Source organism: Diadema setosum, chromosome 15 (assembly GCF_964275005.1).
Source record: "Diadema setosum chromosome 15, eeDiaSeto1, whole genome shotgun sequence".
NCBI lineage: Eukaryota > Metazoa > Echinodermata > Echinoidea > Diadematoida > Diadematidae > Diadema > Diadema setosum.
Genome location: NC_092699.1, coordinates 4,679,542 through 4,823,720, shown reverse-complemented (window position 1 = coordinate 4,823,720; position 144,179 = coordinate 4,679,542). Strand labels below are relative to the sequence as shown.

The window sequence follows — 144,179 nt, the reverse complement described above, 5'->3', positions numbered from 1 at the left end:
AAACTGCGTCACTAGTTGCAGGACCCACATTTCTGTTTGACAACTCAACACCCTTAAACTATGTCCCTTACAAAAAATAACCATGAAATCATATTACCATGGTAAAACCTCAATTGCCATAGTTCAACCATGGTATCAGTGGTATTACTACGAGTACCACAGAAAAAGCATGGTGATGCATGGTGATACCACAGAAAAACCATGGTAAACTATCATTACCATGGCACGACCATGGTACTGATACGTATACCATCGAATAACCGTGAAGTCTATGGTATTTCCATGGTCTTACCACAGGCGCCACAAAATAACCATGGTAATAATTTGTTATAATTTTTATACCATAGCACTACCATGGTATTACTACCAGTACCATGGACAAACCATGCCATCTACTGTATTTGCCTGGTATAACTACAGGTACAATAAAATAACTATACGTATGGTGATGCCATGTTATGGCCATCATACCATGGCACTACCACGGTATTACCACTTGTACCATAAAATAACCATGGTATCTAGGGCATTTCCTCAGTATCGCTGCAGGTATCATAAATTAGCCGTTGATATACCATGTATGATAACCATCATACCATAGCACGGTTCTGGCACTACTAGGCCTACTTTTACCATAGAATAACCATGGAGATACCATGTAATAACCATCATACCATGTACTACAACCACAGGGTCTTTAATTGTACCGCAGCATGTCATAGTCTTTATGTTATCTTCTGTATTTCTAAAGGTACACAAAAATACCCATGGTGATACCGTGGTTCAACAACAACATAACAATTATGATATTCTTATAGCTTAATGATATATCATAACTTCTCTAATTTTCATCCGATTGTAATAAAATTCTCACTGTTATGCTTATAAAACATTACTCCTTAGGGTGGGATTTCACGGAGCACGCGAACGATTTGCGAAGGACGCGAATGACACAATCCAACATTCGGAAAAGTTTTTCTCCGAATGTTTTCCGACAATGAAGCCGAAAACTATTCTTGCGAAATTTGTACGAAGTTTCCACGACGTATGTGCGAATGTCGCGTGCATCATTGCTAAAGTACAGCATGTTACGTACACGAAGAACACGCGACGGAAATGCGAACAACGAAAAATTTTCATTAATCATGGGAGAAAATGTACCTAAGGAGAGGTGGAAGCTGTCTTGAGTTGAATTTTTTTCTTTACTCTATTTCTCCTTTCTTTTCCTCTCATTTGTCTATGGTGTGCCTACATATATATTTTTTTTTTCCCTAGGACCTATCTCCGCAGTAAAGCATTTGATTTTTTTTTTTTTTTTGCAGTTCCTCCAACACATAATCTCTATAGTTCAAACGAAATTTTACCTACTTGAGAATAATTTTAAGTGTATTCTGCGATTTTCTTTGTATATTATATCAAACATTTCTTTCTCTTTGCTAGTTTTAAATTTCTTTTGTTACTATAGTTTATAATAATTGTTTGATGTTTAGATGTATGCTAAGATTTGTATAAGTAGAAAACGTATAGGTCATACATCCCCCAAACGTGCGGTAAACGTTCGCGAGAATGTCTCAAAAGGTACGCGAACAGTTTGCGATTACGTCGTAAAATGATCGGAAAAAACTTCGCAGATTTCGCGTAACATACGCGAGACATTATCCGAAGTTTCGGAGTCTGGTTGGGGTTTCACGAACATTTTGCGAACATCGCGCGTGTATTGCGAAGGTCTTGCGCATATGACGAAGCTTTAAAGACACTTTCGAGAACAATTCACGAGCAAATCCCGACTAAGTGTGCGGAAAAGGTTCGCAAAAAATTTCAAACTTTTTTGAAATTCTCGCCGAAGTAAAAACGACATTCGCGAACAATTGACGACGCTTCCGAACCCTCACGTTTGTTTGGCGATCTTTTGCAGACTAAAATGCGAATGCTGGATTTTGCCATTCGCGTCATTCGCAAATCGTTCGCGTGCTCCGTGAAATCCCACCCTTAGGGTGTACTTGCGGCTCTACCAAAATAAATTCTATATTTAAATTACAAAAGAAAGTTATACGTATTTGTACAGGATCGCATTTTCTGGCTCATACTGATTCTTTATTTCATGAGCTTAAAACATTGAAGGTTTTTGATTTGAATAATATTCAAGTAGCAGTAATTATGTTCAAATATATACATCATGAACTCCCATCATCGTTTGATAACATGTTTAGGTTCAATACTTCTGTCCATTCGTACCCTACTCGTATATGTAGAAATTTCCACCTTTTGAATCCCAAATTATTAGTGACACAAAAATCTATAAGACATTCGGGTCCGGATATTTGGAATAATCTCCCGGATAATATAAAGTCTTGTTCAAGTATTTATTCTTTGAAAGCTTCACTTAAACGATATTTGATACAATTATATTCTCCAAACCAATTGAGCTAACAAATATTTATAGTATAGATTGTCATCTTATTGTCAATCTCAATTTTCTTCCTTCAACTGCATCTTGCACTCTCACCTGCAACTGCACTGCACTCACCTGATCACCTTCCTCCAAGAGAGTTATGTCGTTGGATAGTCATTTTATGAGGCCTCCATCCATTTCAAGCTTAATCGCTTATGATGGTGGTCTCCTGCATTCAATTATCTCTGTTGTTTACTGAAAAATACTGTATATTTTATTTTATGTTTCTGTGTATCTATATTGCTCAATGCAATGCAATTACTGTGGGGATGCTCCCTGCCTTGTAAAGTAAAAAAATTCAAAGATTTTTCAAGAAGATGTTACAAAATATGAACATTGCGCCTCCTCCTCCAACCCCCCCCCCCGCCCTCCTTCGGCATCCCCTCACCCGTCATATCAAATAAAAAAATACATCCATACATTCACTTTCTAATACATAGCATTGCATCAGCTCTGTTACTTATGGTTCTGAAGAAGATTTGCATGTATTTTGTTCAAACAGTCCCTAAATTATGTTGAGGCCTTTGGACTTGGTGCCCCTTCAAACAAAGTGGGATTCTATTGCCCAAGGGATGCTGCACATTTGGTGGAAATGGACATGTTATTGTCATAATAATATTTTTCAAGAAGATGCTGAAAATGTGAAAATTCCACCTCCCCCTATACCGGGACACGCCTGGATAGCGTCATAATCTAATATGAAACTTTCCACTTAACTATGTCTTCATATCAGCATTTGCCTAGCTCTATTATTTTTGGTTCTGTATAATGAAAAAGGTATAGAAAAAAAATCCACAATTTCTTATAATGCAATATATTTTGGTAATAGAATTAATGTACACATTTATTTGTTTCTCCTTTAAATCGTGTACATTGTAATCTGATATTTATTCATACATTTCGCTGAAAACAATTTTGATTCATGTAATATGAAAAAGTTGAAGGAAATAAATATAATAAAGTAAGAAATACATTATGAAAAATCGTGATTTTTTTTCTTTATTGCTTATTTTTCTCTTGTTCTTGATCTTGTTTTTTATGTATTGACCCTATAAGTCATGTATGTCTACATCCTCTTCCATATCTGAAGTGGGCATCTTGTCGTAGGTGTGACAGGTCCGTGCTCGTGTGTCTGTGGTGTGCTGCGTTGTGTAGTAATTGTTTCCATTCCTTAGTTCTTTGTGCAAAACGACAATTTTGAATGTTGTTTTCTTTCTCTTCCTCTCTCCAGTTGCCCTTCAATCTATATCCGTTTGAAATGTTATTATCTGATGAGTACACATCAAGCTATTGCATTAGTGAACCCCTACGTTCTTCAATACATGTAATTGATACGTAAGTTCCTTTTCCTTTATGCAGTTTATATAGACTTCATTTATATCACGTTGAAGAGCAAATGAATTAAATTAAATCGAAATGAACGCGCCTGATGATGACAAATGTATTGTTTGCGGGCACAATCCCTTGTTTGTCGTAAAGGAGTCTGCGCCAAGACTACTACAAGCACCAATGGCACTGAACCTCTCTCCCATGGGAGATGGGCACAACGTAATGTGTGCTCGACCGCATCCCTCTGTCCATGGAGCTACTTATAGCTCCTTGCTCTGACACATTTTCAGAAGCCTAGGCATCGAGTTACACTTTAAAGGACAAGTTCACCTTCATAAACATAAGGATTGAGAAAATGCAACAATATTAGTAAAACACATCAGTGAAAGTTTGAGGAAAATTGGACAATCGATGCAAAAGTTATGAATTTTTTAAATTTTTGTGTGGGAACCGCTGGATGAGGAGACTACTACAGCTTGTGAGTCATATGCGTACAACAGTATAAAGAAAATATAAAAGAAAATTCAACATATTTTCACTTTTTTCGCATAATAAAAGAGCAATTGACTTGCCTCTTTCTAAGGGCAGGGGGAATAATATTACCCATAACATGTATCGGTAACGAGTCAGGAGAATGTGTACTTTTTTCAAAAGATGGAATTTTGTGAAATTCTCTTTATATTTTCCTTATATTGTTGTACGCACGTGACATCTAAGTTATTCATACACTGCAGTAGTCTTCTCATCCAGCGGGTACTGCACAAAAACTTCAAAAAATCATAACTTTTGAACGGATTGTCTGATTTTCCTCAAACTTTCAATGATGTGTTCTACTGATATTGCTACATTCTCTCAATCCTTATGTTTATGAAGGTGAACTTGTCCTTTAAGACCAGGTTACAGACGCCTCTTCAATCCCAGCAGGGGGCAGCAGGGGTGACATCCCCCCCCCCCCGCGCCTCAATTTCAAGAATTGGTCTTTGTGTGAGAACGATACTGCTCACTATTTGAATTAGAATTAGAACACTAGTTTGGCATGATAATAATTATGATTGCACACAGGTCATGGGGAGAATTTTTTCTTCTCTCCTGAAATTTCCTGCAGCTTTTCCAGCTACAAAAGAAAGAACGAAACAAAAAGGTCATTTGTATCGTTTGACGTCACTGTTGTCATGGTTGTGTTCCTGAACCTCAGCTCAGTATTCCCGATCAAGATCCTTTCGATTTCCAAATTCTGTTAGCATGCTTTATAAAGACATGTTTACCACAATCATCATGCATGAAACTGTAGGGCCTGTATCCCAGTGCGGCTATTTTGATTCTACATGAACATTATCAATTGAAAACCATACAATCAATAATGTTTTTGTGACCATTTCAACTAAAAAGAAAAAAGAAAGGAATTCACCTTTTGTTGATGAGAAGAAAATGGAGATAGTGTCTTGCAGCCATTTCCGCTTGCTTTCATAATCCGCGAATCTACCCCAAATGTCGACGACTTTCTTCCCCCGATGATAGGCTGCAAATGCCGCTCCTCCAGTATAGGGGTCTCGACCACTCTCAAAGTTTGCTCTGTATCAAAGATAGAACAAGTAATTCATTTGAAGATAACACAGTATTTGAATTATAGCTGAACTGTAGGTATATGATCACCAACTTTCTGTTAACTATTCATTCACATACATGTTGTGTTTCAATGCCAATTTCTTGCGCTGATGTGCTTTTAGAGATTTCTTCTGCTGTAACTACATGCATACTGACCCCTTCTTATTTTCCTTGGGTGAAGGTGCTAAAATCAATGCTAAGTGGTCGTGTTGTCATCTTCATTCGAGTGTACTCGGGATCAGGATGAAAAGAGTCGATTTAGTCCGTTATCCCATACAGAGTTTCAGCTCATTTAGAACCAATTCTAACTATTCAGAGCCATCTAATTGATATGTCTTTAAATATAGTTCCAGTTCAAGATACGTCTGAAAACATGCTGGTACTTGAAACAAGTTGGCAGAAATATCTTTAATGTGTTTTTTTTTTCTTTCTATGGGATGTCTATGCCCTACAATATAAACAACACAATACATGACAACACATGACATTGGACCTCCCATACTATTTTAAACCGAACTCCCCTTAGTTTTCGTATCTTTGCTTGTAAAGAAATCAGTTATTGTGCTACGACGAGAATAGATACAGTACTCTCCGCGTAATCGGGTATCGCTTAAACGGGTACTCTGTTTAATTCGTTAGTAATGTCAAAATCAATTCCAATGCACATTAAAATTACCTGATAATCGGGCTGCCTCTCCGCATAAATGGGTAAACAATTTCTTCTAATCTAATTTCTACTCACATTTTATCGCAGATATAACACTTTAAGAAATCATGAATGTCAAATTTTCCCCTGCTAATCGCATTCTCTGCTTGATTTGCAAAGAAGACCGATCATTTGGAGAGTGATTAAACATGAAAACACATGTACTAGTACCGTCTTTCCACACGTAAACGAACATAGCTGGCACCCACAACTGCATAGACAGACAGGAGTTGAACACACTTGCGCTCCTCCCTTGCTCCGCAACAACCATGGAGCTACAAGGTAGCTCCATGCAGCAACATTCACAATATGAGAAGTTTACAAAGAAAATCAGGCCATGCACCAGCTCCATAATTTTGCTTTTCTTCAGTCACTTCTCGAAAAGTAACTCAACGTCCTACGTGACTAGTGCACGCAAAGAGACGTGTTCGTTTCGGAAAACGCCTTCGTGTTACCATAGTCAAATGACAAAGTTTTGTAAAGGCATTTGTCCATAAAAAGAGTGTAAATTATTGCTCGTGACTGATCAAGTGTAAGGTATGTATAATGTGCTGTGAAAGCACGCGTTTTAAGCATACAGTGTAAGTGTTTGGTGCAGTGTGCAATGCATGTACATACACATTGTGTATATCAATTGTGAATGAGACGTGTTCTACTGTTAATCGGGTACTCCGCTTAATCGGGTAAGAGACGCTCTGCTAGAGCCTACCCGATTATGCGGAAAGTACTGTACTAACGTGAAAGGCGTTCAAGAATGAGTGGTTGCGAGAGCAGGAAGTTCTACGGGTTGAGCGTTGTTTCCCCTCCGAGTCGGGTTACAGTTTTCACAGGCATGCAGCAATGTCTGATCAGTGGTAGTCTGGCTTCCAGACCCTCTGCTCGTGCTATTTCGCTATTCAGGATATTGACGACCTCAACGTCAAAAACTGGTATAGTTTAAGGTGGTTTTGTCCTGTGCCTTTGACTTCGGCAAAGACGGCGACTTCCGTCGCAGAGTCCAGTTGGCAAAGGGTCTGGAAACCAGACTACTGAGTAGATCGGTGGTAGAAGCTCGCAAGGAGGATGTAAAGCAGGCTCGTTTTCACAGATGATTTATTATACAGCAACGTAGGGAGTAGTTGTGCTGTACAAAATGTTACTTTTGTATTGTTAGCACCAGGGAGGTGACCTCCCTGTTAGCACTAGGGAGAGAGTTCCTTCTGGCCGAACAACTATCTTCTAACTTGGAAACTGCATGATCGCATGTCACATGAAGGTACAAATTGTAGTTGGATACCACTTTCAATAGGAGATTAATGCCGTGACGGTCATCTAGTTTTCTGGACCTATAAACTGGGAAAAGATTACGGGTGAAAGTGGTAATGTTTATCAGTTTTTTCCCTACTTTGATATGCTCGCGTACATTCCTCTACGTCATTCTTTATAATGTGACATATGTCTCTGTCATAGCCTCAATATGATTATCTCTCTCAACATAAAAAACTGCATCACTAGTTGCAGGACCCATATTTCTGTTGGACAACTCAACATGCACTCTCTGACTGTGTATGTCTAATGATGATTTAATCAAGTTTTAAATTTCAGTTTCTGTGTCTTATTTCTCATGCATGAAACTGCATCTCTTCCTAAATAAGGTCTTCCTTATCATTTTGTTTAAATCACTCTGTCCCACTTGGATGTTGAAAAGACCAGTTACAGTAATTTAACAAACAATCAGAGAAAATGCTGCTGTAATGCTGAAAAACCGTGAAAGTTGCTCAGTTATTTTATAATTATTAATGGTGTCATTGTAAGTTATCATTCTATTAACTAAGTAGTCTGTTATAGAAACACAATGTGGAAACATTTTCTACCAAAGACATGTACATGCCTTCTATCATAAGCAACAATGTTTAATGTTAATGTTTTTTTTTTCTGACTCTTAAGTCCATCACACTGTACGTCTTTATTATGCAGTGCATGCAAATGAGCACTTTTATGTTAGTCGAAAATGCACTCTTTCAACAAGAAACACACACTTGTTTTTAGCCCTTATGAAATGACCGTTACAAGACACAGACACTCAGACACTTCCTGCTACAGCAAATAGTCAACATAGAATGCAAATGTTACAGTTTTGATGGAAGTCAAGGTCGAAAACTTGCATCCACACGTATTACCGTTTCTTTATCGTATTTGTAACCGGTAGCAAGGCTTGTCAAGTTTATATGTAAGCTGCTGAGGGAGTTTGAGATTAATAATATAACCCAGTATACACAAAATGCATAAAGGGGTATAGGAATCGCCGTTTGGTCGGTCGGTCGGTCGCGGTTGGTCGGGCGGTCTGACGGTAGGTCGGGCGTCAGTTGCAAATTGCGTCGCGAAATCTTTCTACAGTTTTGAAGCAATTTTGATGAAACTTGGGGTACAAGATGACATTGAAGTGTAGATGTGCAGACATGTTTTGTGTGTGTATGTGTGTGTGTGTGTTTGTCAGAAAAAGCGTTGCCATTATTATGGTAACCATTTTTTTCCAAAAACCTTGTGGATTTAACTACTTCCACAGTATTTACGCGATTTACTTTAAATTTGGGTTGTATAATGATCTTTTGGTGTGGTTATGCAAGACACACTTTGGCCCGAATTCACGAAGGTGGTACAATGAAACCATGGTTACAGAGACTCCAACCCCAAGCACCTTCTGATCTGGAGATTCTCCCGCCCGAAACCCCTAGCAAACGGGAGACTCCAAGTTGATGTGTGAGAAGCGCGAAGTTCTTAGGGTTCTAGATGTTCTCTGGTGCTATCTAAGGCTTATTTTTTCAACATACGATAGCAATAAGTAAGAAATCCTATCCACCGGGAGACACAGAGCCAGGGCGGGAGAAATCAAATCTCAAACGGGAGAACGGGAGATTTTGCAAAAATGGGCTTTCGGCGGGAGATCTCCCGTCGAAAACGGGAGAGTTGGAGTCTCTGTGGTTAAAACCATGGACAAAAACCATGGAACGCCAAGTGTCGCACGGAATATTTCGTTACGAAATTGTTATTTCGTTGACAAAATGACCGTTTCGTTAACGAAATGTTCGTATAGTTACAAAACGTTGTCATTTAATATAAAATAATACAAAATAATCATTTCATTGACGAAATGACCAATTTCATAACGAAATATTCCATGCGACACTTGGCGCTCCATGGTTTTGTCCATGGTTTAAACCATGGTTTCATAATTTATACCACCTTTGTGAATTCGGGCCTTTGTGTTTGTACGCGGCAAGGCATTGCCATGGCAACGGCATATTCTCTTGAAAATATTGTGCAGTGAACTACTTCCACAATTTGGAAGCTATTGAACTCAAATTTTGTGTACTTGATGATATTGAGCTGGAGATGTGCAAGAGTGCTTTTGAAGTTACCTTTATTGATATGTATTAGGACCTATAGTGGTCACGGATGCAACCATTTCTAATGACGAAATCAGAATATGCAACAAGCTTCAACACCAAATACCAGCATGCCATATCCAAATTTTACCTCTATTGATAGCCGAAAAGGATTAATTTCACATATGACTGTGGAGATATATGCAGTGTAATCAATGACCACAAGCATTACTTTATAACCATTATGCCTTAAAAAATTTCTCTCGTATCTTTGTGTTTGTACGTGTCAGTATGATGTCAATATCATTTTCCTTTTCAGTACGTGTTAAAGTTCCGTTTGAGACATATCGGGATATCTTAAGTTTATTACAAAAATATTGTGACAATCATTTTGGATGCCATTAATTTTGGCTGATTTGACAAATTCGCTCAACTGAGTTGAATTTAAGAATACGAATTGCTGCTCTTTACCCTGGGCTTAATCCCCGCTTCACGTTAGACCATAATATTTCACCATTTATAACAACATAATAGAAAATTTCCTTTAAGCGGGATATTCATAAAAGTCCCCAAACCTTCAAAAACCTTCAGCGCCCTCGAAATGGGGTAACACCATCAATTTACTTTCAATTTTTCATCATTAAGAACAAAATATTAACATTGGAATTTCAACTCCTGCCAGTTATTTTGGCGGTCATCTTTAACACTTCAAAACGCTAACACAAAAATGGCATCAACCAGGCTTGGATCCAGCACCCTCGAAATAGGCTAAAACCATCAATTGCTTTTTATTTTACACCATTTACAAGGAAATGGGGGCTTACGTAGAAATTTTCTTTTTGACGGCCATTTTGTGGGCCATTCTGGCTGCCATCTTTATCATCTCAAAACCCCTAAAGGACAAGTCCACCTTCATATACATAAGGATTGAGAGAATGCAGCATCAGTGAAAGCTTGATGAAAATCAGACAATCCGTTCAAAAGTTACGAATATTTTAAGTATCTGCGCAGTCACTGCTGGAAGAGAAGACTACTACAGTGTATGATGTCACATGCGTACAACTATATAAGGAAAATAAAAAGAGAATTTCACAAAACTTTACTTTTTGAATAAAGAGCGCATTGCTTCGACTTGCTACTGACGTATGTTAAGGGTAATATTATTCCCCCTGCCTTCTGAAAGAGAGAAGTCGAGTGTTTTTTTTTGTTATGCGAGAAAAATGGAAATATGTTGAATTTTCTTTATTCTTTCGTTGTACTCATGTGACATCACAAGCTATAGTAGTCTTTTCATCCAGCCGTGACTGAGCAGAAACTTCAAAAATTCATAACTTTTTAACGGATTGTCTCAATGATGTGCTCCACTAATATTGTTGCATTCACTCAACCCACATGTCTATGAAGGTGAACTTGTCCTACAAGGATGAAAGAGCTGTATCCTGCAGTTTCAGATTATCAATGATTATGCAAACTTAAAATAGGGTGAAACCACCAACCTTTTTCAATTTTACACCGTTTACAAGGAAATAGGGGGCCTACATGTGAATTTTCTTTTTTGGCGGTCACTCTGGCCGCCTTCTGTATTATCTAAACACACACAAAATAGAATACAAACCACCAATTGCTTTCGAATTGTCAAAATTTAGAAGTCTTTTGCTGCCATTTCGGCGACCATCTTGAATACAGTGTATCTCAAAATCTTCAAGGATCTGGTGTTGCATCGTCCCGAGTCGGATTCCGAGGCTCGTAATAGGGCAAAATCAGCAATTGCTTTCAATTTCTCACTATTTAGAAGGAAATATGTGAAAATTAATTCATATTTTCAATTTCCGGCCATTTTGGAGGCTATTTTAGCGGCAATTTTGGCGGCAGCCTTCAATATCTCAAAACCTTCAAGGATGCAAGAGTTGCATCATCCAGATTCTGATTTAGCACCCTTGAAATAGGGTAGAACCATCAAATGTTTTCAATTTCTCACAACTAGAAGAAAATACATGAGAATTTCCGGTTTGGGCGACTATTATTGGCAGCCATCTTTAATATCTCCAAACCCTCAAGGATGCAAGGGTTGCATCATTCAGATTGAGATTCAGCACCTCAAAATAGGGTAAAAGCATCAAAATAATTTGTGTAGACGATAATACAAGGTTCAGCCTCTGGCACCCAGACTAAAATTTCCGTTATTCATACATGCATGCATGGCAAAAAGCAATGTTTCTATATAAATGTATTTCAATCTGAATTTCAATTTCAATATCACTTCGTGTTTCTCGATGGAAAATGCATAAGATATAACAAAATATGATCATACAAAATGTCCAGCTTGGATATATACAAAAAGAAAAACAACATTGTACATACCGGTCGATGTGTCATTTTCAATCAAAGTAAAAGAATGCTAAAGAGAAATACGATTTAACCTACTCGAAAGCAAAGCTTGTTGAGCGTAGGTCTTAACAAAAGCTGAGTGTGGAGAACAGGATGAGGAGCACGGGTACAACTAAAGACCGAAATAAGAATAAACAAAAGAGAATGACTATCAATACGAAGGGGGCGCAGACGATTCTTCTCACATATTAAATGAGAACAAGTATCCACATGCTGCACACTATATAGCAGTTCTTGCTCCAAGAGCAATTTGACAGGGGAGTGATGATGTGAATACGACATAATTCTATGGTTGTAAAATTCCTGCTTCCATTGAAAAATTAATACACTGGGAAAGAGTCAGAAAATGGAAGACATGAATTAACAATGTGTATTATGTGATAAACCAGCCAGCTGCAATGCCGCATGAAAAGAGAAAGAAGAAAGAAGGGTAAACTATGACGGCATGTGACGTGACCGAAGGTTTTATACCAGAAGTGGAAGGAAACACACCGATAGACAGGAATCTCCAGAGAGCATGCAACTATACGTATGCATAAACACACCGATAGACAGGAATCTCCAGAGAGCATACAACTAAACGTATGCATAAGCCTGTTCACATGGCAACAACCGAGCAGTATATAGCAGAGCATCCATGAGCATGAACATGATAAAAAGGAATGTTATTGCACTTGTGTGTCGTAACTATTCAATACATGCTGTCTGAGTTTACGTTTAAAGGATAATGACAAACAGCTTGCAAGACTTCTGTTGGGAGATCATTCCAATATTTTGGACCTGTATACATAATTGTGTTTTTAGCGAAAATTGTTCGAGTTCATGGAAGGTGATAAGCGTCACTTTGGCGAGTTGGATAGTGGTGGACAAAATTGCTTAATTCTTATGAACATCTGTAAAAAACAAATCTGGAAGATCTTTTGAGGAAAAGTTAATACATGAAAATACCTAAGTTATAATCAAACAAATCTGTCAGTTTCAAATTTTTTTTTCTGGATTTAGACGCTTGTGTGAGATAAATATCCGGCATGGTTAATAATTCTGATCGCTCGCTTTAGAAGAAGAACAAGCGAATCCGGCAAATATTTGGAGGCGTTACCGCAAGCAAGAATTCCATAGTTGAGATATGGGGAAATCATGGTGGAATATACATGTATAATCTGCAAAATATGTTTGGGCAAAAAATGTTTCAGTGTGTTTAGGATTCCTGTATTTCGTTACAAAGTTTTGCTTAAAAAAATAAAGTGAGTTTTTCAGGAGAGTTCGTTATCGATGTAAAATCCTAAAAATTTTGTACTCTCTACTCGGGTTAGATTAATACCATTTATCTTAACATCATCAGGAATAGTTTGTAGAGAATTGAGTATCTGAATATACGAACGATCCAAGTCAATGGAAGGTCATTTTGGGAAAACTTAAAAAAAAAAACCTTCATATCTTTTTTATTTCTCCAATAATATTCTATTTAACTGTGATGGGAAGGCAACATTTTTAAATACAAATTAGTACATATATTACTATCACAATTAACATTTACATTAATTGTGGAGAGGTCTGTTTGTGTGATGGCCTTGAGTCGTTCTTTGAATCATATGGACTTGGGTCGTTCTTTGATTCATACAAGAGAGGCTGCTATTATCAATGGTATGGTTAAAGTTAAGCAAAAGATAAGAGAGGTTTGTTACTTTTTTCAGCTTTTAGTCCGTATGAAATATAAAAATGTAGTTGTCCACCATAGTATAATGTCCCTCATCTCTATACTATATAATTTATCATGTGTGTGTGTCTGTGTGTGTGTGCACGTCTGTGTGTATACATGGAGCTATAATGTATATTATATACATAACATTACATAATGTGCATTACGTATATGTGTTAAATGCGTGGAAATGTCTTCCATCTGTCGCTTATGAGGAATAATATGTGTATGATATAACTAAGGAACCGCAAGAGGTACCCAGCTGAATATTTGCACATGCATAAATAAGTGGATAAAGCTGTCCCCATCAACCCATGGTTGCACATAACTAAGGTCAAGGGTCAAAGGTCATTGGTCAAGTTTAAATTGCAAAATGTCACAATTTTCCCCGTGTCTCTGCAGTGCGGGAAAGTAACTTCATAAAGTCATAATACACACGTACTACTAGACATCAATTCTCTGAATGTGTATGGCCATTAGTTTTTTTTTTTTCAAAGGTAAGGTAAAAAATGCTGTCATTTCACTAGTTTCCCCATCCTCTAAGATGGTTTGATTGCTACATTTTTAGTTACTCCTAAATGCAGACCATACATCGTCCTATAACTAACATGCGAACTGAAAACACAAATTTCTTCATTTTTCCCCAATAATTTTGTGTTATTCAAATGGCAGGAACTTGGCTCTTTTGAATTTTTTATACCTTTCTCCAGCTGCTCTAGAGCCTTTTGCTCTTATTTTGCTTCCATTCTAACTAATTCCTTTGTTTTTCCCAACATAACTCCTCATCACTGTCCAGCAAGTCATGTTCATTTTTTGTATACATGAATAGGCCTGGACAAGGAGTGATGAGAGAGGGCGCTATAATATGAATGTAAGAATGGCCCAAGTCCTGGACTTGGATCATTCTTTCCAGGTAAGCATGCCTGTACAGTGACAGGGCGATTAAACTGCACATTACCTGAATATGAGACCATTCTGAAGCACATAATATTTTCACACAACAATATATGTGACCGTGCACCTCAAAACGAACATAAAGTCGCACACATTGATTTTGCGTGAGGACTGAAAATAAGTGAAATGGGTCAACCTAGCCGAACTTGACATTTTCCTACTTTCTGAAAGAGCGGGTCTTCTTTTACATTATGCTAAAATTTGGTATCATAAAACGGGCAGGAAAGTGTGTTTTTTTACCAGTTTATCTCGAACATTTTTGGTAGAGTAGTGTGATTAGGTGAGTCTTTAGAATCCCTTTTTCATTTCTGAAAAACCTTGTCCACACTCTTCACTTTCAACTCTAATAACTTTTCAAAGGATAGGGCTATTGCTTTGAAAGTTGGCATTAATTATGGACAGAATGTGTTAATGAGGCATGCTTAATTCAGTTTAATCTGATAATCCCTTCATTGTTGATACTCTGGTGGTTTACTTCCTGTTTTTTGTCCCATTCATCGCACAGCCAGCACGGTTTGGTAAAGATTAAGCGCTTGAATAGACACTGTACTTCTGAGCCTCTTTTCTCAGTTCACACTTTTCCTGAGTTTGTGCTTTCTTTCCAATATTTAGATAGGTTAGGAGAGTCCATTTGATTTGAGTTATACATCATTTTAAAGCTTAAAGTCTGGTCTTTCAGAATATGGTCTTAACTAAAAATTCATGTCTGGCGACTTTTTGTTTGTTTTGAGGTGCAGGGTCACATATAGATATATGTGACTCTGCACCTCAAAACAAACAAAAAGTCGCAAGACATGAATTTTTAGTTAAGACCATATGCTGAAAGAGCAGTCTTTAAGCTTTAAAATGATGTATAACTCAAATCAAATGGACTCTCCTAACCTATCTAAATATTGGAAAGAAAGCACAAACTCAGGAAAAGTGTGACCTGAGAAAAGAGGCTCTGAAGTACAGTGTCTATTCAAGCGCTTAATCTTGAATACTAAACCGTGCTGGCTGTGCGATGAATGGGACAAAAAACAGGAAGTAAACCACCAGAGTAACAACAATGAAGGGATTATAAAATTAAATTGAAATTAAGCATGCCTCATTAACACATTCTGTCCGTATTTAATGACAACTTTCAAAGCAGTAGCACTATCCTTTCGAAAGTTATTAGAGTTGAAAGTGAAGAGTGTGGACAAGGTTTTTCAGAAATGAAAAAGGGATTCGAAAGACACACCTAATCACACTATTCTACCAAAAAATGATCGAGATAAATTGCTAAAAAACGCACTTTCCTGTCTGTTTTATGATACCAAATTTTAGCATAATGTAAAAGAAGACCCGCTCCGTCAGAAAATATGAAAAAGTCAAGTTCGGATAGGTTGACCCATTTCACTTATTTTCAGTCCTCACGTAAAATCAGTGTGTGCGACTTTATGTGCGTTTTGAGGTGCACGGTCACATATAATGAACTCTTAAATGAATCCCACAAGGATTGGAACAATCATCCCCCAGCATTCCCACTGATTCTCTCTAATCAGGTACTAGCCATACCCTTTAAGTAGGGACTTTGATATCCACGGTTGTCTTGGTACTTTCTTATAATTCGATCTGGATTGACTTGACTATAAGCATTACATGTACAAGTATCTATAAGGATGTTCATGAAAACATCAAAGGACGAATTTACATTTTTTTTTTTAATTATAAACAGAGGACCAATCAACTGACCTCAATCCCACGATTACATTCGGACGTGTCACGAAAACATTAGTTAAGGGTAGGCATTTTCATAGTAGAAAAGTGTGGTACAAGCGCATATATCGGAAATGATCGGTAAGATCAGAAACTACCATACCAGAAGTAACATCATTTAAAGATTATTAACGAATATATTATCAATGAGAGTAGGAGTAGCATCAGATATCCGAGTAGGTTTCCCGATAAGAGGAATGAATGATTTTGACAACAAAAAATTAAGAAAGTATTGACAGATTAAAGTATCATTACAATTTAGAAGATTTATATTGAAGTCACCCATCATGAAGCATGTCTTATTGTCAAAGTGATCAACAGAGAGAAGATTGTGAAATAGCTCAATGAATTCAGAAAGGTTGGAATGTGAAAATCTATAAATTTCCCCCAAAATGATTTCCCCCTTGTTTGGGGTCATGACCTCAATGAAAATACTCTCAAGGCATTCAGATATAATACAATTTTCATTTAACAGTTCGTGGTTTAAATTTTGCGTGACGTAGAAACCTACAACACCACCACTTTTGAAAGTCCTGTTTTTGGTAACTAATTTCAAACCGTCGATGGTAAATAGAAAAGGACGTGACGTTTCCTTGAGCCAGGTTTCACTGAGACCGATAATACTGTGTTTAAATTATTGTAATTCGTTGAGAAGTAAGAGTAATTGATCGAAATTCTTATTAAATATAATAATAAAGTTTTGGAACTTCAAAAGTTTCCCTGAGTTTCCTGGTCTTATTTTGTGTTTGAGGTTAAAGTACCTTTCATATAACTAACACTGTGAGACTTACTCGCCCCAAAGTGCTCTCTTGTCTTAGTAATTATGCAATAATGGTTTCGTACAATGCGTGTATATTGATTGTCGCGGTACCGCGTCTGCTAACGGCTCGTTCGAATTTTTCAGAGCCCGCTCTGCTCTGGCACGTTTTGTCTGGTACGAACATGGGCGTAAATCCCAGGGGGGGGGGGGATATATCTCCCCTGAAAGGGAGGAGGGGGGGGGGGGGGTGGCCTGTACAATCATCCCCATCCCCCCCCCCCCTGAAATTTGAGGAAAAAAATGGAGGAAGCAGAAATGTGCTTTTATCAATTTTGACATATTTTTGCATGACGTTCGTTCGCCCGCCTTCAGAGAGGTAACAGAACTGAAAAGTTTTCCGTCTTGTAGGATAATGTGTACATAAAGTTTCTCAAGCGCTCGCTCGCTTCGCTCGCTCGCGAAGAAAGTAATATCGACATAAGGTATGGTCCAGACGTTGGCAACGTCAAATAGCATAGGCTTACATGTAAACATGCTATGACGCGAGCAACTCGGGACCATCTGTAAATTATGTATACTACGAAAACAAACAAACAATAACAAAAACCATACCGCCATAATTGAACCCCCCTCCATTTTCCTGAATCATTCCTGAAACGATGATGACTCTGATACATCTATGGGCATACCCAGGGATGATCAGGGGCGTCAAATCTATCTCGGGGGAGGGGGGGGGGCAAAAAGTCATTTGCCCCACCCCCTGCGGAAGTGTTGGGACAGACAAATCATTTGTCTCCCAAGCAATTCCCGAGATGAGGACAAATCTCGAACTTTCTTTGTGGAAAATTGTCCAAATACCGCCAGAACTATGCACCAGATCGTTGAATTTCAATCATAAGCATGCAAAAGCTCCGCTACTGGATCCCTTTCGATAGACTTTGAACACTTTTGAGATTGACGTATTTCCTAGTATTTTATCAAAGAGCGTGCAGCAGATCTTTCACTTACAAAAGCTCCCTCATATGCAGAGGCGTCGATAGGGGGGGGGGGGGGGGATGGTACCCCATAAAATTATTGGGGACAAACATATCATTTTGCTCCTCGTAACCCCCGAGATGTGGAAATGTTCTTACTTTTTTGATAGAAAACTGTCCAAATATTTAATCCAAAGATGGCTGAATTTCAATTCTGCAAAATAATACAAAATCTCCCTCGCGTAAGAGGGGGTTAGTCCAACCCCATGACTCCTATACCCTCCCCGTTCAGTCCTTACTACTTAATACACTTTAGATTAACATATTTTAATTATATTTATTTATATTTTAATATTTTAGCTCCATCTAAAGTGTGCACCAGGTCTGTTACTTCAGTTTTTAAAAAAAAAAGCAAAATGTTGATGCCAATAATTGCCACCATTTGCGCCGGGTGCGCCCCCCCCCCCTCTTAATATCCAAAGCGATAAAGAATATAGCTACAAACGGCAGTTTTTGGACTGTAAAAATATAGTCGAAATTTTCAAGCTCGCTCGCTTCGCTCGCTCGCATATTATTACAAAATTGGCACTTTCGGGCATTTATCCCCTATTGGCAAGGGTCAAACCTAGGTTATTACCAGATGTGAGTTATATTATGTCAAATATGCCAATATGAAACTGGACAACAGGGCATAACATCGACATCTATAAGCGATATGCATCTTTTATGGAAAATACATATTTCCCACTATCCCAAATGGGCCCTTTTGAGCATTTATCCCCTATTGGCCAGGGTGAAACCTTGGTTATAAACAATATTTATCTAGTCAATGACAATTATACCTACATAAACCTGGCCAATAGGGGTAAACAGCTCTTTCTACAAACACACATATCTCAAGTACAAAGAATATCGATATTTTCATGTATATCACAAAATGGGCCCTTTCGGGCATTTATCCCCTATTGGCCAGGGTCAAACCTTGCTTATAAACAGATGTGAGTGATATCATATCAAATATACCGATATGAAACTGGCAAATAATTGATAACATCGACATCTGTAAGCGATATTGCTCTTTTATGGAAAATATACATATCTCCCACTATCCTAAAATGGGCCCTTTCGGGCATTTATCCCCTATTGGCCAGGCTCAAGCCTTGTTATCAACAGTTATTATCTATTTAATGACAATAATTATTATATCTACATAGAAATGGCCAATAGGATTAAACAGCTTCTTCTACAAACACATATGACTCAATTACAAAGAATATCGAAGTTTTTATGTATATCACAAAACGGGCGCTTTCGGGCATTTATACCGTGTTGGCCAGGGTCAAACCTGGGTTATCAACAGATGTGAGTTATATTATGTCAATTACACCAATATGAAACTGGCCAATAAGCGATATACCTCTTTTATGGAAAATACACGTATTTCCCCCATCCCAAAATGGGCCCTTTTGGGCATTTCTCCCTTATTGGTCAGGCTCAAGCCTTCATTATCAACAGTTATTATTTATTTAATGATAATCATACCTACGTAAACCTGGCCGATAGGGGGAAATAGCTTTTTCTACAAACACACATAACTCAATTACAAAGAATATCGATATTTTCATGTATATCACAAAATGGGCACTTTCGGGAATTTATCTCCTATTGGCCAAGGTCAAACCTTGGATATCAACAACTCTTATTTATTTAGTGACAATTATTCCTATGTAAACCTTGCCAATAGGGGAAAACAGCTTTTTCTTCAAACACTTAACTCAATTACAAAGAATATCGATATTTTCATGTATGTCACAAAATGGGCCCTTTCGGGCATTTATTCCCTATATTATTTATTTATTGACAATTTTATTCTACCTATATAAACCTATATATAAAACTATATATATACCTATATTGTAGGGGATAACTGCAAAATCTATAAGCGATATGCATCTATTATATAGAATACACATATTTCCCACTATATCCCAAAGTAGGCCCTTTTGGGCATTCATACCCTATTGTCAAGGCCGAAGCCTTCGTTATCAACAGTTGTTGTTTATTAAATGACAATTACACCTATATAAACCCGGCCAAAACTTTTTTTTTTTTTTTTTTTTTTTTTTTTACAAACAAACATACCTAAATTACAAAGAATATCGATGTTTTTATGTATATCACAAAATGGGCCCTTTCGGGCATTCATCCCCTATTGGTCAGGGTCAAACCTGGGTTATCGACAGGTATGAGTTATGTTATGTCAAATATACCAATATGAAACTGGCCAATAGGGGATAACGGCGACATCTATAAGCGATATGTCTCTATAATGGAAAATATACATATTTCCCACTATATGCCAAAATGGGCCCAAACTATATGCCAAAATGGGACCTTTTGGGCCCATTTTGGCATATAGTGGGAAATTTATTCCCTATTCGCCTGGTTCAAGTCTTCGCTATCAACAGTTATTAAATGACAACCATACCTATATCAACCTGGCCAATAGGGGAAATAGCTTTTTCTACAAACACACATAACTCAATTACACAAGAATATCGATATGTTCATGTATTTTAATCCCTGTGCTATTCTCCCGATGTTGCTGACAGTAATCGCCAGCAGTTGGGCCCCGTGCGCACCCCCTTAATTTCCAAAGCGAATAAGCATACCTACAAACGGCAGTTTTGTGGTTTTAGAATGTCAAAATTTTCAAGCTCGTTCGCTTCGCTCGCTCGCTTTTAATCGTTATGCTATTCTCCTGATGTTGCTGCCAGTAACTGGCAGCAGTTACGCTCGTTGCGCCCCCCTTAATTTCCAAAGCAAAAAAAAAAAAAAAAAAAAATATATATATATAGCTACAAGCGGCAGTTTTGGGACTGTAAATGTCAAAATTTCAAGCTCGCTCGTGCCGCTCGCTCGCATTTAATCGTTATGCCATTCTCCTGATGTTGCTGCCAGTAATTGCAAGCAGTTGCGCCCGGTGCACCCCCTCCCCTCCTTCTTAATATCCAAAGCGAAAAAAAATATAGTTACAAACGGCAGTTAGTTTTTGGGGTGTAAAGTGTCAACAATTTTCAAGCTCGCTCGCTTCGCTCACTCGCATTTAATCGTTATGCCAATCTCCTGATGTTGCTGCCGGTAATTGCCAGCAGTTGAGCCCGGTGCGCAACCCTCTTAATTTCGAAAGCGAAAAAATATGGCTACAAACGGCAGTTTTTGTACTGTAAAATGTCAAAATTTTCAACGCTCGCTCGCATCTAATTTTTATGCAATTCTCCTGATGTTGCTCCAAGTAATTTTTGTTGTTTCACACCGTCATTCTAAAAAACTTACAATGCGCTGTTGAATGTATGACATATCGTTATGTATTGTAGTCCCCATTTTAGTATGCAGACCGACAGCGCACGCACACACGCGCACACACACATACACGCGCAAGCACGCATAAGCATACACACCTTCAAAATTACTTTTCCACGAGGTGCCCCCCTAATGTCTTGACCCACGGTACGTCACTGTGTGTGTGTGTGTGTGTGTGTGTGTGTGTGTGTGTTGGGGGGGGGGGGGGGGCACCAAGCTTCTCCACCCAATCCCTCCCGAGGCTGCGCAGGTTCAGTTATTATACATATTTTTCATATCTTGTATATTTAGCAGTACTTAACATCAATTTCTGATACAAATTTTTACAGTGGTTATTTTTATCCCTAACTCACATTTTAAAACTGTTTTTAAAGCATTAATGCTGGGTTTATTGTTTCATCTAAAAATGATAAATTATGCCTTTAAGCCTATATGCTAGTTGCAAAAAAAAAATGGAATTTTTGACTAATACAAAGTGGGATTCGGCCGGAATAAAGCTACGAAAATGCAGACATGAGGAGAGGATTCAAGCCTCCTATTCCAGAAACGAAGTTGACATATTCTAAATAGGTGAAAACCTTGAAGCATTCTGAGGTGACTAATAAGCTTTACTCTGTAACATTGGAAAGGCCGTAACTATACGTCAACACACAGGAAAACATGCCGGTTAATTTAAAAAGGAATCAACTGCATCAGCTTGACAATGTAACGGATAGTAATTTGAGAACACCCGGTGATAGTCCAAAGGGATACATGACATTCGAGAGTTGGAAGACTTCCATTGTCGCAGAAGCAATAACAATCATTAACGGTGATACACTTAATGGGAATGAGGTTACAAAGTAAGAATGCTAGCACGCAATGTAGGTGAATCATGACCTTCACTAACTGAAAGGTATCTGATGGTATATTAGATCAGAAGAGAAATGGATTCACATGAGCAAAAGGACAATCTTGAAATAATGATAATAATAATATTAATAATAATAATAATAATATACATATATATATATATATATATATATATATATATATATATATATATATGTTTCATCTGGTGGTACACTTTTCCTTCCAATGCAGCAGCACATTAGAACCGACAACTGAGATTTTCGTATAGACGTGCTTATCTCTTACTTTGCGGAGGTTGTAGGAATCTTTTGCCAGTACACTCCTTCTGGGGAGGCCTGTGCGGACGATGATCCTACGCGGGTTCTGGTCCTCGGCGGCGGCGTGGGATCCTTGTGGTTGTCGTTGGCGTTGACGGTCTTCAAATGCGGCCAGGACTTTGTTTCGATTTGTCATGTATATGGACGTGGCAATGATATCGCGTGGAGCTGGGTCATGGGACGGACCCTCCGCTGGCCTGGCTCGAAGCGTTGTCACGGCGTGGGAGGCGATGGGGGTTAACCAGGGCGATGTTGTCAGCGTCCCTAATCCCAAGATAGGAGAAGGTATCCCGAAGGACGTCATCAACGTGCTCATCTTGGGTTTCTGCAACAACATAGAAAAGAAGATTTGTACGTCTACCGTGAATCTCCGTGATTGTCAGCTTATCCTGTAGCTTGTTGGTTTCCTCCGTCATCTTTTTCCCCCTATTTCTGGGTCTTTTCTCTGCTCCAGCTCTGTGATCTTATCTGAGTTCATTGTGACAGAACCCTCAAGGTCGGAGATCTTTTTGTTGATGGAGGCAACTTCACTGGACAACGAATCGAGCTTCGCACAGACGTTGGCGGAAGAAAGTTGAATACTGGAAGCGGTGGATGTCAGCTAGTGTTAGATCGACGGGCTCGGTGTCGCTCGAAGATTCGGGCCGATCAGAGTGGGCCAGATGGGCGGTGATGGCACTCACTTCTTTAGTGGTTTGCTGAGTTTTGCGGGAAGCTATTATCATGCTGTTTTTTGTATCAACCAAACAGAGTTCAACTTGCCCGAAATACAGCTCCATGAGGGTAGAGTAAGGGCTTTCTAGAAATAATGGTGTAATTTGCAGTTTATAGATGAGGAGCACGAAGAATTGTATAGTAACGAATCTTGTGAGAGGAAAAGGCTGGAAAATAGGGCGGCGGCCGACAACCCGGGAGAACTACAGCTGTACGTCCGTCTCCATCGAGAGTTGGGAAGGTATTCGGAAGGGATATTTACAATCAGCTCCATGCAATATTTGCATGTCTTTCAATGTTAGCAAATGTTAGTATCCATTTTTTATAGCTCAAAAGTCCGTAAGGCATAACGATCCAGATATATGAAACTCATTGACTGATGATCTTATGTATACGCAGTTCTTCCTTACAGTGATTCAAATCATCCTATAAAAGTTCTCGCAACATATCACTCGAATTAGAAATATGCGATTTAGCTCCAAGTTCCTGAACATTGTTTATATTTTTCCTTTACTTCTTTTCGCTTCTCCGTTCTGTTGCAATTTGAGTACCCTATTATTCTTGTCCCTTATACTCGTTTTTCTTTCTTGTCCTTTTGTATTTTCCACCTAGTGTTGTCCTTTTTTTTTGGTCAAATGACATTCAAAATACTTGAAATGTTCATGTTATTTATTCTATAGATATTTGTGTATGTGTTGTATTCCTTCAGTTAAATAAATATATTATATAATTGTTCAAAGCAGTAATGATTACACGCCCTTGTCAAAGTCAAGCGATATGCCTATTGACAAACGGTCTCCTCCACCTGTATACCAATAAAGTTTTGTCGTCATGAAATATTTACATTAACATTTTTTCATTTCATTTTTTCATTTATTGTTTCTGTATGGCACAATATAATCAACTCTGATCACTGTCAGAAATAAACATATGATTCATAATAATTCATGGCTGATTTTGCACATGACAGGTAATCAAATCTTAGTGACAAAGAACGAAGACATAATGAAAATAAACAAAAAGTCAAGGTACCATACAGGAGGATCCCCAGTAAGCCGAGCTTGATATTGGGGCCTCATACACAAATAAATGAATAAACAGTTTCAACCAACTGTAGGTTTACTTAACTACAACAAGACAAACTAGTTTTACACAACAAAAACAGTTACACAATAAAGCATACAAGGTCATGTACGCAGGTGATGCTAAGAAGGAAAAACAAAGAAGAAGGGGACAGCGATAATGAAAGATGGTGAGAAAGAACAGGAGAGAGAGAGAGAAATAGAAAGACTCCTCGTTCACTGTACAATAACACATTGTGCAAATACAACACGATTGCAGGTGCACACACCCTGTTGCCAGGTAACGGCTGGGTGTAGCAACGTACGGACCAGTTACATCTGTATATAAAAATAGAGAAACATTCCATGGCATGCCTACAGCAGAAGGCAGAGTACAACATAGAATGAAGATGCTTCAAGTAACAAAAGAAATTCATGTTCTGGATATGTTAATTAAGTCACTGATATTTGGCAACAAGCATATGTTTAACAAATCTTTTGAAGGAACCAATCGTGCGAATTGCACGGGACTGAGATGGTAAAGAATTCCACACGTCTGGGCCAGTGTGCCGAATTGATTTTTTAGCTAAACAAGTTCTGGGATTTATTAGATGAATATTGGAGGCATTTCTTGTAGGGTAGGAGTGGATTTGTTTATTGAGTTGGAAAATATTCATGAAATAAGAAGGTAAACACTGAATGTTGTAGTGAAACATGAAGGTAGCAGTCTGTAAAAAATTAATGTCATCAATTTTCAGAATTCTATGCTTTTGAAATATTGGGTCTGTGTGAGCTCTATAATCAGTCCCAGCACAAATACGCATGGCTTTCTTTTGGAGCAAAAATATTGAATTTGTACTACTGTATGAAGTTGCCCAGACAATGTTGCAATAATTTATATATGGCAAAACGAGTGAGTTATACAGTACAAAAAGAGTTTCTACCGGGAGAAAATACCGTAATTTACGTAGAACACCAATATTGCGTGCAATAGGATTTGATATATGTCTGACTTGATCAGACCAATTTAGATATTCATTAATAACAACACCCAAAAATTTTATACATGATTTTTGTTCAATTGCAATATCATCTATGAGTAACACATTATTTTCTGGATCATGATTTGTTCTTCTATAACCTTTAAAATGAATAAAACTCGTTTTCGACAAGTTGAGAGATAACACGTTGCTCCGGAACCAACGTGGCAATTTCGGTAGTTCAGTATTCAGTTTCGAAATAAGACTATTGTAATCAGCATGGGAAAAGAATACATTGGTATCATCGGCAAAAAGAATATATTGCAATGAATCTGACACATTAACCAAATCATTTACATATATCAGGAATAAAAGCGGGCCTAAAATGGATCCTTGGGGGACACCACATGTTAACGGAAGCAAAGTAGATGAATGAGAATCGTGAACAGTATATTGATATCTATTTGATAAGTAACTAAAAGGAAACCAATCAAGGGCGACGCCCCGTACACCATAATACTGCAATTTGGAATGTAAGATACCATGATCTAGAGTATCGAACGCCTTGCTGAGGTCCATAAACACGCCTATCACGTGCTTATGGTCCGCCAAGGCCCTCGATACTCTGTCGTATAGTTTCAAGAGTGCAGCTGGCAGCAGCATCAGTGGAATGGGCTTTACGGAAACCATACTGATCAGGATTAAGCAAATTATTGCGTGTGATAAAATTATCAACTCTGTTATACACAATTTTTCAAGAATCTGTGAAAAGGCAGGCAGAATAGAAATGGGGCGGTAATTCGATATATTTGAAGGATCATCCTTTTTATGGATTGGTACCACCTTAGCTACTTTAAATGACTGTGGATATACACCTGTAGATAATGAAAGGTTGAAAATATATACCAGTGGTGTCAAAACATATCGTATTATTTTCTTCAATAAATATGAGCTGATTTCATCATGACCAGTTGCATAACTATTTTTCAATGATTTTGTGATTTTTAATATCTCACTATCACTTACAGGATAAAAGAATAACGTTTTGTAAAAACTTCTATTCAAACAATCTCGAAAATCAATTCCATTCCTATCAATTTTCTTAGCTTGATTTTGACCAATTCCGGTAAAATACTCATTAAATTTATTTGCAATTGTTAATGGTGTGTCAACCTTCAAAAAATAACATATCAATCTTATTAACACGACCTTTATTCAAAATTTCTTTGATCACTTTCCAAGTAGAATTACAATTATTTCTAACTTTTACAAGTCTATTATGAAAATATGATTTGCGAGATGCCCTTATTATTTCTGTCAATTTATTTCTATATTTCTTATATCTGTCAAAACATTCTAAATCAAACCTATTATTTATATGCAATTTATATAACATATTCCGTCTCTTAATTGACCTCAGAACACCATTCGTGATCCACGGGTGCTTTTTCTTCTGTTTAACATTCATTTCTTTTAAAGGCATATTCTTATCAAAATAATATAAAAATTTATTCAGAAAACAATCATAGGCAGAATTAACTTCCTCGCATGCAAAAACGTCTCTCCAAGTTTCTACTGCCAAATCATTTTTCAATCTATTAATTGAATCAAAAGTTATTTTACGTTTAACATATTTAGCAGACTGAGAAAATCTTTTTTGAAATCAAATTGGTAAAGATCAAAAAGATTGGAAGATGATCAGATATATCAGCATAAAATATACCTGATTTTAATATGTGACCGTGCACCTCAAAACGAACATAAAGTCGCACACACTGATTTTGCGTGAGGACTGAAAATAAGTGAAATGGGTCAACCTAGGCGAACTTCATATTTTCTGAAAGAGCAGGCCTTTTTTTACATCATGCTAAAATTTGGTATCATAAAACGGGCAGGAAAGTGTGTTTTTTTTAGCAGTTTATCTTGAACATTTTTGGTAGAATATTGTGATTAGGTGTGTCTTTAGAATCCCCTTTTCATTTCTAAAAAACCTTGTCCACACTCTTCACTTTCAACTCTAATAACTTTTGAAAAGATAGTGCTACTGCTTTGAAAGTTGGCATTAATCATGGACAGAATGTGTTAATGAGGCACGCTTAATTTCAGTTTAATCTGATAATCTCTTCATTGTTGTTACTCTGGTGGTTTACTTCCTGTTTTTTGTCCCATTCATCGCACAGCCAGCACGGTTTGGTAAAGATTAAGTGCTTGAATAGATACTGTACTTCTGAGCCTCTTTTCTCAGTTCACACTTTTCTTGAGTTTGTGCTTTCTTTCCAATATTTAGATAGGTTAGTAGAGTCCATTTGATTTGAGTTATGCACCATTTTAAAGCTTAAAGTCTGCTCTTTCAGAATATGGTCTTAACTAAAAATTCATGTCTGGCGACTTTTTGTTTGTTTTGAGGTGCAGGGTCACATATATCTCGTTGCATATTAATAAAAATGTTGTCTATCAGAGAAGCTACTGAGGTGTAATTCTTGTCGGTTTATCAATTGTATTATAAAATGAATGTGATAATAAAATATTAAGAAAGGTTGAAGTTGAGTCATTTTCAGTTGCCAGATCAATATTGAAATCACCCATTAAACAGCACATCTTATTGGAAGAGTTAATTTTCCTAAGCAGGGTTTCTAAGTCCTCAAAAAACAATTCCAGGTTTGTATTTGGGGGTCTGTAAATTACACATATGATAAAAGAGTTACCAGGTGTTACATCAACTTGAATAGAGAGTATTTCAGCACTGGATAAAGAAAATGTCAAATCATTTCTAATTTTGGGGACCAATGAATGGGTAACATAAAAACCAACACCTCCACCTCTACCACATTTCCTGTCAGCACGAATACATTTATAACCATCAAGGTTTACAAGATCAGGAGATGTATCATTCAACCACGTTTCTGTTACCCCAATGATAGAAAAATTTAACTGTATGGAGGACAGAAAATGAGAAAAATCATCAAAGTTTTGTACTATGCTACGAGTATTAACATGTAATAAGCTTAAATCGGAAGATACACTATAATCTGACATTTGATGATGAAATTCGTGAGGTAGAAAATATCTGCAGTTGCCAGCTATATCAAATTGTTGATCATTTGTGTTATCATTAAACATAGTGAACATGGGATATCAATGACTTATCAGTTATCGAAGTACAGAAGTAACGAAAGCATGGCTTTGCTTACAGAGAATCGAACGAGAAGGAAGTAAGTGGGATAGGAGAAGGATGCATCACAAGGCATATGAACTAGACTTACAATACAAATAGAAACAGAATATATCGTCAACATGTAATTATAAAGTATGATAGAATGAATTGTTCCTCTCCACTTTGTACAGAAACAGCGTAAAGACAAGTACAAGGACTGTGTGGCTACTCCATGTTGGGTTATGCAGAATAGAAGCAATTCAGTGTAAAGCGTACAAAGAATGCAAAAGGGCTGAGAAGAGCAACAGTGTGAATGCAAGACACAGGCAAAGGAGGGCAGACAAGCATACAGATGTTACGAAAGAATGCACGTTCTGCTCTATAATGCATAACAAAAGCATTGGGAAATTGAGGTGGCTTAAAGCTACATTGCACTAATGAGTCAAAAGTCATACGGGATACCGTTGTAGGTGCGCCATTTCCCTGCAAAGAAACGTAATTAATTGGTCCCTTTCGCGTACAACTCCTTCACTTCTTTCCCCCACTTTTTCTTTTCCTCCAGGTCAGGCTTCGTGAGATCGTCGATGACGTAGACTATTACATGACTATGTGCTAAGTACTCCTGTTTATATGTCAGTGATTTGTGAAATTTTTGATATCGTCATACTTATTTTTGTTGAATTGAATATTATAATGGATAAATAAAACTTACTGAAACTGAAACTGAAACACACCCATGCATACACACGTATGCACTCACATGTATACGTGAGCGCCGCACGGAAACAAAAAAAAAAAAAAAGGCGCTGGGAATATTAGTTCCTGAATGCAACTGACCTTGTTGATTATTCTTCTTATTCGTTTATTTCTTTTTTACACAGAAGATGCAGTTAGGCCTATATACAACTAAAAGTAGACTTCATAAACATGATAATAATCAAATTACAATGTATTTTATAAAATGGGTTCAAGAATGTAGCCAATAGGAAGCGCTGAAATGAGTCACGTGTGCTTTGGTTATTCTAGTCCCATCGCACTACGTGTTAAATCCACCGTGGTTAAATCCTATATTGCCGATCGTCTGTGCGCGCGGCGGCTCCTTTGAAATGCATGCATACATACAGTACGCGCTGTCAATCCTGTAAACAACTTCTAGTTCGGGCTGCGTTTTTTTTTTTTTTAAGACGGCACAGATTGGGGCATGGCGCGTGTTAAACCTACGGGAAAAACGTTGGGTTAGGGTATTTGGTTAGGGTTAAGGTTAGGGTTAGGGTTAGGGTTGGGGTTAGGGTTAGGGTTAGAGTTTGGGTTAGGGTTTGATGGTTAGGGTTAGGATTAGGATTAGGGTTAGGTTTAGGGATAGGGTCCCCAATAGATTTTTAGGGTCCCCAATCTGCGCCGTCTAAAAAAAAAAAACAAAAAAAAAAAACAAAAAAAACATGCGTTCGGGCTGCCGGTGTCACAGGCGATCCGTTCCGACCAGTCGATAAGTTCCGCCGGAACTTATCGGCGGACTTTGGCCAGTATATCAGATCCCCCAGATCCAATCGGCGGGATTTTTGCCTCACCGCCGATAAGATCCCCCACCGCCGATTCGATCCGGGTCTCTTCCGAATACAATGTATACAAAGTGGTAATGGGGAAACACCCCTTCAGTAAAATGTACTCTTCCAGTCTCCCTCTACAGCCAATGAACTTCTCCAAATTCTCTCTGACCAGCCAACCACTGATCTCAGGGGAGATCAGTGCAGCCAACCGAACAAAGTTGCCAATTTGAAACCCAGACTACAAAGCCATTCCTTTTTTCCCCTCCCTTATCTCTTTCGTCGTCATGGTGGCCATGGTACAGTCACAGAACTCTGCTCTGTAGAGTTCTGCACGATGTGACGTTGGTCATGCCAACCTCTCTCTGATTTGAATAATTTTAAACAGAATAACCGAATGAGTTACTGTAATTGGGATGTTCGGCATGCTTCATGTTAACTACTGTAATACAAGGAGCTTCATATTAAACATACTATGAGCTCAAATAGTCCACCTTCATTTTAATGTCTATTTTCAGGGCACAGAGTCTAATCATTTTAGTGCGATATAACGACCAATACAATCGCCAACGTCATACATGCATGTTCGTTTGGTTCATTATTTTTTCAGTTGTAACAACTAAAGATGACGGGATGAATTTTGTTTTTGTGTGTTCTGTTGTCTTTATTCTTGTGTCCGTGTGTATGTGCATATGAATGTGTGTGTGTGTGTGTGTGTGTGTGTGTTTTCTCTCTTTTGGGGAGGCGGTCTATCAATACACAGAGATTACTTCAAACAGGCAAGGTATTCTAAAGAGATACAGTATAGTTTTGGTTGAGATGGGCGATTGAAAATTTAACGTTTTTGCAAGATAATTAGAAAGCACATTTGAAATAGAGAGCATACGATTCTAAGAGAAATTGAAAGAACATTATACAAAATCGGTTTGGACTGAAAAAAAAAATACATGTGTAGTGGGCAGATAAGGTGGGTCCATCCTATAATTAGGGTCTCTTTGTTTATACAGCGCGTATAAAAAAAAACACGCAACAAGATTTGATTTCAAATTTGTGAAGATTGTGATAACTTTACACCAAAGTGAGCAGCAACATCTTAAAACCATAATAATACTCCTCTTCAAAATGATATTTATGCATACACGGTCATGGATGGCTAAGTAATCATTCTTTTTAGACAATGGGTAAATTGGACTTGGGACCAAGTTTAGACACTGCAAGAATCAATGCACCTTATCAGAAATTAACTTCACAAATGGAATAATGAAATTAATAATCACAACTTACCATTGTTGGTTTTTTTTTTTTTCGGATATCTCTTTTTAACATTACATCCCATGCCCCTGAACACGGCCACCATTCCTTCCCACACTGTAGCTCTTTTCTACATCTCACGTACAGCTCTGCGAATCATTGTGGCTTGATGGCGTAGAGCTTCAAATTCATCAGTGATCCTTTGTCTCAGAGTTGCAATGTCAGGTTGAGGGATAATGAACACTTTGCTCTTGAGATAACCCCAAAGAAAAAAAATCGCAAGAAGTTAGATCCAGAGATTCTGGTGGCCAATCCATATCATGATACAAGGCAATCACCGATTTCCAAATACCTCAGCCAATCTGTTTCTTACTGCAACTAGTCGATGGGCTGGTGCGCCATCCTGTGCCCACCATAGGCGTCTGAACACACCACTTTGTTGCACAGGAAAAATTTCCATTAATTCAGGAATCACATGTTCATTTAAAATTTGTAACCATCCATTTTCGTTGCGGTTGTTTTCAAAGAAGAAGGGCCCTAGGTATGTCTCACCAGTCTGAACATTCAAAAAAAAAAAAGGTGAATTGAAAAGGATTTATGCTGGTCTCACTAATTGAAACTTGGTCCCAAGTCCAATTTGACCCATTGTCCAAAAAGAATGATTACTCAGCCATCCATGACCGTGTAAGAATAAATAAGATGTTCAGTTCAAATTTCATATTTGCATTTTCTCAATGATGAGATTACAAAATTATTGACAACAAAACAAGAATACCAAATATATACAATCATGTCTTTTAATTGAAGAAGAAGACAAAAAAAAAAAAACATTCTTGACACAAATGTACATGGTCATATCATATGAAGATGCCACAAATAAGTATCAGAAATATGATGGAGCCTACATAAAAAGCTTTAACGCTTGTAAAACTGTAGGTTCCCAAATTCATAGGCATATAATTATACGGAGAACGGATATGTTTGTCTTGACCAACTAAAATTATATCAGTACAAAAAAAATGATAAAGAATAAAGTAATGAACCACATAGATATCGCACAAATCAGACTGTATACGGATCTCGTGGTGTTTGAAAAGGAATGCTATGTATTAAAAAATGTATCGGTACCATTAAATAACGTCAATAACTTGAAGCTGCGGACAAGGACAAAAGACTGGTAGTATATGTTAAAAAAAAAAGTTGCTAAACACTTGGAAGTGTGTATGCACTAAGTAATAACTGTTTTAATTTGCGTTTGAAGGTGAATAAAGACAAAGAAGAAGTAATATCTTGAGGGAGGTCATTCCAATATCTGGGTCCAGTAAATATAATTGTTTTCTTTGCAAAAATAGTGCGAGTACGGCGTTGGTGATAGGCGTCACTCTGGCAAGTGTGATAACAGTGGATAGAGCGATTCCTTTTGAACATGTGGATAAAAACAGATGGTAATTCGTTAGTTGCTAGTTTATTCATGAAAATTCCGAGATTGTAATAAAATAGGTCTGGAATTTTCAGAATTCTGTTTTGATGAAAAAACAGTTAGTGTGATGAGCAAAATATCCGGCGTGGTTTATGATTCTTATTGCACGCTTTTGAATACGGAGAAGGGAATCTAATAATGAGTACATTGCATTTCCCCACACCATTGGAAATGGAAAAATTGGATGTCATTGGAAAGAGGAGATATGGCTCTATGATGTTGCTAATTACTTTGGAGCAAAGTAAACACCATCTTCACAAATTCGAAATTAAATCTTGTTGCTTTTATACGCACTGTAGCTACATTATATCTCAGCAATTTGAAGCTAATTTGTGAAAAGTGAACTCTGAATTCTAAAAGAATTGAATGCTGTTTAGTATTGCAGGTTTCTCATTATTTGTTTGTTCTGAACACCATCTTATAGTCAATACTGTACCATCCGTTCAATCTTGAATGTCTTCCCTTTTCATGATAGGGACTGCAGCCCGAAAAAATATTTTCTGTTAAAACGGAATGGCTAGTACCTGATCATTGGGAATCAGTGGGAATGCTGGGGGATGATTGTTCCAATCCTTGGGGGATACATTTAAGAGTACATTTTTTGTTCTGTGAAAATTATTTGCTTCATAATGGTCTCATATTCAAGTAATGTGCAGTTTAATGTTTCCGGGTTAGCATGCCTGTACAGCGACGGGGAATTAAACAACACATTACTTGAATATGAGACCGTTCTGAAGCAAATGATTTTCATACAACAATAGATAAATTAATGTACTCTTTAATGAATCCCACTAGAATTGGAACAATCATCCCCGAGCATTCCCACTGATTCCCATTTATCAGATACTAGCCCTCCCCTTGAAAGAAATTATCACAAACTCACGTAAATTTTCTGACTTCTGTGATACCCTAACTTGAATATCCAAACAGTGCACCTATGTTCGAAATCTGGTGTTACACACAAAAAAGTTACATTTTCTCTTCGTAAACATTAAGTTTCATTTATATATGTACATACATTTTTAATGGAAATACATATTACAAGCACACGTAAAAGGTGCGAAGCCAATATATATATATATATATATATATATATATATATATATATATATTGGATTTTTTTTGGAGTGATATATACAAATATATTGGGATATGTAGTGATATAATTGTTTGATGTATAATGATGATGTATGAAAGGATATTATCAAATACATTTATGAGTGGAATAATTATATGAAAGTGATATACAGCTGTATATTAATAGTTTTTGTATACATGTAGCTGTAAATGTCGGGTTGATGTATATGGTGCATACGTTACTGTATGTTAATGTGAGTGAGTTTCATTTTGTACTCTATGACATGTCTGATTGTGGTGTACCTGTAATGTATTGAATGTTAATTTTGTTGCGGTATCCAAAGTATAAAGAATTTCCAGAGTGGACAATTTGAGTAATCAATCAATAAATCTCCTCTTCCGTTTATGAAGTTCAGCATGTAGGCATTCTCTCTCTCTCTTTCTCTCCTTCTTCCTTTAATTGTGTTTTTGCTCTAATCCTTTCATTCGTATATTCCTCTCAGTTTAGTCATGTCACGTTGTTGTGTCTCTGTTGTTTGTTTCATTTTGTCTTATATTCTTTGCATTATGCATAATTACGTACTTGTAATTATAATAAGTATTTTTGAAGATATTTTAGAGTGGTCTAAAATCTACAAGCGATGCTCCTGGTCAGAGAAGAAGAGAAGAAGAGACGACAAGTGTACATGCAGGGTAGTTCTCATTTTTACCCTGCAAACATAACTTTGTGATTCCAGTATGTGTGCATATCTTTATTAGTTTGTTAATAACCATTGAATGTCATACTTTGTAATGTATGTTTGCTTATGATTGCATTTTTTATTTACTTTGTGTTATGTTTTGTTAAAAGAAAAATGAGAATAAAATAAATAAATAAAATGAAATCCACATGCATAGCTCCATTTTAGTCCCCTGCATACACATTAACAATTTGTTTGCAGACTATTGGACCAACATTCTTTTTTGTTTTGAAGTACAGCTGAACAGCTGAATTTTCTTATCAGAACAAAGCTCACCGAGAGAGAGAGAGAGAGAGAGAGAAAAAAAAACATGTTTATCCTTGCTGTACCCTACCCAGCAAAACCTCCCCCTCTCCTCCTTCCCACTTCAAGCAGTCTCTTATAAATGTATGACCTATAACTATAGTATTATCACGCTCTTTCGTTGAACTGTTCTTTGAAGTTTTGTCTATAAATAAAGGCTAATCGCACACTGTCTGTGCAACGGCGATGATCGACTCGTACGTATTTGTGCATGCTATTTAGCTAATACATTGTAAGCCCTACAGTGATTCATTTCTTCGCGCCACTTGTAAGAGGCTATAAGTATGATTCATTTAAAGGGAAATTATCAAAACGTAAAAACAGGTTTGTCCTTGATATCATTTTAAAAATGAAGAAATAGCTTTCTTAGATTTTTGGCTTTGGTATAGGCATCCATGATAAACAGATATTATTTTGTTTTTAATGAGGCCTACTCGCACAACCCGGATAGGATCGGCGGTTGCGGAACGTTTCTGCGTACTGCCTATTGTGCGGTACATTCGTTCCGCGGAACTAATCGACTGGATTCAGCCAGTATATCGGTTCCCCCGGAACCCGGAACGGATCGACTGTGACCGGCCGCGGCCTTTCTTCCCCTGTGCATAACATGTGTGGCGTACGTATACTCTTATACGTACACTTTGTACAATACAGTAGACCCAGCGTTGTGGGACCGGACGCGTACATGGTCATGGAGTCACTTTGAAGGGCAAATCCAACGATTTAGCAGGTTAATTCTCACGCCGTTTTCAGAGTATGTTGTATAGTAGGCCTATATGAGGAGTCTATATCAAGTCTTTAAGGTAAAGGGTGCATATTCGATGTAAAATAAGTAAGTTTTCATGCGGGAACTTAAGTGTCCGGAAACCCAACCCCCCATCATACTTATACTGTATTTCCGAGTGCGACGTGCGTAAATGTTTGGCATTGTTTGGGACGAACATCTTCGGACGTCTTGACCCACAAAGGTACGTGAAAAACGCTGGAAAATGCTGTTAGTTTTCGAATTTTCGACCCATTGTATAAAACAAATGATGTACAGGATTATTTCGTGGCGTTAGTGGAGGCGTAGCTCACTCTCGGGTATTTACAATGTAGTGCAACATGCACTCGGCTTCGCCTCGTGCATGTTTCACAATTGTAAATACCCTCGAGTGCACTATACACTAACGCACTCTATCCTGTGCATCATTTGTATACTAATTCCTTCTGGAATTCTGCCTCCTTTTGAATGACAGCATGCAATCAAACGCAAGTCAGAATAACTCAGGTCCGATATCAGCCAACCAGAATTCGGTACTTATTGTATCTTTTATGTTCTTGTTGATCTCAACTTTTATGCAATAGGGTCCAGGAGAAAGTTTCCAACCCCACAAGAATATGAAGGACACTGATCAATGACTGAAAACAGAGTGGTCATATGCCTCATTCATTCCAGGTCTTGGACTAAGAAGTCAGTCCGGTGAGGTGTTCTGACGATCAGTTCATCGATTAACCTGTCTTTCATGTAGCCACGCCCTTCTCCCAGTCTAGTCGCCTTATGACGTGGAATCGCCAGTATAGAACAAAGTTACTACAACCCTGCACCACCCTCCATTTCGACTTCATGCATTATGGGCGTCAACACTTCGCTGAAAATCATGCCCAAAAAGCTTGAGAGGGAAGAACAGCCAGCAAAGGCTGAAAAACGTGCAAAGTTTCAACACCAAGATCATTAGGAGAGGTAAGCCATATTATAGTCAAAACAGAAAATTTTAATCACATAGAAATGCCTTCAAATCATGCGTATGACTTTCAATTTTGATGACAGACAGGAAAGCGGAAAAAAATCTGCATACCGGGTTTCTTAAAAAATTGAAAAGTTCCAAGTGTATGTTTCTGACCTTTGCAAAATCATGTTTAGTTTTCATATTAAAAGAGAAGTAATGAAAAACATTTCGCTGTGATTGCTTCACAAAAGGAAAACCAGTCGGAATGTTCACTCGATTGACATGGGTTTTCAATAGGCACATTTCGAATCATGACTAAAATGATTAATTGCAGACTTAACAAAGTATCTGGAAAATGGCTGGTTATTATTCATAGAGATGCTCTCTTAGCCATTCGAACTTGATTTTGCATCGTACAAACTGATCGACTACTTTGATTGCATGATATGGTTTGCATCTGGGCTAACTCATGTCAATTTGTGTACGTTAGGCCTACATCGACTTTCTCCTGTTTGTGATTCGTCACATTGGAGATTGTCTAATTGTCACTAACACTACCCAGGCATTCACGAAGAAGTGAAGATCTGGTTATGGAATGCATCGAGGGTTACTCATTTCAAAATACTAGTGCTCAAAATGATTAAAAAGAAAAACAACAACGAAAAAACCTTGGTGAATTCATTGATGGTCAGAAATTCAAAAAGAAATATCTGAAATACCTTCTTGCATGCAAGTTAGACTACGAATGAAAAGGAATGAATGGGCCGAATGCATAAACGCTAGCAATTGCTTGTGCTAGCCTTTTACTCGAATCCGTATACATAAAAACAAGCAATTGCTTGCAAGTAGAAGCTTTTGCTAGCAAGCACAAGCTATTGCTTGCTGCCTGCAAGCAATTGCTTAGAGACCAAGCATTTGCTGAAAAACGTATGCATAAAACATACCATTTGCTAGTTCTTGCTAGCAATTGCTTACGATTTTCCAAGCTCTGTAAAATGAGCTTGAGCTTTTGCTTAACCGGAACGTTCCCTTTTAAGTATCATGTTCATATTTATGAAAGAAAGACCACACTTGTGAAGGAGTGGTATAAATCTACAAGAAATTACTCATAAGTAGTGTAAGAAACTTTTTTCATTTCAACAACGGGAATGTCCAGTGGTTAGCACGCAAAATGTGATGAAAAACAGGTAGGATGTCTGACTTCGGTGGAGAGCAAGGGGACCTCTCTCCACGTGCGATCTGGCAGATCCGGGCTACTATAAGCTGCAGTGATGGGAATCAGCCAGTAGTACGTGTGTGTGTATAGATGTGTGTGTATATGTCTGTGTGTGCATTCCATAGCTCTTCTGCTATGTCAGGAAACGTTTCCACACACACATGCCCTTTTAGGCCATGGGGTGAGCTGGTTTTTTCGCTTGTTTCGTTCCGACAACTGCGGCACTAAAATTTCTCCACAGCTACATGTAAACAAATAACCAAAAAGGCTACAGGAAAAAGTTCGACACAAACCCTCCTGCAGTATTTTGGTAATTTAGGGGGAAACAGTGAACTTTTTTGTCACTGAGGAGCTGAATATGTACACTTTGCCGCGTACGATATTCATTCGCGAACGATGATGTGATGTATGTTATCCAATCCGAATCGAGAATTATTGTTTACGAGTCAAAATGGCCGCCCCCTGTGAGCCTGTCGACGCGTCTACGTCGTCTGCTCTGCCGAAACTTTTAAGATGCGTTAATATGCATGTAACATCGATGAAGTTTGAAAATTTCACGGCTATGACAAACCTAAGATAGACGAAACCTATTTTGTGTGCCAAAGAGTGGATCAAATTGAGTGGGGGAGACCGTGAAATCGCAGACCAGAACGAAGTGATTCAGCTGCTCAGGGGGACTGACTGCAACCTCCGTAGGATAATTTACAGGTTAGTCTACGTGCGTACAGTCGTAGCAGTCGACACTGCAGTGCAGTCTCTCTCATATATGCATAATGTTAATGACCATGATGACTACAAGTACAACGTTAGCTATGTTGTGAACGTTGCTTGTGTATGTTATAATGGGCGCCAATGCAGTTTTAGCTTAGCCGTTAGCGTGTCTGTTACATTTTAGATAAATTATCTTGAATTTCACCTTGGCATAGCATAGCCCCGTTATACATTATAATGTAGCCTAGATGTAATTTTACATGTTGTTCTATGTACAGCCCAGGTTGTAGGTTGATGTAGCTGATCGGTGATATTGTTTTGTAAAAACCTTGACACACAGGACTGGATTGAAAAAGGTCTAAACTGCATGTAAATTTATATTTTCATAATCATGGCCATGGAGTATTGATATTAAATATCCATCCTGTTTCTCTCACCCCTCAAAACACACATTTAGCATCTCATTAGATTAACTTATTAATATTTGATATAAATAGGTCTAAAAAACCAACAATGACAATAACATAATTTCAACAATTAAACTCCCTAAAACATATGATTACCATTATGTTGTGCCAAACTATAAAGCAGTGGGTGGTGGTGATAGTGAAAGGCCAAGGATTACTAGTATTAATGATGATAAGGCAGTTGTATTCATAATTATGATAATTGATATTGCATGTGATCAGGTGCTGAAAGCTGTCGATGTAATTTAAAATCAGTAATTGCACTGCAAGTACAAGTTGAAGTAGTTGATGATGACAATGATCATGAGGTGTTATTGAATACCTGGCATAGTACTAGGGCTTATTGGTAATTACAAGATTCAAATATATTTGCAGTCAATAGTCTAGGCCTACTGTACATTTAATGATATATTGAGTGTAATGTTCAACCCCTCCCTCTAGCGTTTAGCCTTTTTCCCCCTAACAAAATCCAACGGCTAATCATTGCTGTTCATTTCTCCATTGTATTAAATAGGATTCCATGAAACGTGCTACAAGAGGTTTATAGATAGCAAACGCCTGAATCTCGCTAGGAAACGAAAGCTGAAGGAGGAGGCTGGTCCGTCAGCAGGAGCATCTGTTTTCTCCCCTAAGACGCTCACAGCAAGATCAAGATTTTCTTCTGGAAGCTGTTCAGGTTCTGCTGTGTTGCCTGTAAAATGCATCATTTGCAACAGAGTCAACCTGCTCATTACCGGTAGGCCTACTTGCCGAGGGAAATAGGTTAATATGATTGATAATGAAGCATGAAAACATTGTCATGTTACTATAAGTTGTCCTTGATAAAATGGAGCAATATATATATACACCACTGAAACATTCACACACATACACAAAGAACAGAATGTACTGTATATGCACCAATGCTTTGGTCAATGTGATTGATATTCAAGAATTGACATCTTACCAAAGTTGTGCATGATAAAATGTCTTTGTAATACAGATTGCTTCCTGTATTTTGAATGCCAATGTTTATGCAACATGTTTTGACTCCTTGCCTCAGTATGTGATTGTTCGCCCTTTAGCAAACATTTCTGCCCACTATTATGATTTGATTAGGGTTGAATTATTCTAAGAACAAAGATGTTTTCCTAAGTGTGGTTTTTTCATGAAACTGAATGACTACGATTAAAATTTGTTTCTCCCACTCTGGGGAAAAAAATGTAACTATTATTAATACTGAAACAGAATGTTCATGTAGAAAGGTCAGTACAATGTAGGTGTGAGTACAAAATCAGTTTGCTAAAACTAATACCAGCCAAATGAAAATTGTACATAAGTTGAGTCAGGTTTGCACAGATCCTCTGATATTGGAAGTTAATTGCAATGTTATCATAATTTTTAATGCCAAACCTGTTTTATTCTCTCCAAGATTTTCAGGTACACATTGCCTCCAATACAGAATCCAACAGGTTTCACTCATGAATGGGTAAACTATAATTTTGCCTTTATTTTATATATTGGCATTTTTCAAAACTTTTACACCCTTTCAAGGATATTTGGACCATGGAATGTTCCAGGAAATTTATCAAAACTAGAAAATTTGACTGATTATCATTTTGAGCTATCTTACATGAAAGGAGGTAGTGTCCCACCATGTTGTAACCTAATAATAGCAATGAAAACTTCAGAAATTTTATGAAGATTAAATTTTCTAAAGTACTGTATAATATTTCATGAACAACGTGATTGCTATGTGATCTAAGTATATTAAAACTTCTTAAGAAGAAGAAGAAGAAGAAAATAAAAACATGTTTACTGATAAACAATATGATCTGTTTAATAGTAATGTCTCATGTGTGTACATGAGTTTGTATGTGTGCGTGTGAGTGTATATAATATGTCAGCGTTTTTATGCACCTGTGTGTGTAATGCACTGATCAATACATGTATTATATCATTGTGTGTGTTCATGTTTATGATAGTCTTTTTTATGATGCTGATGTGATAAATGGCAAAGGCATGTAGAATAATATTTTAATACACTTGGGTATATTGAATCTTCATAACTATGTATGTGCGTATGTGTGTGTGCATGTGAGGGTGTGTGTGTGTGTGTGTGTGTGTGTACAATAAGATTCTCCCACATGCACGCGGACACACACACAAACGCACAATTTTTTTTTCTTTCTTTCTTTGCCTTGAATGATTAGTCATTTGATTAATAACATGTCTTTGAACAGAATATAAGGCATTTGCCTTGACCTCTGATAGTCCAGGCGCAGGGACCCAGAAAAAATGATTTCGTTCAACCCACCCCGCAGAAAAGGTTTGACTGCATAGGGTGGTCGGTTGGACTCTCTGGAACACCCCTAGGTAGTATGTGATTCGAAATTGTGGTATCAATAACATTTTACAGGCCATTTTAGTTGCGACAAGACCTTATTGTTTGAAAAAGAGTCTGCGCACGCCAAGACTACTACACGCACCACTAGCACTGCTACAGGCGCCAGTGCCAGTGGTGCGTGTAGTAGTCTTAGCGCACGCAGACTTTTTCCTCGACAAACAAGGGTTTTTGCCTGCAAACTCACTAGCTGGGGTCAGTGTAGTTTAGTTTCTAACCGTTTTTATTTCGTGTTTATTTCTTCCGAGTTGCAGCAAGCCGAGTGAGGTTGCATACCCAGTGATTGTGACCCCGAACCGTTCGGGCGTCGCAATCACTTGGTATGCGCCTTCGCTCGGCTTAGCACAATAAAGTGGGCTTCTACACATGCGCCAACTGCAACTCGGAGAGATGAAAACGAAATAAAAACGACTAGAAACTAGACTGGGGTCGGTGACGGCTGGCACTGATAATTACAATATAATCACATTTTTTTGCAGTTATTTCATGAATAGTTCATCAAAACTCCGTAAAACCATATATATACATGTTGCTAGAGATGTCAGCAAAACAATGGGATACATTGTAAGTTAAAATATTGTGCATGGTTACCATGGTAACCAGATGTATACAGGTGATTGATAATCCCAAAAATGCCTCCAACTGCTGCAAACTTTGGTATTTTTGGTTCAGTTCTTTTTTTTTTGTAGATAGATGAAATAAAAACAAGCATTTTTATTGATTATGTTAAAAAAAGTTTTTTCCTGTTGCCATGGCAACCAGTAATATCCAATCAGGATTCAGCTGTCAATACTTAAGAACTAATGCCCATATTTTCAAAAAGCTCAATAAGCATGTCATTCTGCATAATATTACTGTACCATCTACCGTACTTTTAACACATATTTGACTTCAAAGTACAGGCAAATGTTGTTTCCAGCAATGTATGGACACAAAATTCCCTTCAAAATCTATGTTAATACAGAGAGCAAAGCCGACGATATTCTAATATTAGCTTTTTAGAGTATTTACAGAGAAATGGTTATTCGAAACAACCTTGGAAAAGAGCAGAAGAAAGCAATTGATTGTTCTTGTTCTTAAAGGAAATTTATTCAAGAATGCAGATAAATTCCTTTCTAAAGAAGGAATATACACGTACACTGTATTATCCATCAATGGAATTAACTTAAAGCGTACTTTTTCGTTGGTAAGCTAGGGTTAAAAATAAAAAGATAAAATGAAAAGTCATGACATGTAAATTTGTATTAAAACGTGCAGTAATGAATTAATGCTATTAAGGAGAGAATGAGGGAAAATCTTAGGGGTCCTATCCGTTTTATCTAGGTTAATTTTGTAGTGTTGAGGTGGGTAGTTTAACCCTATAAAGCCCAGGGGGAGGGGGGGGGGGGCACATTGTGCCCCCTACCATATTTTCGTTTGCCGCTCCTAAACCCTTTACCCAATTTCAACCAAATTTGGTGACTTTTCCTAAAATCTTATTGGAAACATTTTGATATATAATTTAGGTATGTCCGATATTCCTGGTTGCTATGGCAACCGTAAACTGACAACCATGTTAGTCAGATTTTGTATGATTTTTTGTTTCAATTTCAGTTAACAGTATAATTATGAATGAAATTGGGGTTTTCTTGGCTATAGTTTGCTAAAGGACCGAAATGTGAAGTAATTATGGTTGAGAATTACCCTGAAATGGTCTTCTTATTATTTCCTTTATTTTTTTATATAACATAGGCATCAAACAATAGATATAATAGAAATAATCGAAAATACAGCATTTTTCAAAGATTACCTTTTTATTTTGTGTTATCTTCACACAAGCTTTGCCTGGAATATCATTTGTTTATCATAATATCAATCTGTAAATTTAAATTTCAGTATTTTGGAAATATGAAATGTGATACAAATTTATGCACCCATTCCAAGCAATACGTAATAAGTTTCATATATTTCTTTATAATGTAATGAATTGCGCCCCCACATGTTGACCTTAAGAAATTTCAACCAAAACAAATAGTGAACGTTGACTTGCTCTTCCTTTGTAGTAAATATGAAAATGATTAATATAAAATAAAAACATATTTACGGGGGATAAAGAAATAGAAAGAAAAACATGATTTTAGCATATTTTCTATGTATTTTTTATATTTTGGGAAATAGCGCCCTCAGTGGGTAACCTTGAGAAATGTTGGGTCATGTAGAGCATGAGTTGCTCTACCCATGTGCCAAATATGACGGTCATATATCATATAATAAAGAAGTTATGTAGGGGGCACAATGTGCCCCCCCCGCCCCCATTGGGCCTGGAAGGGGTCAAAATAGCGTACAGGAATTAGCGCCTTAACTATGACGGTCAGTCAGTGCTCTCTCTCATACGGTCTCGAACCACTTTGCTCTTGTCCTCCTTTGCATAGCCAGCATCAGGAAAAACTGAAACATGAGATATAATGCAACTATTAAACCAAAACTTCACTTTTTTTTTCTAGGTATATGGCTAAAAGCAGTGCTTTACAAATGTGCATATGTATTTCAGCTTAGAAACACTATGGGAACTATACTGCGGCTAGCAGCCCCATACGCATAACTGCGGCCAGCAGCCCCATACGCATAGCGTCATGGGGCTGTGAACTGTAGCATACAGGATCATGACGGATGTTTTATCGCGGACAAATATCAACTTAAAATCGGGAAAAAATCTTCAATTTGAAGACTTATTAATAAATCTGAAGTATTGATAACAGAGTTCGTGCAAGGTTTGCTTCTGCAAATAGTTCCTTTCTGTTCAAATTGATGACTAAATGTGACTCGGTCGAGAGGAAACTGGAAGAGCTACACTGAATTGACGGCCAGCGCATGCACACACAGACATCTACATCCAGTCAATGGATTTGAAATTTGTGCGCAGTGATGTGTGCGCCTGCGCTGACCGTCAATTCTGCGTAGCTCTCCCAGATTCCTCTCGACCTATTCATATTAAGTCATCAATTCGAACAGAAAATGACTATTTGTAGAACCAAACCTTGCACGAATCCTGTTGTCAATACTTCAACCTTACTTGTAAGTCTTCAAATTGAAGAATTTTTGTTCGATTTAAGGTTGACATTTGTCCGCGATACTATTCTGTCATAATCCTAATTGCTACAATCCGCAGCCCCATTACGCTATGTGTATTGGGCTGCTGGTCGCAGTTTATAAAATATGGATTTTCGCAAAAACTACAGGATATTTCGAGGAGAACTTTTTACAGTATATTTAGGATGTACAAAACATCACATTTCCGCATTCAGAAAGTAGTGCCAGTGTTGCTGGAACGAAACCCATTTTCTAAGCCTCTTTTTCAGCTTCACCCCATGGCCTATTTCAAATACATGCTGCCACACTCGCCTTTGTTCTTGTGTTCGCACAGGCGTGACATCCCTTTTGTTGAAAACACAAGCAATTGCTTGTGCGGGGCAAGCAAAAGGTATTGGCATAAGCAAAAGATTATGCATATGGATTTAAGCAATTGCTTGAACTACACCTTTTGCTAGACGAGCTTGTGCTTTTGCTTGAAGCGATTGCTTACAAGCAATTGCTTGTTTTATGCATTCGGCCCAGTAGCTTGAACACACACAAAAAAATGTTCATCACCAGGAGAAATAACCATGTGATGCCTTTAATCATTGCAATGTAAATGGATGTGCTATTGTCTATAATGTGGTGAGTATGCCAGTATACTCGTTGGTGTAGGCATTGATTTTGTAGTTATTTATTGTTAGGAAAGTACAATAAACGGATGTTTAAATTCGTTACGTTTCAGTCATAACACTCTGATGAAACCCTAATGTAAGCTGATTATACAACAGAAATGAATACGTTTAAGTTCACAGAGCAGAACTTGTAATGAAAATGTATGACACATCTCCCTTGGAAATTAAGAGGCATGTAAGTAATCCCACAGCAACAGAAGACCAAATCTTATCAATTAGAAATCTCTCTTTAAAAAAAGAAAACTCGGTGGTCTAGTGGAGATGACGCCTGTCCGGAGTTCAGGAGGTCATAGGTTCGAATCCTGCTCGAATACGTGCGCTCATGACTGTTTATCATGAATACTACTAGAACACTGATCATTTCAGCGCTTACTTGTGTCGATGTAGGGCAATTTAATTGTCAATCAGTTGCAATAGAAATTTTTCCTTGACGAACCAATATTACAGATTTAATGCATTTACTGCGACCCATGTGTTGTTTTCACTTAGGGCTTCAGCCCCTATAATACCGCAGGGGACTCAATCAGGGATAAAATAGGATTTACATCAGACTTGAACAATGAGAACTGATCGAGGCACTTGATTATTTATGTAATTAATGTATATAATTACACAGAATTGAAAATGGGCCCATTTCTCTCAATTTATCACAGGATGTCAGACGATGTGGATACCCTTCTGAAAGATATTGCATTAGATATCTCAAACAATGAAGACATCGAGAACCTCGGGAGACAATTGGGTTTCACTCTGGGAGAAATCCAGAACTTTATTAAAACCAACAGTCGTTACCATGAAGTAACAAGTGATGGAACTGTCAGCATGCTCCGTAAATGGAGGGAGGGGGTGAGCTCGTCGTCGCTTCGATCAGACTTGAGAGAAGCTCTGATGAGTGCCAAACTTGTCCGGATTGCTGAGACACATCTACCCTCTGGTAGGTCATCACACTGTAAAAATAAAGCGATGAAAACTATTGTGTGCACTGTGCAGTCTAAAAACGATGCATAGGGTAATCTTCCCATAGACAGAGTAATACAGGAGACAAACATGATAGTGATCATTAAAAGAGTAGTCCTGATTAGATAAATGTACGCCGTAGTTATTGTCATGATCTATTCCTCTACCATTTTGTGTTACATGCATACAGTGTGTGTGGTTATGTTCACTCTCGTTTTTGTTTCATGATTATAATGTTTATGCTATGTAGCCTAGATGCTATTTATATGGTCAAATAAATGAATGAATAAATAAATAAATAAATAAAATAAATAATGATAATAATACCTCATGGTAGAACAGATAGTCATATACGCACTTTTTGTGGCATCTCTGTTTCCTCTCCTCCACCTGCCAATTAAAGTTGAGTCTGGAATTACTTGAAGAAAATGCCAGGCTGCCAGTGACAAGCAGCATTATGTTGAAGGAGCCAAGTATTGGTATATAAAATAATGCTAATCATTCACCAGTTTCTGTGCTGTACAGGGACAATAACGATATTATTATATTCTGGCCTCATGGCAATAACCTAAGTGACTACGTAGCATCAATATAATCAAAGATCAAAGGAGAAATAACTTGTAACAGATCTATGACGATAGGTGATTATAGGGGTTACTCCCAATTCCCTTAATCCTTTACCTTGGTTTAATGTACAATTTTATTTATTCCCCAAAATCAACCTTCATAATCTTTCTGCCCTACTTTATTTCCTCACTTACCAAACTTGTATATATTTTATGATCTCTTGCCATCAAACATTTTGAAGGAATTCTTGCAATTGTTCCAAACTCTCAATCGTGATTACTTTATTTATAATTCAACTGAAAATTCAATTGTCTGCATTAACTTGAATGACAATTTAGGACATTCTTGCAGCAATGTTTTAGGAAATATATGGTAACGTGTTATGCCATGAAGACTATCTACAATATACTACAATTATTATTATTATTATACTCTTTCTTCGCTTCTTACAAAACACATAATAGTATATACAATAAGATATTCCTAAAAACATGCAGATACAATGTATATACACGGATACAGAAATAATGTATTAAACAAAAAATAACAGACACACACATAAATTCAAAAATACCTTCAGGGAGATCCAACAGACATCCAGATATTTTCTGTTATTAATACATTTGACATTCGGTGTAAAAATAAATAAATATTCGATTCATCTGCAGTAACTTCTGTAATTTCAAAGTAAAAAATACAAAGGGCCTCATCCACGTCAAACTCTGCTTATGATGACGGTCCCCTGTATTGATTTCTCCTTTGTTAATAGATACAGTATGCCTTAATATGTTATTTTTCATTCATAATTATGCCACTTCAGACTGAATGTTGTTACGCAAATGATTTTTCTTTATATTGATTTGTATGTATCTGTATCATTTTGTTTTCATTTGCAATTGTATTCGGAGAAAGAAAATGCAGAAATAAACCAAACAAACAAACAAACAAACAAACAAACAAAGGTTGAATGTTAGCTGTATTATAACTCCCAGCATGAAGGGATCATACTGAGAGAATTATGCTTAAGATAAAATGGCCAGTGGTTATTATTACTTGACATTTGCCTTCAGCTATTAACTTGTCATTTGTCTAGAGGATGACATTGTGGGTGTTTCAACTACCAAAATGTAGGAATCGATCGAAAGAATCCACACACGTGTTAGAGATGCCTTGTCTACCCTATTTATACTCTGCTAGACATATTTTCTCTCACCTCCCATATTAGAATATCATGTCATTAAAGGTCCTGTTTTCCTTTGGGAAAAGTGATTTAAACAATTTTCAGGACATCACATTTAATACACATGTGTAGGTTTGTTGTATCACAAAGCATTCTACATCCTACCATATAATGTAAGATGATAACAGTATTTTTCTCATGAAACTGTACCTGTAAACGTTTTAGTCTGGCAACAATTTTATTATAACTATTGTTCACATTTTGTGTATTTAAAAATATCAATCTTTTATTATACGAATTCAAATTTTTACACTTGTTGTGTCTATCACAAACTCACATTTTGGAACTATTTAGATTACGAATGCTGGGTTTTTGTTTCATCTGCAAATGGTAGAATATGTGTTTACGTTAAAAAATGTGTAACGATGTATAATTACTATTACTACTTTAGTACTCATTTTGGGAGTTACAGACTAAAAATTACATCAAAGTAGAAATGTGATTATATGAATTAGCTGGCAGGCTTTTTTTTTTTCTGATTGAGGATTACAAGTGTAGCCAAACTATCAGAGACTGAATCTTTGAATTAAAAGTTTGCGGCAGTATATTGGGCGATGACGTGTAAATTATCATTACGTGTTTGTTCGTTTTTCGTTTGTTTTTTTTAATCAAAAGGGATTATCAGAATGTTGCCCATCCGACATATGTATTGAGAAAATCTGCCGAATGATCACAGGTGTAAAGATTATTTTTTTTCCGGAATGGGTTAAAATGGTGTTTGATTCCAGTGAAAGTTTTATTTGTGTGTGTGTGTGTGTGGTGCAGAATTGAAATATGGCAGAACACTTAAGAAAGATTGTGAATATGATTCCATGGATTCAGAGTTTAAACGTTGGAAGTGAGGAGCGCCCATCCTGCAGGCAGCTCCCCTGACTGCTCTCCTTTGTTTCACCTAATTTGTTGGGTCTCGTGTGTTTTGCTGTGCGAAAACTGTACCAGTGTTTTTGTAATCATCTCAGGGTTCTTCTGGACTTGTAAGAGTGATATTTCAACTCAATTTTGAGAGGATTCAGCCTGCACCTTGTCATACTGCTTCATGTGTACACTGGTCAAGTGCAGCCATGTTACAGCTCCTCTATGCAACACAGTGGCTTTGATATTCACTCAAGCCTGACTACAATGTGAAGGACAAGGAGAACCCTTGGTAACAATGGAGGCCGCTAAGTGTTATTCTATTGTGCTGCTGGTAGGGATGAGTCTGTTGAATAGCTCCAATTTCAATGGACAGCAAGCTGTGTTATCTGAGTACAAGCCTGTTTGCACTGCATATGTTTGTGCTGCATGTGGATTGAACTCTCAAATTTCCAGACCTGTTCGGAGTTTCTGTGGCAACCGAATCAACTATTACCCCAACTCTGATGCGTCTCACCATATTTTGCTTCTAAAGGATGGCGACGTCAGTCCCAATCCTGGTCCTGAAGTCAGATCTGAACAAACACAACCTGTCAGAGAAAGCATATCCTATACACGTGAGCAACTGTTTGATGTCAGCCCTCATGACACTTGCCATCAGAGGCTGTCTCCAATTTTATGGAAGAAGCTCACCTCCTTGGGGATCTCCCACCGCAAGTCAACACGGCGTGGTAGAAGAGCAGGTGTGGGAAGGAGGAACCAGCTATCTCTTACTACACCTGGAGCTCTAGCCCCTACACGTTTGGATGGAAAAGGGAAGGATCAGCCAGAAAGAAGCACATTAAGCAACCAGGTCAATATGTTGGGAGTGTCAAAATGGAGAGATAAAAAACAAATTAACCATCAACAAGTGTCAAATAACACCCAAGCTCAAATTGGTCTGTGGAACGCCCGTTCTATCAGCAACAAATCAACGTGTATCAGTGATTTGATACAGGAATGCAATCTCGACGCTCTAGTTATCACAGAGTCTTGGCTTACTGGTGATCACAGGGATGACCATGTTTTAGCCGATCTTAAGCTTTCACTTCCAAATTGTAGCATCTCACATTGTCCTCGCAAGGGTTCCAAAGGAGGGGGAATCTGTGTCATCCACCGTTCTTCTGCTTGCATCTCTCTGAATGATGCAAAGACCTTCTCATCGTTTGAGCTCATGGACTTTAACATCAGATTCTCACCCGCATCTGTTCTGAGGGTCTATGCCATCTACAGGCCACCACCATCTTCTCAAAATAAGCTGACCTATAGCATGTTTGCTTCTGAATTCTTCACTCTTCTGGAGTCAGCGGCCATTGCTGAAACCTGCCCAGTCATAATCGGTGACTTCAACATCCATGTTGATAATAGCTGTGACAGTCATGCAAAATCTTTCTTAAGCTCGTTGGAATCGCTCGGGTTTCAACAACATGTGAAGGAAGCTACTCATCGAGCGGGTCACACTTTGGATTTGATAATTTCTAGGAAAGTTGATGATACAGTTTCCTGTCTCAACCTTATTTCTGGTTTACCATCTGATCATTCTATGATCATCACAACCATAAACACTACGGGTTCAAAAAATCCTAGGAAGCGCATTACCTTTAGGAAGCTGCGAAGCATTGACATCAGCTCCTTTCAGCAGGACATTATCACTTCTTCAATTGGGTCTTCACTTTCATCTCACCTTTCCACGGCTGTCGACGTGTATAATGAGACCTTGATTCAACTACTTGACAAGCATGCTCCCGCTGAAAGCAAGGTCATTACCATTAAGCCGTATGCACCATGGTATAATGAAGAGGTTAGGGAGGCTAAGAGGTGCAGGCGGCGGGCAGAGCGTCGAATGGTTAAATCTGGACTTTGCATCCATAAACAATTGTACAAGAAGGAATGTGAAGCTTACTACAATATACTGTTCGAAGCCAAATCAAAGTACCTCAAGTGCGAGATCAAGGAATCAAATACCAAGCAGTTGTTTGAGGTAGTGAAAAGGTTGTCGACCCCTAATCGTTCCACAGCGCTTCCTGATCACTCTTCTGATGAAGACCTAGCCAATAACTTTGGGGAATTCTTTGAGAACAAGATCAGCTCGATTGTTTCTTCTTTTGATGATTCTTCTCATGAATTCTCCTGTGTGCCTGCACAACCTGGGATTTCACCTGACTGCAATCTGTCAGAGTTTGATCCTGTTCCCGAAAGCCGAGTGAAATCCCTCATTAAATCGCTATCCTCAAAGTCTTCCAGCTTGGATCCAATCCCCACATGGCTGGTAAAGGCATGTCTCGATGAACTTCTGCCTCTTATGACACAAATCATCAACCTCTCTCTTTCCTCAGGAGTGGTTCCTGAGCAGTTCAAGACAGCACATGTGGTACCTTTATTAAAGAAACCTGGTCTTGAACGGAATGATTTAAAGAACTACAGGCCTATCGCTAACTTACCATTTCTTAGCAAGGTCCTTGAGAAACTTGTTGCAGCTCAACTCAGGACTTATCTGGATGAAAACAGCTTGTTTCCACCTCATCAATCGGCTTATCGTCATTTTCATTCTACTGAAACTGCTCTGGTAAGAGTCCTGAATGATCTTCTGCTTGCTCTGGATAAGGGTCAGGAAGCTGTCCTCATTATTTTAGACTACTCCGCTGCGTTTGATACACTAGATCATCACAGTCTCCTTCATCGTCTAGAGTCTGATTATGGTATCAAAGGAACTGTTCTCCATTGGATAGAATCTTATCTGGAGGGACGCAATCAGGAGATTCTTGTTAATGGCACTCGCTCCAGACCCTTTTCCCTTCCTTATGGGGTCCCTCAAGGATCAGTTGTAGGACCCCTGATGTATATCCTGTACACCGGTCCTTTGGGAAGACTTATCAACTCTCATCATGGAATGCAACATGCAACCTACGCTGATGACACTCAAATATACCTCATCATGAGCTCATCAGATCATGAGGGGGCGATGCTCAGACTCTCCGCCTGCATCAATGATGTGAAGAGATGGTCATTTGAGCATAAGCTGAAGCTTAATGAGCTCAAAACTGAAATGCTTCATCTGTCATCCAAGTTCCGTAATACAGACCGCCTGCCATCTCTTAATTTTGAATCTGGAAGCATTTCTTCGTCAGAGCGTATTCGAGACCTCGGGGTTATTCTTGACAAGAACCTGACTCTTAATCACCAAATTAAAAGTATATGTCGATCCGCCTCATGGGGTGTATGCAAAATCGGAAAGATAAGGCGATATCTCGATAAGTCATCCACGGAACGATTAGTCCATGCCTTCATCTCATCACATTTGGATTACTGCAATGGTCTCCTTGCTGGTCTCCCGTACTCCAACATCGCACCCCTTCAACGAATACAAAACACGGCAGCCAGACTTGTCACTCGAACTAAAAAATCAGATCATATCCGCCCAATCTTACAGTCCCTTCACTGGCTACAGATCCAAGACAGAATCATCTTCAAAGTTCTCCTTCTCATTTTCAAAATCAACCACAACCTCGCACCACCCTACCTTCAAGATCTTGTTTCTCTCCGCTCTGCATCCACATCCTCCACAACCAGACGTCTTCGTTCCGCCACCACTGCCAATCTTCAGCTATCCTCTGGACCTCGTACCAACACACGTTATGGTGATCGTGCCTTTTCCTCTCTTGCTCCTAAACTATGGAACAATCTTCCCGTCAGCATCCGACAAGCCAATACACTAGATTCATTTAAGTCAAACCTCAAAACATATCTCTTTAGGAAGTGTTATCTGTGTCGGTAGTGTACTAGTATTTGTAATTGTTGTCATATATATGATTGTTGCTGTACTTATATGTGGATTGCTTATTGTTTTCTTCTTCACTCGTTCTCTATCTTTGTTTTTCCCCAGCGCTTAGAAATATGATATTAAGCGCTTTATAAATGTTATGTATTATTATTATTATTATTATTATTGTCTATCTTGTGCCCGTGCTGTACTATGTCAGTGAGAAAATGTTTGGATAATTTCAAGTTGTTTTTTTTTTTTTTAAATTTAAGGAGGATACTGACACAACAAATGTTCAATGGATGTTAGAAAATGAATGGAAACAATATCTTATAGCAAGTGTACCCCACCCCCCCCCCCCCTGCGCTGCGGAAGAGTGTCTGTGGTTAACAATGTGACGTCCTTGAAGTCAAATAATTTCAGCTTTGTTTTTTATTTTTTATGTAATAATGAAATGGCCGGATCCATGATTTGGTGAACATAGAAGGATCCTTGTTGCATAGTGTGCATTCCAGATTTTGTTGGTATTGATGATCCCAAATTTGTCTTCTTTCAGATTCATCAGGTTCACCAAGTTCAGTCTCAGCCAGTAAAGGCTCTACAAATGACAGAATTCAACAAATCAAGGAGGGGCTACAGGAATATTATGTCAGCATGTACAGCAGTGTGTGCACTTCCCCTCTTTATCCGGATTCATCAGTGAAGCTGCAGGATATCTACACAAATTTAGTGATGTTCTCTAATGATAAGAGCGATGAAAAAAGGGACATCAGTTATGATAATTTCATTAAACACTTGGAGCAGATTGGCACTGAAAGAGGTATGCCCAAACGTATTGCAGTTTGTGGAGAAGCGGGTGTTGGCAAGACAACTTTCCTTGCTAAACTTGCACTTGACTGGGCTTTGGGAAGATGTCTGCAGACCATTGATCTCCTTTTCCTAATTCCTCTTCGGGAAATCGAGGAGAGTACATGCTTTAGTCATACCATCATGACGAAGTTGTCTGATGACCTGAACTGTGATTGGGTTGAATTAGACGAATACATTCGAACGAACCAGCAGAAAGTACTGATTCTCTATGACGGTCTTGATGAGTACGGTCAGGATATTAGCGTAAAAGCTTCAAGAGATGCCACAGAAACTGATGCCACCCCTGCAGTGATCAAGTGCGAGAAGTTCAAAAATTCCAGAGTTATTGTTACCACTAGACCGTGGAAAGCTGATCGGATAAGATCCGATGAGAAATTGAGGAAGCAGTACACATTTGTTAAGATTGAGGGCTTCAAGCCAAGTGATGTTTCCTGCTACATTTCGAAATTCTTCCAAAACAATGAAGAGGCCAGAGAGAGCCTCATTAGATTGATGACAGAGGACAGCCTTGTAGCACAGAATATGGCACCCTACCCCATTTACTGCAGCATGCTTTGTTTCATCTGGCAGAACGAAGGAAGCCGCAGTGTGATTCAGGAACTAAAGACATTTTCCAAACTCTTCGACCAATTGATCCTCCTTCTTAAAGAGCACTATGCTAGTAAGGTGCCTGACCAAGAAGACCAACAAAAGAAATTAAAGGAAGGTGGCGACTGTTTAGAGAATTTTGGCAAAGATGCTTTGTATAGTCTCCTTCGTAACGAACTTGTATTCAGAGGAAAAGACATCACTGCAGGTGAAAATGATTTACAGACGGCATGTGATATTGGGGTCCTCACAAGAGAGAAGCGTTTTGTTTCAAGTTGGGAAAACAACAAGAGAAAAACAGAACTTGTGGTTGAATACCGAATTCCCCACAAGTTATTTCATGAGTATCTAGCGGGAATACATCTGGCATGGCTGTATGAGAACAACCTGGAGGAGTTCAACGAGCTGAAAAAACAGCTGATTGATGACTACCAGGGGTATCGATACCTCCTCTACTTCACTGCAGCACAAGGACTAGAGGTTGGAACGGCTGTCCTAGGTTTCCTATGTGAGATGTTAAATGTTGAGGATAAGGACAAACTGCTGTTTGTCATTGATGTCGCGTTTGAATGCAGTAATCTGGATGCCGCCAAGCCTCTGATTCCTCATCTTAACACACTTTCATCATTGAAGATCAATGGATATCTGCACACTGAAGATCGATGGATGTATGCACTTCAGGCCTGTGGTTACTTTGTAAGCATGCCTCACCTCTCCTACACATCACTACGTTTCTATGTTACTGATATGCCACATACACAGCAGCACGGTACATCATTATAACTTTATTTCTATGAGAGTTATGATTGTGCGTTAATTCTTATAATTCTCATGACCTGTTTTAATTCTACAGTCAAAGTTCATTTGTTGTATTTTGTGTGCCTCACACACACACATACACACACGCACAATGAGTGGCCGGATCACAAAGAAAACGAGGATGTCAATCGCATACCCAAGTTGTGATATTCAACTGACCATGCATTCAGCATTGATATCTCTGCAAGTTGTTGGCACAATTTTCATTGAAAAATACCAGATATATTCCTCTTTCCATCATTTCTGTTCAGATTATTGCATATTTCATGAGTAACACAACTGCAGAACTAAATGTCTTAATGTTTTACTTCTTCAATCATCAGGCATCGGAGCAGTCAGATACGTGTGATATAGCAGACAAGGACGATAGTCCTGCTTCTGCTGCTCGACTTGCTGGTCGAGGCATTTGCTCACTACCCAATCTCAGATCAATGGACCTGTACTGCGTCCAGCTGCTGCTGCATGACGCGTTCTACAAAGGAATGGCTTCTATGGCCTCACAATCAAAGGTTAGAATCTTCTGTTCAAATAGTATTACTATTATAGTGAGCGTTCAGCCCATGAACAGCTCCTCACATCTGCTCCCATATTTTGTTCTAATTTCTTGCTGTATCATCTTGGCCATAGCTTCAAAACTACACCAATATTCTTGGTAAGGTATCTGGATCACGCTAGACTCTTGATGCAATTTCTAAGGATGTACCTGTCATGTCTGTGGACTTCATATTTTTTGCCATACCATGAGTCTACTTGGGTCAAGCACAGCCATGTTACAGCTTCTTCATGGGCATACCCATTGCTGATTACTCAAGCCTGAATGAACTAGCATGAAATCCTATTGTGACCATCCACTGAAGCAGTTACACTGTACTGAGACAATGGAGTCAATCAAGTATTCAACCCTTGTTCTGCTCCTTGGCATGCACCTGCTGAATGGGTGTACTTCAGAATGCTGGTCTCAACTGAGACAATCCCAGTACACTCTTACACCAGTGAAGTGGACACATTCTCAGGCAGTGAAACTTACAAGTAAACTCTGTGGCGGTCAGATTCACTACTATCCCAAGTCTGATGCTTGTTTTCGAATCTCCATTCTTCGTGATGGCGACATCAATCCTAACCCTGGGCCTGTTGAGGATTTGTGCAGAGGTCAAGGCACGCAAACTAAAGACATCAGAGAGCATGTTACGCATACTTATCCCAGGCAGAAGCTGTATGATATCGGCCTCAAAGAGACATGTCATCAATGGCTTCCCCTACATTATGGAGAACTCTCACTTCTCTTGGAATCTCGTACAAAAAGAAAACGAGACGGGGAAAAAGCGGAAAGCAGCAACACCCATTACTCAATCTTCTGTCATACATGTAGCGTCTGAAGAGAGCAGCATTTCAACTGTACAATCTATGCCTCTACCACATTTGCCATGCTGCCACAAGGTAAGACCACCCCCAGCATCCATGATGCCCTCAACTTGCACGTCAGCCCAAAAGCCCTGTCACTTTGGCTTGTGGAATGCACGGTCGCCGAACAACAAAGTGGACATGTTCTGTGATGTGGTGATGGAGAGAAAACTTGATATTATTGTCATCACAGAAACATGGATGTCAGGGGATCATCGAGATGACCACACCATTGCAGGAATACTAAATGCACTACCCGATTATAGGCTGCACCATGTGCCAAGACAAACCAGGAAAGGAGGTGGCCTTGGTATTTGCCTCCGTAAGTCCTTCAAAGTTGTTTTCAACAAATCCAAAGTATTCGAGTCTTTTGAAATTATGGATTTGACATTCACCTGTTCGTTAAAGTGTTCATCTGTGCGTCTGGTAGTGATTTATAGGCCGCAAATGACAGCAAACAGATGCTCCACAATTACTAACTTTTTTCATGAGTTTTCAACACTCCTTGAAGAGCTGGCTACTTACCCTGGTCACGTTATGGTGTGTGGGGATTTTAACATTCATGTTGATGACGTCACAAGTCGCAGCACTGTACTTCTTGATGATCTTGCTACGTCATTCAACCTCAACCAACTTGTTAGATCTCCAACCCATGATGCAGGCCATACATTGGATCTGATCCTGATACGTGCTTTGGATGATTTTGTTGTGGATGGCAGTGTCACCGTCTCTAATCCCTTGCCTTCAGATCATGCTTTGGTTGAATGTAAGCTGAACATATCCAGGCCTCCGGCAGGGAAGATTGTCATAAAGACGCGTAAGCTTCGTGACATAGATTTGGAAGCATTTCGCTGCGACATTACAAAATCTGCACTGTTTCTTGCTCCATCCTCTGATCTAGCCGAATTAGTAAAACAGTATGATGATGTCCTTAGTGATCTGCTGAACAAGCATTCACCTGAGACAATACAAACAATCACTGCTTGTCCACATGCTCCTTGGTATGATGATTCTCTCCGTGCAGCAAAGAAGGAACTTCGGAGCTGGGAACGGCTTAGAAATTCTCAGAATCTCGAAGTGTACAAACAAGTTTTTCGAGATCAGCGAGCTAGATACAAGGCTTTGTTGAACAAGAGAAGACGTGAATATCACAAGAAATCCTTCGAGGATTGCAACACTCGGCAAATGTTTCATAAGTTCAGCAAACTTTCCTCGTCATCGTCCGACAAGGTTCTTCCATCCAAGTATGGTGGTGATTTACTTCACTTGGCTAACCAGTTTGTGCAATTCTTCTCTGAGAAAATTCAAAACATAAAGAATGAATTGGCAAAAGTGTCAAACAACCAGTTATCACTTTCATTTCCTTGTACATCACCACGTCCAAATAGCATCCATGCGACACCATACGGACCAACCTTTGCAGAATTTCAACCCGTCACCGAGACAGCGGTAAGGAAACTGGTGTTGGCTTCACCATCTTCATCTTGCAACCAGGATCCAATACCCACATGGCTGTTGAAGAAATGTGTTAATGAGCTGACTCCAGTACTCACACGCATTATCAACCTTTCTCTGATGAGCGGCTGTTTTCCAGATTCCTTCAAGCATGCACAAGTTGATCCTCTTATTAAGAAACCAGGTTTAGATTCAGAAGTATTGGGAAATTACAGACCAATAGCAAAGCTTAAATTTGTTGCAAAGTTGGTAGAGCGAGCATGTGCCAATCAGATACATGCATATCTGGAATCAAATGAAATGTATGGAAGAGCATAATCAGCATACAGGAGAAATCACAGTGTTGAGACAGCTATGATACGTGTTTTTAATGACCTACTTCTTGCAGCAGACAGGGGCCAGGAGACACTGTTGGTGATGCTAGACTACTCGTCTGCATTTGACACTATTGACCATAACATCATGCTCCGCCGTCTGTCATCGACTTATGGAATTGTTGGTACTGCATTTGATTGGTTTCAGTCTTATTTTAGCAACCGAACGCAGAGTGTCTCAATCAATGGTACTGCATCTGCCCCTTATGTTCTCAAACAAGGGGTTCGTCAGGGTTCTGTCTTAGGACCACTGTGTTTCATAATGTACACAGCTCCCTTAGAGGATGTAATTGACAAGTGTGACATAAGTAAAATTACATATGCTGATGATACTCAGATTTATCTTTCATTGCCAAAAAGCACTAATTCGAATGTAGCAGTTGGTCAGATTGAATCATGCTTATGTAAAATTCAAGATTGGTCTTTGCAAAATGGTTTGAAATTGAATCTTGAGAAAACTGAAGTTGTGCATGTAAGATCTCGTAACAAGTCCTCAACAACTTTGTCCGTTAATGTTTGCGATACTCCTGTGCTGCCAATTTCTAAGGCACGTGACCTTGGTGTCATTATCCCAGATGATCTTAGTATGAAAACTCACATCAATAACATATGCAAATCTGCAGCCATAGGTCTACACACGATTGGAAAATTGAGACACGTTCTCGATAAAGCAACTACAGAAAAACTGGTTCATGCGTTTATTTTTAGTCATTTGGATAATAATAATGGTTTGCTCATTGGAGTTCCAGACTCTCACCTGAAATGACTCCAACGGATACAAAATTCAGCCGCAAGGCTTGTGACACGCAAAAGGAAATTTGATCATATAACTCCCATTCTTCGTAGTCTTCATTGGTTGCCCATAAGAGCTCGTATCAGGTTTAAGATTTTGACCCTTGTATTCAAATGTTTTCATGGAAATGCCCCTGCATATCTCAGCGAACTCATCAAGCCTTATCATCCTGGTCGTAATCTGCGCTCAAAATCAAAAAATCTCTCTGAAAAAAGTGTCAAATCTAAGACATATGGTGATAGGTCTTTTGGAAAAATGGCACCCTCATTATGGAATAATCTCCCTCTCAGTGTTAGATGCATTACAGATTTTGATAAATTCAAATCTGTGTTAAAAACTCACCTTTTTGACAATTGTTGATTACATGTTTGAATAGAGAAATATGTGATAGATTTTGTTTCATTATTTTGTCCACGCATGTGTAACCCTATTATCCTGTGAGCCCCATGAACGCTGTGAAATAATGCTATCTAATCCGTTTGAAAAGAAAAAAAAAATGTTGCTGAATTTAGAGTGCATAAACGCGGTATTGCATTTGACTGTCTATGAATCTATTCGTGCTATATCCGGTCTGTAATCGTCGGCTATCCATCTTTTTCTGCAGAAAAAACCTAAGTAGATAGGTTAAAGTTCATTTGTAGCACAATATACAGAATCAGTTCAGTTCAGTTCAGTTTTATTCACCATCAATTTAGGAGTATACAATGAAAAACATACACAAAGATACATAACTATATACAAAGCAAACAAAAACAAAGCAAAAAACAATTAAACTTGATGGTGGGAACCCCAGGAGAAGCAGTGCTTATAAATAGGGGCCCCAGTAATGCTTAAATATTAATATACATGTAAAACAAACAAGCAAAAGAATAAATATACATTTCAAGGTTGTACATTTGGTTCGGTGGGAAAGGGAAAAAAAACAGCATGCATACATATATATGCACAGATACCATGGAAAACAACAGCGAAAATCCAGGAGAGATGAAAGAAGAGTAGAAAACAAGGTGGGTATGATTGGAAAGGTGGGAGTATATAAGCGATAGATGGACTATAGACAATAGACGTAGTGCTCGCAAGCAATGATTTTCATTCATGTGAGTATAAGTGTGACTAGGATGACAATAGATTTTTTTTTCTTTCAATTTTCCCTCGGAAGGAGCAAATTAAAGGACAATCTCTTAAATCGTGATAAAGTAGAACTATGCTTTATATCTTCTGGAAGAGCATTCCATAATTTTGGGAATTTTACTTGGAATGAGTTCAGGGCTAATGTTGAGCGTACCTTTGGTTGTCGCAGTGAGTTTCTCTGACGGGTATCATACAAATGAACAGAACTATTTAATACGAATAAATCATTAAACACATTTGGTAATAAACCAGCATGAAGCTTATACATAAAGACTAAAGAATTAAATGATATCGAATCAGTAATAGGTAATACACGAAGCTGAGAAAACAGGTTGCTCGTGTGGGCATAAATACAATAATTAGTTATAACTCTGACTGTCTTTTTTTTGGAGTATTTCTATTTTTCGAAGTTGACTTTTGTATGTATGACCCCAGATAATATGACAATAATTCAAATGTGGCATTATGATACTATTATACAATATTTTTAATACAGTTTGGGGTAAAGTGTGCTTCAATCTTCTAAGAACACCAAGGCTTTTTGCTATCTTGAGTGAAATGGCACTGATGTGAGGCCTCCAGGAAAGATATTCGTTTAATACAACACCAAGAAATCTTATATTATCCACCATTGACACAGCGTGACCTCCTATACATACATTTGGGTGGTTACATGGTATTTTTCTGTTTCTTGTTCTAAACAAAACATATTTGGTCTTATCAAGACTCAAAAATAATTTGTTACAATTAAACCACTCATATAAATTAACCAGTTCTGCGTTAAGTATTGTTATCAGATCATTCAGATTTTTGTGGGATACGAGAATTGTTGTGTCATCGGCAAATAATAAAAACTTGACTATATTAGAAGAGGATACAATGTCATTAATATAAACAAGAAACAAAAGGGGTCCCAGAACTGATCCCTGTGGGACACCACAACAAAGATTACCAAAACTGGATTTAACACCGTCCACCGCAACGTACTGTTTTCTATTCGTCAAGTAATTGGTGAACCAATCAAGAGCAATACCACGTACACCATAACATTCCAGTTTACGTAACAGTATGTGGTGGTCGAAATTGTCGAACGCTTTTGAAAGATCCATAAAGACCCCAACTGGCGTGGAGTACTTTTTCAAGGGGCTTGGAAAAATGGGTAAAATGGCAATAGGTCTGTAGTTTTCTATACTGTTTTTGTCTCTTTTCTTGAAAATGGGAACTACTTTGGCTGTTTTCAAACTATCTGGAATCGTACCTTGAGTCATGGATTGATTAAAAATAAAACAAAGAGGATCAGCAATATAATGGATACACTTCTTAATAACTTGACTGCTGATTTCGTCAGGTCCAGACGATGCTGATGATTTCATACAGCGAGTAATATCTATTATTTCGGAGACTGTTGTGGGTTTCAAAAAAAGAGAAGAGAAGGATTGTTTTGGAAGAAATTTATCAAAATTCTCACTTGTCATTGGGATATGCTGACGGATACGTTTTCCAGTATTCAAAAAGTATTTGTTAAACGCTTCGGAAATAGACTTTTTGGTGTTCAGTTTATCTTGATGATGATACATAGTTGTAGGAAGATTATTACTCTTTTTGCCAAGCAGATTGTTTATGTGTCTCCACGTCTTATTCATGTCACCTTTTACAGAGATAAACTTATTGTGAAAATACTCTTTTTTTGATATTCTAATAATATTCGTCAAATTGTTTTTATACATGACATAAACCTTGCGTGTTTTATCAGTTGGGTTTCTGATATAAGTTCTATACAATCTCTGCTTCCGTTTTATTGATTTCAAAATTCCCGGAGTTATCCAAGGCTTTGACATATTCTTTATGGCAACTCGAACTAACGGAAAACACATTTCATATAAATGACAGAATTTTTTAATAAACATATTATACGACTTGTTAACATTGTCAGTGTCATAGATATCAGACAAATCAACCGACTGGAGCTGCTGGATAAAATGATCTATCTTATTCACGGTTATTAATCTTGTCTTTGTCCATTTTTTGTTGGACATTTGGGGTTTGTTTCGGTTACTGACATGAAATATAGGAAAATGATCTGAAATATCAGAATAAATAAGACCACACTTGTAATTTATATCAATACAATTACAAAATATATTATCAATCAAAGTAGCTGTATGTGGCGTAATTCTTGTAGGTTTTGTAATAGAGGGAAACAAACCAAACTGAAAGAGTGATTCAAGAAAACTATTTGGTTTGTTACCTCTTTCATAATTGAGTAAGTTAATATTGAAGTCGCCCATCAAATAAAAATCTTTATTGCCAATATTGGTATCTCTCAGGTAGTCGGAGAGAATCTGCGTGAAAATAGAGATGTCAGTATTGGGTACTCTATAGCAACAACCTACTACAATGGATTTATTCGTTTGGGGTATTTCAATAAACACTGAATCACAAACACTACTACTGGCTGGCATTCTAGAACAGAGTGTGAATTCCACACCGTTTCTTACATAGAGGGCGACGCCGCCACCTTGCCTGTTCGGTCTGTCAACATGAACGAGTGTATAGCCATTGAGAGAGAAAGACTCAATTGATGTATCATTACGAAACCAGGTTTCTGAAATACCAATGACAGTAAATTTGTAGTCTACACCAAATAAGAGTAGTTCCAATTCTTCATGGTTTCGGACAAGGCTTCTTGCATTTACATGTAATAATGCAAAATCATCAGAAGTTGCCTTAGTTTTATGAAGGAAATCTTCACAGAACAAATAATTACAAAAATTGGAGTCATTGACACTGTCGTAGGCACTCAATGCATCATTAAAATCATTGGTTATCGGATTAAACTTGTTCATGCTCATTGGATTCACAGAGAGGGAGCAGAATCTTTCTTCATCAACAATTTCATTTAACTTAAAATATGAGAATAATGACCACAGAAATTGATCATTACTATCGTAGTGATTAAATGGAAACAATTCAGAATTACATGTACAACAGAATGAATTATAACGTAAACAGTTCTGTTTGGGACAATATATACAAGGGTATAACGGATTCGATTTGACAATACCAGGATTTCGCTCAGCAGTGGAAAAAGGTAGTTCACAAAACAAACATTTGTCACATATCCAATCACATGTTTCATTAAAAATGGCGATGCTTGAGGGTGTACATTTCAAATGGCACCATGACTTACACGAGACACAGAGGAGTGCGTTTTGATTGTTTCGCACGAAGGTATTACAAACGATACACGGGTATTTCGGAGGCATTTATGAAATTGAAATCAATTAGACGAGAATGTAACTACAAAATGTGTATGTACAGTTGCAAATATAGAGAGAGTGAGAGAAGTAGAAGAAGGTAGAGAGTGAAAAAGAAGTCCCCAACTTACACGTTTCTGAGTTTTTCGAGGTCGTTTACAGTGTTTATTGGTATTTTCCTGTTGTCTGTGGTTAGAACTGTGATTCGTCCGTCTTGGGTCCACGTTCTTTGTACGTTCTTGCGACGTTTTGCTTGCATCAAGAGTCGCTGCCTGTAGGAAGTCAGAGATTCGTTGATGTAGATTCCCTTCCCTTTCAGCTTCGCTTTGGACTTGTAGACGAGTTGCCTCGCGTTGTACGTGGCGAAGCGGACAATGACGGCTCTCGGTTTCGGAGGTCGATTTGTTCGCGCGTTGTCGGCTTGTTGTCGAGGTCGCTGTGTAAGTCTATGGCTGCGGTCGATGTCCTTGGCGTGGAGGTCGATGCCCAGTTCAGTCTTGGCGAACTGCGAGATGACGGTGTCTGTGCTCTCGTTCTCGTTCTCGGGGAGACCATGGATGACTAAGCAGTTTCGACGACTATATTGTTCCCGGTCGTCGATTTCCTCGTTGACTTCATCAAGTCTGCGATGAAGTTGTTTTAGCTGGTTGGAAAGAGCCTGAACTTCTTTCTCTTGTCGTTCCATGTCCAAGCGGAGGGACTCGTATACCTGTTGAGTGACGTCCTCCAAGATAGATGGCTTCTTTCACGGCTTGAATGAGGGCCTCCATGACAGGTTGAGAAAGGAGGGCACGCCGTATCTTATCAGATAGAAGACAATCAAGGTCATTGTCTCCTTTGTCTGTTGACTGATTGTCCGTGGTGTCGGTTGGGTGACCAGCTGAACTCCCTTCAGGACCGGTGGGAGTGGAATCTACCGCAGAGTTGCCGGGGCCAGTTGTGGTCCGATGTCGTGCTTCCTTGCCTTGTCGTGTCACAGGCATCGTCACCACTTCAAAGTTGTCACAAAATTCAGTTATTTGAACGGAGTTGGTGGTAACAGAGCTTATCCAATGTTTCTTGAGCTCGACATCGTCGATGTCAGGCTGAAAATCACTTCTCAGATGTCATTTCAGCCACGTTGTCAGAGAGAAAACAGTAATTTTAGTGGAGCAACAAGCAGTGCATGACCCTGCGATGCGACACCCAATGCAGATCATACCAACCCCGGAGGGAAAAAAGCACTAAAAGTGTACAGGTCTTTGCCATATCCTCTATGCAGTTATCTGAGAATTTTCTTTTCGGATAAAAACAATACATTATTCTTCTCCCTACGCCTTATTTTTTTTTTTGCCTTTTTTTTTCTTTTTACTTCAGCTCATTTTTATTGAAGGAAATGTCCAATGCATGTCAATTCTAACTGCCCCCCCCAAAAAAAAAACCCCAACAACAACAACAAAAGAGGACAAGGCAGTGTGTAAAAGTAATGGATGAAAATGTTGCAAAAATTCTGCTAAAATATAAAATGTTAGTTTTTAATGTTTTCACAACGGTGGTATCAGTGACAACTGAACAATGAAAATGAGATACAAAAATTCTTTTCATGCCTCTGCCATGAAGTGTGTAGCCCTCATTCATGTGAAGCCTTGTATAATACAAACACGAAGATTTGTACAACGGGAGGGAAATAAACAAACGCCTACCCGGGAAATGTACACATTTTGGAAATGGCATTGACGGAAGCTGTAAAAACATTCAGTTTTGACGGGAAATGTACAAACTTTGCCGGGAAATTAACGAATCATTTATTTCAACGGTATTATGTATCGATAGTTTATTAAGTTAAATCAATGTGCATCAAAATTGCGCATGAATCTTTATACTTGTACCGTTTTCATATAACTTGGCAGATCGCATAGTTAGGGCGATTACGGTGGTTGTAATGGTCATATCATTATTGTATTCCTTCGTCATGTCATTAATGTATATATTGATGCAAAGCTCCAATCAATAGAACACACTTAGTTAGTGAGGGAATTGGAGAAGTGGATTTATGAGGTCATATAATCTATTTTTGTAAGGGTCATATCATTAGTGTATTCCATATATCGGTAATTTCCCCATCTCTCTGCCCCCCCCCCCAAAAAAAAAAACCCTCCCTATCTATATTCGTAATTAAAGTATTGACGAGTTCAAATCACTGTTGAAAACTTATCTGTTTACTCTCGATCCTAATTTTGTTGTTTTTGTTGTTGCTATTGTTATATCATATGCACATGATGCTGTTTCTTACCTCATTTTTTTTCCGGATTAATGCGCTTATAAACGTCAGTATTACGCGCTATATAAGGAATCAACTTTAGTTTCATCAATAATAAATGCTACATTCATAAAGCGCTTTAAAAACACATACTTCTATATGCGCTGTACAATTCAGAAATACAAACAAACAAATGAATAACAAGTATAACAGTAAGGGGTTACAAATATTTATCTTAATGATGGAAAACGAAAAAAGCGGGTTTTCTTTCCATCCCTTCATCATCTCATTCGCATTGAGTGATTGTGTCCCATATCAACCTGTCATATACGTATAAAGTTGAAAACGATAACTCGGGCAGTTTTCTGTCTAAAAAGCAAAAACAAAAAACAACAACAAAAACTAACAACAACAAAACATAGTCCACATCTCAGAATTTAATGGGGTGGGGGTCAACTATCCCTGCCACCTCCCCACCCCTCCTCCAAACTGATGCCCCGGTATGTGCATATGTTTTATTCCACTTGTTGAAAAGAAGAGAGAGTTTTAAGAAACAATATTGTTCAGTGGTCGCTATCCCAGTCAAGTAAATTGTTTATCAATAAGGTGATTTCCTTCACCTGTATACCTTAAGATGATGTAGGCCTGGTATTTGCCTTGCACGTTATTACATCTATTTCTTTTTTAGTATTCTCGTTTATATTTTGATGTGAAAGTTGTTTACTTTGCCACGATTTTATTTGTACATAGAAAAAATAATCCAAGACTGAAAATGAAACTGATACAATATTTAATGATTGACATGATGCACATATTGTGTATTTCTATAGCAATAAAAGTGAGCAATATTCAAAAGGCGTGTACTCATTTCACATGAACATTAGCGATGATCCTCTGACCTCTGGAGGATATTGAAAGATATGCATCAAAAATTATGTAAGAATATTGATGTCTGGTCTCATTGGTTTGTAATGGCCAGCTGCTTATGAAATAATAATTATATTAAAAAAAATGTATTTTGTGTGTGTGTGTGTGTGTCCAAAATTGTATGCAGAGTATTCCACACACAGTTCAATTTTGACTTCCATCTAGGACAATGAGCGGTTACTTTTTTCTCAACCAGACTGTAATATCAAAATCTATTGAAAAAACACGGTGGCGGCTGGGTCTAACACATTATCATTCCTTTTCGTTGGAGATCCATGCGGGATGGTCAAAACAAACATAAAAAACAGATATCTCAGACCTAATTGTTATAACAAAGCATCATATCCTCATATACCCAACCCAACCCTCTATGCCCAGACAATGTAAACCACCCCATGGACTTACTTGGAGCTTTAGAATATCCTTTGTCAACAGAGAGAGACATCCAAACCTTTGCAGCAGTGCCGACTAAGATCTGCCATGGAACTGATTGGTATTGGCTCTGCATCATTGACAGCAGATCTCGTTTCCTATTCTCCTTCTTCTTCTTCTTCTTCTTCTTCTTCTTCTTCTTCATTATACTGTGTAATCTTGTAATATTCTGCCATGGAGCCTTTTCTTAATTGGTTAAAGAAGGTATCCAAAGAGCTATATGAAGCAAAAAACAACAAACAAATGCAAAAACAAAAAGAGAGACATATGTATCTTTAATAACAGAGCTGAATATTGAGTATCTCTCTCCTGAAGTGTTTCAAAGAGATACAAGAGACAGTGGCCGAGAGTAGTCGCCACCTTTTTTGGAAGTAGGCCTACTTTGTGTTCTTGCAAATGATGACTGACATTTTTGGTCATTACTTATTGCTCTTTTTGAAGAATGCAGCAATAGAGCCAAAACTTCCCGCGGAGTGGATATTGTGGGGTTCTTGATGCAGAACATCATCGCTGAATTTGCCTGTGCTGTACTTTCTTACAGGGATTGCCATTGTAGTTTTGTTTTGTTTTGCTTTGTTTTGTTTTTCAAGTGTGGCTGTAACACTGCTTGTTTTGCATATTATGATGGTCATTGCAGCTAAAGAGTGCATATCTTCTCTGGATCATTCCAAACTTCATGATGTTTCACCTTGGTGAATGGATCCCAGATGATGCATGCATATTCCAGGACAGTCCTGAGCGGCATGGAGTAGCAAAACACCTGAACTTTATGATACTCGTATCTTCGTCTGGAGAGAGTCTTTGGTTGAAGTATAACCTTTTTAAGCTTCTGTGGCGATTTGATTCCAGCTGAGCCTCCTATTGGAACTCCAAAATATTTTGCACAATCCGCTTTCTCCATGGTTTGCCATGAATGCTTATCTATTCCCTGGGTAGGTCTCGGATGGCAATAGCTAGTTGCAATACACAGGATTGCTTCATGTGGAATGCATGTTGGGCCTCACAGTATGTCGAAGTTTTCAAGATGGTCCATGATGTCGCAGCTGTGGACTGTATACTCCAGGACCATGAGTCATTCATCGCAGTCATACTGTAACAACCCACCAGCTTTACACTGGCCAATACAGGCCCACCAGCTGGAAACTATGCAAATATTGCTCATGAGCTTGACACTTAGGCAAACCAGTCCCATAATGAGTCCGACAAATGGGGGAAAAGATCTATGAGACTTACACTGAATAGATTAAACACTCTGTATATCAGTCTCGTGGGCCTTGTTTTCCTCGAGTGTCGAGATAATGGCCATATTTGCCTATATTTGCTGGTCTACATAACTAACCCAAACATAACAGCTATATTTGAGGTCACTGCCATCACTCAAGAAACTTAAGCTTTATTTCTGAAGTAATTGACCTCTCACATTTCAGAGACCTGTTACTATAAACCAATGCTCTGTGGAATATGCATACATACTTTGATCAAAACGTATATGCGTGATTTGTACATGATTAAGCATTTACGATTACACCAATGAAGCCAAACATCAATACAGGTAAGCCTACACATGTGACCTCAGTGACCTCTCATTGTCCTGAGAGGTCAAAGTTGGATATAATGCACAGGCTAATGACCAATGTTCCATGGAATGACAAGATTCTTCTATTATAGCATAAATGATTGTACATCGGGTATTACAAAGTTGACCATTGACTATACATAGAATATCAATATTCTGATATTTTGAGGTCATTGACCTGTCACCTTCCTCAGAGGTCAAAGGTAGAGACACGTGAGTAATTTCTCTTGCTCTGTGGAATAGGAAAACAATTCAATTGTAATACAAATGAATATAACATCTAAATCATGTTTGTCATCAACCAGTTGCACCAAATATCAATGTTCTGACATTTTGAGGTCATTGGCCTCATCATAGGTCATCTGAGGTCATCAGAGGTCAAAGGTAGAAATCTGACTCGAAAGGCTCAATGGAACATTGAGGCAATTCCTTTTACAAAAATTAGTTTTTAGTACATAATTATCGTGTTTCAGTTATGAGTGACGCATCAAAATATCAATTTTCTGACATTTTGAGGTCATTGACCTCTGGAGGTCATCAGAGGTCAAAGATAAAAACCTGTCAGGGCTCTGTGGAATATAAAGACAATTTCACTGTGACAAAAATTAAGTTTTAGTACATCATTACTGTGTTTTATCATTAACCAATGATGCAAAATATCAATTTTCTGACATTTTGAGGTCATTGACCTCTGGAGGTCATCAGAGGTCAAAGGTAGAAACCTGTCAGGGCTCTGTGGAACATAAAGACAATTTCACTGTGACAAAAATTGAGTTTTAGACAATCATTACTGTGTTTATCATTAACCAATGACGAAAAATATCAATTTTTTTAGATTTTGAGGTCATTGACCTCTAGAGGTCATCAGAGGTCAATTCAGACTTACCTCCCGATCTTAAAATTAATCTTATAACATGTACTAACAATGGTGAAAGTTTCATGCTTTAGTCAAATTTTGCACAATTCTTCGGCTTATCTGCTCTACTAGAATCGGATTGATTGTTATACTTGTTATTCATTTGTTTGTTTATATTTTGTATCTCCATTGTACAGCGCACATAAAACATGCGTTAACTTTATGAATGTAGCATTTATTATTGATGACACTAAAGTTGATTCCTTAGCGCGTAATACTAATGTTTTTAAGTGCATTAATCCGGAAAAAAATGAGGACAGATACAGCATTATGTGCATTAACAGCAGCAACAACAACAACAACAATAACAAAATTAGAATTGAGTAAACAGATAAGTTTTCAACAATGGTTTGAACTTAATCAACACTTCCATTACGGATATAGATTTATTTCAAAGAGATGGGGAAATACTGTAGTAACCGAAAATGCCCTATCACCGTATGTAGCCGCTGCGGGTATAGGTGCGGGGATCACATGATAACTGGAGAGTAAAGGAAGAACGGAGAGAACGGGTTGAAGTGGATGAGCAGAAGGAAATCAAATCTTTAAGAAAATATGAGCAAGATTATTATATATATATTTATTAATGGTCAAATCAATAATTTATTCCTTATATTATGTTGCTGCAAAGCTTCAATCAATACACCACGAGGGAGGACCTGACATCTCCCGTGCTGCATCAGAGGCTTACGCCAAGAGTATCTGCACCATGCCAAACCTTCAGACGTTAGACCTTTACGATGTCAAGATAGCAGACGATTTCTTTCTTGCCCTCTGTACATCAGCAGCAGGATCGAAGGTATATGTATCTTCTTTGCTTCATTTGGTTTTCAATGCATGTTGAAACCTTCCTGCAATAAAAAAAACAACAACACAAAAACAAACAAACAAACAAACAAACAGATGATTGAGATACTAAACGATATTTTCGCCGTGTCGGACTAAAAAGAATAGTTTGTTTCTTTCCATGCTGCATAGTTTTAGCATAGTATTTCATGTTTATACTTTTTACCTTTCTACATTTTTGACAGGTTGATATAGGACACGATCACGTAATGCAAATGAGATGATGAAGGGATGGAAAGAAAACCCGTTTTCTCCGTTTTCCATCATGAAGATAAATATCCATAACAAGTTTTGTTAATCATTGTATGTATTAGATTGATTGCTATACTTGTTATTCATTTGTTTGTTTATATTTTGAACCTCCATTGTACAGCGCACATTAAAGCATGCGTTATAATAAGCTTTATGAATGTAGCATTTATTATTGATGACACTAAAGTTGATTCCTTAGCGCGTAATACTGATGTTTCTAAGTGCATTAATCCGGAAAAATAAATGAGGACAGAAACAGCATTATGTGCACATGACATAACAGCAGCAACAACAACAACAATAACATAATTAGGATTGAGTAAACAGATAAGTTTTCAACAATGGTTTGAACTTGGTCAACACTTCCATTACGAATACAGATAGGGAGTTTATTGCAAAGAGATGGGGAAACACTGTAGTAACCGAAAAGCCCTATCACCGTACATGTAGCCGCAGCGGGTATAGGTGCGGGGATCACGTGATAACTGGAGAGTGAAGGAAGAACGGAGAGAAAGGGTTGAAGTGGATGAGCAGAAGGTAATCAAATCTTAATGAAAATATGAGCAAGATTATTATATATAAATATATATATATATATATATATATATTATATATATTTATTAATGGTCATATCAATAATGTATTCCTTATATTATGTTGCTGCAAAGCTTCAATCAATACACCACGAGGGAGGACCTGACATCTCCCCTGCTGCATCAGAGGCTTACGCCCAGAGTATCTGCACCATGCCAAACCTTCAGAGGTTAGAGCTTGACGATGTCAAGATAGCAGACGATTTCTTTCTTACCCTCTGTACATCAGCAGCAGGATCCAAGGTATATGTATCTTCTTTGCTTCATTTGGTTTTCAATGCATAGTAAACCTTCCTGCAATAAAAAAACAACAGCACAAAAACAAACAAACAAACAAACAAACAAACAGATGATTGAGATACTAAACGATGTTTTCACCGTGTTGGACTAAAAAGAATAGTTTGTTTCTTTCAATTTTGCATAGTTTTAGCACAGTATTTTATGTTTATACTTTTCACCTTTCTACATTTATGACAGGTTGATATAGGACACGATCACGTAATGCAAATGAGATGATGAAGGGATGGAAAGAAAACCCGTTTTCTCCGTTTTCCATCATGAAGATAAATATTCATAACCCTTTTTGTAAATTATTGTATGTATTACATTGATTGTTATACTTGTTATTCATTTGTTTGTTTATATTTTGAACCTCCATTGTACAGCGCACATAAAAGCATGCGTTATAATAAGCTTTATGAATGTAGCATTGATTATTGATGAAACTAAAGTTGATTCCGTAGCGCGTAATACTGATGTTTCTAAGTGCATTAATCCGGAAAAAGAAATGACAGATACAGCATTATGTGCACATGACATAACAGCAACAACATCAACAACAATAACATGATTAGGATTGAGTAAACAGATAAGTTTTCAACAATGGTTTGAACTTGGTCAACACTTCCATTACGAATATAGATAGGGAGTTTATTGCAAAGAGATGGGGAAATACACCGTACATGTAGCCGCTGCGGGTATAGGTGCGGGGATCACGTGATAACTGGAGAGTGAAGGAAGAACGGAGAGAACGGGTTGAAGTGGATGAACAGAAGGAAATCAAATCTTTAAGAAAATATGAGCAAGATTATTATATATATATTTATTAATGGTCATATCAAAAATGTATTTCTTATATAATGTTGCTGCAAAGCTCCAATCAATACAACACCGGAATGGACCTGACATCTCCCCTGCTGCATCAGAGGCTTACGCCAAGAGTATCTGCACCATGCCAAACCTTCAGACGTTAGAGCTTGACAATGTCAATATTGCAGACGATTTCTTTCTTGCCCTCTGTACATCAGCAGCAGGAACGAAGGTATATGTATCTTCTTTGCTTCATTTGGTTTTCAATGCATGGTAAACCTTCCTGCAATAAAAACAACAACAACAACACAAAAACAAACAAACAAACAAACAAACAGATGATTGAGATACTACGATGTTTTTACCGTGTTGGACTAAAAAGAATAGTTTTTTTCTTTCCATGTTACATAGTTTTAGCATAGTATTTTATGTTTATAGTTTTCACCTTTCTACACTTATGACAGGTTGATATAGGATACGATCACGTAATGCAAATGAGATGATAAAGGGATGGAAAGAAAACCCGTTTTCTCCGTTTTCCATCATGAAGATAAATATTCTAACCCTTTTTATGAATCATTGTATACATTAGATTGATTGTAATACTTGTTATTCATTTGTTTGTTTATATTTTGTATCTCCATTGTAGAGCGCACATAAAACATGCGTTAGCTTTATGAATGTAAATTTATTATTGATGACACTAAAGTTGATTCCTTAGCGCGTAATACTGATGTTTCTAAGTGCATTAGTCCGGAAAAAATGAGGACAGATACATGTACAGCATTATGTGCATATGATATAACAGCAACAACATCAACAACAATAACAAAATTAGGATTGAGTAAACAGATAAGTTTTCAACAATGGTTTGAACTTGGTCAACACTTCCATTACGAATATAGATAGGGAGTTTATTGCAAAGAGTTGGTAAAATACTGTACAGTAACCGAAAAAGCCCTATCACCGTATGTAGCCGCTGCGGGTATAGGTGTTACGGGAGGTTAACTTGGCCTAACGAACCATCATAACCACCAAAATACCCAGACTCTCAAACAAAGTGTTTGGTCGATCTCGGTCATCTTGTCGAACTCTTTATTAACATATTCCTCCGCGGAACAATAAAGTGCCCAGAAATGATAATACAAACCCTGTACAATGCACATGTATCCATAACACTTCCCCCCTAAAAGAGTGCATTTAACGTTTTAACACAAATGGACTCTATGTACACGTTGGCACAATATTTTGGAACAGCATTGTACATTCCTCTTCCAATTCACTCTTATAACTCCATGAGTTTACCATGGTTGCATCTTTATAAGAACACATAAACAAAGTATGCTATGGCTATATCATCATCACAACCTGTGATAAAACATGTACGACTTTAGTACCATTCAACATGTTCCAATCTTACACTCTCGTGAGTTACTGCTGCTTGTGAGTTACATATTACTGGAATTGCATGTAGTTGTGCAACACTGAATACTGCAATGTTAACTTTCTCAACACCTTGACCTTTATGCAATCATGTCATGCATACAGTACAAACAATACACTTGTACCAAAATCATGTGGTTTCCTCATTAGAACACACATGCAACATAAGTCAATTTTTTCCACTGTCATTATCAAATGATTAACCTGTGTACAACGATTATAAAACACGTCATCCCTTCCACAAGCAACTGGATATAATCCAACTGTTGTAATCATATTACAACCTAAAACCAAAACATCATATTCCATGATATGTGACTTGCATATACCTGTAGACGTTGTGTCAGCATCTATTGAAATGTCAAGATATCAACAAATGTCATATACCCTAATTATGTTTCTGAAAACTTGCCTGTCAACATACAAAACACCAAGAGTATGACCTGCCTAACAAAGCATCAAATGAACCTGAATGAGATATCCCCGATGATAACCTGTGTGTATACCTGTATGCATCCCTGTATAACACAGTTCGCTTAAATACATGCCTGTTGGTATATTGGATCAACTGTGAAATACTGGACACCTTCGCCAAGGCAATGATTGAGCATAACAATGAGCAAAAGATTTGTACATGTATAACTATATAATTTCTGTACCTAATACAGTATACATGCTAATTAAATGCAAAAAGCAACATCCAATAAACTGAGGGTGTATGCCACAACAAATTTAACCAATACTTGTACATGTACAAGTATGAAACTTCAAATACCTGAACGGTACCTACATTACTCGATACATAACATTTTCTATCCAAACAGCAACACTACCTGTTTGAAGTTATTTTACCAACAACTCACATTCTTGACAACTGTTGATGGCTAGTGTAACTTAAAACAGCCTTCATAATGTCTTCTTTTGGAGAGTGACTCAAGCACAATTATAGCTTGCTGCGTTTCCTTATTAACACAAACATGTCTGAAGATACTTCCTTGTTGTTATTTACACATTCAAAGTGCCATTCATGCTGTTGGCATCACAATTATAGTGTATGCAAGATACATACATATACATGGTGTACACACACTGTCCTGTGTACTTGCAAAACAAATTACACCTGTTTAAAGTGTTACAAACATAAAATACATTTGCACAATTGTTGCATCTGGCAACAAGACAAAATATCGAGATGTCTCAATTAAGCACGGGAGAGTGTGTCCGTGACAATGTTTTCCTTTCCGCGAATGTGCTTAATGTCAAGGTTATACTCCTGTAGGATTAAACTCCATCGCATCAGTCTCTGGTTTTTGTTTCTCATTCTGTTGACGAATGTCAGTGGGTTGTGATCAGTCCACACAACAACGGGTTGAGTTGTGCTGCCCACGTAGACATCAAAATGGCTGAGCGAAAGAATTAACGCTAGGGTCTCCTTCTCAACGGTAGAATACCTCCGCTGGTGCGCGTTGAATTTCTTTGAGAAGTAGCAGACTGGTCTGTCGACTCCATCGTCATCAGCTTGCATCAGCACGGCACCTGCTCCGACATCGCTGGCATCAACAGCTAGGCTGAAGCCTTTTGTGAAGTCCGGCGCTGCCAACACAGGACCACTCGACAGGATTGCCTTCACTTGGTCAAACGCAGACTGGCATGCGGCTGACCACTGGAACTTCACGTTCTTCCGCAGGAGATCAGTCAAGGGTGCCACAACCTCCAAGAAGTTATGGCAGAAGCGACGGTAGTATCCAGCCATGCCGATGAATCTCATCAGCTCCTTCCTCGTCTTGGGAACAGGGACATCTTGGACTGCTTGGACTTTAGCTGCTGCGGGACGAACTCGACCATGACCAACGACGTGACCAAGAAACTGCACTTCACTATGTCCAAACTCACTTTTCACCAAGTTAACTGTGAGACTGGCTGCTGACAACCGCTTGAACAACTCCCTCACCGTTCTCACATGGTCATCCCAAGAATCGCTGTAAACCACCACATCATCGATGTATACCTCACAGCCATCCAATCCACAAATCAACTCATTCATCATGCGTTGGAATGTAGCCGGGGCGTTTTTCATGCCAAACGGCATCACGGTATACTGAAAAAGGCCCTGTGGAGTTACAAACGCAGAAATCTCCTTTGCTCTCTGTGTCAAAGGCACCTGCCAGTAACCTTTCAGTAGGTCGAACTTGCTGACATAGCTCGCTGTTCCAATACGATCGATGCAGTCATCGACTCTTGGAATAGGGAAGCAGTCCGATTTGGTACATGAATTCACCTTCCTATAATCAGTGCAAAAGCGATATGAGCCATCCGGCTTGGGAACTAATACACATGGTGAACTCCATGCACTAGTGCTTGGCTCTACAATGTTATGTTCTAACATGTACTCCACCTCACTCTGCAAATGTTGCATCTTCTCTGGGTTAGCACGATAAGGGTGCTGCTTGATGGGATCTGACTCCCCCACATCCACATCATGTTGCACCACACTTGTGCGACCAGGAACATCTGAAAACAACTCAGGAAAATCTGCAATGATCTGTTTCACATCATCTCTCTCACCATGGGACAAATGAACCATTTTCCTGTCAAGATCACAAAGTGCATCCGAGTTCTTAAGCTTCACACTTGAACACTTCCTTTCTAGTTCAGCACATTGGTCATCTCTGTGCATCAATCAAAGAGCTCTTGTTCAACCCAATCTCAGTTTCATCTACAGGCCGAGACTCATCCACTATCTGATGTGATTTTGATGCTGCGGTTCTACGTGCTTCTACATCATCTAACCGACAGAAGAAACTCCCTTCTAGACCGATATCCTCTGGACTAGCCTTCAATTCAGACTTTTCTGATTTTCTAGACATGGAACGTGTGACTACACAAGCTGGGAAAACTTCAGGGAATTCCTGAACCAATGCAGCTGTCTCATTTCCTTCTTTATCCAAAGGGACTGCACTGGCCACTGGAATAGTCACTTTGTCTCCTGCAAGATCATTGCCTAATATCAATGCTACACCATCCATAGGAAGTGACTTCCTAACACCAAGGCTCACCCTTCCTGAAACTAGGCCTGACTGCAAATCGACTGTGTGAAGAGGGGCCTCAACGTAACCTCCTTCTACTCCTTGTAACAGTACACTTGTGCCTGTGGACGACGTTTGCCCAAAAGGAAGGACACTGTCAAGAATCAATGACTGGGATGCACCAGTATCTCGCAGGATGGTAACCTTTCTGGCTTCATCACACCCTACCAATGAGACATAGCCTACAGAAGTGAATGGTTCATACTGAGACTTAATCTTGTCTTGATCAGCTGACTTAATCACACTCTGAACTTGTTCACACCAATCACCTGCCGATTCCACTGAACGACTCACCAATCCATTGGGATGAGACTTCTTTTCTTTGTCTTTTTCCTCTTTTTTCTTGTTCAGAATGGGACAATTAGACTTCACATGCCCTGGTTGCCTACAATGGAAACACACAATAGACTTGTGACTGTAGTGTTCCTACCTTTCTTGTCAGTCTCATTTCCCACCACTAGACCAGCTTTCACCTCTGTCTTACTGCTAGAATTTGTCTTGCCAACACTTAGACGATTAGGAGCTGCATATTTGCTTCCTACATACCTGTTTCCATGACTACGGGACAAAGTATACTCATCAGCCACTGTACTAGCTACCAACAAAGTTTTCACTTTCCGTTCCTCAATATGCAAACGCACCTCTTGAGGTAGCGAACTCCTCTAGTAGCACAAGTTTCCGCAAATCATCAACAGTATCCACGCCTACTGATTGCAGCCAACGAACGAAGGCAATTTCCTTCACTTTTGCAAACTCTCTGAATGACTGTGACTCTAATTTTCTACTATTCCTGAATTTTTGTCTGTACGCTTCAGGAACCAAGGCGTACACGTTCAGAATTGCCTTTTTTACTGTTGCATAATCCTGAGCTTCTTCGCGCGACAGTGAAGCATAAGCATCACATGCCTTTCCCCTTAACTTTGTCTGCAAAAGATGAGGCCATTTTTCTTTCGGCCACTCCATGCTATCCGCCACCTGTTCGAAATGCAGGAAATATCTATCCACATCTCCTTCATCGAACTCAGGGACCATTCTGACATTTTTGGCGATATCAAAATGCCCAACACTGATGCTTACACCATACTCTCTCTCACCGACTTGACGAGCCCTTTCAAGAGAAACCCTCTCTCTCTCTAACTCAATTCTCGCTTTCTCAAGTTCAAGCTCTTTCAGACGTACTTCTACACTCCCTTGCACATCACCAGAGGGACTACCTGATATGCTACGCAATGCCTGGAGGGGAAATACTTCTTCATCTACAAGAAATTTGATTGTGTGCTGTGTAATCTCTGACTTTTTCATTGTACTCTTCACAGCAGGAACCTTGTAGTTTTCTGCAACACGCAACAAATCAACCTTTTTCAAGGTCAGCAACTCCTCAACTGTGGGTGAATCCACAAACTTCTCAATGGAAAAATCTTGATCTTTCTCCATTATGCACCAATAATGTACAGTTAATAGTGCAACAAGAAAACCTGACTTTTCACCAGCCAGCCAGCTGAAAAAGCCCTTTTCAACTGATGAAAACCAGTCGCACTATAAACAATAACCCGTATGCTATACCACACACGACCCGACTGGGAATAACCCGTATGCTACACCACATACGAACCGACTAAGAATAACCCGTGTGCTAAACCACACACGAACAACAATGGCATAACCCGTGTGCTAAACCACACACAAACCACCGTGGAATAACCCGTGTGCTATACCACACACGAACAACCATGAAATCACCTGTATGCTAAACCACATACAAACCACCGTGGAATAACCCGTGTGCTAAACCACACACGAACCACCGTGAAATCACCTGTATGCTAAACCACATACAAACCGCCGTAGAATAACCCGTATGCTGAATCACACACGAACCACCACGTACGGGACCAACGACCAACGTTTGACCAACGTTTCCACGCAGACACTACACACGCGCAGCGTATACCCAGATTAAACCATCCTCAACACTACGCACGTGCCAAATTAACCCTTTCGATCCCGAAAGAAATACGAACGTGAGTTTCTGCAAGACACAGAAAGACGACCGATTTACATCAAAATGTAAAACATATCACTCCGCGTCCATCTCCGTGCACACACACACACTACGCCGTAAACGCACCATGTTTCTCAAATCGTAACACCTTCACATACAGTACACTGTAACAATCACGATGCAAACGACATACGTAGTTGCGCGACGTAAACTGTATCGCGATCGCCCATGTCCACGACATAGCATAGTGTGCTACACACGCTACTCACCGAAATTCATCGGCCCAGCGAGAAAGAAAAAACACTCCTGGGATCATATCAAACCCGACCAAATCACCTAAGTCCGCAGAAACCCTGCCGAACTCTCGTGACGTGCCCCCAATTTGTTACGGGAGGTTAACTTGGCCTAACGAACCATCATAACCACCAAAATACCCAGACTCTCAAACAAAGTGTTTGGTCGATCTCGGTCATCTTGTCGAACTCTTTATTAACATATTCCTCCGCGGAACAATAAAGTGCCCAGAAATGATAATACAAACCCTGTACAATGCACATGTATCCATAACAATAGGTGCGGGGATCACGTGATAACTGGAGAGTGAAGGAAGAACGGAGAGAACGGGTTGAAGTGGATGAGCAGAAGGAAATCAAATCTTTAAGAAAATATGAGCAAGATTATTATATATATATATATATATATATATATATATATATATATTTATTAATGGTCATATCAATAATGTATTCCTTATATTATTTTGCTGCAAAGCTTCAATCAGTATCACACACGTTGGGACCTGACATCTCCCCTGCTGCATCAGAGGCTTACGCCAAGAGTATCTGCACCATGCCAAACCTTCAGACGTTACAGCTTGACGATGTCAATATAGCAGACGATTTCTTTCTTGCCCTCTGTACATCAGCAACAGGAGCAAAGGTATATGTATCTTCTTTGCTTCATTTGGTTTCCAATGCATGGGAAACCTTCCTGCAATAAAAAAAACAACAACAACACAAAACAAAGAAACAAACAGATGATTGAGATATTAGACGATGTTTTTGCCGTGTTGAACTAAAAAGAATAGTCTGTTTCTTTCCATGTTACATAGTCTTAGCAAAGTATTTCATGTTTATAGTTTTCACCTTTATACGTTTATGACAGGTTCATTCATTGTGGAACACGATCACGTAATGCGAATGATATGATAAAGGAATGGAAAGAAAACCCGTTTTTCCGTCTTCCATCATCAAGATGAATATTCATAACCCCTTTTTGTTAATTATTGTATGTATATGATTGATTGTTATACTTTTTATTCATTTGTTTGTTTGTATCTTGCATATGAATTGTACAGCGCAAAATTAAAGAAGCATGTATTTTTGATGCTCTTTATGAATGTAGTATTTATCATTGATGACACTAAAGTTGATTCCTTATATAGCGCGTAATGCTGACGTTTCTAAGGGCTTTAATCCCGAAAGATATGAGGTATAAAGTACCAGCATCATGTGCATACGATATAACAATAGCACCAACAAGAACAACAAAATTAGGATTGAATAAACAGATAAGTTTTCAACAGTGATTTGAACTTGGACAACACTTTAATTACGAATATATATAGAAAGGGAGTTTTTTCTTGCAGAAAGATGGGGAAATACCAATATATATATATATATATATATCCATATCGCTGTAGCCGCTGCGGGTATAGGTGTGGGGGCCACGTGATAACTGGAGACTGGAGGAAGAACGGAGAGAACGGGTTGAAGTGGATGAGCAGAAGGAAATCAAATCTTTAAGAAAAGATGGAGCAAGATTCATGTCTTGTAAACAATAAGCAGGACTTTAAAGCTGATAAGTTGATATATGGGGAGCCAATGGGGGGATTGGAGAACTGCATGGAGTAATATGGTCATATCTTGTTGTAAGGATCATATCATTAATGTATTCCTTATATTTTGTTGCTGTAAAGTTTCAATCAATAACACACCTTTGCGTACCTGACTTTTCCCCTGTTGTATCAGAGTCCTTCCCCAAGAGTATCTGCACCATGCCAAACCCTCAGACGTTACACCTATACAAAGTCAAAATAGCAGATGTTTTGTTGTTTTTTTTTTGCCCTTGTTACATCAGCAGCAGGAGCCAAAGTATCTTCTTTACCTCATTTAGTTTCCAATGCATGCGAAACCTTCCTGCATTTAAAAAAGCAAGCAAACAAACAAACACGTGATTGAGATACTAAACGATGTTTTCGCCATGTTGGACTAAAAAGAATAGTTTGTCTCTTTCCATGTTGCATAGTTTTAGCTTAGTATTTTATGTAAAGTTTTCACCTTTCTACAATTATGACAGGTTGATATAGGACACGATCACGTAATGCAAATGAGATGATGAAGGGATGGAAAGAAAACCCGTTTTCTCTGTTTTCCATCAGGAAGATAAAAATTCATAACCCTTTTTGTTGATTATTGTATGTATTAGATTGATTTTTATACTTGTTATTCATTTGTTTGTTTATATTTTGTATCTCCATTGTACAGCGCACATAAAAGCATGCGTTATGATAAGCTCTATGAATGTAGCATTTATTATTGATGACACTAAAGTTGATTCCTTAGCGCGTAATACTGATGTTTCTAAGTGCATGAATCCGGAAAAAAAAATGTGGACAGATACAGCATTATGTGCATATGATATAACAGCAACATCAACAACAACGATAACAAAATTAGGATTGAGTAAAAAGATAAGTTTTCAACAATGGTTTGAACTTGGTCAACACTTCCATTAGGAATATAGATAGGGAGTTTCTTGCACAGAGATGGGGAAATACTGTAGTAACCGAAAAAGCCCTATCACCGTACATGTAGCCGCTGCGGGTGTAGGTGCGGGGATCACGTGATAACTGGAGAGTGAAGAAAGAACGGAGAGAACGGGTTGAAGTGGATGAGCAGAAGGAAATCAAATCTTTAAGAAAATATGAGCAAGATTTTATATATACATATATATATATATATATATATAATTATATATATATATATATATATATATATATATATATATAATTATATATATATATATATATATATATATATATATATATATATATATATATATATATATATTATATATATATATATATATATATATATATATATATTATACAGATATTGACTGGTACGGGGTGGAATATAACATTCTTTGGACCGCCAGGGAGTTATATTTTCCCAAGGGATTATATTTTCCCGAAGCGCGCAGCGCTGAGGGAAAATATGATCACGAGGGAAAATATAACTCCCTGGCGGTCCAAAGATTGTTACATTCCACCCCCTACCAGTCGATATCTGTTATATTAGATGGCCTTGCCCTCCATTGTGCTTTGCAGAAGAGCCTACACTAACGACGTATAGCCTAACCGTTTATACGCTCATGTCAGCCTGACCAGACGCTGTATGCGCGCAGACTGTCGCGATTTGGTAGTTGTAAAGCGGCGACTGGACTGTGTAGTTGCTAGGCTCATGTCCTCTATAAACGACAAGAGGCCCTAGGGTCTACTGACGTTAACGTTAGGCTCAAAGTAACGACGCTTTAGGGCCCTATATAGTTAAATTAGGCTCAGGTCCAAAAGATGTTTTAGGGTCTACTCACAAAACAAATCTAACTTTAGGCCTTAAACGTTATGGCCTACTGGCCAATCTTTATCATTTGACATTTTGTTTCTACAGGTAGGCCCTAACGTTATCTATGTCTAGATTCTAACGTTAATTAGCTCTGAGTCTAACACATAGAACCTTCTAGACAACTAGGCTCTACATGTTTGTTAAATGTTATAGGGCCCACTACAGACTCTATTATAACTGTAATAGAGTAGGCCTAACGTTACCTTCTGTCATCAGGAATCTGCAGCAATTTCAAAATCAGTCTTTTTTCCCCTCTGTTGCAGAGATGAACATTGTAGAAACACAGTGATTTGCAAACCAGTCTGCTCGGTGTCGTACAGTTTATAGTCCTCCACAACCGTGGTTTGTTCGATGTAACGTTAGGCCTGGATCTAACGTAAGTCTAACTCGTCGTTAAGTTACGTCAATACAAAGATGCATGAATTGCCCTCGTTCTACGAACTGAACTGAACAAAATGTCTCTAGACTATTAACTCGCTTGGTTTGGGCCATGTTTTCCTTATCCTCCAAAATCCTCGTCGTCGTTTATTATAGACAAAACGGGGCTCCATTTTGAAGTGTGAATCCAAACTTCGCGGGCCGAATGATACGTGCATACGTAAACGGTACATTGGGTAGCCTACTATGTAGCATGTGTTTATACACTGTACGTAACGTTTAGCTTCCCGAATTCCATCCACACGTACACGGTATGCCAGGCAGGCCTAGCGCATGACGCTACTCCGCGCCGCGCCGTCTAGTCTACTCTCTCACGCATCGTGTGTGTGTGTGTGTGTGTGTGTGTGTGTGTGCGTGCGTGGTGGTTGGGGGGGGGGGGGGTGAGTGGGAGAAGATTATATCGATCCAGACTGCAGTTATAGATAGTAATCGTTTGCTCCTCCCAGTTACCGACGTGGTCCCACATCCTTATATTGGTGTAATTGTTTGTTTTTCAACCGTAAGAGGGCGACACACATGGACAAAAATATATTCAGTTGACCAGTTGGTCAATATAACGAGCTGGGAAAATATAACAATTGCGATCCTCGCAAACAGCATCACGTGATGAGCTCTCGACCAATCACGTACCAGAAACTGTCTAAGCCATCTAATATATATATATATATATATATTGGGACTAACCTGTTTTTTCAATTTCACTTGTTTTGTTTTGGCTAACTCCTGTCGGGGTGTCGCCGTTTATTTTGGCCAATGTTTCGGTATTTCATATATATATATCTATATATATATATATATATATATATATAATGGTCATATCAATAATGTATTCCTTATATTATTTTGCTGCAAAGCTTCAATCAATAAAACACTTGGAGGGACCTGACATCTCCCATGCTGCATCAGAGGCTTACGCCAAGAGTATCTGCACCATGCCAAACCTTCAGACGTTACAGCTTGACAATGTCAGGATAGCAGACGATTTCTTTCTTGGCCTCTGTACATCGGCAGCAGGAGCAAAGGTTTGTTCTTTCTTTGCCTGATTTCCAATGACTGGGAAGTATTTCTGCAATATAAAACACACACACACAAAAACAAAAGAACAAGCACAGGCATGACTGAGATGCAAAACGATGTTTTCGCCCTGTTGGATTATAAAGAGTAGTTTGTTTCTCTAAATGCATTACCATATTACATAGTCTTAGGAAAGTACTAGATAAGTAGATACTAGATTAGTAATGACACTAAAGGTGACTCCTTGTATAGTGCGTAATATTGATGTTTGTAAGCGCAATAATCTGGGGGAAAATGAGGTAAGGTAGAACCTTATGTGCATATGATTTAACAACAGCAGCAACAACAACAATAAAATAATAATTGAGTAAACAGATAAGTTTCCAACAATGATTTGAACTTGTGAACACTTTCATTACGAATATAGACGGTGCTGGGACCACGTGATAACTGGAGAGTGGAGGAAGAACGGAGAGAACGGGTTGAAGTGGATGAGCAGAAAGAAAATCAAATCTTTAAGAAAAGATGGACAAGATTATTACATATTTTGTAAACAATAAGGAGGATCTTAAAGCTAATACGTTTATGTGTGGGGAGTCAGTGAGGGAATTGGAGAAGTGGATTTATGTGGTCATATATTTTTGTATTGGTCATATCATTAATACATTCCTTCAATTTGCTGCAAAGCTTCAATCAATAGAACACAGGAAAGGACCTGACATCTCCCCTGCTGCATCAGAGGCTTACGCCAAGAGTATCTGCACCATGCCAAACCTTCAGAGGTTAAAGTTTTACGATGTCAAGATAGCAGACGATTTCTTGTTTGCCCTCTGTACATCGGCAGCAGGAGCGAAGGTATGTATCTTCTTTGCTGCTTCATTTGGTTTTCAGTGCATGGGAAACCTTCCTGCAATTAAAAAAACAGCAACACAAAACAAACAAACAAGCAAACAAACAGACAAACAAACAAACAAACAAACACGTGATTGAGATACTAAACGATGTTTTCGGCGTGTTGAACTAAAAAGAATAGTCTGTTTCTTTCCATGTTACATAGTCTTAGCAAAGATTACCATGTTTATCGTTTTCACCTTTCTACGTATATGACAGGTTGATATGGGACACAATCACGTAATGCGAATGAGATGATGAAGGGATATAAAAAAACCCCGCTTTGTCCGTCTTTCATCATTATTCAAAGATGAATATTTATAACCTTTTTTGTGTTAATTATTATGTCTATTATATTGATTTTTTATCTGAATTGTACAGCGCATATAGAAGTATGTGTTTTTGATCCGCTTTATGAATGTACCATGTATTATAAATGGCAATAAAGTTGATTCCCTACATGGTACGTAATACTGATGTTTCTAAGCGTATTGATCTGGGAAAAAAAAAATGAGCTAAAGTACAGCATTATGTGCGTATGATATAACAACAGCAGCAACAAGAACAACAAAATAACGATTGAGTTAACAGATAAGTTTTCAACAATGATTTGAACTTGTCAACACTGTCATTACGAATATAATTATGTAGATAGGGAGTTTATCTATTTATTTATTTATTTATTCTGTCTTCTTTATACAGGGTAGTCTCTTCAGTACATAAAACTGCTTTACAAGAGAGCCCTGTATTACATAAAAATATTGAAATACAATTTACAATTCGAAACAAATTTGAAACAGTATAATGTTACAATTTATAGCAATATATTACATAAAGCACAATACAAAATACGACAAGTTAAAACGGCAATCAAAGTATAAAACTGAGTATGATATAAGTTGAATAAAATGTATAACAATGTAAAATTAAAATACGTCTGACATCTTACATTCAGGATAACAATATACATTTATTATAACCAGTAAAACATCACCCATGATTAAAAAAAAAAAACAAACAAACAAATACAATGTATCCATTATACCCTATCCCCACCCCGCACCCCACCCCCCTTTCCGGATAATGCAGTGTAGTAGCTGCGGCAAGATGTTTTTGGGGAGAAAAAAAAAGGGGAAAAAAGGTGAATACGGTCGGCAAGAATTTGTTCAGCTAAAATGAAAACAAAAATCAAACTCTCATATTTACATAATTTCGTTAAATATTCAAACTACACATAGATTCGTACATAAATAAATAATCACTGTTTGGTTTAGGTAAAACCTCAGATGGGTAAAATATATAAAAATTAAAAATCAAAAATCAAAACTTAAACGTTTATACTGTTTCTTAAAATTTTCAAACGACACAGAAGTTTGGACTTGAATAGGTAACATATTAAAATACAATGTGCCTTGATACGAAAATGTTGACCTCATATATTCTGTACGTGGTTTCGGAACAAAAAGAGGATTGTTTGCAGCATATCTTGTATAATAATATATCGGTCTGTTGGAAATTATTTTCTTTAAATACATGGGTGTACGATTATTGATAATTTTAAACATCATTATACAATGGTGCGGGGACCACGTGATAACTGGAGAGTGGAGGAAGAACGGAGAGAACGGGTTGAAGTGGATGAGCAGATGGGAAATCCAATCTTTAAAGGGACTGTACAGTACTGGTTGAGGTAGGGATTCATGTTTTGAACATTCCTAAGTGAGATAATGAAAAGCCTTTTATGAAATATGAAAGAGCATGTAATTTTAAGAAGGATTCAACGTTTATTTGATGAAAATTGGTTTTCAAATGGCTGAGATATCCAAAAAAGTGCTAATAATAAAAGGCGACATGCCCCAACTTTATTAGTATCTCTTTGTTTCACCTTGTTTTTGGATATCTCAGCCATTTCAAAACCGATTTTCATCGAATAAACTTTTGATACCCCTTAGAACTGCATTCCCCCCTACATCTCATAGAGTGGTTTCTGAATATCTCGCAAAATGTTAAAAGCTAAATCTACACCTCGACCAGAACTGTACACACCCTTTAAGAAAAGATGGGCAAGATTATTACATATCTTGTAAACAATAAGGAGGATTTTAAAGCTGATACGTTTATGTATGGGGAGCCATTAGGGGGATTGGTGAACTAGATTAATGTGGTCATATCTTTTTGTAAGGGTCATATCATTAATGTATTCCTTATATTATTTTGATGTTAAGCTCCAATCAATAGAACACTGGGGAGGACCTGACATCTCCCCTGCTGCATCAGAGGCTTACGCCAAGAGTATCTGCACCATGCCAAACCTTCAGAGGTTACAGCTTTACAATGTCGAGATAGCAGACGATTTCTTTCTTGCCCTCTGTAGATCGGCAGCAGGAGCGAAGGTATATGCATCTTCTTGGCTTCATTTGGTTTCCAATGCACAGGAAACCTTCCTGCAATTAAAAAAACCCCACAAACAAACAACTAAATAAACACGTGATTGAGATACTAAACGATATTTCGCCGTGTTGGACTAAAAAAGAATAGTCTGTTTCTTTTCATGTTACATAGTCTTAGCATAGTGTTTAATGTTTATCGTTTTCACCTTTGACAGGTTGATATGGGACACGATCACTTAATGCGAATGAGATGATGAAGAAATGACAAGAAAATCCGCTTTTTCCATCTTCCATCATTAAGAAGAATATCCATAACCCCTTTTTGTGAATTACTGAATGTATTAGATTGATCGTTATACTTGTTATTAATTTATTTGTTTGTATTTTGTATCTAAATTGTACAGCACATAATTATAGAAGCATGTGTTTTTTTGTTGTTGTTTTTTTGATGCGCGTTATGAATGTAGCATTTATTATTGATGACACTAAGGTTGATTCCTTATATAGCGCGTAATGCTGACGTTTATAAGCGCATTAATCCGGGAAAAAAAATGAGGTAAGAAACAGCATCATGTGCATATGATATAACAATAGCAACAACAAAAGCAACAAAATTAGGATTGAGTAAACAGATAAGTTTTTGATAATGATTTGAACTTGTCAATACTTAATTACGAATGTAGATAGGGATTTTTTATTTTTTTCAGAGAGATGGGGAAATAACAGAAAAAGCCGTATTACCGGTAGCCGCTGAGGGTATAGTGCGGGGACCACGTGATAACTGGAGACTGGAGGAAGAACGGAGAGAACGGGTTGAAGTGGATGAGCAGAAGGAAATCAAATCTTTAAGAAAAGATGGACAAGAATATTACATATCTTGTAAACAATAAGGAGTATTTAAAGCTGATACGTTTATGTATGGGGAGCCATTGGGGGGATTGGAGAACTGGAGTAATGTGGTCATATCTTTTTGTAATGGTCACATCGATAATGTATTCCTTATATTATTTTGCTGCAAAGCTTCAATCAATAGAACACTGCATACCATATGACATCTCCCCTGCTGCATCAGAGTCTTACGCCAGGAGTATCTGCACCATGCCAAACCTTCAGAGGTTAAAGCTTGACGATGTCAAGATAACAGACGATTTCTCTCTTGCCCTCTGTACATCGGCAGCAGGATCGAAGGTATATGTTATGTATCTTCTTTGCTTCATTTGGTTTTCAATGCATGGGAAACCTTCCTGCAATTAAAAAAACACAAAAAACAAACAACTAAATAAACACGTGATTGAGATACTAAACGATATTTCGCCGTGTCGGACTAAAAAGAATAGTCTGTTTCTTTCCATGTTACATAGTCTTAGCAAAGTATTTCATGCTTTAATAGGCATATAGTTTTCACCTTTATACGTTTATGACAGGTTTATATAGGACACGATCACGTAATGCGAATGAGATGGTAAAGGGATGGAAAAAAAAACCTGTTTTTTCCGTCTTCCATTATCAAGATGAATATTCATAACCTCTTTTTGTTAATTATTGTATATATTAGATAAATTGTTATACTTGTAATTCATTTGTTTGTTTGTATTTGTATCTGAATTGTACAGCGCATATACAAGCATGTGTTTTGATGCGCTTTACGTTTATAGCATGTATTATTAATGACAATAAAGTCGATTCCTTATATAGCGCGTAATACATGTACTGATGTTTCTTAAGTGCATTAATCCGGAAAAATGAGGTAAGATACAAGTAGGCGCTGTTCAGCAGCTGCAGACGTGTTTTCAACATGCTCCACTTTCTTTGCACTTTTTTGCATGAAAATTCCATGTGTGGATTCGTTTTTCAACTTGAATTGTGTATCAATGATGTATTTGGTGTTCATGGACCAATGTGAGTGATTTTGTGAATCATCTCGTGTCTTCGTTTACCGGAATTCTGTGTGAGTATTACCATGATTTGTCATCATACTCTGCATACATGTCCGTGCACCGCACTCGGGCTTTGCTACAGCTCGCTGTCCAAGCTCAGACTGTTTGTCCTACTGACCCTTGCTGCCTTTGTAATGTCGACAATTGGCATGACCATGATCAGAGCCTCGGACAAATCTTCGTTCCCGCATTCCAACTCTACAATACCCGTGACTCTGGGAAGGGCTCCGTTCAATGAGTTCGGAACTTTTGGAGTTACGTAACAAGGTCTCTGCCAGCAACGCCCGGATACCCCAAGATGTATTCAACAGCATACGCAGTCTTGGTATATCTCGTCAAAGAGGGTGTCGAGCAGGTAGAAAAACGCGGCGCCGGATTTCAGTTGTCCAGCATGAACGCCCGCAAGGACCATCACAAACTAAAAGAACAAGGACTTTACGCTACATTGACGTCGAGTCCTCATACAGACCGAATGTCACACGGAGTGCCTGGCCTTCGCTTTTGCTCCTGAATGCTAGATCACTGTGTAATAAATTTGATGACTTTGAAGCAACGATATCAACTCTGCACGACGACGTCCAAGTAATCGCAGTAACAGAGACATGGTTTTCTCCTGACAAACCATCGGCGTGCTTCAACCTGTCTGCATTCACACTTCATCGTAAGGACCGTCACGGACAGACTGGCGGCGGTGTAGCAATCTATGTAAGTGATACACTCAATTCAAACCTTGTGTTCACTGAACTTGTTCCCCAGCATCTTGAGATATTATGGATCAGAGTTACATCGTCGGGCATTGTTCATCTGCCTAAGCCAATGTATGTGTGTGTTGTCTACGCACCACCTCGGTCTCCTCACCATCAGGCAATCACTGAGCACATCATCCAAACTGTCGACATTATCAATTCTATAGACGATGCAGCAATTTTTGTCCTCGGTGACTTCAATGACCTGAAAACTGATGTTATCGAACTAAATACTCGGCTCTGTCAAACAGTGCATGTTCCTACTCGCGACAACGCAGTTTTAGACAAAGTGTTGACCAATGTCGCAGAACGATACGTGGAACCCAGTACTCATTCTCCGATTGCAACGAGTGACCATCGTGTTGTGAAAGTTCGAGCAATCAACATGATCAAACCGGAAAGGGCGAAGACACGCTCGTTGAGACCATTTCGCGATTCTTCCGTGAGGGAATTTGGTCGTTGGATCACTCAGTTTCAGTGGCATGAACTACAACATATTCCTGACCCTGACGACATGGTAGAGTATCTGCATGGTACACTACTACAAGAATATAAGCGATGCTTTGTGGAAATCAATGTCAAGGTGAAATCTGCTGATAAACCTTGGTTCAATGACTCGATCCGTCGGATGATAGCAGATCGAAACTCCGCACATGACTGTGGCAACACTACTCTGTTTCACCAGTTGCGAAACAAAATCCAGCGCACCATCCGACAAACCAAGAAAAAGCACTATCAAAGTAAAGTCGAACATTTAAAGACAACTGAACCGGGTAAATGGCATCGACAGATTAAGGATCTAATAGGAGATAAGCCCCAATCACTCCGACTGGCAAATGACATGACACCTCGTGAAATGGCGGACGATTTGAACACCTACTTCACAGACGTCTGCACGCAGTTGCCCCCGTTAGACCCTCAGCTCACACGTCGTACCTCCCAGCACCAACTCCTACTCCTAAGATCAAGCAGTATGACGTGTACAAACGCCTGAAACATCTTCATGCATCGAAGGCATCACATCCCAGAGATGTACCTACGCGTCTCCTGAAAGAGTTTGCCCTGGAGATATCTGGTCCACTTACGACAATATTCAATGTGTGCTTGGATAAGGGACACTTTCCTAGGAGATGGAAGAATGCCTCTGTATGTGCTGTGCCGAAAACTCCCAAAGCAACTACATATGATCAACTCCGTCCGATATCTGTCACGTCCGTTCTGGCAAGGGTGTTTGAAAGCTTCATTGCGGAGTGGTTGACAGCTGACCTCAAACCAAACATCGATCCCTCACAATACGGGAATATGAGAGGAAGCTCCATCAACCACTACCTCGTTCATATGCTTGACACAATTCATCGAAATCTCGACAAACAGGGTTATTATGCCAACATTTGTACCGTGGATTTCAAGAAGGCCTTTGACCTCGTCAACCATACGAAGGTCATCGAAAAACTCATCCATTTAGGCGCCAATGTCTCCATCATACCCACTGTATGCAGTTTCTTGACCGGTAGAACTCAAACCGTACGCTACCTAGGGCAGAGTTCCGGACCCCTCGACATAACATGTGGAGTACCACAGGGAACAAAGCTCGGCCCGATCCTATTCCTTGTTCTTGTAAATGATGCTGCCCTTACTACTGACCTGCGTTGGAAGTATGTAGACGATCTCAGTTTGGTCGAAGTACTCCACAAGTCACAACAGAGCTCCTTGCAGACACATGTGGATTCGCTCAGCGAGTGGTGTCAAGCCAATGACGTCACACCCAAACCGGAGAAATGTAAAGTTCTACAGGTCTCCTTCCTTAGGAGTGCCCCGCACCCGCTTAACATAACCATCGGAAATGTCTCCTTGGAGAAAGTGTCATCACTGACCCTGCTGGGTATCACCATCCGTTCCGATCTCAAGTGGGATGACCAGGTCAGCCAAATGGTCTCGCGTGCTTCTAGACGCCTGTACATACTCTACACCTTGCGAAGGAATGGTGTCTGTGTCTCCGACCTCGTCCTCATCTACAAAATGTACATAAGGCCATTGCTAGAATTCGGGGTGCCTGTGTGGGGATCTAGCATAACTGCAGCCAAGAGCGAAGCTATCGAAAGGGTACAAAAACGCTCCCTCCGGTGTATTACGTACCCAAACCCCACTTCCTACAGCCAACAGTTGAATCACTTTGACATTCCTACCTTGAAGGACAGGAGGCAGGAATTAATATTTCGCTTCGGCGCTGCCCTTCTTAAGTCTGAGCGGCACCGCAACATGCTCCCACCCACTCGTTGATCTGTCTCTCGCTACAACTTGCCTCTGAGAAACGCTGAACACTTGAACTTACCTTTCTGTAGAACTCAGAGGTATAAACAGTCATCTATACCTCATCTTGCTGCATTACTTAACTCTAATCTGTAATGTTACGTGAATTTGAATGAGTCTCATACTGTTGGATATCAATACAATTCCATATCTCATACTTCTGGCAATTACAACAGAAGCTAATGATGTTTACTCTGATTTGTTATATTACGTGATCGCTGTCTGCTCGGTTTTGATGTTTATGCTTGATTACTGTATATTCATGATACCCCAAGCAATGTGTATAAAGAGTGTACCGAGTATGTTGGTCATGAAGTGCTAATTATAAGCAATACACGAATCGTGCTTCAGGTATACTGTGCTACAATTTTTTATTCACTACGCTGTTGCTCACTGCTGTTAATACTCGCTTGGCCCTCATTCGTTTTTGATATATGGACTGACCGAGCTGCCCTTTTTCTGTGGGTTTTTTCTTAATTAATAGAATGACCGAGATGTTTTCTTTCCCTCCCCCGGTTTCAGTTCACGTATAATGGTTTTAGATGAATCTGGGCTTTTTGGCTGTAATAATTTTGCTGCTGGACAGTGTGAAGTAGTTTTGTTTGTGAATGACTCGGTTTTTTTTTTTTCATTGCTTCTTCTTTTTTTTCATCAAAAACAAAAACAAAACACATGTATTAGATGATAGATATAACTATATGAAGAAATGATTTAAAAATATTTCTGTAATGTATTAATTTGAATTGTTATGGGAGTTTTGCCTGTGGTGTTTGTCAGATGTCATGGCTCTAATGCATCTTTTTTTTTTTATTTTTGTGTAATTTGAAATGAATAGCGCCCCCATAGGGAAAGTCCGAGGAAGAGATCATCTGGAGTTCGAGTTGTTTTATCTGATATGTATAGCAAACTATGACAGTGATATGTGAAACACATATGTAATATGAAATTGCAGAGGGAAATTATGATTTTAATGTATTTGATATGCATTTTTTGTGTGTTGGGGTTGGTGGCGCCGTCTCTGGATGACCTTGAGAAGGTTAATGTGTAGGGTTTTTTAGATTTTGAGTTGTTTTATGTATAATTTAAAAAGATGGTTGTATAAATAACAATGTTTAAATAGTGAGGTTTTGAAGGACTGAAATAGTTGGATGTTTCTAAAGTCAACGTGGTTAAGGGAAGAAATTTGTATGTGTGATATGATATGGTATGAAGTGTTTGTTGGTTTATTTTACTCTTTGTTGTTTTATGGTATGATTCTGTATGTGTCTGTGATGTCATCTGTCATATTTTATGCCACCTCAATCGGTTATTTTCCCCGTTCATTAACCATGGGAAACACATCTTACGTCCTGAATGGTATTGAAATTTTGATATGTCAACCGGCAATAATTTTTAGGGGTTTTTTTCAATTTTATATCAAAATTTCGTCGCCTTTTTTCCACTATTTGAATATATTTCCCTTTTCTATCCTTTTTTTTTTTGAAAATGATTTACGGATTTTGTATGATAACTAATATGTATTTCCGCTTGATGTTGTGTCGATATCACAATCTTTATTTGTAGTTCTCATGCTTCGGTGCATTGAAACTTTTCACCCATTTCAACATTTTACTTCCTTGCCCGCTCGTCTCCATCTTGCCATATTTATTATTCTCTATACAAGTACAGTACATACTGTATCTCTTTACCTGTTGTGCAATACCCTCACCTATCCCATTTTCTGATGCCCCGGTCTGATGTGTATTATGTCTTCTTCTTTTTTTTACATATTTCACGCATGCTTATCCTATCAATGTCATTTCATTTTTTTTAATGATTCTAATGTAAAGCAACCGTATCAGCCTTCGAGCTGCTGGATTGCTATTTATTTTTTTTTATACTTGCCCAATAAACCATATTGAATTGAATTGAAAAATACAGCGTTGTGTGCATATGATATAACAACAGCAGCATCAACAACAAGAACAGAAAAAGGATTGAGTATATAAGTTTTCAACAATGATATTAACTTGGTCAACACTTTCTTTACGAACATAAATTAGATAGGGAGTTTATTGCAAAGAGATGGGGAAATACCAGAAAAAGCCCTATCATCGTAGACGACGCTGGGACCACGTGATAACTCGAGAGTGGAGGAAGAAGGGAGAGAACGGGTTGAAGTGAATGAGCAGAAGGGAAATCAAATCTTTAAGAAATGATGGGCAAGATTATTACATATCTTGCAAACAATAAGGAGGATTTTAAAGCTAATACGTTTATGTATGAGGAGCCAGTGAGGGAATTGGAGAAGTGGATTTATGTGGTCATATATTTTTGTAAGGGTTATATATAATTAATGTATTCCTTATATTATGTTGCTGCAAAGCTTCAATCAATAACACACGACGGCAGACCTGACATCTCCCCTGCTGCATCAGAGTCTTACGCCAAGAGTATCCTCACCATGCCAGAATGATATACTCTTTCATAATTTATAGGAGGTTTCTTATTATCTCAAGAAATAATCATCGAAAAAACGTTGGAAACCTCTAGACCCATCTCACCCAAAAGTGTATCACCCATCTCATAATCTACGCAATGCATTTAACTCTCAGGGATGAAGGGAAGCTAATGACACTAAAGATGATTGTTTGTTATCACTACTCTCACGAAATTTTCTGCATTCGTCCTGCAGCAGCATGAGATGCAGGATTGTCTCATTTTTTTTTTTTTTTTTTTTTTTACTTCAGCTCATTTCTTTCAAACGTTTTTCTAGTTTTCAGAACAGTTGTATCATAGACAATGACGTAATTGGATGAGGTAGCAGGTCATATTGTGTGTGTTTTTTGTTTTTTTTTTTGCCATAAAAGCCCACTGCCCCCAGAATTAAGTGTTAAAGATGTTCGTATCCTCCTCTTGCAATCTGTAATCAAATATGTGCATTTTTGTCGGAATCAAAAGGATTAATCTTTTCCCATAATATCATTTTTCTTCCTCATATATTTCTGCAAAGCTCCAGTCAATTAGCCACTGTGGCCGACGTAACATTTCCCCTGCTTTTTAGAATAAAGCATAAAATGAGACAAATATTAAAGACTTATTCAGTTGTACTGTTGTTTTTTTCTAGTGCAAAGGAAAATACCTGAATATGAGTAAAATATAATGTATCATCTGTGGAATTATCAAGCACCACAAAGTGTCAAATTACTTTCCTGTTATGTAACCGAGATTTTACTGGCAGTAACTTCTTACACGATCAGCACTACATCGATTTTGATCCTTAATTAGATCCAGCGAATGGAACTGCTCAGAACTTCCATGTCGGCTAGTATTCTTCACTCCGTTTTACATCTACCATGTCTGAGTTCCCTTACTGTTCGATATGTTAGGAACAAGGTAAGTTTGAAGAAATCTTACAAGGAAATCGGGTTTGGTTCAGGCCGTGAGATCCATCTGTAGTGAGATATTCGTCGGACCTTTTGTGACTGTAGCTGGACTGGCAATGTTTCTTTTACATGTACATAATTTATTCTAGCTTTATGAACAACATTCATTTTCCAAGTACTTCTTCTTCTCTCCTTCTTCTTCTTTCCGTCTGGTACAGTCCGCCGCTGGAGTATTATTGTACCTTATGCTTGTCAAGTGCTGAATGCCCAGTATGCAGTTAAAAATCCTCTACAATTTTGCATGTGCAGCTAAAAACAGAACAGAAACTCATCGGAGCTTTATGAGCTGCAACTTCTTCTTAAAGATTTCGGAGGAGGTGCAGCTACATTTGTACTTCACCTCTACTTCACTGTCTTGTACTTCAACTGTGGAGGAAAATGACTATCCTGCTCACTCTTAAAATTATGTTCTTTTGAATTTTGCTTGAACCAATGGGTGAAGATGTTCACAATTTAAAAGACGGATTGAATGCTACTAAATCAGTACCAAGACGCGCGTCTAGTCTTGTCTGAGTAATTATACACAATACCCTGGCACTATTGACAGATGCAAGCATATTTGCTGCCCACCATACTTCACTTTCGACACTGATAGGTGCAAGAGAGTATTATCAAATGTAGTTCACTAAGCTAGATTCTGTGATTTTCCCCAAGAAGGGACATAGCGAAATAGATTCATACTTAGCCATCGCCAAGAAGGCCACTCAAGCTAGTTTGATACAGCAGTGATATTCATGTGTGCTTTGTTGTATAATGTAATAGTCTTTACTACTTAACTACTTCAGCGTATGGTATTTCAGCATCGATATACTTGAAGGTTAGCTGTTTTCTGTAAAAGTGCATGAATTAAAGTTGGGGTCTAAATTAACTTTTATATTATATATGAATGATTGGTTCAGATAATGAGATTCAAGTGCCAATGCTAATCCTTATTGCCTGATTGTATTATTTTTCCTCATTTTTTTTTTTTTGCTACTACAATGGTAATGTAAGGAGATGTTCGTCAACCTTCCACCCCACTCGGTAGCTGTTCATATATCTCGTTCTCTTTCCTCTTATTTGTCTCTTCCTTTCCCTGCTCCATCTTCACCTTTTCCCTAAACGAAGTTGTTGCTCAATTTATCAGGTATTGCAACACTGTTTATAATATTTCTATTGTCTGGTTGTGATAAAATCAACATTTATATACTTTAGCTGACGGTATTTTAATTTGATTGCTGTTAATGTGAGAACAATGATTTTGCTACTTTAATTTGAACTTCAGATTTCCATGTCACGTCTTGGAAGCAACAAGGAAAAAGCTGAAAATGAGGTTTGTTCTAGAATTTTCTCTCTTTCTCTTCTTCCTTAAAAACGACAACTAGAATCTTGCATGCACTTTTCCAAAACTGACTTTATCTACGTATATCAATGCTGCTCCCATGCGCCTTAACAAAGATCAGGAAAATAGATGTGTTTACCTTTGACTTTTAACAAATATAAATTCTGTGATGAAGGCAATATACTGTCATTAGTGAGGAAGAAAGGAATCATTTCGCTTTTGTGATCACCATCCATATAACGCTGGTGTGCAAAGGGTGAGATGAATATAGAGCAGGAACAGACCGTCATTACAAGGAATTTAATGACAATTACTACCCATTAGATACATACGTAAATATGTGTTTGAAAGATTGTATGTGCACTTCATACAGAAGTATTTATGACGGGAAATGCAGGATGTCTGGATTGTATGAATGTTCCATTTTTTGCTATTCAAGCACAGCGCTGAAAACAAAAGAGTTTGCAAATACATGTATTATCACATTGTAGAATTATATGTGGATCTGAATGATTTGTTATTCATAGTATTTGAAACATGAGTGCCCATTTCGTGATCATTGCGGATATACTTGCGAAATTCCTCGATAAGGGAATGAGAAGGTAAGGTTGGGAAGGATCAAACGTTGTAGCCCCACTTTCATAACTTATACTTATCCTACTTTTTTTCTTTTATAAAAATGATAAACAGTTCACTGTTAGGTCTTCCTCCAACGTTTTCTGTGAATCTCAATTAATTTGCAGGTAATTATCAAGGATAGGCAAAAACTATGTAGTCATTTATTTATCGTACTACACCTTTAATCCTAGTTACAATGTAATATTTCAATGATATTGGGCTTCATCTGAAAAAATAATGTTGTTATTGAGCACATTATGTCTACAGTATCTTGTGAAAAAAAGTGGAAGGGATATAAATATAGCAAGCCAAATAAAGTTCTCTTTTGAATTGAATTTGATATGTTATTAACATATCTGTGTATTTCTTTGTGCGTGTTTACAAGATGTTGTAACACTAAAGCATGTCTACTGCATTGATAGATGAGCGACCAAACAGAATAAAGCAGGATTGATAGAGTGAGAAAATAATGATCGATGAGACCTCTCATACAATCCACATGCATCACTGTCAGGATGGTGAAGATAACTGGCATTTTGTTTTTCTGTATTTCTGGACCGTGATTTGCTTTTTGTTCCTATGACTATTGAAGTTCAAGTTCAAGTTCAAGTTCAAATTTATTTTCATTTCCATTAAATAAACAGGAGAAATTATATTCAATGCATAAACGAAACAAATTCGTTGAAATTTCGATAAACGTACATCAACAAGATACATGTGATGATGAGTAACGACATAATTGCATTTATAAGGTATATACAAATATGCATATTACACGGATGGGAATGGAAATGGAGGGTCCCACTAAAAAGCCAAGCTTGTACGATATGGGACCATCAGAAATACATAAAAAGCAAATAATGGCTTCATGAAACTACAAACAAATATATGAAACAAAATCAAAGAAACCAATGTCAACTGACATGAAATGAAATAACAGGAAAGAACGAAAAAAAAAAAAGAGAAAAGGGAAACAAAAGAAAATGAAACTGCACCACACGCCATCGTCGACACAAGCAAACAGATTTCCAGGATGTATAGGAGTAATGTAATAAGACGCACCCTTGAATGATATTGTGAATATAAGGATTGGGTCCGTATTCCAGAGAAACTACAAAAGAGCAGACATATTAAAAACAAAGAATAGACCCAACGATGCATTGTTCGAAGCACTGTGGATATTAAAGGTTGTAATTTTTTGTCATTTTTAGTTCGAGGTGTAGACACAAACAGGATAGTACACGTTCATACAATTAATTGTGACATAAGTTTTATGGGAGCATGCAATTTTTTTTTTTTTTTTTTGCGTGCCAATGCAGTGATACGATTCCAATATATAATTAGGCTAGGGTTGTATTCAATGCTCTTATATATTGTTTTCTTCACATTTTCTTGGAAATGACAAAATTTACGACTACAAAAATGGATAGCATTCAAAAGATCGTTCTAGCTGTCATCTCATGAGACCTGTGACTAAAGCAGCCGTGAGTGCATGTAAACGCATCCATTCTTCTCATCTTTTTTCCTTACTTTTCTTCAGAGATACTTTGTGAGGAGTCCTATCGTTCATCTTGGTGGAGATCTCAAATCCCTCTCACTTCTCAAACAGCTAAATGTGGTCTCCCTGTGCCCCAATGTGGAGAAGGTGTCTGTTTACATAGAATATGGAAGCTCTTCCTTATACATAGACAATGCGTGGCCGCTGTATTCTCACAACTTGGAGCTCAACTTGCAGGGTGACATATCAAGGAGCTCCTTGGTTATATCAAAGTTTGTAAGCAACCGTCATTTACGCCAGTCCTTACTCGCACCACCTACAGTAACTAGGCTGTCTGTGACGGACGAGAATGTGGGCAATGAAGAAGCCAGGAAGTTGATCAGATCTCTGAGCTCTCACCCTCATCTCAAGCATGTATCGTAAGTTTTGATAAAACCAAGTATCTCAAGCTTACTTTCATGCACTTCATTCACTTGACTTCAACTGTAATTACTTTCCATCCCACAGAAGGGTGAAATGAAATACAGAGCATGCATAACGCAAATGATATCAATTTGTCAATTTCCAAGAAATATGTACACATGATATAGCTTTGTTAAAGTTGTATTCCTCAAACTATTTCCATTTGCACAAACTTGCTTCCTTGGATATCACTTGCGTATGATAGATATCAATTCCACTTTTAAAATCTGATCTGAAAATTTAACACAAATTTTATATATGTGACCCTGCAGCACAAAACAAACAAAAAGTCGCCAGACATGGATTTTTTAGTTAAGGACAGATTCTAAAAGGGCAGACTCTAAGCTTTAAAATGATGTATAACTTAATCCAAATGGACACTCCTAACCTATCTAAATATTGGAAATAAAGCGCTCACTCTCGAAAAGTGCGAACAGAGAAGAGAGGCTATGAAGTACAGGGTCTATCTGTCTATTCAAGCGTTTAATCTTTACCAAACCAAGGCTCAGGTTTGAGTTTCATCAGTTTGTCTCCCTCTACAAATGAAAATTTGTTAAGATCGCAACTGCTGATCTGTAAATTAACAAATATGTCGGAAAAAAGGAACCAGTGGGACTCAAACCTGTCATCTACTGCTTTCCGGGCAGCGACACTACCACCAGGCTGTCCCTGGTTGCCGGCAGTGAGGGAGGCAGAGGGAGAGGGAGACAAACTGAAGAAACTCAAACCAGAGCCTTCACCCCTCTAAATAATACCTTTCTTTCATTTATCCTATGCCTTGTCCGCCTTGGACTACTTAACATAACAATGTCGGAATTTCGGAGCGTGGGTATGGTTGTTCCATGTTCATTATGTCATTGCCGACAACCAGGGACAGCCTGGTCGTATAGTGTCGCTGCCCAGAAAACACACACTAATAGCTGGAAAGGTGTGAACTTTTGTTCGTCTTTTGGGGAAGAGATTGGTTTTCGCATTAAAAAAAAAGTGTTTTAACAAACAAGAAAGAAAAGAGCATACATGAACGAAGAGGGATTGCCATTGAATATTGATATAGGTTTGTAATGCATTACATTGTTACGAAACAGTTAAACGAGCGCATCAATAATGACTCGCTGGCTATTTGTAGTTACTGTTCGCTTACCATAAATACCCAGCATCACACGGATCAATGTACACATTGCTTTTGTTGTTTGTTTCTTTGTTTGTTTTAATTCAGGCTGATCAGATGTAATACCTCAGAGGATCTTGATCCATTCTGCAGAGAAGTCAACGCAGAAGGGCAGCTTCTCATTTCAGTTGAGCACGGAAGACCAAGTATGCATCCCAGTAAATATAGAATGTGTATATAAAAAAGGTAATCCAACTTTGGACGGCTACCATTTAATACGTGTCAGCTTTGGAGAGCATAATGTTGATTGTAAGGAAAGAGGAATTCTTCCCCTTTCCATTGATACCTACAATGTAACTATGTTTACAAATGTCACGCAAGACAAGCACATAACCTTTAAAGCCAATAATGACAAATTGCTCTTTTTCCAAGTTTGAGCGTCAGATGAAGTCTCACTGAATGGATGAGATCTGTCATTGAAAGTTACCAAGTAAACGGGCCTGCCTGTCCGAATGCAGGTTTATGTTTAGTGTTCCTTCTAACATATTTTTTTTTTATTTTTGTGGTCCACAACCTTTAACATGGCCACCTGTCCAATAACGTCGTTACTCCCACTTAGGCCAACCAACACAGTCCATTTTTCTCTGTTCATATTCAACTGATACCTTGCAGCACAAACCATGTCTAAAATATGAAGAGAGATAATGGATAATGAGTTAGCCTTTGTGAGAGTGACCAAGTTATCTACAACGGTGGCCATGTTGGAGGTTATGGGCCATAAAAGTTTAGGACAACCCCAAACACAAATCAGAATTCATACAGGCCGGCCTGTTAATTTGGTCACTTTTATTGACAGATCTCATCTATTCATCTAGGACACTTCATTATTCCTTCATGTGACACTCAAACTTGGAAAAGTGCAATTTGTCATTGTTGTCTCTAAAGTTCATGTGACAATTACGCAAGGCATTTGTCAACATAACCATGTAAGAGGAAGACTTCTTCTTTCTTCACAACAACCACTGCACTCTCGATTAGTGACAATTATGAAATGGGAGCCCTCCAAAGCTGGGTGACTACTTTTTTCTATACGCTCTGTAGATGTAGTATTATACCAAATGCAATTCTGTGCAATCTGTATTTATCATCATCTTCGAACTATTTTTCCCCATCATATCTGCGTCCTTCAGGCAAACTGATTTAGATATTCACAAAACCACTCCCCTAAATGTAAATGTGTATGCATATAACTGAAGATCTGAATACAAGAACGACCCAAGTAAGTGCAATTTTTGATCAAATTCAGTTTGACATGGGAAATTGAAGCTTATGCATGGATTCATCTTGTGTATGAGTGATAAATCCTAATTACCCCCGGAAATGCCTGAAATGAATGAGTGAAATCTTTTATTAATGTAAGAATGACCCAAGTCCAGGACTTGGGTCATTTTTACATTCATATTATAGCGCCCTCTCTCATCGCTTCTCTCATCTCATATAGCAGCCCATCCTGTAAAATATTATGATTCGAAGAACGACCCAAGTCCATCGCACGAAGTAACCTCTCCATAATTAATTTAAATGTTAATTGTCATAATGATATATGTTCTAATTTGTATATACAATGTTGCCTTCCCATCACAGTTGAATAGAATATTATTGGACAAATAGAAAAGATATGGTTTTTTTTTTAAGTTTACTCGAAATGGCCTTCCATGAACTTGGGTCGTTCTTATATTCAGATACTAAATTACATGTTTGTGTGTGTGCATTTGTGTACTCGGGCATGCAGTAAAAAAAAAAAAAAGAGCAGAAAGTGTTTTAGTCATGACATGTGCCAGCTAAAACTTTGGTCTATTTGAAGATTTGTTTTTTAATGTGTTGTCACAAAAAAAAAATCATAGAGAGCTTTATGCAAATGATTTTTTTTTCAATGTCTTCTGTAACTGCTGAGTAGAAAGTGTCAGCATAAATATTGATAAAGAAGTCAGACTTCAGGATACAATGACCTCAGGTGCTTTGCATCTAATGTTGATATCGCAGACTAACTATCATCACCATGCAATTCAGTACTGCATCAGAAAAATACAGGTGCAAGTGGGATATCAAACAAATTTAGAATATTTATGTGTTTGCTTTGTGCTGCTGTATTCAGTCTAAATTCTAACGTAACCAAGCGAATCCTTGTGTGTGTGTGTGTGTGTGTGTGTGTGTGTGAGTGTGTGTGTGTGCGCGCGCGCCCGCTAGAAATCATTCAGGGCTCACCATCAGGTTTAGGTATGATCTATGAAGCATCCACATAAAGACAATTTGTAAAAAGTCCCTGAATGCCCTCAGTAGATCATAGTTTCCTCAGAGAAGACTTAATTCTTTCCCCCTGCAGACCATATTTTGAATCTCTGTGTATTGTCCGTTTATTCAGCCCTTGGGTTCATCAGTCTCTATTTTTAACCTCAAAGCAAATTCTGCTAATAAGATTGCTAGACAAAAATTTATGGAGATTGTGGGTGAAATTGTATACAATATTGTGCTCCAATCTCAGATATACAGGGGCGGATCCAGGCATTACGTAAAGGGGGTGGAGGTTGGGGACGCAAACAATTTTATCTGATGCTACTTCCGGGTTTCATTTCATTTTTTTTTCTTTTTATTTCTGTTGTTTTAACAACAAACAGAGGTGGAGCGTGCCAGGTGCGCCCCTTCGGATCCGCCACTGGCTTCAAATTGTATGCAGACTTTTAAGTTTGTTTGCTTGTTTGTTTGTTGTTGTTTTTATAGATGTGCATACTGTTATATGTTGGAACACCTCTAATCATTTTCATTTTGCTTTAATACAAACTTTCAGAGCTCCCGTGGTCGTGATGGTGAAAATCAACGACGTAGACAGAATCTTGCCACGGACATTGCTGTACCGGACAGACGTTCTACAGCTGCTCTGAGTGAACATTGGTAATACACCAGCTTGTGACAATCCTGCATCCGATGTTGGCCAGAATCTTTCATTTCTTTATTGCTTTTGAGTATTATTGTATCCTAAGATGTAAATATTCTTTGTAATGTATGTGCTATCATTGTGTGTAATCAGTTGTTTTATGGAAATTTTCATTGCCCAGTGTGATTGTTATCAATTGTGGTTTTATATGTTTACAGTCATTCATTTGTTGACGATGTGTCTCATGTCGGCAAAAAAAGCAAAGAAAAGAAAAATGTGCTCAAAACAACTTATATGTTGGAAGTGATGCAGGTTTGATGTTGAATTATTCAAACCAAGACAAATCAAGACTCTGTGTTCGGCTTTTCTGCAATGGTGTTTGACTTGGTTCCATGATATTGCCACCGCTGTGCTCTCTTTGAACACAGAAGTAGATTAGACCTCTGACCTATGTAAATTGTCAGAACTCTTGTTATTGTTTCATTCTCCTAGGTGAAAGTATGGTCCCTGTTTCATAATGTGTGTTGAGCATGAGAATTAGTATAATGGTTACTTGGAATGTGTCAGGGCCGGCGGAACCGGGGACCGGGTAGATGAAGAAACGCGGAAGTGGGAACAGAAAATTTTTGCTACAGGGTTGTTGTTGTTTTCTTTTTTGTTTTCTTCTTTTTTTTGGGGGGGGGGGGTTGTGTGTGTGTGTGCTTTTTTTTTTCTTCTTAGCTGATGATTTCCATGGGAACTATTATTATGTTTTTGTTGTTTTTTTGTGTTTGTGTTTGTGATGTAATGTATTTTGTAAGGCAGCTCACCACAAGCTCTGCTTTTTTGAGGTTCTGCCTTCCTTGTACAATAATTTCATGCATGTGATTTCCTGCATGAAAAAGATGGAAAATAAACAAACTTGAAACTTGAACTTGAAACACGGAAGTGACATCAGAAATGATAAACTGTTCCCCCCCCCCCACACACACACACAGACACGCAAACACTTACCAAAAAAAAAAAAAGAAGAAAAACGTGGCGCTGGCCGTGTACAATTTGTATGTTAATAGTGTCATATGTTTTCGGGGGAAATGATTTCAGACATTCTTGAGACAACTGAGAATTTGATAATCTCACAATTTCCAGTTACATGCAAATGTACAGGGTTTTTTTTTTTCGTTCTATTCATTATTTTCCTTTCTGTTTAGTCACACATTATGGAGGTTTGTTCAACTTTTGAGTGAGGAAATGAAAAATAAAAGCCCAATTTATCATTGTAAATCCACACATATATATCACTTTTAGCTGCGCTGTGCAATGGTTTCACAGTATCATTAACTCTTTCCTTTATCGTAAGCACTTGATGATTTTAATATTCCAGATCTGTTGGAGACTATAAAAAAAAATTCAAAAATACATTTGTTTAGTGTGATCAACTGCAATCACAGCGTTTACTGTTTGAAAGGAGGTCATCACCTATGATTCTTCTATCTATCTTAATCTACTTGACATAATGCTGCTTGGACGAAACATTCTGAAAGCAGTTTCCCAGTTTAGGTGAGTTGATATTGCTGAATACTGCATGTTTCATTGTCATAAGACTTTAACGTTGATCATGTTAATATCTGAATGCAGAGCTGTAGATGGAAGTTTGAAATGGAACACTTTGTATTATTCTCTTGTACATCATACACGTACTTGCAATGCTCATACTACATGCCAGGTTGTAAACTATATTGTAATCTGATAAGTTTTCACTCTGTGAATATGCTAGTTTTCTTTTTTGATATTTAAAGGTGTTGTCATGTGACATATTGATATTGGCATATAATGCAAACTCCAACCATTCAGACTCCGACCATTCAGTTTACTCTGTAGCTTAGCTTTGTTCTGTGGTGAATGGTAATGTGTATTTTTTGTCTGAAGATTGTGTACTTCTTTAAATAAGAAGTAAACAACTATGACTGGATATAATCAAATCATACACGTACGCGTTCATGCTGGTACTTAAAGTTTACACAAGTATAGGTGTAAATTTCTAAAAGCATCATGGCCGCAATATATAAACAATCATTCATTATACCTATATCTCTACTTCTACAGAAATGTTTATTTCAATGCACTTATTACTGTACTGTGTGTTATTTGGATGAATGGATGGATATTGAAAGTGGTTGCATTTGATTATTGGAGGTACACTGTACGTCATCTCACTGTTTGTGTTAATAATGACTCTCTCACATCTCTGCTGCTCTGTCACTCCAGAGTGTCTAATGCATTATGCATGGAATTGGAGATCATTTCACTATGGTCTATTTTGAGTAATGTGTTTCGTTATTTTATTTTTGTGCAAATAATACTGTAGTTATGCATAATCTAAATGGCAAGTTAAAGACACTATTGCATATGTTAGGAATATCTTCTTCTTTGGTACAAGTGGTTGTATGTTTTGCACAATAATTATCAGACAGTGGGTCTTATAAAGTTAATATGGTAAATTTTGGTGAAAGTTCTGACGCACGAAGCTGATAAGCAAACACTGAGAAATTATAGCCCATAGAATTTCACATTCTTCTACACATTTTAAGCATGATATGCCTAGGGTTATTTGAATGGGTTTTCCATTTTCATGATGTTGATATGATGTATTTTGTATGATTCAAAACTAAAAGCATCAATAACTGATATTAATCTGCAATGAATATGTATCAGTAAAAACTGAGCTGAGAAGTGAAACATGCTCTTTTCGGAAGTTGTTATTGTCTTCTCATTGTCTATGCGTTGTTATCATATATAGTGGAAGTAGTTTGTAAGTTTACATCAAAATGTGTAAATAGCATATTAATCTACTGTAAAAGATTTTGATTAATGTCGCTTGAGTGAGTGTAATTTGTAATACAATTTGTATAACTTTCTCTCTCTCTCAACGACAGCAAGAGGGAAATGTGGTAATAGAAAGTGCAAGAAATTGAAGTATGCGACAATAATACCAACTCTGAAGTGGAGGTAATCGTAACACCATTGTAACATGGAATTAAGTTATTCTTCTTTGTATAATACCAGGTTGTGATACATACATGTATCATTTGGCGGTATACACATTTTCATTTGCGATCATTTAGCGATATGGGTTTGAATTTAGAAGTCCGCCGAATAGGAGGACACAGGGAAGTCGTAATGCAAATGTGAAGTGTTTGTGACTTCTAGGACAGACTGATCCTGAATTCATTTGGTAAAACCCAGAGCTCGTAATGTCCTCTTACTTACTTTTAATAACACATTTTTTCATATTTTTTTTTCGTAGATTTCATATTTCTGACTGTGATAGAATATCAGAGGTGATGCATTGTACTCGTTAAATCGTTAACATGAGCTTTTAGCAATAGAAGATAATTGTATTTGAAGGATAGAATGGAAACGTTACACTTTATTACAGTCTTCCTAGAAATTTAAGCAGAATGTGTTATGGAAATAATGATTAATGCCGTCATTTCCTTCTTATATATAAGGAGAGGACTGTGTTGTATATTATGTAAATGTGAAGTTACTTACGAGTAATTTGATGTTATAGAACAATCGGACATCATGTTGAAAATATCTCTCCGTGTGTCTGCTAGTTTAAAGAGGTATATCAAAAAAAAAATGTAAATGAATTTTGAGGTTGTAAATTACTTGTTATGAGTTAATGTGTTTTGTGAAAATCTTCACAAGGGTTAGCAATTATCAAATGAATTTAAGCAATGTATCCAATGTAAACTTAGCCTACCTTGTTCCATCACGTGAGGTTCATTGTAGTGTATTTTACATGATTCTAAATTGTAAACAAAAACAATGTTGATAAGTGATATCAAATGTCAATGATTATATATCAGCCGAAAACAAAATGAAATATCCTTTTTGTATATATATTGCTGTAATTGATTCAATGATTTTCTACACGTTTGTGAAGTAGCACACTATAGATTTCAATTTGCATGTTCATCGCTTTGTGTTGATAGCATCTAAAATAGCCATTGTTTGCTCATTCGTATATAAAATTTCTATCATTGAACGCATAGTAATCGGAGTTCTTTTTTCAGTCATAGTCATGTGTAATAATCATTTTGATAGGGAACAGTAGAATGACTAAATCAAGAGTAAATAATGCAATTCAATAATACATTTTCCCAGTACATGTAGTAATATGCAATCGCTAAGCTCATTAAACAAGACTGCTCCAGCTAATTACCTTCGTAGCATCTCTACGATATACGTGTGGGATGACACCATAGTGTGAGTGAACGATGCGGATATTAAACCAATGTGTATTAGTTTGTTCAACCACTATTTTATAGTAGCCATGGTGATACAACCAATTCAAGCTCGATATCTGATGGAGGGGCAGGAGGGTGTTTTAATAGTTTGACAAACGCATGACTATGAAGTGCATGCCTTATCATGCCATGGATAGAAACACACAGGACGCCCTGCAAAGACGGACTTGATCTCGTATAAAGAATTTAACTCAAACACGGTCATTATGACTGTTTATCAGTATACTTCAACAAACTGGTTAGCATTTTAGGAATTTCCCTTGTATGCGAATATGACTGAATGTATCACTTTTTATCGACATACTGTAACCATTGTTCATTATAACAGGAGATTTTATGTCCTTATATCGCGCATATCTGTGTATTACAAATTGAGTGCATTTATACATGTAGTCACTTTGATCGTATGTTGTGAAAACGATGAAAATGCATACTCCCATTATTCAAGAGAATGTAGCGTAGTAGCTCGTAGTAATAAATCTTTTGATCATATATGATGTGGTCAACTGGTTTTGATTATTAACCGAATCAGTTTTTTTTTTCCCGTGATATTATTGTTTTATGACTTTCTCTATATTTTGTAAACCAAGAATGTAGCCAATGTGTTCTTGTTTTGTCTATGACTTCTGTATACATAATCAGTCTACCAGTCTATTTACTGTGTTTATGGTATTGTGCATAGCTATTCATACAATCACTGAAAACTCACTAGTTAAAACAGCTATGCTCAAGTGTTATTTGAAAGTAAAACTCAGACTTATACTTAAGTATAGGTGTAAATTTCTAAAAGCGTCATGGCCGCAATATATAACAATCATTCATTATACCTATATCTCTACTTCTGCAGAAATGTTTATTTCAATGCACTTATTACTGTACTGTGTGTTATTTGGATGAATGGATGGATATTGAAAGTGGCTGCATTTGATCACTGGAGGTAGCCTACACTGTACGTCATCTCACTGTTTGTGTTAATAATGACTCTCTCACATCTCTGCTGCTCTGTCAATCCAAAGTGTCTAATGCATTATGCATGGAATTGGAGATCATTTCATTATGGTCTATTTGAGTCACATGTATAATATGTTTTGCTATTTCTCTTTGTTATGCATACAATGTTATATAGTTACAACTGAACATGTGTCAAGTTAAAGACACCATTGAATATGTTTAGAATATCTCCCCCTCTGGTGCAAGTAAATGTAGGTTTTTGCACTAGACAGTGTATTTTATAAAGTCAAACTGGTGATGTGGCTGACACTTGGAAATTGTGATCTACAGATTTTGGTTAAAGTTCTGACTCACTAAGCTGATAAGCAAACACTGAGAAATTATAGCCCATAGAATTTCACATTCTTCTACACAATGTAAGCATGATTATGCCTAGGGTTATTTGAATATGTTTTCCACTTTCATGATGTTGATATAATGTATTTTGTATGATTCAAAAGTGAAAACAATAGATTTCAGTAACTGATATCAATCTGCAATGACTATATATCAGTTGAAATTGAAGTGAAAGGTGGAATGCGGTCTTTTCGCAAGTTGTAATTACCTTGTTATTGTCTATTCGGTAAACTCATATACATGTATAGTGGAAACATTTTGTAATTTTTATATCAAAATGTGTAAATAGAACAATTTTCTGTTAAGGTTTTGAACGTAATTTGTTATCGAATTTGTATGACTTCCTCTCTCTTCAGACAGCAAGGGGAATGTGGTGAGAGAAAATGTATAACATGATGAACATGAAGAATATGACAACAGAGCAACTCTAAAGTGCAGCTAATCGTAACACCATTGTAACATGGAATGAATATGTTGTTCTTTGTCTAATTTACTAGCTTGTGATACATAATGCATCGTTAGGCGGTCAACACATTTCTATTTGTGGTCATTTAGCGATATGAGTTTGAATATAGAAGTCCGCCGAATGGGAGGACAAAGGAAAGACGTAATGCAAATGTGAATTGTCTGTGAATTAGGACTGATTGATGCGGACTTCATTTGGTAAAAAAAAACCAGAGCTAGCAATGCTCTCTTGTTCATATTCAATAAAATAGTTTTATTTGCATGGTGTATGTGTAGATTTCATATTTCAGGGTGTGATAGAATATCAAAGATGATGCATTGTACTTTTGAAATCGTTAACATGGACTTTTTTAGAGAAGAGAATTATATTTGTAGGAAGGAATGGAAACGTTGCACTTGATTACTTTCTTACTAGAAATTTAAACAGAAGTGTGCTTGTGAAATAATGATTAATGCTGTTGTTTCCTTCTTGTTTAGGTGAGGACTATGTTGTAATTGCATTATGTAAATATGATGTGACTTAAATTTGATGTATGATGTGACTAATTTTGATGTTTTAGCGCTGTTGTACATCATGCTGAAAATATCTCTCCGTGTGTTGTTAACGAGGTATATTAAAGAATGAAGAATGTAAACGAATTTTGATTTGGTGAATTGCTTGTTGTGAGTCAAAATGGTTTGTGAAAATCCTCATAAGGGTGAAACATTATTTAATCAGATTTTAAGCAATGTAACCAATATAAACACATAGCCTAACTTCTACCATCACGTGAGGCTTATTGTAGTGTATTTTTGCATGATTCCAAATTGTAAATAAAAACAATGTTGATGAATGGCATCAAACGTCAATAATATCTCAGCCGAAAACAATTATGAAACATAATTTTTGTATGTTGTTGTACTTAATTGAATATTTTTTACACGTTTGTAGTATAGTGCATTATAGATTTCTATTCTGTGTGTTATAGCTTTGTGTTGATAGCATGTAAAATAGCCATTGTATGATCATTCGTATACAAACGTATTTTATCATTAAATGCATAATAATCGGATTTTTGTGCCATTATAGTCATGTAGAACAATTATTTTACTAGGGAACAGTGGAATGACTGAATTAAAAGTAGATAGTGCAATTCAATACATTTCCCCCAATACATATACGAAATCTCCAAGCTCATTATCTAAACATGAGTGCTCCAGCTAATTCCCTCTACGATATAGGATGACACCACGAGGGAACGATGCTAACATTCAACTAATGTGCAGTATACACTGTGGTTTGTTCACCCATTTTTATATGGTAGCCACTGTGATACAATCAATGCAAATCCGATATCTGATGGAGGGGCAGGAACGTGTTTTTATAGCTTGACAAAGACGTGACTATGAAGTGCCTTATTATACCCTGGATGGAAACACACAGGACGCCTTCCAATGACGGACTTGATCCCGTGTAAGGAATTTCAATCAAACGTAGTCATGACTGTTTATCAACATACGCTAACAAACTGGAATAGCATTTTACGAATTTCCCTCCTATGCGAATATAGGTTACTGTACTGAGTATCATATGGTCTTTTTTGTCGTCATACTGTAACCATTGTACATTGTAACAGGAGAATAGTTTCCTGATATATCGCGCATATTATTTGTGTAGATTACATTATTGAGTGCATTTCACTTTGATCGTATGTTGGGGAAAATTGAAACTGTATAATCCCATTATCCAATAGAGTATACCGTAGTAGCATGTAGTAATACATCTTTTGCACATAATTATGTTGTGGTCAACTGATTTTGATTTAACCGATTCAGTTTTTTTTTTATATTGTTTAATGATTTTTTCTATATTTTGTAAACCAAGAATGCAGCCAGTGTGTTCTTGTTTTGTCTTTGACTTCTGTATACATAATCAGTCTACCAGTCTATTTACTGTGTTTATGGTATTGTGTATAGCTATCCATACAATCACTGAAACCTCAGCTGTAAAAACAGCCACGCTCAAGTCCCTTTTGGAAGTAAGACTCACACTTGTCAGTGTACATTACTGAATGCTGATCAAAGATCTTTAATTTGAATCAGCAATCTCTATATTCTCGGTATGATTGATTACAACGCATACAATACATGTACATAGTCATGTACTTTATCTGGAAATATCATGCAGTGTGTAATACTATCCATCTATTTGGAAAAAGATGAATCTTGTAAGTTGTAACTCTTCATAATTTTTGTTAATGTTACATGTGAATTAAACTCAGCCTATAGACCATGCGGTCACCGTATTTATCAAATTAAGTTCTTGCTCTCCTGGTTTTACTTCTTTGATGTAAGTTTAAGTGGCAAATAAAACCGCGTGTGAATGTGTGTATCTATTTCCGTTTGGATAAATTAAGAAACAGCCCCTTGCATTCTTTGCAGAACATGTGTAAATAATTATTCCTTTACACGTACATGTATATCTTAATTGTGCTTTTGACATTTCAATACGTTATCATAATCTTAGTGATTGATAATGATTATTAGCTTAGTGGAAATAGAAAATAAACAAATGTGTTAAACCACATGATGTGCATATCCACATTTTATGTTTCCCTAGGTGTGTTATTATTTCGAATGTGTCTTTTGCATTGTTCAGTGGTAATGTCAAATATACAATATCAATCCTCGTATAGACGTAAGTTTAGAGGAGCGGTAGGCGTAACTAGATTCAACGGGCACATGTATTTTTTTATTTTTTATTTGCTGACCTTTGATTGATTTAATTTTATTGTTCCACATCTCAAACTCAAATAACATGATACAATCGACTGAACATAAGACGAGACATAGCGTCGTAATTACAAAGAATATAAGAGAAGACAATTTTACAAACATGAAATGTGACGGACCTACTAAGAAGCTGAGCTTGTTATAGGTCCCTAGATTGATATGTATAGGTCCATTTACGCAAGTATATATACATGTATATATATATATAAATATCACACAAACAAACACACACACACACACACACACACACACGCACTCTCTCTCTTTCTCTCTCTCTCCACCCTAACACAACACAAAGCAGACACTGATCAGTTTAACCACACGCCACGGATGGCCAATAGCCTAATCCAACGCAGGTCATCACAACATGCAAGTATTCTACATTACACTATCCGAATGCGTGTGTTCTTTATCTTTTTTATTATTGTATACACTATGAATGGCATACTTGTTGCGTAGACGTTACTGAAAATATCACTGTCACAAGACATTGTATTTTTAGTGTCAGACCCTGTTGAGGGATTCGGGCCGAAAGCTGAAACTATACGAACTAACAGTTAGCCTCACCACAAAAAATAAAAAATAAATAAATAAATAAATAAATAAATATTAAAAAATAATACAATAACACACACCCATCATGCCCATCTGCCAATCAAGTACACTGTACTGAGTCAATTACATAAAGAAACATGAAGTTTATTTCCGCTGGTTGGTTACACTGTGTTATATGTTGTTTACTTTATGGTACATCCTCCATCATTTCATTATTATATAATCGTCAAAAATGTTCCAGGTGCTATATGTGTCTTCTTGAGATGCATCTTCCATCAATACATATTTTGTAATCGTGAAATATGTTTCAGAATTGTTAGGTTCAATCGCGTCCATTCCAATTTTCATTTTATCTATTCCATATAGCTTGTTATCTCACTTCATATTCCATCCTATCCCATACCCTTCCGTCTGTTTATTCCCATACATAATTCAAGCGGACTTTGCACACCAATAAAGCTGATATATCCGGCAACCTGCGACATAATTATTTTGTCATCATTGTGTCACCCATAATACGTTCCAAACATGACATAAACAAACATCCTGTTCATCGGCATAATGTTACCACTATAATTATACATGTTCATTGTATATCATATAATACATGTACCTTTATATTTACATGTGGCAATAACGCAAATCACTTGAATTGCTGTTTGCGCTTTATTTGGGCTGTGTGTTTTAGTTTTGATAAATTTACAGACACCTTTTAAGCGCGAGAAAATGCACTTCAAAATCGAGTTTATACGGCTGAAGCGGTTGCTGGTGTCTCGGGAAATGACATCTCATCCCCGTGGGAGGTAATGTTTATTTTTTTTTTTCTCTGGAATTCAGGAGTGTGCCATGTCGAATGCCAGAAAAACATGTTATTATTGCTGGGTCACGTTATTGTTACGTTACTGCGAATATATGGCGTCTAGTACTTGTACTATCACTCCGAAATGTTAGCGTGTAATATGGGCACTCTGTGATTTGACGCGTGCATTTATCTCGGTAGATACGGTGAAACTCTCTCCGATATATAGATAGGACCACTATGGAAGAGGGACGGTGTTAGGTTCTTCATTCAAAATGAATTAACACACATGCACACAGGCAGACAGAATGAAACCTCACTGATATCTAGTCCAAATATAACTTAGTCTGATAAAAGAAAAAGAATACAATTTTACGAGTTCAACGTTAAGAATTTGACTGAAATCGGATGAAAAATAAGAAATGGTATGAAATTTTCAATTTTGATAATTTCTCCAAAACAGTTCTCGTACAGTAGGTATGAATATGCAATTGAGACTAACCATGTTTTACCCTCACATTTTTCCATTGAACGTGGATAATACCAACAAAAAAAAAGAAGAAAAAAGTCAATGTTTCTGTCATTGAAGTCTGAAACATGACGTTACTCATGGTTGAATAGCTTCAGAATAGTGATCAGTTAGAGGTATGAGTATTTGAGCCTCGGGCATAATTGTGTTTGAATGAAAAACTACACATTTCAAAATTTTATGAACAAACTATTTGATAGGTAGTAAGAGCATGACATGGTCACTTTGCCATTTGCATATTTATATTGATTGTTGATGAACTGCCCCCACCCCCCCCCCCCCCAAAAAAAAGTGAAACTTGTAAATGTCATAACCTCCTTATTTTTCATCCGATATCGATCAGATTTACACCATTGAACTTGTAATATTTGCTCTTTCTTATCAGACTAAATGATACCTGGATGTAGTAGCATGCAGTAGCATGGTGCTACTGACGTAGGCGAATCCAACCTGATGCCCCGTGTCTGCACAGCCGTGTTATCCGCCAGCTCCTGGGTGCCCGAACATTGTCACTCCGTCCTACAAAAAGAAGAATAAATCAGGCTAGTCTATAAGAGAAATCAGTAAAACTCATTATAGGTATTACAAGCGTAGGTATTAATCCGATCCTGGATGTACGCTTAGAAATAATTATGAAATAATAGTTCTTACACGTATACATTATGTTCATTAGATTGCTATAGCTATATATACATACAGTCTTTGTAACCAGAATGTTATTGTGTACACCATGGAGAACAAAGAGGCTACCCAAGGTGTTTGCCAATATCTCTCGTAATCAGGTTCCAGATTCAGTTGATATTCCTATATCCATGAACATAATAAACACTAAACTTCTTTTAAAAAACACTCATTTGTGATACCCGCACCTCCAAAGCACAATGTTTTAGCTTTATTCCCTGTATATCAATCGAACGTGATTACAGAAAATTATAATGAGTACCAAATAATACAAAAACATAATTATGACATTCTATTAAGACCTTCTGAATACATGTGTTTTGTAATTCTTATCCCATTTCTCTATCTTATCAAATACCAGCGCTGAGGGTCTTGATACTGTATGCACATGGCCATCTGAGACAGTTGTCCACCTGTAGCCTAACCTACATTATTAAAGCTGAAGTATGTCCCAACTTTGACGAACCAATGTATGGAAAAGCGTACAAACTAATGCAAACGATAGATATGAACGAAATACATAAGGCGTATATATTATTATTAATGGTCGACTCAATTTAGTCACTCTGGGGGACAATATCGGGAGCTTTAGATTTTAGACGCGCGGACGTTCAAAGAGAAAAAAAAAACGTGGTCTGAGCGTGCGCAGTAGCGCAAGTTACTGCGCACGCACAGACCATGTTTTTTTTTTCCTTTGGACGTCCGCGCGTCTAAAATCTAAAGCTCCCTATTACTAGTATGTTCAAGCAAGAAACTAGCAAATAAGTAGCGTAAGTCATTTGCTATACAATACGAACTGATTGACCACTCACAACAAACTTATCAATTTTGATCATCCCGCGACTGAAGGAAAGAGGAATGCCGAGAGTTCTGTCGACAGAAGGAGGCTCGAAATTCAGAAAATCATCGATTCTCTCCTTTGACAGCAGAGTTCTGTTAGTAACTGGGTCTATGCCACCAGATGAAATTATTCCATAGAGCTGAAAACAAAGCGTCATGACATTGACATAATTATACACATCACTATGTTTTTAGATTCCAAGCTTGAAATGGAGCAGATATGAGATTCATATACATTTTATAGTTGAGTCACTCGATCAAATCAATTTCCACCTACAATTGTACTATTAGTCTGAGTTATACCTTGCGAGTGCAAGTAGAGAAGCTTAAGGTACACAATATTAGGTAAATTGTAGTGGAAGCATCAAACTCGATAGACAGGTGGTGTTAATGAGACATAAAAATTGATTATGATTTTACATTTCCTGATATGATGGCGCGTTCAGTGCTAAGGGGACAATATTATGTCTGCTTTTGATAGAACTTGCTCTGTCTATTCGCTCGTTCTATTTTTCTTTTTATTCGCTTTTGGAGAATGTCTGTCATATACAGGCATGACAGGGATTAGTATCGGACACGGGCAATCCTGAATGAATATTGTGCATTCTTTCTCGTTGTAATTAACATGTAGCATTTTTACAAAGTGCAAACATTCCATCAAGACTAGTGATCATTTTAGCAGGGAATCTAGTGTATCGAAAATCAGCTTGCCAAATCACGACAAAGCGCAAATAACAGCATGCAAGCTGAAGAAAACGATCGCAGATTTGGAATACATCCTGAAGGCTTCACTTTAACGAATCTCTTATAGGCATATGTCTTTTTGACCGTCGCACCATCTAATATAAATGATAATCATTGTCATCATTAGCAGGAGGATAATAAATGATTATCAATTCCCTTATCATTTTCATGTCAACATTATTGTGATAATGATTACAGTTATTAGTCGCCATCGTTACCTTTGCAAGACCAGCCGCAGCCGCAGACCCGATCCCATTTACTGACGGCAATTCGATGGCTCTGTAGGCGGGATCGTTAAAGACTCCCAACTGTCCAAAACAACACAAACATTTATTATGAAATCAGGTGGCAATGATGTCAATAAGAGTGTGTGTGGGTATCGTAATGCACACTTTGTGGAATTATAGTTAGGCGCACCTCTCGAGAGTTGGTATTACATGCAAATTACTTTCTTTATACTTTTAAAGTTGACGGAAAGATTAATTTTCTTATCGTTGTTAAAGTGCAAGGCTAACGTGGAACACTCTCTATCGGTATATATAAGTCAACAGAACAGTACATGTTTCACTGATATGAGAAAGACATCAATTGGTATGTACACGTTGTATTCACATTGTACGCAACTGTTTTTAGTAATTGAGACCTTCGGTAGCACAATACCCTCCTGCAAATGACACATTGTCCCACAGTGTGTTCAGAATGTTTTTCATATTGTCGGATGCGTGAAAACGCTCGAATTTAATAGTGTCAAGATAATTTCACATTGTGGTCTTGTTTTTCACACTGTGTTCACATAGTAATGTTCTGATTCACACTCTGACTTGATGATCCACAATGTGTTTGCAATGTTAAAACGCTTTAAAATTTAGTAATTTAATAATTTTAAGAGATTTCCCTTCTGTGTTCACATAGTGTTTCACGTTGTGGGACACTGTGTACTTTCCAGCACGGCTATCCTGCAGAGAAAAGAGAGATTTAACGGGAGAACAAGCTGTAAAAATACGAAGTTTTCCTCAGAGGATGAGATGGGGCTGCAGCCTGAGTCTTAGTAAACTAATCCTAGTCTTAGATGTAATTGTGGTACGTAAGTACATGCCCAATTCAGATTTCTGTCAAATATACATTTCGTAACTTGCTATACGATCTGTCATCAACTTTTAGAGAACAGTAGAATGGAGTGAGAAAAACTAACAAGGGCAAATAGGCCTTCCCTACTGCAAAGAACACTGTTCCACAGTGTGCTCACATAGTCGACTAATAATGTCAAAAAGTACAAATATGTGTACACATTTTCCCCCTTACGTTTTGACAAAGTACGACTGTACACCTGCGTATATGTAATAACGATTACACCTATAGTTCATCTCATTGGGGCAAAAATCGCTTAAACTAAAAACGTGTTTTAATACTTTGTAGGAATAATCATTATCATCTGCAAATTTCAAATTTAGCTATTGAAAGTCACAATGATAAGGAAACTCGCCTGGCTTGCCATATTCCTGTCGTTCGTAAATTTGTGCGTAACTTTAAAGACATTTATATGAAACGCAGGGCCTAGCTGGCCTATTATTTTCAATTGCATGGTTATTCTATTACATTTTGTGATTGAGTGTTTCAAAAATATAATTTCGCTGTTCTATTAAACTTACAAATGTTCAGTACTGTTTATCAGTTTGAATCGTATATCATGCAGATAAAAACAGGAAGTATAGGAAACTTGAAACTACGGATTTGGACACTGCCCGGCGGAGACGTGCCCACATCATACGAAAAATTCTTTTTTTCGCTCCTTTATTTTTTTTTTTCGGATTTTAGTTTGTTTATTTGCTTGCTTGCTTACTTGCATCAGGAATTTGGATTTTTAGGCAAGACAATTAGGTTAAGTGCACTGGAAGTGTAGCAAATAGAAGACAAAATAGCAAACAAAAACCCACAACAGAGACAGCAATCTTCGACAGAAGCGTGTCAAGAGAAACAGATGATAGTTGTGGAGGGAAAAAAAGTGATATTGTAGCGTCTGAAAGGAGAAAAGCAAGGAAATGAAGGGACGTGAGAAAAGGAATAGAACAGACATTCATGTCTTTGACTCTTTTGGCGAAAGCGTAGATGGCAGCAGCCATCCAAAAGATTACAATTTATTCTTCAAAGAGGAAAAAGTGAGTAAGTCTGTATGTGAGAAAGAAGGCCGAATGGCTAGTTGTGTCCTGCATAGTCATACGACTGCAATAGAAAGGACTTCGGTCTCCTCTTGAAAGAATGTATGGATGGGGCGTTTTTTATATCATGATTCAGAGAATTCCAATAATTTGGGCCAATATAAATAAGTGTATTTTTTAGCAAGGATCGTGCGTAAGAGGGGTAAATGAAATTCATTGGAACGCCTAGTGGAATATTCATGAAATGATTGATTTTTTAGGAACATGGAATCAAAAATAGATGGAAGCAAATTGTTACAATATAATATACAAGTTTTGAGGTGATCTTGAAAACATTAACCCAATAATTGGCATATTCATAATTATGGACTGTTGAAGAGATTGTTTTAGGAAATTTGTAAATCTTAATAACTTCATAACTTCTCTAATTTTCATCCGATTGTAATAAAATTCTCACTGTTATGCTTATAAAATATTACTCCTTATACGACTAAGTGCTAGGAAGTTTCTGTTACGTATTTTGCATCAGGCCCTTCAGACACACACACACAAACACACACACACAAACACACACAAACACACACACAAACACACACACACACACACACACACAGTTTAATGACCTTATGCTTCATCATTGCCTTTGACGGTAATCTTCTCTCTGTCCTTCTGTGCTAATTCCGGCCAATAGAGGGCGACTGGTTTGTTGTAGTCCAGCAAACCTCGATCTACAAACATGGCAATGCACACTGACATAACTCCTACGTCGGGAGAAAGAATGATAAATACTATGTACAACAAGGGAAATGTGGATTTAAGAAACAGCGTTTTTGACTGATTGATGAGATGAGTCATATCCAGTGATTAAATGAACGTAAACCGATCAAACTGTTCAAATACTGCACCCGGTTCACGTGTAAACAAAACATCAAATAAGAAACAGGGGGTCTATTTTCTTAAAGCAGTAAAGACAACGAGTAAGAGTCTCAGGCGCAAAAGAGAGATGAGGGGATGGTGGGCTCTGGGGCTTCATAAAACCTGAAAAAGAAGCAACAAAAACCAACTGGAACCCACCGTTCTCCCGGGCCCCGGACCACGAGCGAGGGGTAGATATGAGTAAAGAGGTGTTGTCCCGTTACCCCACCGAACAAGTGCAATAAGACTTTCTTTCTCTGTCCCCCACTCCCCTCTACAATTTTTGGAATATGACTCCAGGGTAATAACTTTAGAAGAAAAAAACATGCCTCTTCACTCCCAGCGGGGGGCAGCAGGGGTTACACCCCCCCCCCCCCCATCGTGTGAGAGCGATACTGCTCACTATTTGAATTAGAATTAGAACACTAGTTTGGCATTACATGATTGCACACAGGTCATGGGGAGAATTTTTTCTTCTCTTCTGAAATTTCCTGCAGCTTTTCCTGCTAAAAAAAAGAAGAAGAACGAAACAAAAAGGTCTTTTGTATCGTTTGACGTCACTGTTGTCATGGTTGCGTTCCTGAACCTCAGCTCAGTATTTCCGATCAAGATCCTTTTGATTTCCAAATTCTGTTAGCATGCTTTATAAAGGCATGTTTACCACAATCATCATGCATGAAACTGTAGGGCCTGTATATACAGTGCGGCTATTTTGGTTCTACATGAATATTATCAATTGAAAACCATACAATCAATAATGTTTTTGTGACCATTTCAACTATAAAAAAAGAATGGAATTCACCTTTTGTTGATGAGAAGAAAATGGAGATAGTGTCTTGCAGCCATTTCCGCTTGCTCTCATAATCCGCGAATCTACCCCAAATGTCAACGATTTTCATCCCCCGATGATAGGCAGCAAATGCCGCTCCTCCAGTACAGGGGTCTCGACCACTCTAAAAGTTTGCTCTGTATCAAAGATAGAACAAGTAATTCATTTGAAGGTAATAAAGTATTTGAATTACAGCTGAACTGTACGATGTAATTATGATCCCCAACTTTCTGTTTACTATTAATTCACATACTTGTGTTTCAATGCCATTTTCTTGCGCTGATGTGCTTTTAGAGATTTCTTCTCCTGTAACTACATGCATACTGATCCCTTGTTACTTTCCATGGGTGAAGCTGCTAAAATCGATGCTAAGTGGCCGTGTTGCCATCTTTATTCGAGTGAACGCGGGATCAGGATGAAAAGAGTCGATTTTACTAATAGTCAGTTGTTCCAAACAGAGTACAGTGCACTCCCGTTATAACGAAATGCTCGGGACCGGCAGTTTTCTTTCGTTATAACGAAATTTCGTTATAATCGAACAAATACAAACGAAAATGAGGAAGCCAGCATATATGATATTTTGTTTGTTGAATTCTCGTCATACACTGGAAAGCTATGTGAATAATTAAGCAAATAGTTAATCAATTTCAGATTATTGTAGGGCCTATTACAATAGCGCAAGTTCCCCTCTGAAAGTGTGCGTGACACACCAAGCGAAAACACAGTGATGTAACGCGTTCGCCCATGCAGAGACGCTGTAAATTCCTTGTTCCGCTACGTATTTTTTAAAGCGATTAGCGTTTCATTATAACGGGGCGCATTTCTTTTGCTTTTCTTTGTCAGCGGTGCTCGGAAAAGACTTCGTTATAACAAAAATTTCGCTATAACCGTGATCATTATAAGCGAATTTTGTACCATAGACTTTAATGGTGATAATTTTGGGACCAGAAGTTTTACTTCGTTATAATGAAATTTCGTTATGTGTTCGTTGTAATGGGAGCGCACTGTATCAGCTCATTTAGAACCAATTCTAGAGTCATCTAATTGATATGCCTTTAAATATAATTCCAGATCGAGATAGGTTTGAAAACATGCTGGTAGTCAGTGGTACTTGAAAGAAGCAGGCAGATATAATTTACTTTAATGTATTTCTTTTTTCAATTTCTTTCTATGAGATGTCTATGCTCTATAATACAAACAACACAATATACTTCCTTTAACGGCGCTAGTCGTTAAAAGGGGTTTACACTCGCTCACTGACTTGTTTTCTGCCTTTGAGGGCGTTCGGCGCTAGTCGGAGCCTGAGAGCAGGCGGCATACGCAAAGAGCGTCGCCGAAAACATGAACGAGTGATCTCCTTTGATGGTTCCCGATGGCGCAACCGCATTAGTACGCTTAGCAGTGCGCGTGGGAAAGCTGAACATTTAGCGTGGGAAAGTTTAGCAGTTAATGTGAGAAGGGATCATTCTGTGCGTGGATTTCACGGAGAGAGCATCAATTTTGGGCCCTCGCTTAAATTATTGTATAGAGCTATTCATTCGGATACAAAATCGTCAACTCTTGCTACGATCAGAGGCAGTGGAATTTCCAAGATGCCAAAACATTCGCAGCGAAAAGCTTCACGGGCTGCAGCATCGGCCAGCGCTCCTCCGGTACCGACAAGAGCAAGGAGGATTGCTCGAAATGCTCCCGCACCCAGTACACGCCGGGAAGGAACGACTACTCCCCCTCCAGTGTCCTCGCGATCCGCGGGGTCGGCGGCCCGAAGCTCAGCAGACGAACATAATACCAGCCGGGGCCCCGGCGCAAGTTCCGCTGTTGGGCAGCTGGACTACAGGGTGCAGACGGAGGACCGTGCTACGGGGCAGGCGGCCGGGAGAGCTCATGTGACGGCCCAGCCTGAGCAGGACATGGGTGGCGCGGTCGGCGATAACGGTGAGTACCCAAGTAATGAAGGGCTTCTAAGTGCCTTGGCCTACGGTGACCGTACATAAGGTTAATGAAATGCCTGGGGTCGAGGACGATGAACAGGGTCAGTCGTCAGACACTGGATTCCCGAAGCCTCCCCTGATGTCGACACCTAGGGAAGAGCTAGGTTCAACGGTTCCCATATCGACCAAAGAAAAGATATGGAAGGGCGAGTTTGTAGATTTGGGTTGTTTATTCAAGAATGCCCCGATTCAAAGTGATCAAACCTCTATACTCAGGTGCTGCACTAACTGCGACCAGCCCCAACGTGCAGCGTTGGGGCTGCGCCGTTTTTCGCATTCAGATCGAGGAGTTGTACAAAACGGTGCCGTTTCGGCGCTATATTTTCTTAATTTTTCAACAAAAACTACTAGGATTACTTACATGGGTCGATTAAACCTAAATGATTCATTTTGGTGACTGATGCATTTCATTGCTTATGATGCAGAAAATCTTACAAGGCGAATATCTTCAGCTCACCGATGCTCACTAAAACTCCCAACCACTTGCACATGCGCACAGCATGCATGCAGTGCAGTGCATTGACAGCTGTATTGCTGGCTACATGATGCATATTCATTTCACCTTATATGCACCGTGCGATGGTGCATCATTCATATCCTTGAGCGTCCGTAACGTTGACGTCATTGTTCACGCATGCGTACATGCGTACTAATGGATATAGCAGCAAGTCTTTCCACTGTTGCACTAGGTCTAGACAGAAAGATCCGTCTGTCCGGAGGACTCTTTTATATTTTGCCATTAACGCTGTCCTCCGTAGACAGACGGAAGGTTGTAGTACCCATTGCTGTGTGGATGTTCTCAACCACTGTCTCTATGGAAAATTGGGTGAGGTACCTCACCCTTCTCGATTGCGTCTAATTCACGGCCCTAGGTCGGCAAATTTAAGCTTGAATAGTTAAATCAACTATTCAAGAATAGACTACACTCACCAGATTAATGAATAATCCAATATTTTAGTCGAATTTTCAACGTAAAACACACCCTGTCGCGTCGTCACGTTCAAACTGCAGAAACACACACTATGAATCTCTTAGCCAATCACATGCGAGGTAGCTTCTACGTGTTTGTTTTACTAAAACACGTACCTCGCATGTGATTGGCTTTCAATGGCTTACAGATTAAAAATGGCGACTTACTGCTTGCGAACGGCGATGCTGCGATATCGATATAATTTCTGCGTTATAACCGAGTAACTGTGAGTATTTCGATTGCACAATGTGAGAAATTAACCCCAAATATTTCTGCATAATGTGTCATGTCATGTCAAACTTGTTTGAATGTAAAATAGCTGCCTGAAATTTGGTTAATCGTAACGTTCGATCTGTGCGCTACTGCCACACAGGAGCTGGCATCATTGACTTCGGTCTGTATACGGAGGGGATCCGTGAAGCCAGACGTAGTCTCCGCGGAACATTCCCCGACGGACAGATACAGACCGATCTTTCGGTCAACACTAGGTCAGGCCGCTTATTACTCCTAAAATGTGGAAAATTTTGCAGTTTCTAGATAAATGGTTGAGAAGAACCAAATCGAAAATGTAATGCATATTTCATTTTTATTGTCACTGTGTTTATGATAGAAATTTAGCCGTGCTTTATTTGTGAAGTCGCCGTGAATGTGGCAATGGAGTTATTCGTGATTTTTGCTCCCGCTCAGCTGCGAGGTAGCCGCCAGGACCGCGCCTTGCGGCGCGGTCTCCGGGGCTAGTGCTGCACTACAACTACAGCCGCAGCGCAAAGTCCCACGAATTACCACCATAGAGCAGTGAACTAGTGCCTTCACTGTATACGCGCGCATCAGTGTATACCGAGAGACACGGTTCCCGGGCGAGAGAGTTGTTCAGGTATATGGACGTCGTTAGATCTGCTGCCCGTTTTCCCGGCTATGGCTGGCGCACTAGAGTCGCGTTTCACCTCCCACTCATTCCGAATATGTGCTGCCACGGCGGCGGCAGTAGCGGGTTTTGACTCGCAGGTAATCCAGCAGATGGGGCGCTGGGTGACAAATACACATAAACGTTACATTCGTATAAATTTGGTAGGGGCAGAATAGTCCCTTACGTCATGTTGGGGACAGTTATGTTCGTTGCTTCATGTTGGTATAGTTACCAAAATAGTGGATATGTTTTTGTTATGTTGGTATATACTGTGGTATGCTGAGGAATGAGGGTCTTGCTCGCTATAACATTCAGTTTGAGCACATAAACTTTTGTAAATTAACATGTTAGATTATAGAGCAGTTCAAGTATGATTAACCCAGTTTAGCAGGGTTAACCCAGCTTAGAAATTGTGAATTATGTCGAAAAGTATGGACAATTTTACTATATACAAAAGCTTGGGCACATAGAGCAAACATTTGGTTGAGCTAGACGCTGCCGGGTGATAGTTTTCTTTGTTTTGCAGGCAGGCGAGGCCGGCGTACGATCCTGGTAGTTGGGGACTCGTAGCGTACTGGGCCGGGAGATTCGCAAGTCGAGAGGGAGTCCAAGCAATGAGGCAGCGGGCTCCAGTCCAATGGAGACGATATAGGGGGCTTCGACTCGGCCAGGTTCATAGCAGGCTGGAATCGATTCTTTCGTCTCAGCACTTCTGCAACTTGTCACACGTCATCATCCACGCGGGTACAAACGACATTGGGTTTTTTTCCGAAGAAAGCACGGATGGAGCTGGTCTCAGAGACAATGTTTAAAATAAATTGCAGCAACTTCTTCCAGAAGCAATAATTGTTTAGTCGGAAATCCTGCCAAGGAGGAAATACGCCCGTTTTGCGGATTCCCACCAGAATCGGGCTGAATAGGATTCGCCTTGCTATGAACAAGCGAACACGCGCATGTTGTCCGCGAGCAGGTGCTCCTGTTATTACGCATCAAGCCATCCGACATCATGACGCCACTCTTTACAAACAGGACGGCATACACTTATCCGATGTTGGCATAGCACTATTTCTAAAAGACCTCAGAAGCGGGATAGCCGACATGATAATTGATATGATAATAATTAATAATTGATATGACTTATATAGCGCCAAATCCACTCTGCAGAGTGCTCTAGGCGCGGAAGGAACAGAAAGTGAAGGAGACAAAGACATACAAATATCAAATACATGTAATGAGTAATCAAATTGAAATAGACACGGGTAGTGAGGTTGGTAATGAAAGGTGTTCATAGATTGATAAGGGAGTCTATGAGATCGTTTTGAGTTCGATAACTCCAATGTTTGGTAGTAAATGTTTTGTAATGTTTTCTGGGGCTAGAGATAGTCATAAAATGCCTTTACTATGGATGTAAACTAGCTCTTGTTCCGATGTGTGCTTTCTAGATTAACGTTGTGTATAGCAAAACAACAACAACAAAATATGTGTAACGTGGATCTTTATTGCGTCCCCCCTTTTACCGCTGTACCGCTCTCCTGCGCATTGGCGGCGGGCTGTGCCCGTATGGCGGAAATTGTTCATTTCTGGGCCTCTGCGCAGATGTAGTTTATACAGTACATGAAATGTTTTCCACTTGTTATGTCAAACTCGTAGGGAAGGGTGTATTTCGGAATGTTTGTTTTATTAACAATTGTTATTGTGGCCATTTATGCATCAAGAGGCACCGTGAGGAAAGCCGGCGGGTCACGGACGCGCCCGCCTGTGACTAGTGCCGAGCACTTTTCTGATGCAGGGGGCTTTTGTATATGGGTCTGTACGCGCTTGTGGGTTCCGAGTTGAGTGGGCTCGCCTGTCAATCAGAGAAGTCCATTGTAGTTATACTCGATGGGGATACTTCTCGGATTACCATGCAGGGAGTCCTCCGACAAGGGCCTAAGAGGCAAGGCGGGATCCGGGGTGCTTGTCTGTAGGTGGCCCGTACGCAGAGAGCACTGCCATGTATATATGTTGTTGTATTCCACGGTGCAGATGCTCGTCATGAGATGAATACAAATTTGCGGAGAGAAAACCCGGGTCCTTCCAGAGTTAGACATAGCAGTGGCGTGTTTGAAAGCATTTACTACTTGGATAATATTTCTGTTTGTCGGTGTAAAATTACCGAATCCTGAAACCGGAAAGTATAATTGTGTATAACAAGCATTGGTATGATCATGTTTTTACTTTCTCGTCTATAAAGTGTACAACCCTATCATGTTATCATGAGTAACTATGTTATGTAATGTGGTAAGCACTTTTTGTTTTGGTAAACTTGTACTCTCCAATAAATCCACGAACATGCATACTCCACGCCATTCTCGGTTTGTATTTATGTCGGAAGTGCAGTGAGTGTAATTCCTTTAACGGCGCTAGTCGTTAAAAGGGGTTTACACTCGCTCACTGACTTGTTTTCTGCCTTTGAGGGCGTTCGGCGCTAGTCGGAGCCTGAGAGCAGGCGGCATACGCAAAGAGCGTCGCCGAAAACATGAACGAGTGATCTCCTTTGATGGTTCCCGATGGCGCAACCGCATTAGTACGCTTAGCAGTGCGCGTGGGAAAGCTGAACATTTAGCGTGGGAAAGTTTAGCAGTTAATGTGAGAAGGGATCATTCTGTGCGTGGATTTCACGGAGAGAGCATCAATTTTGGGCCCTCGCTTAAATTACCCACCCCATACCCACCCCCTACACTTTTTCCTATTAAAAATGCATTGATTATTTGTGAAAGTCGTCGATACACAAGTAAATTTGGAATTACTCGTATTATAATTAAATGCCTATTGACCTATCGATGTGACAGGTAATAGACATTGAGGAGAGTCGTGCTGTACAGCCAAAACTAATTATTGAATTAATAGGAATTTAATTTTTTGTATCTTATAGTTTGAGATCGTTGTCCTTAAACAAGTATGGACGGATATCGCGCTAAAGGCAGATTATAGGTCCGAGTGATGAGGGAATCCCAATGTGTGATCGTCTAAGGAATCCCAGACAAGACTATCTTGTCGAAGTCTAGCTTGGCAGGTTGGGGCTTTTCTGCCATTTTTTCCGCAAAGGTTTTTTTTGGCAGTTTTTCACCCAATCCTGGGGTCTCCTTCCCTCCGGGGACGCGCGCGGCTTCGCGCCGTGGACGCGCGGCGGCGCTGGGGTTGTGTTCCTCACGGTACGGTGCATGGGCCCGTGGGGTGACGCAAATCTGGGTGGCGTCGCTTCGTGTTCAGGACTGGTGCGGTGCTGCGCGTCTTTTCTGGTGGGGATTGGTAGAGGCGGAAATTGTTCATTTCTGGGCCTCTGCGCAGATGTAGTTTATACAGTACATGAAATGTTTTCCACTTGTTATGTCAAACTCGTAGGGAAGGGTGTATTTCGGAATGTTTGTTTTATTAACAATTGTTATTGTGGCCATTTATGCATCAAGAGGCACCGTGAGGAAAGCCGGCGGGTCACGGACGCGCCCGCCTGTGACTAGTGCCGAGCACTTTTCTGATGCAGGGGGCTTTTGTATATGGGTCTGTACGCGCTTGTGGGTTCCGAGTTGAGTGGGCTCGCCTGTCAATCAGAGAAGTCCATTGTAGTTATACTCGATGGGGATACTTCTCGGATTACCATGCAGGGAGTCCTCCGACAAGGGCCTAAGAGGCAAGGCGGGATCCGGGGTGCTTGTCTGTAGGTGGCCCGTACGCAGAGAGCACTGCCATGTATATATGTTGTTGTATTCCACGGTGCAGATGCTCGTCATGAGATGAATACAAATTTGCGGAGAGAAAACCCGGGTCCTTCCAGAGTTAGACATAGCAGTGGCGTGTTTGAAAGCATTTACTACTTGGATAATATTTCTGTTTGTCGGTGTAAAATTACCGAATCCTGAAACCGGAAAGTATAATTGTGTATAACAAGCATTGGTATGATCATGTTTTTACTTTCTCGTCTATAAAGTGTACAACCCTATCATGTTATCATGAGTAACTATGTTATGTAATGTGGTAAGCACTTTTTGTTTTGGTAAACTTGTACTCTCCAATAAATCCACGAACATGCATACTCCACGCCATTCTCGGTTTGTATTTATGTCGGAAGTGCAGTGAGTGTAATTCCTTTAACGGCGCTAGTCGTTAAAAGGGGTTTACACTCGCTCACTGACTTGTTTTCTGCCTTTGAGGGCGTTCGGCGCTAGTCGGAGCCTGAGAGCAGGCGGCATACGCAAAGAGCGTCGCCGAAAACATGAACGAGTGATCTCCTTTGATGGTTCCCGATGGCGCAACCGCATTAGTACGCTTAGCAGTGCGCGTGGGAAAGCTGAACATTTAGCGTGGGAAAGTTTAGCAGTTAATGTGAGAAGGGATCATTCTGTGCGTGGATTTCACGGAGAGAGCATCAATTTTGGGCCCTCGCTTAAATTACCCACCCCATACCCACCCCCTACACTTTTTCCTATTAAAAATGCATTGATTATTTGTGAAAGTCGTCGATACACAAGTAAATTTGGAATTACTCGTATTATAATTAAATGCCTATTGACCTATCGATGTGACAGGTAATAGACATTGAGGAGAGTCGTGCTGTACAGCCAAAACTAATTATTGAATTAATAGGAATTTAATTTTTTGTATCTTATAGTTTGAGATCGTTGTCCTTAAACAAGTATGGACGGATATCGCGCTAAAGGCAGATTATAGGTCCGAGTGATGAGGGAATCCCAATGTGTGATCGTCTAAGGAATCCCAGACAAGACTATCTTGTTGTCGAAGTCTAGCTTGGCAGGTTGGGGCTTTTCTGCCATTTTTTCCGCAAAGGTTTTTTTTGGCAGTTTTTCACCCAATCCTGGGGTCTCCTTCCCTCCGGGGACGCGCGCGGCTTCGCGCCGTGGACGCGCGGCGGCGCTGGGGTTGTGTTCCTCACGGTACGGTGCATGGGCCCGTGGGGTGACGCAAATCTGGGTGGCGTCGCTTCGTGTTCAGGACTGGTGCGGTGCTGCGCGTCTTTTCTGGTGGGGATTGGTAGAGGCGGAAATTGTTCATTTCTGGGCCTCTGCGCAGATGTAGTTTATACAGTACATGAAATGTTTTCCACTTGTTATGTCAAACTCGTAGGGAAGGGTGTATTTCGGAATGTTTGTTTTATTAACAATTGTTATTGTGGCCATTTATGCATCAAGAGGCACCGTGAGGAAAGCCGGCGGGTCACGGACGCGCCCGCCTGTGACTAGTGCCGAGCACTTTTCTGATGCAGGGGGCTTTTGTATATGGGTCTGTACGCGCTTGTGGGTTCCGAGTTGAGTGGGCTCGCCTGTCAATCAGAGAAGTCCATTGTAGTTATACTCGATGGGGATACTTCTCGGATTACCATGCAGGGAGTCCTCCGACAAGGGCCTAAGAGGCAAGGCGGGATCCGGGGTGCTTGTCTGTAGGTGGCCCGTACGCAGAGAGCACTGCCATGTATATATGTTGTTGTATTCCACGGTGCAGATGCTCGTCATGAGATGAATACAAATTTGCGGAGAGAAAACCCGGGTCCTTCCAGAGTTAGACATAGCAGTGGCGTGTTTGAAAGCATTTACTACTTGGATAATATTTCTGTTTGTCGGTGTAAAATTACCGAATCCTGAAACCGGAAAGTATAATTGTGTATAACAAGCATTGGTATGATCATGTTTTTACTTTCTCGTCTATAAAGTGTACAACCCTATCATGTTATCATGAGTAACTATGTTATGTAATGTGGTAAGCACTTTTTGTTTTGGTAAACTTGTACTCTCCAATAAATCCACGAACATGCATACTCCACGCCATTCTCGGTTTGTATTTATGTCGGAAGTGCAGTGAGTGTAATTCCTTTAACGGCGCTAGTCGTTAAAAGGGGTTTACACTCGCTCACTGACTTGTTTTCTGCCTTTGAGGGCGTTCGGCGCTAGTCGGAGCCTGAGAGCAGGCGGCATACGCAAAGAGCGTCGCCGAAAACATGAACGAGTGATCTCCTTTGATGGTTCCCGATGGCGCAACCGCATTAGTACGCTTAGCAGTGCGCGTGGGAAAGCTGAACATTTAGCGTGGGAAAGTTTAGCAGTTAATGTGAGAAGGGATCATTCTGTGCGTGGATTTCACGGAGAGAGCATCAATTTTGGGCCCTCGCTTAAATTACCCACCCCATACCCACCCCCTACACTTTTTCCTATTAAAAATGCATTGATTATTTGTGAAAGTCGTCGATACACAAGTAAATTTGGAATTACTCGTATTATAATTAAATGCCTATTGACCTATCGATGTGACAGGTAATAGACATTGAGGAGAGTCGTGCTGTACAGCCAAAACTAATTATTGAATTAATAGGAATTTAATTTTTTGTATCTTATAGTTTGAGATCGTTGTCCTTAAACAAGTATGGACGGATATCGCGCTAAAGGCAGATTATAGGTCCGAGTGATGAGGGAATCCCAATGTGTGATCGTCTAAGGAATCCCAGACAAGACTATCTTGTTGTCGAAGTCTAGCTTGGCAGGTTGGGGCTTTTCTGCCATTTTTTCCGCAAAGGTTTTTTTTGGCAGTTTTTCACCCAATCCTGGGGTCTCCTTCCCTCCGGGGACGCGCGCGGCTTCGCGCCGTGGACGCGCGGCGGCGCTGGGGTTGTGTTCCTCACGGTACGGTGCATGGGCCCGTGGGGTGACGCAAATCTGGGTGGCGTCGCTTCGTGTTCAGGACTGGTGCGGTGCTGCGCGTCTTTTCTGGTGGGGATTGGTAGAGGCGGAAATTGTTCATTTCTGGGCCTCTGCGCAGATGTAGTTTATACAGTACATGAAATGTTTTCCACTTGTTATGTCAAACTCGTAGGGAAGGGTGTATTTCGGAATGTTTGTTTTATTAACAATTGTTATTGTGGCCATTTATGCATCAAGAGGCACCGTGAGGAAAGCCGGCGGGTCACGGACGCGCCCGCCTGTGACTAGTGCCGAGCACTTTTCTGATGCAGGGGGCTTTTGTATATGGGTCTGTACGCGCTTGTGGGTTCCGAGTTGAGTGGGCTCGCCTGTCAATCAGAGAAGTCCATTGTAGTTATACTCGATGGGGATACTTCTCGGATTACCATGCAGGGAGTCCTCCGACAAGGGCCTAAGAGGCAAGGCGGGATCCGGGGTGCTTGTCTGTAGGTGGCCCGTACGCAGAGAGCACTGCCATGTATATATGTTGTTGTATTCCACGGTGCAGATGCTCGTCATGAGATGAATACAAATTTGCGGAGAGAAAACCCGGGTCCTTCCAGAGTTAGACATAGCAGTGGCGTGTTTGAAAGCATTTACTACTTGGATAATATTTCTGTTTGTCGGTGTAAAATTACCGAATCCTGAAACCGGAAAGTATAATTGTGTATAACAAGCATTGGTATGATCATGTTTTTACTTTCTCGTCTATAAAGTGTACAACCCTATCATGTTATCATGAGTAACTATGTTATGTAATGTGGTAAGCACTTTTTGTTTTGGTAAACTTGTACTCTCCAATAAATCCACGAACATGCATACTCCACGCCATTCTCGGTTTGTATTTATGTCGGAAGTGCAGTGAGTGTAAATGACAAAACGTAACATGTGACCTTCGATACTACTTTAAACCGAACTCCCCTTAGTTTTCGTATCTTTTGCTTGTAAAGAAATCAATTATTGTGCTACCATACATTATACGAGGAGAATAGATACTAACGTAATATGTGTTCAGGAATGAGTGGTTGCAAGAGCAGGAAGTTCTGCAGGTTGAGCGTTTCCCCTCCAAGTCGGGTTACAGTTTTCACAGGCACGCAGCAATGTTTGATCAGTGGTTGTCTGACTTTCAGCCTTTGTTACTACTATTTCGCCATTCAGGATATTGGCGACCTCAACGTCAAAAACTGGTATAGTTTAAGGTGGTTTTGTCCTGTGCCTTTGACTTCGGCAAAGGCGGCGACTTCCGTCGCAGAGTCCAGTTGGCAAAGGGTCTGGAAACCAGACTACTGAGTAGGTCGGTGGTGGAAGTTTGCAAACTTGTTTTCAGATGATGATTTTCTATGCGCAGTGAAGTAGGGAGTGGCTGTGATGTTTGTAAATTGTACAAAATATTACGTTTTACTGTTACCACTTGGGAGAGAGTTTCTACTGGCCGAACAACTATCTTCTAACTTGGAAACTGCATGATCGCATGTCACATGAAGGTAGTTGGATACCACAAAGGAGATTTATGCCGTAACAGTCATCTAGTTTTCTGCACCTACTGGGAAAAGATTACGGGCGAAAGTGGTAATGTGTATCAGTTTTTTTCCCACTTTGATATGCCTGGCTACATTCCTCTTCGTCATTCTTCATACTGTGACATATGTCTCTGTCATGGCCTCAATATGATTATCTCTCTCAACATAAAAAACGGCATCACTAGTTGCAGGACCCCTATTTCTGAATGACAACTCAACACCCATTTGACTGTGTATGTATAATGATGGTATATTTCAAAGTTTTAAATTTTAGTTTTTGTGTCATTTTTCACAGGTATAAAACTTTATCCCTTCCTGAATAAGATCTTCCTTACCATTCTGTTTAAATCATTCTGCCCCACTTGGATGATGAAAAGACCAGTTACAGTAATTTAACAAACAATCTGAGCAAATGCTGCTGTAATGCTAAAAACCGTGAAAGTTGCTCAGTTATTTTTGTAATTATTTAACGTCCTGTTTATCTTTGGGAGCAATGGTAACAGAATGTTCAAGATATCACGTTTAATGCATATGTGTAGGTCTACTGTATCACCAAACATCCTACTATATAAAATGTTTGCAATAAATTCTAAAATATAAGGAGATATCAATATTTTTCTCATAAAACCTTAACTGTAGACGGTTTAGTCATGAAACATTCTTATTATAACTATTGTTCATTGTTTTTGTGTGTGTGTGGTTAGCATTACTTAACATTGATAATACGGATTCAAATTCTTTTACAGTGGTTGTTTCTATTCCTAACTCACATTTTAAGACTATTTTAAAACAATAATACTGTATTTTTTGTATCTTCTGCAAATGGTACTTTATGCCTTTAATGGTGTCATTGTATGTTATCATTCTATTTACTAAGTAGTCTGATGTGCAACACAATGTGGAAGCATTTCTACCAAAGACATTTACATGCCTTCTATAAGCAACAATATTTAATGTTAATGCTTTTCTGACTCTTTAGTCCATCACACTGTACGTCTTTATTATGCAGTTCAGGCGAACCAGCACTTTTATGTTCATCGAACATGCACTCTTTCAACATGAATTAATATACTGCATGAGACCAAAATTTCAATTTGACTAAGACCAAAATGCCAAAATTTTATTCTTCAGTCTATTTCTCTCTTTTATTATGCGACAGCGCTCCTTTGTCCACCACGGGACTGGCTTTCGCCAAGACTTTCCTTTTTTGCTTCACTCCTGCTGTTCTATCAAGTATAATTCTACGATTCTTGAGGAAAGATTCAAAAAGATCTATAACACTCATACCATCTTCGTATATATATTAGTGTGGTTTTCACAATCCATCTTAAACATGATAATTATACCAATTCATATTTTTCATATTGCATGTGACACTTTGATCAACTTCCTTAAAATCATCTCCCATATGTAACTCAATGAGTACAGGGAAATGATTGCTAACAAATTCTGTCTGTAGTGTCTGATCGGTAATAGTCTGGCTTCCAGACCCTCTACTCCTTCTAATGTGTATATACTTTGCTCTTCAGGATATTGACGCCCTCTACGTCGAAAACTGGTATAATTTAAGGTGGTTTTTCCTGTGCCTTTTGCCTTTGACTTCGGCAAAGGCGGCGACTTCCATCGCAGAGTCCAGTTGGCAAAGGGTCTGGAAACCAGACTACTGAGTAGGTCGGTGGTGGAAGCTCGCAACAATTAGGATGTAAAGCAGGCTTACTTTTACCAGCTTTCACATTCACAGATGATTTTATTCTACAGCGAAATAGGGTGTGGATGTGTTGTTTGTAAGCTGTACAAAATATTACCTTTTATTATTAGCACTTGGGAGAGAGTTCCTACTGGCCGAACAACTATCTTCTAACTTGGAAACTGCATGATCGCATGTCACATGAAGGTAGTTGGATACCACATAGGAGATTTATGCCGTGACGGTCATCTAGTTTTCTGCACCTACTGGGAAAAGATTACGGGTGAAAGCATTAAATGTTTATCAGTTTTCCCCCACTTTGATATGCTCGCGTACATTACTCTGCGTCACTCTCTATAATGTGACATAATTATGTCTCTGTCATAGCCTCAATATTATGATTATCTCTCTGAATACAAAAAAACTGCTTCACTAGTTGCAGGACCCCTATTTCTGTTTGACAACTCAACAGCAACACCCTTTGACTGTGTATGTATAATGATTTTATATTTAATCAAGTTTCAAAATTCAATTTCTGTGTCTCATTTCACATGCATGAAACTGTAACTCTTCCTAAATGAGATCTACGTTACCATCTTGTTTAAATCATTCTGCCCCAGTTGGATGTTGAAAAGACAGTGATTTTAACAAACAATCTGAGCAAATACTGCTGTAATGCTAGAACAACCGTGAATGTTGCTCAGCTGTTTTATAATTATTAATGGTGTCACTGTAAGTTATAATCCTATTTACTAAGTAGTCTATTATGCAACACAATATGGAAACATTTTCTACCAAAGACATGAATATGTCTTCTATAAGCAACAATGTTTAATGTTAATGTGTTTTCTGACTCTTTAGTCCATCACACTGTACGTCTTTATTATGCAGTGAATGCGAACCAACACTTTTATGTTCAACAAACATGCACTCTTTCAACAAGAAACATACTGAGACCAAAATTTCAAAAGTTTTGTTTAGTCTATTTCTCTCTTTTATTATGCGAGAGCACTCCTTTTTTTTTTTTCCACCACGGGACTGGCTTTCGCCAAAACTTTCTTCTTCTTTTTTGTTTCAGTCCTACTCTCCTATCAAGTATAATTCTACGATTCTTGAGGAAAGATTCATAAAGATCTATAACACTCATACCATATTCATATATTGGAATGTGTGGTGTTTTTGTTTTTGTTTTTTTTGCATAAATAAGTGGATAAAGCTGTCCCCATCAACCCATGGTTGCACATTACTAAGGTCAAGGATCAAAAGTCATTAGTCAAGTTTAAATTGCAAAATGTCACAATTTTCCCTGTGTCTTTGCAATGCGGGAAAGTAACTTCATAAAGTTATAATTCACACGTATTCCTAGATATCAATTCTCTAAATCTGTGTGGCCATTTTTGCAAAGGTAAGGTAAAAAATGTTGTCATTTCACCAGTTTTCCCATCTTCTAAAATGGTTTGATTGCTACATTTTTAGTTACTCCAAGATGCAGACCATACATCGGCCTATAATAACATGCGAACTGAAAACACAAATTTCCCCAATAATTTTGTGTAATTCAAATGGCAGGAACTTGGTTCTTTTGCATTTTTTGTGCCTTTCTCCCACTGCTCTAAAGCCTTTGCTCTTATTTGCTTCCATTGTAACTAATTCCTTTGTTTTTTCTAACATCACTCCTCATCACTGTCCAGCAAGTCATGTTCATTTTCTGTATACTGAGTACATGAAAAGGCCTGGACAAGGAGTGATGAGAGAGGGCGCTATAATATGAATGTAAGAATGGCCTAAGTCCTGGACTTGGGTCATTCTTTCCAGGTAAGCATGCCTGTACAGTGACAGGGCGATTGAACTGCACATTACCTGAATATGATACCATTCTGAAGCAAATAATTTTCACACAGCAATAGATATATATAATGTACTCTTAAATGAATCCCACAAGGATTGGAACAATCATCCCCCAGCATTCCCACTGATTCCCGCTGATCAGGTACTAGCCACCCCCTTTAAGTAGGGAATTTGATATCCACGGTTATCTTGGTACTTTCTTATTATTCGATCTGGATTGACCTGGCTATATAAGAATTATATGTACAAGTATCTATAAGGATGTTCATGAAAACATCAAAGGACAAATTTACGTTTCTTTGATTATAAACATACAGTGTAGGACCAATCAACTGACCTCAATCCCTATGAGTACATTCAGATATGTCACGAAAACCTTAGTTAAGGGTAGGCATTTTCATAGTAGAAAAATGTGGTACGAAGCGAATATGTCGGAAGTGATCGGTAAGATCAGAAACTACCATACCAGAAGTAGCATCAGTAAATAGATTATTAATGAATATAGTAATTATCAATGAGAGTAGAAGTAGCATCAGATATCCGAGTAGGTTTCCCGATTAGAGGAATGAATGATTTTGACCAAAAAAAAAAAAAAAAAAGAATGTCTTGACAGATTAAAGTATCATTACAATTTAGAAGATCTACATTGTATATTGAAGTCACCCATGCTGATAATGAAGAAAAATGAAGCATAATGCTCTTGCGTTTTTAAGTTTTCACTCTTTGCTGATGACACGGTGGTTATGTTTTCACACAAGAATATTGCTTTATTGATAAGGACAGTGAATACACAACTTCAATTATTAAATGAATGGTTTAAGAGAAATAAATTATTTTTGAATTATCAAAAAAAGAAATAATTTATGTTATTTTCCATTCTATAAATAAAAAAAAATATATATATTGTTGAATAGTGATACTTTAATAATAGATAACAATATTATTGAAAGAACTGAATAAATTTCTTTTCTAGGAATACTTATCAATGAATCCCTTAGTTGGAAACTTTATATAGCCAATGTTTCTTCAAAGATCTCACGGACGATTGAGATTTTATCAAAACTCAAGCATCTTTTACCAAGAAAAATATTGATTATTATTTATGAATCTTAAGTATTGCAACATTTGAATTACTGCAATGAAATTAGGGGCAAAACATATAATGCATATGGTTCTAGGAACACTACCCCCTGGAAAATCACCGTCCGGATAACTACCACCCGGATAATTACCCCCCAGGACAATTCCCCCCTAGGGCAACTACCCCCCGGACAACTACCCTCCAATGGCAATTACCCTCCAGGGTAATTACCCCCTAGGACAACTACCCCCCGGACAACTACCCTCCTAGGGCAATCACCCCCTAGGGCAATTCCCCCTTAGGAAAACTACCCCCTGGATAACTACCCCTCGGATAACTACCCCTGGATAACTACCCCCTCGGATAACTACCCCCTGGATAACTACCCCCCGGAGAACTACCCCCTGGGTAACTACCCCCCGGAGAACTACCCCTGGATAACTACCCCCGGAGAACTACCCCCTGGGTAACTACCCCCCGGACACTGGCGTAGCCAGGGGGGGGGGGGGGGCGATGGGGGCGGTCGCCCCCCCCCCCCCCTAAGATTTGGACCGGGGATTTGGGAGGCGGAAAAAAAAAATGCGTGTATACTGTATGCATGCACATGAAGCGGGTCTCCTTTGCAACCTTTCATCAAATAAGATATTTTTTTGAATATTTCACTCAAAGTGTGCACCAGATCGTTGAATTTCAATTCAAAATATGCAAAATCTCTCGTGCTTGGGAGGGGGATACCCCCTCCCAAACCCTCCCCCTCTGTGCCTCTTTCCCTAGCTTAGTACACTTTTTAGATTGGCAAAAAAATTATGAATAACTCTGAGTGCACAAGACTTATCACTTATATTCCGAAAACTCAAGGTTACCTCATGTATAAGGGGAGTTTCCCCTTTTAATCGACCCTTTCCTCCCTCAGTCCCCCCCCATCAGTTTTTTTTTTTTTTTTTGTGATTTCCCAAATGTTGATTCCATTAAATATGCGTATATATACGAGATATCTCAATTTCAACCTTAAAAAGGCAAAAGCTCCATCGGAAGGGAAGGGCGGAGATAACACTGTCTCGCCCACGCCTTCTTCCTGTTCGCCCGCCCCTCCCCCCCCCCCTCCCCTTCCGCCATGCATAGAAGTAGACTGTGGCTATATACCCAGATCACTTTATTTCAATTCTAAAAACGCAAAAGCTCCGCGAGCGGGAGTGGAAATCTCCCTTCCCCTAAGCTCTACCTCACTAGACTTTATACATACACACAGATGGTGCACATTCGGAATAAGAGCTAAATTTCGTGATTTTAACACTTCGATGAAAAAATATTGCACCAAAAATGTGCACCAGATCGCTGAATTTCAGGTCTGAAAACGCAAAATCACGTTCGTGTGGGAGGGGATATGCCCCTATCTACACCCTCATGTGCATGCTTTTTCTGTTTGATTGCTGAACAGACAGCGTTCATGATATTCAGTGTAAGAATTAATACAAGAAGATTATTTAAATGATACCATTTTATAGGCAAATTGTTCAATAATAATCTACACTAAAATATACTGCTACCTTAAACAAGTGGGACTGTTTCACGTCGATAAAACGCGCAAAAACATGCATCAAATTGCACCATTTGCAACATCAAAATGCAAAAAGTTCTTACCGTGGGAGGGAGGACACCCCCCTCCCACACCCTCCCCTCCCCCTCGCTCGCTCCGGTCGCTCGGGTTCAGTCGCGTTCATGATATTCAGTGAAAAGAATTGATACTAGAGTGTATTTAAATGATACCATTTTATAGGCAAATTGTTCAATAATAATCTACACCAAAATAATACTGCTACCTTAAACAAGTGGGACTGTTTCACGTCGATAAAACGCGCAAAAACATGCATCAAATTGCACCATTTGCAACATCAAAATGCAAAAAGTTCTTACCGTGGGAGGGGGGACACCCCCCTCCCACACCCTCCCCTCCCCCCGCGCTCGCTCCGTTCGCTCGGGTTCAGTCGCGTTCATGGTATTCAGTGAAAAGAATTGATACTAGAGTGTATTTAAATGATACCATTTTATAGGCAAATTGTTCAATAATAATCTACACTAAAATATACTGCTACCTTAAACAAGTGGGACTGTTTCACGTCGATAAAACGCGCAAAAACATGCATCAAATTGCACCATTTGCAACATCAAAATGCAAAAAGTTCTTACCGTGGGCCCCTCCCACACCCTCCCCTCCCCCTCGCTCGCTCCGGTCGCTCGGGTTCAGTCGCGTTCATGATATTCAGTGAAAAGAATTGATACTAGAGTGTATTTAAATGATACCATTCTTTGGCAAATTGTTCAATAATAATCTACACTAAAATATACCGCTACCTTAAACAAGTGGGACTGTTTCACGTCGATAAAACGCGCAAAAACATGCATCAAATTGCACCATTTGCAACATCAAAATGCAAAAAGTTCTTACCGTGGGAGGGGGGACACCCCCCTCCCACATCCTCCCCTCCCCCTCGCTCGCTCCGGTCGCTCGGGTTCAGTCGCGTTCATGATATTCAGTGAAAAGAATTGATACTAGAGTGTATTTAAATGATACCATTTTATAGGCAAATTGTTCAATAATAATCTACATTATAAAATGGGTTCAAGAATGTAGCCAATTGGAAGCGCTGAAATGAGTCACGTGTGCGTGCATTATTTTCTTCAGGTAAGCACTAAGAAGAGTCTCTCTTCCACCTCCCTGGCCTGACGTACGTCACAATGTTTTACGCTAGCAGTGCGCACTCAATCAGTTGTTACAAGTGCGTCACGCGCTACTATACGCGCTGTCAATCCTGTAAACAACTTCTAGTTCGGGCCGCGGGCTGCCACAACAGCCGGCGGCCTTTCTTGTGCATAACAGTACGTGGCGTACGTATACTCTTATACGTACGTACAGTATGGTTGGGTGTCCATAATATCGGACACCTAACGTTTTTCTATCAATAGAAACGTGAAAAATCTCACAATTTGCCTGAAATTTTACTCACGTGTGGAGAAAATACTCCGGATTCACAAGCGCGCACTGAAAATGCGATCTGAGGTACGCGCTCTAGATGGCGGCTTCGAACGCGTGGGGTGTCATTTTTTCCGCACTCAGTTGCCCGGCTCATATCGACCGACCACCCCGCCCTCTATTGACAATACGTATAAAGCGTACTTAAACGCGTTTTTTCGACAAGCTGCTGTTTTTTTTCTAGTCGTAATTTTTTCCCCAATAATATTTGAATATATTTTGAATCCTTCGATATTACTTTTGAAGGACTGTTTGATGAATTTGACTTGATTTTCAATAGGAAACTTTTCATCGTAATTGAAATAAATTAGATGAGTCGGTTTGTTTTTTCACGGTATTCATTTCTCGTTTCTGCATCAACTCGTACGGTCGTAGCGCAAGCGGGCGACAAAATGTTTATGTCATGTGTATGTGTAACGTACTGTGCACGATCGTACAAGCGGCGGTGACAATTTCGCGGTCAAAATCGTCAAATTTATTACGGAAGGATACGCCTCTACATCTAACAACGAGTCAGCAAAGGTAGGCCTAGTTATATGTAGTTACACGATAAACCTTATTCGATTTTGCTAAATTTCGGTAATTTAGAGGGAATACTTAGTTGTTTTCGCCACATTTTACTCGGTAGCGTAGCCCAGTGAAGAATCGAACACCGTTGCGCGTAGTCCCATGCGTACATTTTCTTTCTGTACGCGCAATGCCATTATAATGCGCGGCCGGTCGTTATGGACCCGGTCGGTGGGTTGGACCCCTACCATACTAGGTGAGTGTGCGGGATTTCCGAGTGCGACGTGCGTAAATGTTTGGGACGAACATCTTCGGACATCTTGACTTTTGAGCGAGTGCTACATGTAGCTGACTGGTATTGACCCACAAAGGTACGTGAATAATGCTGTTAGTTTTCGACCCATTTTATAAAACTAATGATGCACAGGATTATTTCGTGGCGTTAGTGAAGGTGCGGCTCACTCTCGAGTATTGACAACGGTTGCAAACATGCACTCGGCTGCGCCTCGTGCATGTCGCACCATTGTCAATACTCTCGAGCGCGCCGCACCTTCACTAACACACTCTATCCTGTGCATCATTAGTATACTAAAATATACTGCTACCTTAAACAAGTGGGACTGTTTCACGTCGATAAAACGCGCAAAAACATGCATCAAATTGCACCATTTGCAACATCAAAATGCAAAAAGTTCTCACCGTGGGAGGGGGGACACCCCCCTCCCACACCCTCCCCTCCCCCTCGCTCGCTCCGCTCGCTCGGGTTCAGTCGCGTTCATGATTCAGTGAAAAGAATTGATACAAGAAGTGTATTTAAATTATGCCATTTTGCAGGCAAATTGTTCAATAATAAAGTACATCATAACTGCTACCTTAAAGGGATGGTACTGTATTGGTGGAGATGAGAATTGGGCTTTTAACTTTTTGCGAGATACCAGGAAAACACTTATGATATAGTACAGAGCATACCATTTTAAGAGGAATTCAAAGTTTATTTGATGAAAATTGGGTTTAGAATGACTGAAACATCCAAAAACAAAGTAAAACAAAGCGATTGTAATAAAGTGTGGGTCCCACACTTTATTAGAATCGCTCTTTTTTGGATATCTCAGCCATTTCAAAAACAATTTTCATCAAATAAACGTTGAATTCCTCATAGAATTACATGCTTTTTAACATTTTATAAGAGGTTTCTCATTATCTCACCAAAAAATGTTAGAAACCTGAAATTAGGTCTCAACCAAAACTGTACTATCCCTTTAAACAAGTGGGACTGTTTCACGTCGATAAAACGCGCAAAAACATGCATCAAATTGCACCATTTACAACATCAAAATACAAAAAGTTCTTACCGTAACAGGGGGGACACCCCTCTCCCACACCCTCCCCCCCTCGCTCGCTCCGCTCGCTCGGGCTCGGTCGCTTCGCTCCCTCGCAGACTAACCGCCCCCCCTAAGATGAAATCCTGGCTACGCCGTTGCCCCCGGAGAACTACCCCCTGTGTAACTACCCCCCAGGATAACTACCCCCGGATAACTACCCCCCGGATAATTACCCCCCGGATAATTACCCCCCGGATAATTACCCCCGGATAATTACCTCCCGGATAATCAACCCCGGATAACTACCCCCCCCCCCCCAGATAATTACCACCAGGTTAATTATCCCCAGGTTAATTACCCCCTCCTCCGAAAACTAGACCCCAGATAACTTCCACCCGATAACTACCCCCTCCGATAACTTCCCATGGATGATTACCCCGGATAAGTAGGCCTATAACTCCCCCTCCCCTATAACTATCAAGAGGAAAATTACCCCCAGGACAGTGCACCACGCCAATTACCCCCTGGGTAACTACCTCCCGTGTCATTGCCCTCACCCCCCCCCCCCAATCTTACTTTTAATAAAAAGAATATCATTACTACAGGAAACGAAATTCTTTGTATTATTTGCCAGGAATCACGGAGATGCCATACTGATACATCATCTTATGAAAACAACATCTTAAGGATTTACGATTTGCATCGATTGCATTTAGGACGATTTATGTACAAGCTTAATTTCTCCCTCTGTATTTTGACTCTATGTTCATAAAAAACGAAGCTGTCCCTTCATATCCTACCCGGTAATCCAGTAAATGTAAATGCCTTTAACCAAAACTATTTTCGCTAAATCTGTATTTTCTTTTACTGTTCCGAAATTTTGGATTTCTCTTGATAGTATAGTATAAAAAAAAAGTATGAATGCCTTTACCATTGAACTAAAGACATTTTGAAGAAATGTTACACTTCAGAATGAGTTAAACTTTTTGCAATATTTTTTTAACCACAATCGTCTATCGTTTACCACAACTCCATGTAACACTTCTTTATTTTGAGGCGCTTATATCTCATGCCTGACTTGCCCTGGTTTTGACCCATCATCTTCCCCTTCCCTCTCGCTTTTCTCTGTCCACCGTGAAGGTAGTCTATTCCTGTCATTCATAACTCACCTTTCCTCTTTCTCTCAGGGATTTATCTCGTGTGTGGTCATGTGCAGTGCACTCCCGTTAAAACGAAATGCTCAGGACCGGCAGTTTTTTCTTTTTTTTTCGCTTTAACGAAATTTCGTTATAACCGAACAAATATAATATGCAATGTATAACGAAAAGAAGGAAACCACGCATAAAAAAAAAAAATATGTTTGTTGAATCCTCATCATACGCTGTAAAGCTATGTGAAATGGGAGATTACCTTTTTAATTTCGTTTAAATATTACATTTAAAAAAGAGCATAAAGTTGTTTGTGTTGTCACACATGTGTAGAAAATGACGGTGTACGATTTGGTTACAATTCGCTATTCCAAAGGTGTTTTTTTTTTCTTACTAAAGTACGTTACTCCGAAGGCTCCTTATTCCGAAGTTTCGCCATCCCCGGGATTCCGATGCTTTGTTTATGTGAAGGTTCGCATTTCCGCAGAATCATTATTCCGAGAGTTCATAATTTAGATCAAAATAATACATTGTTCATTTTCCGAAGGTTTGTTGATCTGAAAATGAAATGAGGTTCGTCATTCTGAAGGTTTATAAATCAAAAAAGAGAAAAGTTCACTATTCAGAAAGTCCGTTGTTCCGAAGGCTTTTTCATCCGAAAATGAAATAAGGTTCGTTATTCCGAAGAAATTTTGTTAATGAAAAAACATGAGAAAGATTTGTTATTACGAAGATTTATTTATCTTAAGACGATTATAAGAATTGCAATTCTTAAGCTTTGTTAGTGTACTCTCCTTTTTCCACCATGGATTAACGATACTTTTTGTAATGTTCCGATTAACGAACGTTTTGAATTCCTGTCGTTTTCGGACTAACGAACCGTATAAGAATAAGAATAAGGACCATATTTTATTATCGGATTAACGAACCTTTGGAATAACGCCAAAATGTGCTTAATAACAAACCCTCTTTCATTTCCGAACTAACGGACATTTGTGACCGTGCACCTCAAAACGAACATAAAGTCGCACACACTGATTTTGCGTGAGGACTGAAAATAAGTGAAATGGGTCAACCTAGCCGAACTTGACTTTTTCATATTTTCTGAAAGAGCGGGTCTTCTTTTACATTATGCTAAAATTTGGTATCATAAAACGGGCAGGAAAGTGTGTTTTTTAGCAGTTTATCTCGAACA

The 144,179-nt window shown here is 38.6% G+C and overlaps 2 protein-coding genes across 2 annotated transcripts; both read left to right on the top strand.

Annotated features, from left to right (window-relative positions):
* The first annotated feature begins 36,421 nt into the window (after positions 1 to 36,421).
* On the top strand, positions 36,422 to 79,543 carry LOC140239191 (NLR family CARD domain-containing protein 4-like). The gene is given in 8 exon segments (XM_072319072.1): positions 36,422 to 36,531; positions 45,694 to 45,974; positions 53,012 to 54,609; positions 55,056 to 55,241; positions 69,865 to 70,032; positions 71,000 to 71,167; positions 72,078 to 72,245; positions 79,316 to 79,543. Coding segments are annotated over 8 exon segments (2,907 nt in total).
* A 4,904-nt stretch (positions 79,544 to 84,447) lies between these two features.
* Positions 84,448 to 101,592, top strand: LOC140239190 (uncharacterized). Its single transcript, XM_072319071.1, has 7 exons — positions 84,448 to 84,537; positions 86,799 to 86,966; positions 95,224 to 95,331; positions 96,646 to 96,693; positions 98,861 to 99,237; positions 100,497 to 100,594; positions 101,579 to 101,592. Exons 1-7 carry the CDS (start codon positions 84,448 to 84,450, stop codon positions 101,590 to 101,592), a joined length of 903 nt encoding a protein of 300 aa, XP_072175172.1.
* The last annotated feature ends 42,587 nt before the right edge of the window (positions 101,593 to 144,179 follow it).

Coding starts and splice junctions, on each gene's coding strand:
- LOC140239190 (XM_072319071.1), top strand. CDS start 84,448: ATGCCAAACCTTCAGAGGTTAAAGTTTTACGATGTCAAGATAGCAGAC. Junction 86,967..95,223: donor GATCGGCAGCAGGAGCGAAG/GTATATGCATCT, acceptor ATCCTTAATTAG/ATCCAGCGAATGGAACTGCT. Junction 96,694..98,860: donor AGGAAAAAGCTGAAAATGAG/GTTTGTTCTAGA, acceptor ACTTTTCTTCAG/AGATACTTTGTGAGGAGTCC.